Source organism: Adiantum capillus-veneris, chromosome 27 (assembly GCF_014529385.1).
Source record: "Adiantum capillus-veneris isolate H3 chromosome 27, ASM1452938v2, whole genome shotgun sequence".
NCBI lineage: Eukaryota > Viridiplantae > Streptophyta > Polypodiopsida > Polypodiales > Pteridaceae > Adiantum > Adiantum capillus-veneris.
The window spans coordinates 122,489,492-122,633,670 of NC_140957.1; the positions used below are offsets into that span (position 1 = coordinate 122,489,492).

General features: G+C 42.7%; 2 protein-coding genes, 1 long non-coding RNA gene and 1 pseudogene across 3 annotated transcripts; 3 read left to right on the forward strand and 1 right to left on the reverse strand.

The window, feature by feature from the left end:
• The first annotated feature begins 5,285 nt into the window (after positions 1 to 5,285).
• LOC147422680 (uncharacterized) lies at positions 5,286 to 7,252 on the forward strand (annotated as a pseudogene).
• Positions 7,253 to 15,851: 8,599 nt separating this feature from the next.
• LOC147422681 (uncharacterized) lies at positions 15,852 to 84,218 on the forward strand. Its single transcript, XR_015186785.1, has 4 exons — positions 15,852 to 15,977; positions 16,943 to 17,095; positions 83,788 to 83,851; positions 83,955 to 84,218. It is a non-coding gene; the product is annotated as an uncharacterized LOC147422681 (long non-coding RNA).
• LOC147422682 (uncharacterized) lies at positions 54,422 to 57,140 on the reverse strand. Its single transcript, XM_086502385.1, has 3 exons — positions 55,659 to 57,140; positions 54,948 to 55,109; positions 54,422 to 54,850 (listed from the first exon to the last, which is right to left on the reverse strand). Exons 1-3 carry the CDS (start codon positions 57,138 to 57,140, stop codon positions 54,422 to 54,424), a joined length of 2,073 nt encoding a protein of 690 aa, XP_086358511.1.
• Positions 84,219 to 110,892: 26,674 nt separating the features above from the next.
• On the forward strand, positions 110,893 to 139,384 carry LOC147422683 (cytochrome P450 716B1-like). The gene is made up of 3 exons (XM_086503363.1): positions 110,893 to 112,024; positions 112,097 to 112,284; positions 138,923 to 139,384. Exons 1-3 carry the CDS (start codon positions 110,899 to 110,901, stop codon positions 139,253 to 139,255), a joined length of 1,647 nt encoding a protein of 548 aa, XP_086359489.1. The 5' UTR covers positions 110,893 to 110,898; the 3' UTR covers positions 139,256 to 139,384.
• Positions 139,385 to 144,179: the final 4,795 nt, after the last annotated feature.

Sequence of the window (144,179 nt, forward strand, 5' to 3'; positions counted from 1 at the left end):
CTATGGTCCTTAAAATTCTTAAGCCAGTCAATGAGATGGCTTATCAATTGAAGTTGCCCAACCATTGGCTCATGCACAATGTTTTCTATGAGAACCTACATAAGCCTTACAAAGGAGCGCCATCAAAAGAAGCAATAGTTGCGGACCCTCCAAAAATCGAAGATCAAGAAGAAGTACTTCAATCTAAGTCCATCCTATGACATGAAGACAAGGTTTTAAGACTAGTCGAGCATGACTATGATTTCAAGAGAGAGGTAATGTCATAAAATATAATATCTAACTTTACCAAATGATTTTCTCATATTAAACTGATCATTTAATGTGGGAGAATAAACGAGAACAAGAGTTAGAATAGAGACATGTGCTTCTAGACCTATCTCAACACAGGACCAAAAGGAGAGATGGTTGCATCTCAATAGGGGTCCCAAAGGAGATGGTCTATCAAAGAGCAAGGTGCAATAAGTGCTTCTAGACTTACCTCAACAGGGGACTAAGAGGAGAGATGGTTACATCTCAATAGGGGTCCAAAACGCGGTAGTCTATCAAAGAGGAATGTGCACCTAATGAAGCTTAGAAGACCTTAGGGTTAGCTTCATTACCTCCAACGGTTAGTGTTAAAAGTTCTTTGATCTTAGGCCAGCTAGGGCTAAGCTTGAGGTGGGAACCTGACCTAAGCTTGAGGTGCTTGTCGTGCTTGATGACTAAGGTGCTTGAGTCAAAAAGAGACCCTACAAACTTAATGAGGAAGGTGCTTTGAGAAGCATCCTATGCATGAAAGTCCCAAAGTTAGGGGAATCTTTGACTTTAACCTCCACTCACCCAAAGGGCACCCCTTTTCTCAAAGGGCACATGGGACACATGTCAGACTCTCCCTAAGCTTAACCACATGGTGTACTTGAATGCTATTGGTCGGGCTAAAGAGGGGTCCAGTGAGCTTCTAGTTCCATCCAAAAAATATCTAGATATTTTCAAGCTCTCTCTCTCTAAGGGGTAAGGAGGACACTTGTCCAAAGACTACCCATGTACTTGAATGCATGCTGCATGTGATTGGCTAGGGGGAGAGGGGTCCAATGAGCTTGAAACATGCGTAAAAGCTACAACTCACCCCAAGCAAGGAAGGGGGGTGCTGGGGGGATATACACCACACACACACACACACACACACACACACACACACACACACACACACTCATTTTGTGGATTCATTCTCACTTGGTGAAAGTTGAGGAACTCCACCTCCTTCTCCAAGCGTGTGAGAAGTGAGAGACTACACCAACACTCTTGGCTATGGAATGCAAACCCAACCAAGAGCCATGCTTCAATGCTTAAGCTTGCCATCTTCTCCATCTTCATTACTATGCTATTATGTATGCTAGCAAGAAGAGTGATGATAAGTGAGGAATTATTTCTTTCTCCTATGGAATGTTTCTTCTTCCTCTTCCCTATCCTCATTCCCCGCTAGCTCTCTCCACCTTCGAAGGTGTTCGAGGCCTTGGGACTAAGGCTTGGGATAGTTAATGCTTTCTACAAAGTTTATGTTATGTTTGTGATGCATGAAGCTTTCCATCTTCATTGCATCACCTAGGTCACAAGGAACACAAAGATTGTATTGTACCAAGTCTCTCTTGATGGGAGAAGCTATAATACAAATGCCTATTGGAGGGGGGACCGGCTCCATATGAATCCGGTCCTCAACTATTGTCATGTTCTCTAAACTCTCTCTCTTGCAAAAGTATTGTTCATGCCAAGTTAACTAAGTACCATGTTTATGTTGCTACCATCAATTAAGTTCACCCTCTATGCTCACAAAGTAATATCACAAAAGTGCTTCACCTAATTTCCTAATTCCGCTACTCTCAAAGTTCATAGGCCATTTCCATTACAAAAAGTGCTTTTTGTCTCATGTCACGTAAGCGATAGAAACACTGATTTGGTAATAAGTCACAAACCATCATGAATCAGTCCGAACCCATTTAACTAGAGATAAAACACATCATTTATAACATTTTTTGTCTTGGGTGTCATATGAAAATCATACAGGAACTAAGAGTTATGGTCAAAAAATAGCTCGCTGCCCCTACTAGAGAGTCAATTTTTTGGACCCTAGGCTCCTTGGAGGACCACTATATAGATTCACCAGATGAGAAAACCCACTTAACCAATTGAAAATATTGACTGAACTTGGTGATAAATGTATTTAGATCTCCGTTATCACTTCGAAAATGCGAGCTATTAACTATTCCATAACCGGGTTTACCTAGGCGTGTAGGGATGCTATCAAGGGGGAGTACACATCCTAAAGAAGATGCTACTTGGGAAAACATTAGTGTTAGAAGAAATACCCCACTTTTGTTTTTTAGAAAAAAAAAACGCTTTTCCAAGGAGGAATAATGTGAGGCTTCTCCCGTGCATGGCCTAGAGGGAACCAGTATGGGGACCTTTTTATAAAATAGAAAGGGTAGTTGGGTGTAGCATTAGGTTCCCATGTTGTAGGCCTCTCAATGATAGATATTGTGTGTTGAAAAGCTTGAGGATTTTGGTATTTTTTCTCCCAAAAATCCCAACAATTGTAAGCTTAACCATTCCTACCATTAGATCTACTCAAATGGAACTCAATGAGCATTATCCTTTTCTACTTATGCAATGGTCAAATGTCCAAATGTTTCATAGGCTTATAATTGATGCAACAAGCAATGATGTAGCTATTCCTTGCCTAAAGGCAGTAATGTGAGTGCATGTGGAGTGCATATGTGATCAAACAAGTGTGCTACTTACTCAATCTCTACTTTCACCCACAAATCTAGAGCACAATCACTTAATCAAATAACATCACCACAAAAATTAAGCGTTCAAATACACAACAAGCACTTAAGTATCAACTTCAGGCACACTTGCACTAAGCAAAGAGATTGATTCTATTCAAAATGCTCGACTATATGCGTAAGGGAGCATGTGGGAGTAAGAGAATACATTGGAGTAGCTCCTTGGAGTGCATATAAAAGCTATGGAGCTCCTTGGTGTTCTCAAAACTCTCAAGCTTGATGCGATTAGCTCCTCAACTTTGGAACCCTCAAAATGAGCTAAAAATGGCTCTAGCAGTTTGCATCCCTTCTTTGCAAGGTGCATAGAGAAAACTTCGATCATGCACAATTCAAATGGCAACAACAACATTCTTTAATTCTAAGTTGGGTATCCCCTACTGGCTCTATGTTTTTTAAAAGCCTGCGATACCATAAAAGATTCCTTTTTCTTGGCTTTTGCCATGCGCCAAGAGATCCTCTGTGTGTGTGTGTGTGTGTGTGTGTGTGTGTGTGTGTGTGTGTGTGTGTGTGTGTGTGTGTGTGTGTGTGTGTGCATATGCATACAATCCCATGCCTCCTCATGGCGCAGGGCAGCTATGAGCAACCCATCCAAGCCCCTCCTCCAACCGTCCCCTGGTGTGCCAAGCCCACTCCTCCCCTTCTCACCAGCACCTACATCGAAGTGCACTCTTGGAGCATAAGAATGTTGCACTTTTCCCCTCTCCGTCCCTCTTTCCATGCCACCCAACCGTCCCCTCATCAAACCTTTGCCCTGCAGACATCGCACGGAGAGAGATGGGGAGAGAGGATGAGCCCTGCAGACGTCGTGTGAAGAGAGAGAGAGAGAGAGAGAGAGAGAGAGAGAGAGAGAGAGAGAGAGAGAGAGAGAGAGAGAGAGAGAGAGATTTGGCATAGTTGCCCACGTGTGTGACTTTCAGAGATGAAGTCCACTTCCTTCTAACCCTTATCATCCCACCCTTACCTTTTTTGTTTAAACTTAATGAGATCAGTTTTCCGTTTTTTATAGCTGGGTACCCCTTTCTAGTGGCAACAGAGAAAAAATAAATAATTCTTTGACTTGCTTGTAACTAATTATTGTTGTGCATGATTTTTACACAATTGTTGAGAGATCATAATGGAGTAAAAGAAAGAGAACTTTCTTCAATGAAGGGAAAGGTCAAATTATTGCCATATGCAAGACCATGGATAAACATCAATGACTTAATTTCACAATAAAATTAAGATATTGAGATCTTTGTCCAAAGGAGCTAGATTGGTTGGTTGAGCACTCGATCGTAGTGGCCCGACCTCATCTATATGTAACACGGGGTCCAACTCAAGGGATCAAAGGTGGGAGTTTAATCGGCCGTTCATTTTGATTCAGGAGAGCTTTCGAATTTTGGGGGCGCAGAGCCGAGAGGGAAAGCGACATGCAAAAAAGTTATGACGCATAGCCTAGCTGAACGCACCCAAATCCGCGTGCGCCAAAAAGCTCTGCCGAAAAAATCCGGGGAACCTGCACGACACTGTCGTGCTAACCTGCGCGACTCTGTGTGCACCTCCTGCTCAAACTGCAGAGCCTGCATTACCTGTGCGGGCATGCCTGCTGCATAACCTGCAGGACCTGAGGGTGGCCGATTTTACCTGAGGTGCTGCTGCATAACCTGCACGACTGCTGCTGCTGAACCTGCAGGCCTTGGTCACTGTGAGTAGCTTTTATTGCATGCATTGTGAAAGAGTACCTCATTGAATTGTTAATACAGTGAAATTTAAACCTGAATTGGACCTCTAAGAAGGAAATGAAATGAAGGCTTGTGCTAAGAATGTGGTTTAGGGTTGAATCATGCTTCTACAGAAATTAGAGGTGTATATATAAAAGACTGACTGGCATGGCTTGCATATCACCCAATTTTGGAATCGTTCACACGATCATTGAAGAAAGATATTAAGTTGTCAATGTTGAGTTTGGATCCTTGTTTTGCATTTATCGCATATGTGTGTAGTGATGTGCATGTTGTGAGGAATTTTAGAAGGAACAGAGGCCCTGTGTCTGGTATTCTTAAAGCATATGTTGGCCTTAGCACAACAATCTTTATGGATCTATGCTCGTCCCTCCTCACCAGTAACATCATAGGACTGCTCCTTTCTTGCTGAGCATCTGAAATCTGTCATAGGTGTGCAAAGATTACATCAAAGGCCAGGGTCGATTCTGAGTAATTTCAAAGGTGTGCAGAGATTACTTTCACCGGGATTACAATATTTGCGGCTTCAACTCAAGGGAAGTCTAGGGTGTAGTACTTCTACAATAAGATGGCGAATCACGAGGTATGTCTACGAGCTTATTTTTCTCAGAATTCCACACAATATCGATGTAAATTGCGTGTCTTTGGAGATTTGGTGCTTTTGAAGCATGTAATAGGGATTAGAAAAATTGAATGTTGTTTTCCGTTTCATTGTGAGGAATTGTCTCCATTCATTGAGGTTATGGGAACAAATGGGAAGGTTATTCGTGAGTGTCATGCATCGCAAACATGTATTGACCAAAAGGTTTCTTACGAAAGGTGATGCCTTCTTATTAGGCATCTAAAGAATGTGCACAAAATCACAAATATTCATGTTCCAAAGCACCAAACAGGACGCCCTAAAACCAGTGAACGGCCACCACGACCAGTGTCCAACGCGTTACAAGGTTTGGAGATATTGCATATAAAGTTAGGGCGGCACGAAGAAAGTTTCACAAAGACTTACAAGTCCGGGCAACCAAAGAGTGGGAAAGAGTCTTTGACAAAGAAGGAAAATCGCAAATAGAGTGGGAAGAGGCATGGATTGAAGCACAAAAGTCTGCATGGGAAGCAGACATGCCATGTAGGATAGCAAAGTTAGAGGAAAAATTAAGCGCGGGTACAAACCTCGCGCTTATAGAGTTCCACATGACGCTTACATTCCTCGAGAGGAAAACGAGAGGGACGATAAAGAGGGTATTAAAGTTTCAGATGATGAGTCTGCCATCGTAAGTTTACTTTCCTTGATTACACACTCCCGTTCTCTTTATAGTGACAATTTTTTACATTTATTTCAAGTTAGAATTTGAATGTTATTGTAGCCGGTTTCATCATCGACCTCTAGCTTTGCGCATGTCGAGACCATTTCTTTCTTGGTGAGCCATGATCGCCTTGTGTCTGAGATTGATCACTGCAATATGGATCAGTTCTTGGATAGGTGTGTTAGTAACATAGATTTACTCTTTTGCGTGTAAATCTTGCAAGCGTAATTAGGAAAATAAACAATGTAAGTGTGTGCATTTTTTCATAGGTGCAGTAAGGGAGTTACTTTTGTTTTGCGATCTTCTCGATCTGGGCTTGAGTCAGGGTTAGATGCCCATGTCATTGACGATGTTCTAGATCTTGAAGCTTCAACAAAGACGATCAACCTTTTTGCATTGTAAGGAAAAAAACTTTATGCCTAAGTAACAATTTTTTTTTTTTGCTTTGTTCACTTGTGTATCTCATCCTTCATAGGTGGATGGAAAGCATATTGCCGCCCGATGTTCTCTCAGCTGTGGGTAGATCGCTTATAGTTCCCATTTGTCCCTGAGCGTGCTATAGGAGATCATATGTTTAGCAATTTCTTTGGGACACCTCATTTAGGATCTCACATATTTACCTTCTTCCCCGTTTTGGATGGGTATGGATGTTTTACTTTTATGTATTATCGTAGTATCAAAACTGTCAAAGCTTCAAGTCTAAATGTGTGTTCTTTATATAGATCACATTGGGTTCTTGTGGCATTTTACAATGCCCATCTCAAACGCATACCCACTCTTTCTTGACGACGGTCAGCTATACTTCTCTTTGACTCTCTTTCGATTGTCTGCTTGGAGAGACTCTTACCACACATGTCTAGGTATGCATTGTTTTTGCTTTAAACATAATGGTCGAATTGTTTTCATAATTTCAATTAATCGATTGCTTGTGTTTGAAGGGTACTAAAGCATTTTAGTAAGCATTGTTCAAACCTTCAAGTTAAAGAAGAACTTGAAGATCCTCGGGAAGCTTGCGAACTCCTCACTGCACAGGTTTAGGGTACAATTTAGTATTGTGTGCTATTGCATTGCGTAATGAATTTTCTGTTGTTGACTTATACACATGTTTGTTGGCTATAGTGTCCTCAGCAGCCAAATTCTACCAACTGTGGTTATTATGTGATGACAACAATGAGGTTATTGATAAAGACCACTCTTAAAGATCAAAAGCCTCAATGAAATTTGGTATTTGCTTGTTTTAATTGAAGCACTCATTATAGTGTGAACTCTCACTACTTTTTTGCTTTCTAATGATTTGTGTTCTTTTCAGTTAAAAAAGAATTGGTTTGCGCATGAAGAGGTTAAGTTCACGAGACAGAAACTCAATGCTTGGTTGAACAAGGCTTTGGGTGAGGTCACACTTGGATAGGCCATGGTTTAGGTCTTTTTTGTGTTCACCTTTTTTGTATTAATGGCAAACTTTGGAAGTCGTCATGGCCTACTTTGCATCGATGATTATGTTAACAGATATTGTCTATATCTACATTTTGGTCCACTTTGTATCGATGGAAAACTTTGGAAGTCGTCATGGCCTAATTTGTATCGATGATTATGTTAACAGATTTTGTCTATATCTTCATTTTGGTCCACTTTGTACGGGCATTATGCATCAGGGAAGCACATGTATGGTGCTAGAGAATAAGGAGATAAAAATGTGTGTGTGTGTGTGTGTAGCAAATTTATATTTTTTTCTGTGTGTTGTAATTTGTAGCAGGCTACAATGCTGAGAATCTTACTAACATGGGATATTGTCATGTCTGGACTTGATTAATCCACTCAGGCTTATGGACACTTTTTTATAGAATTTTCAACAGATATCTGGGTTGTTCAGGGTCATATCTTATTCTTTTCCTGTTTGTAGAATCCAGCCTCGTGATATTTTTATGCAAAGCTTTCCCACCAGCAGGTACACCAGAATGGGGGGTGAATGGTGGAGCACAAGCACAACACATGTAATCTGGATACACACAAAGAGGTGCCCACACACACACATATATATATAGAACATGATGATGATGATGCATACAAGAAAGCTTTCATGGTACTTGGCTGGATTCTGAGTAGTGGATTTTTGCATGTCGAAGCCTACCGATCCGTCCTTGATGTACAAAATACATTCAAGATAATTTTATTTGGTTTTGGTTTGTAAATTTCTGCCTTTTGGTCCTCCACAGACGGAGTATGCTATCCCATTGTTTCATCTGTTTCTCAAGTGTTTAAATGAAGGTGATTGAGTTGCTGGCTTTGGCAAATAAATATCCCCAAGTCCATCCATGTATTAGATCACATCTATTAAGTATGGTCCTCTGGTCCTTTCTTCAAGGTTCCTCCTTATGGCCATATAATTGGCTAGGTTGTGGGTCCACGGCGGCTAGGTGCTTCTAAATAGTTTTAGTGTTTGTAAATGTAAAAGGCTTGCTTAAGTAGAGAATATATTTGGACGATGACAATTTGACACATAGCTATGCAGACAGGACCAAACAAATTCATGATTTGCTTCAATGAGACTCAGAAGCCTCCCTAATGGAATCAAAACTTCGAAACTTCAGTTTGATAACATTTGAGAAAATCCAGGCCTATCAAGGACACTAGATGAATACAGTACTTCAAAATCAGACACGACATGTTCCTCGATATCTCTTGACTAACAATCTCATCATGATTTTGTTTATCCATTTCAGCCTTTGCATGATGCCATCCTTCAAGATGGATTCTTATGCTTTCAAAGCGCACTAGAATTAACATACATGTCGACTTATGCTTTTAGAGCACACTAGAATTAACACATTTCAAGAATTGGTTTACCCACACTTTCATAATGGGACATGATTTCTAATTGCAACTATAAGCACACTAGTTGGAGAGAGGTCTTGGCTCCGCAAACGCTTAAAAAAGCAAAGAGATTCTTAACAAAGCAAAGCAAAAAGATAATGTAACAACTCATTACTATGTTCAAGAGTTAAAAAGTAATCTCGACAAATTGAAATTACCAACCCTCTTGAAACAAAGTAATCTCGACACAATGTGCAGAGATCACTTTTGTGGTAGGGAGTTCTTAGTTTCTAAACTCTTTGGAAAAAAAGTAATCTCGACACATTGTGCCGAGATTACTTTTTTTCCAGAGAGTTAGAAATTTGGAACTGTTTGCCACTCCCTGTAAAAAAAGTAATCTCAGCACAATGTGTCGAGATTACTTTTTTTCCAGAGAGTTGCTAATTTCTAATTCTCTGGAGAAAAAGTAATCTCGATACATTGTGCAGAGATTACTTTTATGGCAGAGAGTTAGAACTTTAGATTTGTCTACCATTAACGTAATCTCAACACATGAATAATGTTTGGTTTAAATCAAAACTAAATAAAACTCGTCAAAATTTACCATTTGTATTAAAAAAAGCTTGAAATATAATTGTCATAAATACATCATTACATGGCTTCGATTAGAGGAATACAACAATAGCATTCTAACGATAGAAGCTTGGATGCCTAGTAGTTGTTCTCCATTTTCTCGGGTGAGTGTAAAGCAATACTCAACATCTTCTGCACCACCAAATTGGTAAGAAGAGATCACCTCCCCAAAAATCCCAGCTTCATTACAGACGCGAATCACTTGACCCACTAGAGATTGAATGACATTTTCCTTGATGTGTATAGGCTTTACTGGGAGGAGAGCATGACACGTGTGACACGTGGGTGTGATTTGAGAATCCACTAGCAAGGTTTTGGTACAACAATGTGGACACCAAATACGGGGCCGCTTCTCAAAATGGACACGCGATCTACCCCTTTGGTGCTTGCGTCTGAGTTGGCCCGTTTGACGCAATGGTTTGGAAGGTTGGCTAGTTCCATCAAGGTCTATGCTTTGTTGTTCTTCATTTGTGCGAACTAGTGGTACACCATGACCAAGCCGAGTTGCTGTAACGTGGGCCTGTATTTGTCTAATACTTCCTCTGGTAGGGAGATCAATCTTTGTAGGGATCACAAATGTTGAGAGTGTCCCTTTCATGTTTTGCAACTGTTGCTTGATGACTTCAATCTCATTGGGATCCTCAGAATAAACCTCTTTTTGTATAGTTGACAGTGCATCCTTGAGGTGGTTGATGAGATCCACCACATTTATCTTCCCTCTCTTGTATATTATCGTCACTATCGTGTCTTCAAAATCACGATGCATGGCATCTTTGTAGATGTTGGATGCGTCTTCATGTGCACCATGCATAAATTCTTTCAAACGAGGAAAGTGAGTCAGTACTATAATTCAAACACCATTAAGATGCTTACATTGGCTGCCCCAATCCGGACAATCACAATAATTGCTTTGCAAGCTGGCATGATACCATATACTCTCAGTTGTGGTACTTTGAATCTTGAAGAGAAGTGACCCTTCATTTATAACCTGAAAGGTAGATGGTGTGGTTTGAAACCTTTGCAAGATTCTCTTCCCTTCAAGCATTTTTGTTGTCTGCATTTTTGTCCCCCCCCCCCCCGAACGCCATATCGCCCAAAGTCAGCTATCATGCAAACCATGAATTAGACATGAATCCAAACCTTCAACGTATAATTTGCGATAAACAGAAAAGAGAACAAATTACCTATTTCTTGTTTTTGTTGAAGAACCTCAAGAGGGTACCACCGATGCGACTTCCAGACTTCGAGTCACCCACAAGCGCATGCAAGAGCTCCAAGATAGATCAATTAATCCGAGCATCCAAAAGAGTATATTTAATATATTGCCATAAGCACTCCGCCAAGTTTGTGGTGTCAACATTGCCATGTCTAAACATTCGTCCAAATCTTGGCCATGGGGTTCTCCACATGCAATCCTGCCCACACCATCCATTAGTAACATAACGAACTATATTTGGGTACGGTGAATACCTCACCAAAAGCTCTTGAAATCTGCCTTCAAAATCTGATTCTGTCGCACAATGCATTAAGTTTGAGAAATCATTATAAACATCGTCCCTTAACTCCTTTGGAACCTATATTTCAAAACAAACATGCATATGTTGTACATCATTTTTTATATGTAGATCAAATAGTTATATTAAGTAACTTAGCAGTATAATACATTAGGTAAGAGATTCTCCACCCATGCTTTCTTGGTATGGAACCAACAAAGTAGAACACTGCATGCAACCTGATACTTTTTTTCATTGGCGTCAACACTCCAACTATGCGGGTCTTTATCCACGACCTTCGATATAGCCTCTAGTTCTTGTTGTGACTTATCAATCACAATAGCTGACGGACAAATGTGGCCCATCCTCTCAAAGACTACAACAATTGTCAACTTTAAAGCAATGACGTCATGATGACAGCTAGGATCTGTCGTACATAGCATGAACCAAATTGGTAGGCCAACACCTTGTTGGTTTGGCAACACTGTAGCATACAATGGTAAACCATATATGTTTGTTTTGAATGTGTTTTCAATAGCCAATGAGTTATTTGTAGAGAATCGCTTGACCATTTGCAGCATCCAGTCATCTTGAATGATCAAGATAAAAGGCTTATCTTTGTCATTAACTACTTCTGGATTGTATGGTTGTCAATAAACCACCTGCATAATTTGAATGTAAGAAGAAAATAAATTTGAATTACTCTATATGACTTATGACAAAACATTACCTTGTTGGTTTCGCGTAATTTCATAGCCTCCTATACATAGAAACCCACTCATCATCTGATATGCGACCTGTATCAACTTGATCACTTAGAGGGTATCCTCTGTATAAAGAAATTTATTAAAGAAGCAAGTCAAAGTGCTACCTCGATAACGCATTTGATAAAACAAGATATTGATTTCATGCGGTATCATAAAGAACCTGTAGATAGTACAGTCAAGAAGGGAGGCTTGCTCCATGTGAAATCTTTCTTTTGACAAAGACATAGAAGCAACATATCAAGCATTTCCGACATCAAAGAGATCTTCCATGCAACACTCAATTACGGATGGACGGACGAACGGAGGGGCAAGTGATATATATCACTTCTTGAACCTGAACATGACTACTGTGACTACTGTTTAAATAAATATGAACATCATTACTCCCATTGGTAGTTAACACTTGTATTTTAAACGGACAACCACATTTCTTTGATGTCCTTGTTCTCTTTTTATCTCCCCTTCGTCGAGGCGCACCACCTCGATGACATATATAATCAATGACAGTTTTTGATGTGCCCGATTTTTTGGAAGAACGGACCATCACTAGCCTTGTCTTGTGCTCGATCATGATGGTCTTTAGGTGCCCCTCTACATCGGACATGTTTGTGGTGATCTACCATATACATCAAAGAGTACTCCCACCTTTGAGCCTTTGAGTTGGACCCCGTGTTACATATAGACGAGGGTCACCCGGGTCATGAGTTGGAGTGCGGCCAAACAACCCTCCGCTCGTATGGGATACGTGCGATAATTGTTTTAAAAAGAAGTAGTGTGCCTTTTGGGTTTGAGGGCAGATTGTTTGAATTGATCCAACGAGACTTCATCACTAAACAAATATGAAAGCCGGAGTATTGATGTACTTGCTATATTTTGTCTTTGCTTGATTCAAAGGCTTCATAGGACCTCTTCTAGAAGTTATTCCAAGACCTCCACAACCTCACCACACAAGTGAGAATTGGGAGTTAGGTGAGGTATCAAGCAAAAACCTTTCAAGATTAATGTTGTCTACGATGCAGAGATGCAATATGTGCACGGGATGTTGTGTCCCCAAAAGAAAAAAAACCATACATATGTATGGCGGGGAGGGGGCACCGTCCTCACCCAATTTTTATAAACCATAGGGAACATGCCCTTCCCCGGTCACCTTTTTTCACCTCCAATGTTGGAAGGACACTTATGCTTCACCTCCAGTGTTGGAGGGACAAAATTCTCTCTAAAGACTGTAGATATACAAGAAGAGAACATTGCTTTTGAGTTTACAGATACTGGAGGACATTGTTGATGGTATGGTTTCCTTGTCATGATTTCTTCCCATTTGCATTTGTGTTGATCAAAGCAGCGCCAAGCAAGTTTTTCTGCAACAATTGCCAACTTGTAAATTCTCTCAACGATGTCAATGTCTTATGCAATGCCACAAGCCTTCAAGGTACAGACTCTAGGTAATTGCATATGGAAAGAGGCCTTCACTTCGTGATGGTTGAAAATAACGCAGGATATCTTAGAAACAACCATGTTGGACATATCTTGCAATCAACGACATCCCACACAAGAAGCTCATCAAGAAATTTTTGTTTTTTCTTAGTATTTAATGAAAATAGTCCAAGGCTTCCTAATTGCCACAACTATTAGGCATATCTTGCAATTAACTGCTCCAAGAGACGACATCCCAAAGAAGAAGCTCTTGAAGGAAAGTTTTTTATGAGGAAATTGAACTTGGTATACATATTAATGCAATCATTGCCAGGCAAGACACACGCTTCAACAATGGCCCTTGACTACCAATATCATCATGGATTCGTCCATGGCAACATCTTGCGAAATGCAAAGGTCTTCAAGGTGCAACTTGCAAGCATATGTGATGGCATCTAGTGGGGCCTTCACTTCACATTTGTTGAAATAGGCAATAGCTAGCTTCCCTATCATAGGCATGTTGAGAATTAGTGCATTCCAAGACATGACATTGCAATAGGGATCTCATCATGAACTATTTTTGCTTCTGTAAGTGTACCACATACTGCATACATGTTGATCGAAACATCGTCAAGCATTCAACAACCCTTCACTAGCAATCTCATCATGAATTTTTGTGCCCATGTCAACATCTTGCACACACAACAAGTGGTGTCTACATTTGTGTGATGATCTATTATCTAATTCTGCTACCCCGAGAAACCCTGTGACCCGATTGTGTTGATTCATGACGTTGCATTAACCAAAACCCCTAAGCCTGTACGGCTCTGTTGTAAGCCAACTTCACTTCCACATACTCAAGTAATATTTTCAACGATTTTTGTGTTTTCTTAGCATCCTATCTAATTAGCACCGATAAAATAGCCTGCTGGATTTTAAATAATCCGCAATTTGACCTACACGTACCCACACCATTTGTAGTATATAGCATTATCAAGAAGCCTTACACTCTTGAATCTGACCCAGATCCACAAGTTTTCAACAGTGTACGTGTGCTTATAGGCTTGACAAGCTTAAGCATCTGATTGTACAAGCCACTGCCCCTTCAAAATATGTATAGGAGCAAGGAAACTCTCCCATTAGGCAGTCTTGTCTAAGTCCACAACTGATTCCTCACTGCCTTTTGTATAATCACTCACCCGAAGAGAAAACCACACTTTTCCACTTGTCAATAACCCAGACACGACAAATTCATTCTGCTATCAATGGTAGTGTAGGTGTCGTTCAACATTGCGTTGTGCTTCTAATAGCGCAATCTACATGAGGAAGAGGACTCGTTAGCCACCAAGCCCTCGGCCATTGCCGATCATCAGCAATCTCCACCATCCGGGTGGTGGCGCCACATGAAGTTCGGCTCATCCTACAACTACTATCCCCTCTGCTGCTATTTATGTTGACAATCGTCTTAAATAGTATCCTTAGCCCAGCCTTATTCGAATCCACTGCAGCTCATCAGACAGCTGACAGTTTCTTAATGCATCAACCTGTTTGATGTACTACTGCTCTTTTTAATCTGATCCCGCAACGTTCTGCCCCTTGTCTCAACAGTGCAGTGCCTGCATCCACGCTTGCCAATGTATCTTTGTAGATGCTCCGTCTCCACTCTTATGTCCATCTATGTCCACCTTCTTCACATGCTGAATAAGTCAGAAGAAAAGCGTGGCGCTTGAATTGACCTAGGCACAAAAGGATCGACTGGTTAGAGCGTGGTCACGCGAGGCTTAGTTATCCGTAAGCCTGGCGGACTTCTGACAGGAGCGCAGAATGGAGACCGGGAGCAACAGGTAGAGAGAGGGAGAGCCGGGCGCAGGCAAGAGAGAGAAACTCAGAGAGAGTCTGTGGCGACCGGGCAACATTTTGCAACTATGCCTTTTTAGGCATAGTTAGCCTACAAAGCCGGTGGACACAATTGAAAAGCGGCCTCATGTCTGACAGCTTACGGAAAACTAAGCTGCGCGTGACCATAGCCTGATTAGCTTGAGACTTTTCTGTTGGGTTGCAACATAGGTTCTTTAGAGCGTAGCAGCCAACACATTCTTACACGTTTATCTTGCAACACTGTTTCGAGCCTGATGAGCCCTAGCCTCCATTCACATTTGCCAGTCGTCTATGAAAGCATATGGAGAAGTGCCCCAACAAACAAGCGGCCTCTGATGACGACAGGACTGTACGGGCACCTACACCATGTCCCATACCCACATGTAGAGTAGCCTCGTGACTGAGTCATCCCCCACACAGGCCTTGAGAATGTCGCCCCCACCAAGGTGGGGAACGGCGCTTTGCCGTGCATCGGAGATGTTGTGGCAGTGCAGGTGCCGAAGGGTCCCCCACGACAGGAACCACGGGCCGTGGACCAGCATCATGGGTTTTACCTAGGGGGGGATGCCCATGTTGTGCAGCATGAGGGACCAACCCTTATCAGAGAGGTAGAGAAGCAATGTGCCGACAAAGGTCCTCCGTGCATGCTTGCGCAAGCATAGCTGCCGGGCCACCAGTAGCAGCACGTCCGTGGCAGGCCAAACGCAATAGCTTCTTTGATGTGCTTTATCTAACTATTGCGGTCAAAGTTTCTTTTTACCTTATGCTTGGCTTTTTCTCTATTTCTTTTTTAACTGCTCAACTTGAACTATCTGCATGCACACTACTTTTTTGAATTGGGACGCTCAAGAATTATGATTGGATAAATTGCTAATTATGCTTATTTCTTGGCCTGCCAATCAAGTTTTGACAAGTGGCACTAGTCTCCTTTTAGTATTCCCTGAAAGCTTCTTACACTGAAAAGGGTAAAGATTGGGATTGTTCCTACTGTATCTCTCTCTCTCTCGTCCCTCCCTCCCCCCCCCCCCCCCCCCCCCCCCCAAAACACTTCTAAGTCACACAAATTCACCAAGGACGGGGGAGGTCGGTCATGCAAGAGAATGCAAAAACTGATGACGGAGTACTGTCACAGGCGGAGGTGAGCCCTCTCCCTCTCTCTCACACGCGCACACACAAAACACGATGAAATAATGCCACTGGAGGAGGTGAGCCACTCGCTCTCTCTCTCTCCATATGCGTAGTCAGAAAACACAGAAAATGCCCGGTTTTGCATTCGTTTGTGTAACACATATGAATGTCTTTACCGATTACGCATGTAAAGCATATCCTCGCTCATTAAGTCTAGAGGGTCGCACAGATTTATGAGAGGAGCACTTAGCAGTGATACATGCTTTTGAGTCTGTGGAAGGGTTATGTCACAAATCCATCCATACATTTATATATGTACCAACATGTGTGCATGCATGTTTGCTTGTGCATTTGGATGCTTGCATGTGTATATTTGTATATAGCTTGCATGTATATGCAAATGTGTATTGGGTGAAATGAGAGTTTTGTGTGTGTGTGTGTGTGTGTGGGGAGTGGCGAAGGAGGAAGAATAGGTTTTTGAGATGGATGTTGTAGTATCTTGTCAATGCTATGCATGATGGTGGTTACATTGTCTTGTGGATGACTACCATGAGTCTATACCTTGCAATTACCTTCAAAGAAGTACCTCACTTACTTGGATTCAACCTAGGTATATCGAGATATGGAATTGGAGCCACAATTGTTGACGTTCTAGTAATCTTGAGACGTGATAATTGGACTGTTGGAGGCTTCTATTTCACATTGCAACTCTGAACACGCACTATGGATACATGTTTGTGTGCGCGCGCGCACACACACACACACACACACACACACACACTCAGGAACACTCTCAACTAGCTTATGCAGTCTGTCTAATTCTTGTCTCTCACTTTGCCAACACATTCTCTCTTTCCATGCACGTACATGCTCAGATGCACACACATCCATGCACAAACGCACACATAGCATTGCAATGACTGATTACCTTGTGCCACACACTCACTCTTTGACTCTCTGGTTGCTATGTACAAGCCCACTACTTCAGGGAGTCTATGTGGTATTGTGTCCTTCACGAGTGTGCATGATGATACGGGACTAGCAAAGAATATACCTGAAACCATTGTTGCAAATCGCATTAAGCCCGAGCTTGAGTGCCTGATTGCAGATTTGGAGGATATAGTGCAGGTTTGTACACAATTTTGAAATTTGTATGTCTTGCGTTTACATTATTTTTGCACCTTCTTTTCATCCCCAGTAGTGTGTGTGTGTGTGTGTGTGTGTGGGCCACCCTTTCACCCACCTATTTAATTTTCAGTTATGAATTTGTAGGCGGTGGTTTGGTAATTTTACAGGTTTTGCCTGACCTACCTATGTACACTTTATATATGCTACCAGGGTCCAATCTTTGGGTATCCATTGCATTGTTACGTCATCTTCTTCATCTGTCTCTCTCTTTCGTTGCACTTTGACATGGTATCAGAGTACATGGTGTGCTTTGCTTGGATCTACCATCGTCTGCCCTAGGAGTGTTAAGAGTTGTACCATTCTTCTAGGGTTCCTTTCAGTGTAACAGGGAACAGGAAGAGCGCAGCCCAAACGTTCCGAAACGGCATTCCGGACGAGTCTCGTTTCTGAAACGGAGTCGGGAACGAAACGTCGTTCCGGAACGGGGTGTAACCGGAACGGTGTTCCGGAATTGGGGGGGGATGGAGCGGAACGTGGGGCGGAACGGGCAAAAGTAGGCATTTGGTTTGGGGACCTATTTGGGGCAGTTTGAGAGCAGGTTTGGGGGCAAATTTGGGTTTGTTTAGGAGTTGATTTGGGACCAAGCTAAATGGAGGTAAGTCAAGCCTTACTTTATTCGACCATTCCCGTTCCGACCCCCCCTCCTCCTCTCCGTTTCCGTACTGGGTAACTATGGTTCCTTTGCATATTTATATGGTGAGTGTGTAGGGCTAGCCACTCTTGCATTGCATATAGGCTGCATGAGGTCATGGCGGGGCCAATTTGGTCGGTCGGTCAATATCTGTTCTCCTTGCTCCTTTTATCTTGGCGCCTTGCTTAGGGTTTTATGGTCCTGCATTTTATGAGGTCATGGGGGGTTGTTTGTGGCTGGCTGACCTGCCTTTTGAGAGGTAAATAGGCAACTGCCAGTCCTAGGGGTGCCCCCACTATGAGTTGTATCTGTTTGTAGTGCCCCTCATAGGGGAGTGCATCTCTGTCATTCTCTCTCTCATAGGTTATGGTGTGTCACTAACCTTAACGCAACCCACAAGTTATGGCATGTCGTGACCTGTCATGCTAGGGTTTGCTGTCGCATACGTCGCCTCCTTCAAGCTTGCATGCGTCGCGTTCTGCCTCTATAAACCCTACTGGTCACCTGCAACCATCTGTGCGCGCAGAGACCTGCTGAGTAGTGACAACTTGCACTTGTTTTGCGTGCCATAGCTGCTTGCCTGTGCACTATTGTTCTGCCCATCTATGTGTTGTTGCCCTATGTGTTGTTGCCCTGGCCGTCTGTGCCAAGCTGTCTTGCTGCATGCAGGGGAGTACTCAGGTGTTCGAGCGTTGTCCCTGTTTCTGTAGTCTACATTGAGCACATGTGGGCCACTTCTACAGATCCCGCCACTACCATTGATTAGCCTATTATGAGTGTTGGCTTTGCTCCTCCTTTCGCATGCACAAATAGAACAAGCGGACTTGAGGAAGCAAAACGACGAGGGCGATCCCCTCGAAGATGCCATCCAAAAATGCGAGACCATTAACAAAATCAACCGTAGTCTCCTAGGCACGATAAAGATACTTGAGGATCGGGTGACGGCCTAGGATGAGGAGATTGCACGATTCGAGGGGCTTGTAGAGGTGCGCTCACAAAGTGCACTCGAAGAAGGGAAACTTCAACCATCGGTATTGGAAGAGCTCAACTATGAGGATTCTTGGTACTAATCCTTATTAAGTACTTAAACTCATGATTAAGACTTAAGAAACTGAACTCAAAGAAAGACTCAGAAGACTCTATGTTTGATTTTGATTGATGACTGCCTGAAACTAAGTACAATAGGCTCCTTATATAGGAGACGAAGAGACATAAATGAAAAGACATGTCTCTTGGTGAAGAGACATGACTTTAAACGTAAAGACACATCCTTTCGGCGAAGAGCTGCAACCATTGGGCGAAGAGTTGCACCCGTAGAGCGAAGGGGTGTGACCATTCGTGAAGGAGTGTGGCTTTTGGCGAAGAGGCACGTCTCTTGAGCGAAGGGTCGTGACCATCCAAGCGCAGGGGTCCTTCTTGGCATGGCACTTCGCGTATCTGCAACTAGGAGTAGATGTAATACTGCAACATAGTCACAATCGTGACATTCCCTCCCTCTTTGAATAAAACCCAAGGTAGTTGTAGAAACTCCGGGAGAAGGAAATGTATTCTTGTTGTGCTTTTGCATCCGAAGCTCTTTCTGTTAAGTCCCATGTCATGGGACTGTTATTGACAATGACTATTTTGCCAAACTGAAAACTAATCATATTTTCAACTTGATAAGTGCCTTTGTCAAAGTTATTTGTAACTTTTAGCTTTGTCCAATAAAAGATTGAATCTGTATCTGCAACTAGGAGTAGATGTAATACTGCAACATAGTCATAATCGTGACATTCCCTCCCTCTTTAAATAAAACCCAGGGTAGTTGTAGAAACTCCGGGAGAAGGAAATGTATTGTTGTTGTGCTTTTGCATCCAAAGCTCTTTCTGTTAAGTCCCATGTCATGGCACTGTTATTGACCATGACTATTTTGCCAAACTGAAAACTAATCATATTTTCAACTTGATAAGTGCCTTTGTCAAAGTTATTTGTAACTTTTAGCTTTGTCTAATAAAAGATTGAATCTGTATCTGCTTCGAGTGAAATTATTGATAAACTAACTTGAGTTTTCTGTTGAATGATGACCGCTGGTTGGAAATCTGTGAGGTATTCCATCGGTTTATCTAGAACAGTAAAATCCTCCTGAAGGGTTGTCCTAGATTGAGACAGAGTAGTGTTTGGAGGTACATCCATCTGTAAAGGTTTATTTGTGAAACAAGTTGTGTCCAAATATTCAATTGCAGCGACTGAAGTCGTGCTGCAAGATTCTGTATCTGTTTTATCCTTTGTATCATTGAAGGTAAGAATTGGTATCTTCAAGTTTGAAGAATTATCATTCACCACAGTATCAATTATCTCATCATAAACAAAGACTTCATTCCGCAAGGGCGGTGACGAGGCTTTTGTTTTTGCCTGGACCACAACCAAAGAAGTTGTGTGCGTTTGGGATGCCACACATGAACCAAAATCTCTTGAATCTTCAGCTTTATCAGCGGGTATTAAGGCTTCCAGAGTAGGAGAAGCATGGCATGGCTCGTAAGGGGGAACTTGTCCAGCGTTGCGGCGTTCACGATCGAGTACTTGACTAGGGTCGAAAATATGTGCCACCATGTGAGCCCACTTTGAAGAAGTTGAATGCTCTTCAAGGGGAGATCTTCTGAAAGCTTCATGTTGCCGCTTTTGCTGATGATCATTTTGAGGTTGAGGCTTGTTATAGTAGTCATGCTGCAAAGAATGTTGCTTCTGAGCACGTTGTTGCTCAAGCAAAGTGAGTTTGTGTTGGGTTGTCTCTGAAGAAACATGCTGAGGGTGAGACAATAGATTGCTGAGAAACCGTCGAAAACTATTTGATACCAAAAGGTTGTTGCTATTGTCGCCGGAGAGCCTCCAATTTCATTGTAAGTGAGGAGATGTCTTGTTCCAAGGCGGTTACCCTCTGCTTCCACAATGAGAGGCGACAGTCCATACTCGAGCATGAACCGTTGATGAAAAGGAAAGCTTTGCTTGGACGCCAATGAAAAGGGTTCCTTCTTGTTGAGGGGAATGAAAACTGTTCACCACAGAGGGGGCTGAAAAAGCATGTAGTACTCAAGCATTAGAAAGGGAGATTGATAACCATCACTCCTGGGAGGTAAAAGTGGCGAAGAAGAAGATCATTCGGTGCTGAAAATTGAAGTATTTTGCTGCTGTAATTTCTAGACAGCATTGCAAATCCGCCTTTTTATTTTTATTTTTTCCCGTTTTTTGAGGTAGGAGAGAGTGCCCAATGGTCAGGTTAAAAAAAAAAGTTCAGGGTCACTATTTTTTAAAGAAAAAGGTCATTTCCATGTGAAAGGGCATGTTTTAAAAGATGTGTCCTTTCGAAGGGGTGTATCACTTGGAGAGGCTCCGAGAGGGTAAAAGGGACATGGGGGGGACTGGTTTGAGTACCTCCACGCATCATGCGGGACAGGGCACCGCCATCACTGCCATGTCGAACCTCTGAGACTTTAAGAGAGCATCTTGCATTGCACTAGTGTTGCCCTAAAGTGGTAATTTAACACATGTGCGGGGGGGGGAAATCTTGGGGTTCTCCTTCTTCCATACAACACACGTGCCGGTTGTCGAGGGGGGTATACTGAGCGAAGAGGCTAAGTGGTCTGCATAACCCACGGGAGGAGGAAAAAAATTTGCTCTGATACCACTATGAGGATTCTTGGTACTAATCCTTTATTAAGTACTTAAACTCGTGATTAAGACTTAAGAAACTGAACTCAAAGAAAGACTCAGAAGACTCTGTGTTTGATTGATTGATGACTGCTTGAAACTGAGTACAACAGGCTCCTTATATAGGAGACGAAGAGACATAAATGAAAAGACATGTCTCTTGGTGAAGAGACATGACTTTAGACGTAAAGACACATCCTTTCGGCGAAGAGCTGCAACCATTGGGTGAAGAGTCGCACCTGTAGAGCGAAGGGGTGTGACCAATCGTCGAAGGAGTGTGGCTTTTGGCGAAGAGGCACGTCTCTTGAGCAAAGGGTTGTGACCATCCAAGCGCAGGGATCCTCCTTGGCATGGCACTTCGCGTATCTGCAACTAGGAGTAGATGTAATACTACAACATAGTCACAATCGTGACATCTACACCATAAAAGAGCAAGTGCGGGTCATCAAAGAAGGGGAGGAGAAAAATAAAGAAATGACAACTTCTTGGGTGGACATAATTACAAAAACTCGAAAGAAAGCGGATGAGGTCGAGAAATGGATTGAGGTCACCAAAAAAGGCAAAGACAAAGAATCAACTCCCACCCCCACATCCGCCATTGTTAACGTGACACTAGCAGAGGAGCAAAGGAGACGTATGCGTTCCTTACAAGTGAGCATTGCTGGCCTCAAAGACCGAGATAATATTGAGGAAGAGGTCAACGAAATTATGTTTATGATCGGGGTTACTGTGCCAGCGCAAACAAAGGCTTGGCGAGTAGGTGACAAGAAAAGTGAAAGCAAGGGGAAATCTTCCAAGGAAAGAGTGCTTATCCTCTGCTTCCCCTCTCTGGAAGCAAAGAAGGATTTTTTTGAAGAAAAGACCCACTCTTAAGAAGACGGGTATTTTTCTTGGGGACGATCTCACACTCTCGCAGATTGCTCATATGAAGGAGGTAATGCTAGAGATTAAAGCCGCAAGGGAAAAAGAGAAGACTGCTTCTTATAGAGATGGGAGGATCGTGATAATGGAGCGATGCTCCACATGACGGTGTGTGACCTATGGGACTAAATTAAAGGTGGCCGCCTGGAACTATAATGGATCTCTACGTCGTGATACAGGTGTCTTTGAGGATAGTTTCAGTGGGATGGACATCATTTTCTATTCCGAGACACAGCAAGCTCGTGGGCAGTCCATGCCACAGGTGAGCGGAATCCGGATATAGATGGGAGACAGCTTGCAGACAGGAGACCCGATCAGAGCACCGAGGACGGGGCTCAGGGGGAGTGGTAGTTTTATTCAGGGAGGAGTTGCAACCATTGATACATATAGCTCGCAAGGATGAGCAGGCTAGGTACATGTGAGTGAGAGTGAAGGCAGAGACAGACAGATATCTCTACATTGCTATTTGTTACTTCCCTCCTAGTACGTCAGTATATGCACCACCTAGAGGACAATCCCCCTTTTCTATCTTGGATGATGACATATGGGAGTTTTCCAGGGATGGTGACATTATCATACTGGGGGATTTCAATGCTAGGACTGTCCATCATCAGACAATATTCTTTGTTAATTCAGAGGAGATGCTTAGGAAGCTTGATGTTATAGAGATGGGCTTATCCAGACTATCATAGGATGAGGAGCACACTGAGTATGGCAGATACTTGATAGATATGGGGACTGCACATGGATTGTGTCACAAACTGATGACGTGGCAGTGCCCACATACACAGACACACACTGTTGACGTGGCAACAGGTCCCAAAAAACGTGCCGACAGGCTGACGTGGCAGCCCGGAATTTGCGGTGCGTTTTACATCGATGACGTGGCAATCCGTACGCTGTACGGATTTTCGCAATTTACACTGGTCAGCTTTTGGGGCTTGATGCTTTAATTTTTAAAAGCTTTTGGAACAATTGCTTTTGAGTTTAAAGATTTTTGGGGCTCTGCTTTTGGGCATTCCTTGCACTTATAAATAAGTGGGCTAGGCCTCACTTCTGAGAGCATCTAGACGCAGAGTCTGAGAGTGAGCGCCTACCTACTCTTTTGTACTTTGAACACAGATCAATACAAAAAGAAATACCGAAAGGGGCGCCAGCCTTGGGGCCAATACCTCTGGGCACGGAACTACGCCGGGCCGTGTCAACTTTGTGAACTATTTTGAAGTGAATCTCTGTTGTGTCGCAGTAGAATCTTGACTTGGGGTGTCCAAGTTTGTTACAATGGCATTAGAGCATGGTCGATTTCTCTTCTACCGGGAAATCCAAGCCTTTTCTCGCGGCACTAATGGATTCCAACAAGAAACAGGCGACTTCTTCTGCATGTGCGAATGCGGGAGGAGATCACGAAGAAGATTCTCATGAGCAAACAGAGGAAGAGTTAGGCCGAGGTACGGCCCACCTCGGCCTACTCAGTTCGAGATTGAAGAGATGGAATGTCGACAATTGGTTGACGAGGCAACAAAGCAGATGATTAAAATTGCGAAGGATCCGACATTTGCAAAGTATTTGTCTCAGCAATCCATCGCAGAAGTACACACCCAGTGGCAAAAGGCCACAGAACCACCCATCAAACCGGCAATCAAGAAACCTCCTTCTACGAGGATGTTTACAGAGCAAGAATTTCAAGAGGTGGTTCAAACACAAATTAGCTGGCTTTTGGATGCAAACAACAAATCCAAAAAGCATGAGAAAAAGCACAAGAAAGGGACCGACTCCTCGGGTTATTTGGGTCGTCAATCTTCTTTTGCGTCGGCAAGAAAGCAGAAGAAGCGTGTACGATTTGAAGGACTACCGAGTTCTTCTTCTTCTTCTTCTTCTGACAGTTCTTCTAGCTCTTCTGACTCGAGCGAAGAAGACAAAAAAGGCAAAAAGCGAAGCAAAAAGCAAAGCTTTGGAAAGGGCAAGAAAAAGGCATAGAAGCCTAGATTTTGCCCAGTTTCTGACAGTTCTATAGAGGAGTCATCCTCAAATAGTTCGGATTTCGACGATCACATGTTTTATCCAAAGAAGAAGCATTTTTATAAAGCCAACCAATATGACTTCCTCGAAGATAAAAGCAAGAAAGTAAAAGAATTCAAAGAAGGTAGACAATTGATTAAGTTTGACTCTTTTTGTGGATTTCGAGATGCTCCAAGGGCTTTGGCCTTCATTCAACAATTTGACATAGCTTTCTCTGGAGGGCATTACTCAGAGCACTCCAAGATTAGGAGGGCTACATCTTTCTTCAAGGGAAGTGCTCGAACATGGTAGTCCACTCTTCTTTTGAGACAGGAAGCTCTAGTTAAATGGTTGAAATTCAAAAGGCTCTTTATTTCTTCTTGGCTGACTCGAGAGTACGAATGAGATATACGAATCGCTTGGAACTATCTTCGGATGACCAAGGGAGATTCTCTGGACGCTTATTGCGAGAGATTTTGGAACTCTTTTCTACCAACCTCTTCATTTAAGAAGGTCTCGTTTAAAGAACAGATTGAGCGGTTTTGCTGCAGACTTCCTACAGAGATCGGAGATTATTTCTTGGAACAAAGTCAAATCCTATTGAGCAGTTTTGCTACAGACTTCCTATAGAGATTGGAGATTATTTCTTGGAACAAAAGTCGAATCCTATTAAAGAATTGATGGGTCATGCGAAACGGGGTTTTGCGATACATTCGTGAAATTTGACCTACCAAAGATCTTGACTCCGAGAACCCAACAGACTTCTAACAATGAAAGTAGAAATAGAAAGAGTTTCCAAGAAAAGAAAGACAAGGATACAGTGTACACGACCCCGGCTCACTCTCCGAGAGAAGGCCAGTCACATCAAAAAAGGGAAGTGTTTTGGATGCGGGGAGCATGGGTATGTCTCCGCGAAGTGCCCTAAAAAGGCACAACAAGAACAGAATGAAGACATGCTAGAGAGTTCGAGAGCAGTTGAGGAACTTGGCAGAAAAGGCAAGATGAAATCAGGACTGTGCCAGATTGCATGGGTCATGACCCAAGCATGATTGATTAAAGTACAGAACTTTGCCGAGCTTGGGGCAAAGCAAAAGATCAAGAAGCCCTGATTTTCTTTGATGGAGGAGCCAAGGCCAACTTCATTTCACCTGAATTGGCGGCGCCGCTCGAGATTACCCTCGATGGGATGGGACCACCAGCAGAGGCAGTGCCTGCGGCACCTGAACGGGACATAGCCATTACGCCTGTCATTGGCAAACTTTGGTTGCATTGTCAGCGGTATTTGGGACACGAGGACTTTTACATAATGCCCTTGGAAGGTTGTGACGTCCTCCTGGGAGTCCCTTGGTACCATAAGAACAACGCCGTGGTCGATTATCGGGCGAAGAAAGCGACATTGACAAATGAAAAGGGCCGAAAAATTGTACTTGATGTGAAACTGAAGGGTGAATTTTTCCCTATTGTATCGGCTTCAGCCGTTTCCAAATTAATGAAATCCAGTATGTTTGTTTACTCGATCTATTTGAAAGAGTTAAATGATGAACACTACACGCATATGTCTGAACTTGATAAAGAACGCCAAGATTTTCTCCACACTCATGCCGATTGCTTTTCTAAGGGCCTGCCAGGCGTATTGCCACCATCTCGTCCTGAGGATCATACCATTGATCTGATACGTGGAAGCACACTACCGAACCAGTCACTTTTTCATGTGAGCCGAGCCCAGAATGAAGAGATTATGAACCAAGTGAAAGACGTTTTGGAAAAGGGTCTCCAACTGAGTACTTCACCCTATTGCTTACCGAAGATACACTTTTTAAGACACATCGTCTCAACAGCAGGAGTACAGATGGACCGGCCAAGATTGAGACTATACGTGATTGGCCCCATTTGAAGAATGTTTATGAAGTTAGAAGCTTCGGGCTTATGTTCTTACTACCGGCGGTTTATTCGAAAGCTCGCAGAGGTCGCTTCCCCTTTGCACACGCTGACACAGAAAGGAATCCCTTTCTCATGGGGACCCACAGAGGTGACAACCATTTAGACTTTGAAACAGAAATTGACTACGGGACCAGTTTTGACTTTGCCGGATTTGCAAAAGTCATTCGAAGTATATTGTGATGCTTGTGGTTGTAGTCTGGGTGCGGTCTTAATGCAAGAAGGCCATGTCATTGCCTATGAGAGCCGATTGTTTTCAAGGCCGGAATTGACAGCACAGAATTATGAGAAAGAGCTTTTGGCGGTTATCCATGCTCTTACTCAATGGCGACATTATCTACTCAGAGCTGATTTTTTACGGTCTTCACTGATCATCAGAATTTGCGCTACTTGTCACAGAAGCAGATTTCGGAAAAGCAGATGAGGTGGGCTAACATCTTGTCACAGTTTCACTTCCAGATTGTCCATGTACAGGGACAAAAGAACTTGGTGGCAGATGCTTGTCCCGGAAGCCGTTAGTCTTGGCTATTTCTGCGATTTATCATAGAGGCTTCGAGGACATAGTCGATCACTACACCACAGATCCAGATTTTTTGGATGTATTCACACGAATACATAATGGGAAGGTAGTAGCGGGATATTCCATACGGGATGGTTACTGTCACAAAACGGGAGCGTACACGAGCACTTAGAAAATCTGAAAATTATAATTCTTTGAAAACATGAGAGAAGGGAGAAGATCGACACAGTATTGGGGACCAGAAGATGGGCTGGTCCCCCCCCCTTAAGAGTATTCTTTTATTCAGGGAGAATTCTTATACAAGCATGAGAACCCGAGGAAACCCCTCCGTTCTGTAATCTTAGACCCGAAGGTCGTGCTTTCCCGTAAAGGGCTTGGGCACAAGGCCGTTCCTTCCCGTAAGGGACTTAGGTGCGAAGCCGTACTTTCCCGTAAGGGACTTAGGCGTGAAGCCGTACTTCCCGTGAAGGGCCTTCCCGTAAGACGGGAGATTCTTGCAAAACAAACCACACAAACACGCGACAACAATTCGTATGGCGAATCCACAATAGATACCTGTCGCTCTTGCGCGGGAAAAGCGACTTCCGTGCTTCGTAGTCTCGCGATCTCTTGCAGCAGAGTCTTCTCTTGCTGATGTTGGTACCTCCCGTGAGTGAGGGCATGTGGTGCTTTTATAGCTCCCTGGCCACGGCACGAATAACTGCTCGTGTAGAGATCGCGGCCGTTTTTTTTTTTGTTTTTTTTGGCGCTGTTCTACCCGAAATAGGGAGAGAGAATTCGCTGGCTGGTTTTGTTGCTTTATCTTCTAAGTGGCTGCCCACTTATTAAGTGGCGGCCGGCATATTTTAAAATTGGTCTGAACCTGCCCAAAAACTCAATAAAACCTTATAAGTTAAAACCAATGCATTTAACAACACTTCCCAGGCGTCCCTGGATGCAACCACATGCACGAATGCAATGCAAACATAGATTCCTTGCGGGAAAGCGTCTGCCTTCCCGCGATTGTTCCTGCTTTTCGTAAAAAGCTTCATTGAACCCATCTTTATTCTTGTGCTTGCGTTCTTACGCGTATTTTCTTACTCAATTCGGATTTCCTCCTTAGCCTACGGGATGCCCCCTTACTGATGCACCCGTGACCCATCATGTGACGCATCAGGGGCACTCGTAACCCGGCCCTTTCCACCGAACTTACGGAAACTCCTTCGCGATGTTTACCGTCACCCATCAAATGACACATCAGAGTTGTCCGTTCCTGATGGCAGTTCCTATAGCTACAATCTTTTAACAGTTCTTAGTGCACATAATAAAATATTCTCAAAAAAATAATAATCATTAAAAATAAGAAAATAGTCCAATTAGCAACAACTACCTGATGAAGAAAACGATGTTGTGCGTTACATAGCCGTTGAGGGAAAAGGTTCTAACTGAATGCCATTGTCCACCGTTTACGGGTCACCGCGGCATTGTCACCACGTTGAAAGATGTGGAGCTTGGCCGAGACTCAAGAAGGATGTGGACGACTTTGTACGCAGTTGCTTGGGATGCCAGAAGGTCAAGTTTGATTGGCATAAAGCACACGGATTGTTACAGCCTTTACCCATTCCCACCCGCCCCTGGGAAAGTATTGCTATGGATTTAATTTTTGATCTCCCGAAGACACAAAGTGGGTACGATGGTATCTGGACTGTTATTGACAGATTTAGCAAGCAAGCTCATTTCATTTTATTGAAGAAAATAGTCAAGCCGGACCATTTAACGAGATTGTTCATTGCCCAGCTATTCAGATTACATGTCATGCCTGAGACAATAGTCTCTGACAGAGATTCCCGATTCACGAGTTTGTTTTGGAAGGCTATTTGGGAGAACATTGGCACACGCTTGCAGTTCTTGTCATCTTTCCACCCGTAGACTGATGGGCAATCTGAGATTTCAAATTCAGTCGTAGTGGATTTATTGAAGTCTTACATTTCTGATCAGAATACTCATCAATGGGAAATGTTTTTGCCCTCGGTGAAATTTGCCTACAATAACACGATTCACTCTTCGACGGGGAAGGCGCCATTCGAGATTATTGAAGGTGCTACGAAGCTTCCACCCTTAGCACGAAAGATAAGATTTTTGAAGCCGACCAGTACACTAGAGACTTGGACACTGCTTTTGCCAAGGTCTGAGAGGCTTTAGCAAAACCTCAGGAAAGACACAAGAAGGCAGCAGATCGGCACCGTCGCAATTTGAAATTAAAGGAAGACGATTGGGTGCTCTCACGTTTTGAGAAGGCACGCCTAAGAAAGAAAAAGGGAAAGGAGCGGCTTTTTCCAAAGCTTAGTATGAGATACTATGGACCTTTCCAGATAAAAGAAAAGATAAATGATGTCTCCTTTAGAGTGAAGCTACCCAATACTTGGAGAATTCACAATGCTTTTTATGTGAGTCTCTTGAAGCCTTTTAAAGGCGGTGTGCCTGATGATGGGGAGCCTGATGAGCAACTTGAAGTGGAGGAAAGCGAGGAGATCCTCGTTCGAGAACAGGTATTGACACATAAAGATAGAAAGATTAAAGGTAAAGTGATTAGGCAGTTCTTGGTTAAATTCAAGAACTCTCCTGCATTGGATGCGAAGTGCATGGAGGAGGAGGACCTAGCAAATACTCCTTAAATTGTGGAACTTTACCTTGAAGCACTCGATTTAGCATAGTCTACTCTGATAGAACCCCGATTTTAGCATGGGTGAATCTAGTGCAACGGGCTTGCACAAGAGGGGAGTTGCTCCGCTTCTTTGTCAACAAATTACCCTGTTTTTTGATATAAAGTCATTGATATCCCTTTGGGTTTCAGGGACACTGCTGCACTGACAGTATTCTGCTGTATGACTTTATGAACTGGAATTCCTGAAAATGAAAATGAAAGTGATTGATTTGTACTTGACTTGTTTGAATGCAGGAGCTGAAAGACGAAATGACTGCAGCATTTCGGTCTCATAAATTCTATAGACATGATTGCAATATGGATTAGTTAATCGGGCATCTATGAGGTCTCGGCTGGATCTAGATGCGATTACTAAATTTGCCGATTAATCATGGTCTGAGATTTGGAATGAATTTGAACGTGACTTGTCATGTGATATCCTGTGATGTGATCGTCAATTGGTACATGTTCTAGATGTGTTGTGTCTAGTGCATCGGTACTAACAATCAGTGTCTACTAAGATAGTTTATGGCCTATGTCTGATTTTGCAGGCATAATCGAGGACGATTACATTTCTTTTAAGAGGGGGGTATGTCACAAAGTGATGACATGGCAGTGTCCACATACACAAACACACATTGTTGACGTGGCAGCAGGTCCCGAAAAATGTGTCAACAGGTTGACGCGGCAACCCGAAATTTACGGCGCATTTCACGTTGATGATGTGGCAGTCTGTACGCTGTACGGATTTGCGCAATTTACACTGGCCAGCTTTTGGGGCTTAATGCTTTAGTTTTTAAAAGCTTTTGGAACAATTGCTTTTGAGTTTAAAGATTTTTGGGGCTCTGCTTTTGGGCATCCCTTGTACTTATAAATAAGTGGTCTAGGCCTCACTTCTCAGAGCATCTGGACGCAGATTCTGAGAGTGAGCATCTACTCTCTTGTACTTTGAACACAGATTAATACAAAAAGAAATACCGAAAGGGCGTCGATCTTTGGGGCCAACACCTCTGGGCACGGAACTACGTCGGGCTGTGTCAACTTTGTGAACTATTTTGAAGTGAATCTCTGTTGTTTTGAGGTAGAATCTTGCCTTGGGGTGTACAAGTTTGTTACAGATTGGCCATTTTGAATGGCCTACAAAAATTTCCTACATCGGGAGGTTTCACACGCGTTCCACACCGACATGGGGCTAGCATAGTGGATCATGTTATGTGTCACAAAAATACGGAAGTGTAAACTGACGTTTAATTGCACTTCAAATACTCAAGAGAATTAGAGGGAGCGAGAAAACTTGACACTTCATTGGGGACCAGAAGATGGGCTGGTCCCCCCCCATAAAGAGAATATCTTTATTACTAAGGGAGAATCTTTACAAGCACAGGAACGGGGCATACGCCCGTCCTCTATTCTTTCTTCTGTTCTGTTCTGACTACTGACTAAAAAAGTGTTTCCACTTTCTTACTGCTTAGGGGATTTCCCCTCTTCTGCGAGACTGGTTGGAAGCTCTCGAAAAGAGAGTATCTTCCGAAACAGCTCATCGGAAGCTCTCACAGAGGAGAGTCCATCTTCCGTTATGTGTTGCCTTCATGCTCATTCCTTCATGCATCGAACACAAAAGAGAAACAAGCAAAATGCACACGCACATGCTTGCTGTAATTTTCTGCACATAACCTGAAATTCTTACCTGTGCACACCCCTATGCCGAAACAGAGGTCTTCTTCGCGATGGAATCGCGCCAAACTTGATGTAGACTTAGGATAAGGAGAGAGAAGAGAATTTCTATGGCTGATCTGCTGAAAACAGCCCTAATCTAGGTGATTAGGGGCTGAAAACAGAGAATTACAGCAGCCGCACTCTGCTAAGAGAGCGTCTACGGCAGCTTCTCGCGATGAAACTTCACTAGAAGGTGTCTATGACTGTGAGATCCCTTGTTCTTGACAATGGGAGCACAAGGCTACCACATATGTCGCAAGGGGCTGCTCTCAAGCTTCAATGGAGGGCTCCACCGCGTAGAGCACGCTCACATTAGGGGGGGTAGGTGCACTGCCAGCCCTGAAAATGGGGGAGGGGGGGCTCCTAAATAGCCATCAGGGAGAGGGGGCGCTAGGAAGAGAGAGAGGAGAGAGAGTGAGAGTGAGAGAGAGTTAGTTTGCATTGGTAAGTGTGCCACTTGCACACTTACTTTAAAAACTTAAAAACCATTCAACTTTTGACTTTAAAAACTTCTAGCTCATTAATTAAAAAAAATGTGGAACTAACTAACAACTGCTACCAATGATTCTTTTATGAGAACACCAAAGGTCTGCCGGCGCAATGCCGCACGGGCACTGCACCCCTTTACCTGTTCACACTTGTCCGGCCGCCCGCCCGGGCACGGACCGTTAAATTTAATTTCACGAAACTTTCCCTAAGGCTAATAAAGCCTTAGGGTCACTGTTCTAAGGACCCCATCTCATTCATGTGCTTGTACTGACGCGTGTATTTTTCTGAGCCTAAAATCTGAGGCTACTGCTTACCCCTTTCTGAAGACCCGATTTCCCAATCACTAGGGCTTCAAGGTAATTTCTGCTAAGGTCCCTCTGAGGTGTTCCAGCCCGCATTTAGGCTCACCTGAGGCCTTAGAACTGCTAGGTCTATTCTGGTGTGCACACAACTAATTAGATAATTCTTTTCTCGTAAATAAATTAATTATTTACAAAGTCTGACTTAGTTACATTATGGCCCAGCCATGTCTCATTCCATCCTTTCAGGATTTCATGGTGGGCTGTAAAGTGCAGCGGAATGAATATTGGAACTTTGCTCAAGATGAGTGCTCCGAACTGTGCTCATGGTTCCTTTTGTTCTTTGGAAGGGAGAGCCTTCGGTTCTTAATGAGAGAGTGCAATGATCACAAACAAAGTGAATGGACACTGTGCGTGAAAGTGTATGAGACTGAGAGATAGAGAGAGAAGAGAAATACGACAGCAGAGACGTTGTAAAACCCTCCTCCAAAGGCCCCACTCTCGTTGGCGAGAGTGGTCTACTATTGATTGCACAAATTGGTACAAAGTGGATGCATGTGACTGATGCAAATCTAGGCTAGATCGATGATGACGACGGGAGTGGCGAGACCGATCTAAGGGCTGAAAAATGATGCTTTTGTACTGCTGTCCAAAAACGCAATTGGCTGAAATCTGTTGGGATAAAAAATGCTGATGTGGGTTGCTCTTTGCGGTTGAAATCTGTTGGTTCTGAGGCTTGTCAAAGGCTGGAATTTGCTGGTTCTTTATCTGCTGAAAAACGCCATGCAAGGGGGCGCCTTGGGGGTTCTGGAAAACGCTAGGCTGAGGTTGTCCTGGCGATGATGCCTTGATGAAAATGCTAGGGCTGAGGTTATCCTAGCGATGGGTGCTTGGAGGAAAAACGCTAGGCTGTGGTTTCTTTCTTGGAGGGAAAACGCCACCAAGGGGGTTCTTGCTGAGAAGTTGTCTGTTGAGCTTGTGCTCCTGCTGCCTCTTTTGCCAATTAGTGCTAGCCTAGGTTTGCTTATATACAAACTCAATTTGCCCTACCTACTTTCCAACAAAAGTCACTTTAAAATAATAAGTGAAAAATGTCAAAAATAGGGAAAATAGGCTAAATGCATTGGAAAATTTGCCTGAAGGATTTTGATGGATTCTGATGGGAATGCTTATGATCATGTTGTGTGCAACCAGAGGATATGTATCTACACTAAGTGCCTGGGCATGCACGGTTTGCGAACAGACTCACAAAAGTGCCAGAACACTTCTAATCTAGACTGACTGAACCCTTGTCGTACTGTAGCTTGTCCACGGACACATAGGGTTGGATGTGTCACGTGACTTCCCCTCCTTTTCAAAGTGAGGTACTGGTACCGAACTGTAAGGCGTCGAGGGAGATCGCCAATAGCATCCGGAATCCTAGAAGGGACTCTTCACCGATCCACGTTGATGTGTGGGTCGTGTGGTACTTGAACTTCATAAAGGTCTACAACGCTTGCTTCTTTGGGCCGCGCCAAAAGCGACACAAAGTCTTTTGTGGCTCCTTCAATGCTTCAACTTCGTCGAGAGTCATGCTTTTTTCTTCTTCAAGAATCTCCATGGCTGAAAATTCCTGAAACCATTTCCAACACAAAACCATGAACATACCTATTTCATGTAAAGTGAGTGGAAAAAATCTCGTCCTCCTCAAAGAATGTGCATGCAATGTAGATGAACAAAGAGACGGAGTGCCAAACCGTTCACAACACACACGCAAACAATGAGATCGAATCTTTCTCCTATTATCTAGAGCAATCGACTGTGGCAATTCACAATGGAAATGCCCATGCTTGGTGCTCATACTTTCATGTGCTCTTTCTACAAATGTGTCATGCCAAGGAAGAGACATGGAATGTGACGTCCTTGAATGCATACTTTTCAGCTTTTCATGAACAATCCGCATACATTCGTGCTCATTCATTCATGAAACATGCTCAATGTACAATATGTCATGCCTAATAAAAGGGATCACATAAAGATGCTGACGAAAATACAGGAAACGATCATGAATGAAACACTTGGACAATGCGTGCGTATGAATCATGCGAACACATAATACTTCCTGTGAGGGTTCCTTGGACCTAGGCTCGAGAGCCAAGATCGGTGCTTCCTGAGGGGGTTCTTTGGACCTAGGCTTGAGAGTCAAGATCGGTTCTTCGTGACTGATCGAATCTGCAATGAGGTTAGCTTCACTAGAGAAAGTATCCACTAACTCATCATCCTTGTGAACAATCACGTCTTCTTCATGCAAATCATCATGCTTGTGAGAAATCACATCTTGATCATGCAAATCATCATGCTCATCATTATCATCCAAATCATCATGCTTATCATTGTCATTCAAATCATCATGCAAATCATGTGTGTCTTGCTTTGGAGAAGTAGAGACTGAGAGAGTCTCTTTTTCCTGATTCTGTGCAAAGTGCGCCCGCACTTGAGAAAAAAGTCGCCACAACTCTTTCATGCGTTGGTCGCCCTTCTCTTGTCTTGCTTTGTTCTTGCGATCAAATTCAGCTTGTCTTTCTTTGGCTTCCAATCGTACTTCACGCCTTATGGCTGCCATTCCTTCTTTGTATTCACGATCTATGGCTGCCCTTCGTTCTTCTTAGGCCTTTCTTTGTGCTTCTCTTGGTGCTTTTCTTTCTTCGCGTTCTAACTTGTTGTCCATAAACATCTGCTCCAACTCCTCCATAGGATCTGGTGCAATCCTTGGCGTAGATGGGGAAGGGGGAGGGTCGGAAAAACCTCCTGGTGGGGAAAATTTTTCTTCGCCTCTCTCATGCTCATCACCTCCAAGCGAAGTATTCATTCCGCTTCAAGTGATGACCATGCACTATGATCTTTGGTACTTAAGTTTACGAGGAACTTGGGTTCTTGCGGGTCTTGGGTTCTTGGGTTCTTGGGTCTTGAGGTTCTTGAGGGTCTTCTTTTGCTTGCAATCTGTGTTAGAGAAGGATCTTCTCTTCACCTGAGTTCTGCTCTTTTCCGCAGGCGCACCCCTTGGCGGCCTTGCGCTCACACCAAGGTTGCTTTTTCCCACCTCACGTCGATTGGCTGGCCGCTAGGTGCACGGTCCGCTCTCAATGAGTGAAAAGAGGCACAAGGGGAGGCTGGACAAGCCCTTCTTTCCGGGGATTCCTGTTACTCTTCAAAAACACGATTAGGAATCGACACGCCCAAGCAAACTTGGGTTCGTGCAACCTCAACAAGCAAAAATAATTCTTGTGATTCTTGTGGTTCTTTCCTTGAGTGATACAGAACACTGCCAGGGCTCAGGGCTCTGATGCCAATGTAAAGTGCAGCGGAATGAATGTTTGAACTTTGCTCAAGATGAGTGCTCCGAACCGTGCTCAAGGTTCCTTTTGTTCTTTGGAAGGGAGAGCCTTCCGTTCTCATTGAGAGAGTGCAATGATCACAAACAAAGTGAATGGACACTATGCGTGAAAGTGTATGAGACAGAGATAGAGAGAGAAGAGAAATACGACACTAGAGACGTTGTAAAACCCTCCTCCGAAGGCCCCACTCTCGTTGGCGAGAGTGGTCTACTATTGATTGCACAAACTGGTACAAAGTGGATGCATGTGACTGATGTAAATCTAGGCTAGATCGATGACGATGTCGGGAGTGGCGAGACCGATCTAAGGGCTGAAAAATGATGCTTTTGTACTGCTGTCTAAAAACGCAATTGGCTGAAATCAGCTGCTTTTGTCCTTCTGTCCAAAAAGGCAATTGCCTGAAATCTGTTGGGATCAAAAACGCTGATGTGGGCTGCTCTTTGCGGCTGAAATCTGCTGGTTCTGAGGCTTGTCAAAGGCTTGTACTGCTGTCTAAAAACGCAATTGGCTGAAATCAGCTGCTTTTGTCCTTGTGTCCAAAAACGCAATTGGCTGAAATCTGCTGGGATAAAAAACGCTGATGTGGGCTGCTCTTTGCGGCTGAAATCTGCTGGTTCTGAGGCTTGTCAAAGGCTGGAATCTGCTGGTTCTTTATTTGCTGAAAAATGCCATGCAAGGGGGCGACTTGGGGGTTCTGGAAAACGCTAGGCTGAGGTTGTCTTGGCGATGATGCCTTGATGAAAACGCTAGGGCTGAGGTTATCTTGGCGATGGGTGCTTGGAGGAAAAACGCTAGGCTATGGTTTCTTGCTTGGAGGGAAAACGCCTCCAAGAGGGTTCTTGCTGAGAAGTTGATTGTCGAGCTTGTGCTCCTGCTGCCTCTTCTGCCAATTAGTGCTAGCCTAGGTTTGCTTATATACAAACTTACTCAATTTGCCCTACCTACTTTCCACAAAAGTCACTTAAAAATAATAAGTGAAAAATGTCAAAAATAGGGAAAATAGACTAAATGCACTGGAAAATTGGCCTGAAGGATTTTGATGGATTCTGATGGGAATGCTTATGATCATGCTGTGTGCAACCAGAGGATATGCATCTACACTAAGTGCCTGGGCATACACGGTCTGCGAACAGACTCACAAAAGTTCCAGAACACCTCTAATCTAGACTGACAGGACTGATTGAACCCTTGTCGTGTTGTAGCTTGTCCACGAACGCATAGGGTTGGATGTGTCACGTGACATGGGCACTAGGCCAGTTGGAGTAGCAGTTGATCATGCTATCTTGTCTTTCACTCACGTTTCAGTTCAGCACAGCTTCACTAGGAGAGGTCTCCAAACACACTCGGTATACCTTCACAAGGGAGACGGATTTTATTTACATGGATGAGATATACAGGCAGCTATGTACTCAAGAGCCAGGACGGCCACTAGATGAGCTCGCTCAGACATTGACAGAGACGCTCCATGATGTAGCATCAGAGGCATACCCCCACAGTCAGCCTACAGAGAGATGATCGAGGAGCATGCCTTTAAACAATTGGTAGGATGAGGAGTGTAGAGAGATGAGGATCAGATTGCATAGAGGGTGATCATGGGTACTACCACACATAGACAGTCACGGATTGTCTTTCGTCGGCTAGTGCGAGGAAAGAAGAGGGCTTATATATCTCCGCTAGAGCGGGATCTCTATAAGCTGTTTATGAGCCAGATTCAAGCGAGACATGGAGACTCACAGAGACATGGGGACAATATGCCACATCTCTCTACACAGCATCAGGGCAGCCATCTTTGTCGGACCCACCGAGACATGTACTTTCTTTATGGCTGAGAGGGTAAGGAAAGCCATTGACATGATGAAGACAGGGAGAGCACATGACCATGATGGTCTGGTAGCAGAGCGCTTGATCCATTCCTGAGATATGCTTGCAGAGCTTCTTGCTATGATGTTTAATCAAGCCATGTATGAGGGTTTTCCTGAGACTTGGAGTATGTCCACGATTGTACCTATTTGCTTGCAGAGCTTCTTGCTATGATGTTTAATCAAGCCATGTATGAGGGTTTCCTGAGACTTGGAGTATGCCCACGATTGTACCTATTTTCAAATCAAGAGATCCCATGATTCCCGGAAATAAATGCACCATCATGGTTAGTCACACATTGGCTAGGCTCTATGCATCTATTCTTTTTTTTTTTTTCCGAGAAAAAGATCCTTCTATTAGTTAATGAAAACTGCCCATAGGGCTACATCCACCTCTGCAAGAGAGGGCTACAACAAACATGATGGGGAGACTCTCCCAATGAAAAAACAGCATATATACAATGGGGCTAAATCAAGAGATGGGAGGAGGGAAGAGCCACACAGGTGGACAGTAGTGCCATCTGAGCACCCCCTGGACCATGGTGTAGAAAGGCCCAGGGTGCCAGAGTCGAAGGAAAGCCTCGTGGCGCTCCCGCATGCGGTCGGAGCTGCCCTGTAGTCCCTCAAGCTGTCCTCTGAGAGTATGGATCAAGCTCTAGCCAAAAGTCACGAACAGTCTCTGCTGGTGTTAAGGGCGAGTCTCAAAGATGCGGAAACAACGGGCCCGCCAGATGAACCAGAGAGCTAGGCCGCTAATGAGCTCCCAACACTCCTCTCTCACTGCACCACTCCTGTGGAGTAAGGTCTGCAGCAGGCTGGAGTGTAGGTCGCCCCCCCTGCATCACTATCATCCTGCTGGTGGAAGATACCTCAAACTGAAGTGCCGGGCCTGTGAGGGTGGACCAAGCCGCTGCCCCCCAAGTGTACCGTCGAGCCGTGGAGAGGGCAGGCATCAGCCGAAGAACTCGTAGCCACACCTGCTGGGCCGAGGGGCAGTCCCAAAGACAGTGTCGCTGACTCTCCACCAACTGGTCACAGGCTGTACATGCGGCCGAGAGACCACTATGCACAAGCCAGCTCCCTACTGCTGTGGCTCTGTGTGCAACCAACCACTGGAACAAAGTGACGCGCCTCGGCTATCTGGAGTCCCATAGCCTCTGCCAAAAAGCTGCCAAGAACTCAACTGTGAGGTCCTCCTCCTGCCAATGACGTGCTGCAGCGGGGCGGGCCTCTCTCTGTGCTGCAAGTATATGACGTCCAAGCCGAACAGTGTACTGAAAGAAAGGGACTCCTGGGAAGTCTGCAGAAGAGAAGGGGTCCCTCCAAAGCCACTCACCAGGATCCCACTGTACTCGTGCCAGTGGACATCACTCCCAAGCCCATAGCCTCCAGCGTCCTGTCTCAAGAGCTGCTGGGTCAGGGTCTATGACGCAAGTCCTCCCACAGATGCCCACAACTCGGATCCTCTGGAAACAACACTCTCCTACCTGCGGGGCCTCTATTGCAACTCGCTGTAATCGTCCCCCACCCTGAAGCTCGAAGAACAGGGCTGGGACAGTCTCTGAGCAAGCCCTGACTGAAATGAGAACCTCCAGTCGTGTGAAGGCTCCCATCCACCGGGGTGCTACTGGCTCGAGAGGCGTGAGCCACTCAGCTGGAACTGACTTTGAGATGTCCTGACACATGCTCTGAACCCCTCTCATGCTCTGTAGCTGGACAGCCTGCACCTCCTCTGACAAACTTGTGAACACTAGCCAGTCACCTAGAGAGCGCGCTGGACCTGCTGCCATGGGACCCCAAGAAACATGAGGCCTACTCCCAACCAAGTGGCCTCTCTGAGTGCTAACCATGGGGTTCCAGACGAGGGGCTGCCGTAGGCGCTCCTCTGTGCACGTCGGCTGTCTCTGCTCTAGGCCACGCCGTAATAGCTCTCAAGAACGTAGCAAACTCACAGCGAATCGGTCCTCCAGTCTCCTGCTCAAACCAACTCGGCGCGACTCTGTAAAGATCCATCTGGTCGAAGGTTGCCAAGGGCCTCCTGACTGAGGCACCCTGGCACGAAGCCTGTGCAGCAAGAACTCCTTCCAGGGCTCTTCGCCTGGAAGAAGTCCTCTGACGACGAACTTCCCAAGAAGGGCTCTGCTCTGCTGTGCTGGATCAATGATCCCAAGCCCTCCCTACGAACAAGGAAGTGTGATGACCGACCAAGCCACCTTGGCTCGGGCAATCCGAGTGTTGCGACCTGACCAAAGGAAGTTCCTGATCAGCCTCTCTACCTGGTTGATGCAAGAACTCGAGAAGATCCAGCACGAAATGATGTACCACATAGTCGCCAACAACACCTGGTTGGCAACTACTACTCTACCAGCCAGCGAAAGTCGTGTTGAGCTCCAATGTAACAGCTTTCTCCTGATGGACAGGAGAAAAGGAGCAATGTGCTGCTCGAGGGACTAGTCCAAACCAACCTGACAACCCAAGTACCGAACTGCACTCCCTGGAGGAATCCACCTGAAACCCTCTCCTGGCATCCAATTTGGCACAGGAGCACTACGAACCGAGAAAGCCACTGTCTTTCTCCAGTTGATCAGTGCGCCCGATGCACAACAGAAGGTCTCCAAAGCATGCCCACATCTGTGTAAATTGGCCTCCTGGCCCTCTAAGTACAAGGCTGAGTCGTCTGCAAACTCAGCGTCCAGAAGCTCATCTCCCCGTATAGGGAGTGCTAAGTCCCTCAAACCAACCTGCTGTGACACCAAAAATCTGCTCATCGCCTCCGCATAGAACAGAAAGAGAAAGGGGGCAAGAGGACAACCCTGTCTGACCGATCCTGTGAGCATGAAGCGCTCACCTCTACCTCCTGCCAAAAGCACCTGACTGTGAGCCTGTCTGTATAAAGCTGACACCCCTCTGATCCAAGCATCTGAGAAGCCCATCCTGCGAAGCGTGCCCTCTAGAAAGTCCCAGTCAACTCTGTCGTATGCCTTCTCAAAATCGAGAAGAAGAATCACAAGGTCCTCCCCCCGGAGACGTGCCAGGGCAGAAGCCTCCCAGAAAGTGAAGATGTTGTCAAGGATACTGCGTTCCTTGACAAAACCTGTCTGAGTCCCATGTATAAGGCTCTCCAAAAGTGGCTGAATCCTCAAACTCAGAGCCTTGGCAAGAATTTTGTAGGTTGAGTTGAGGATGGTGATGGGGCGCCACTGTCGAATCTCATCCAAGGAGCCACCCTCCGTCGGAATGAGGTAAATGAGGCCCTCACTCATGCTATCCGGCATCACTCCTGTGTGCAGAATGTACTGAAAGTCACTACAAAGATCTCAGCCAAGCAGGTCCCAGTACTCCAAGAAGAAGCTGGGAGTCAGCCCATCCTCACCTGGACAGCTACCACGAGGGAGGGCCCTAAGAGCCGTGTGCAGCTCCTCAAGTTGAAGAGGTATCTCTAGCCTCTGGCGCATCTCCTCAGTCACAAGACAAGGCATCTGCGCCCAAACCTGCTCCCTGCATGCATCCTGTCTCTCTGACTGGGGCTCAGCCGAAAGTAGCTCACGTTAAAAGTCAATAGCAACTGCACGCATATCCTCATGCTCACAAACAACTGACCCATCGGGTCTCCTCAGCTGATTGACCTTGGCATGCGAGTGCCGAGGTCCCACTGTCTCAAAAAAAACACCTGTCACTCTGTCACCCACCTGAGTCCACTGAGATGCCTGTCGGTGAAAGGCAAACTCATGGCGCCTCTCCTCTGTGCAAGCAAGCTCCTGTCGAGCCTGCTGTAACTGCTCCTCCAACCATGGACTGTCTGGATGCTGCTCCTACATCCTCTGTAGTGAAGCAATGCCTCGTCTGAGACGCTGCTCCTCCTCTCTCACTGTAGCCCATCGAGCCAAAGACTCCTGGAGAAAAAAGTGGCTAAGCTGAGCTAGGCCTAAGGCCACTCTGTCTGCAGGTAGAGCCTGGCTGTCCATGCCCTCTGTCCAGAGAGCCTCTACCCTCTCTTTGAGTGCTGAGTCCAACAAGACCCGCTCTGGGATGCGAAGCATCGTGCTCCCACTCCTCTGCCTGTCTGCCACTGTGAGGATCACTGGTGCATGGTCCGAGAAGGATGTCCCTGCCAGGATGCCCACTGATCCCCCCAAGTCACTGAAGTGGTCACTAGTGTAGAAGCGATCTATCCGCGATAGATTCTGGGGGTGTCACCGCAAACTTGGCCAGTGGCCACAAAGTCTGCAGCAAATCTGTAACTCCAAGTTCTCCCATGTGGTGAGAGAACTCGAGAACCTGTGTATGCAACCATCCCACCATTGAGTCTAGGGACCACTCTGTCTCGGTCTGACCACAGAGGGGAAAGGAGAAACCAACTGCTGAGTCCAAGGCCTCTGTCCCCCTAGAGGCGAAAAAAAAAAGCGTGGACCCTGAAGCAGGCTGCCTCGTGGTCTGCTGCGGAATCGCCGAGAAAGCGAGTGAATCCGTAATCGAAGAAATCCCAGCGGCGTCGGAGGTCAATGCTCGTCAGACCACGAGGGATAGCTGTAAGGGAAGATGTCTGAATCTGCAGAGGGGGCCGCAAGAAGGGCTGACCCTCTCTCGCTAGGCGACTTGTGGCAAAGGCACTGCCAAGAGATCTCCTAGCCGCCGGCGAGGGACCAGTCTCCTGAGTCGACTGTGGTACTGAAGCAGGAGGAGGGGGGGAAGGAGGTAGGGGGGGACGGAGGAGAAGAGAAGCGGGGTGGGGCGACAAAGACAGGGGGGCGAGGTGGGGAGTGGGCGGGAGTAGAGGGCGGGGGAGGGGATGAGGAGGAAGAGGGGAAATCTGAAGGTGGGGTGGTTGGCGAGGGTGAAGCGGAAGTGGAGGCTGGCGTAGGGGGCTCCTCCTGCTCAAGAGGACCAAAGCGGTTCCACGGGGAACCCACTGCTGCTGAGTAGGCACTCGAGGGCCACTCTGAGTGCCAGGCTGCCGCTGTGGCCCCTGGCGTCGACGGCCACGGGCCTGCTGCCATCCCTCCTCCGCTGGAGCCCCAGGCTCGGAGGGTGGCTCAGAATCTGTGCACTGTGCCGCTGGCTGTGGCTGCAGCCCAACCTTGGCAGGCTGGGGTTGAGGCTGAGGTGCAGGTCGTGGCCTCCTCCGTGGACAGGCCTTCGCTAAATGGCCCATCTGTCTGCAAATGAAGCACTGGTTCGGGAGACCCGAGTACTCCACACTCTCTATAAACCAACCCCCACTCACCCGAGGCAGAAGGATGACCTTCGGGAGTGTGTGGGTATCTCTGACCAAAACTCGAACTGAAGGGATGCCAGCCGCCTTGGCAACTACTGATGCTGCCGTACAAGGTGTCTCCAGGACAGTCCCGATGGCGGAGCCAATCCTGGAGAGAAGTGGAAGGTACTCCCTCCGTAAACCCGGAAAGCAAACTGAGATGGGGATGTCTGCCTCCTCTACTAGCACATCCGAAGTCGGGTCAAAACCATGTCGCCACTGTCGAAAGTGGGCGCGTGATGCTCGGATGGCCAGTGGACTCATAGCTATGACCTTGGAGGCCATCTCGGAAGTCTCGAACTCGATCTGGTAGTACCCCCGTCCGAGGATCTGGACATCCAAAATCTTGCCCACCTCTGCGAGAAGGCGGGCATGGAGAAGGTCTCGCAGCTCTCCTCTGCTAGGACGGGTGCCGAGAACCTTGCAGATGACAGAAGTCGCCTGCAAGCGCTCTACCTCTGCGGCAAGGCTCGCTTGCTCTGTCGGCGAAAGAGCAAGTCGAATGGTGGGCTCAGCGGGGTCGGGCGAGGGGGCTTCAGGTGAGTCCCTCTGTGGCGGAGCTGGAGCCTCCATCTGTGTCTACTGCTGAGTCGAAGAAGCGGATGGTGAAGAAGAACTACAATCGAGTACGCCGAACACTAGTCCGAAGAAAAAGCGATGCAGAGCCAGGTGCAGAAAACCTTCGAGGGCAATGCGGACAGGGGGGGGGGGGGGGGGGGATGGAGGGAAGGATACAGTGGCGAGCGAAGGAACAAAGGCTGCGGGGGGGGGGAGAAAACAGATAGGGAATGGGGGGGCAGCGGGCGGGTTAAAGGGCAGCTAGGGGCGAGAGCGGCGGGCAGCGGTGGCGGGCTGGGCTGGGTGAGGGAGACAGTGCGAGGGCGAGAGGGGGGGGCAAGGGAGGCAGCGCGGCAGCGCGGGGGGGGGCAGCGCGAGGGCGAGAGAGAGAGGGGGGGTGAGGGGCAACGATGGCGCAGGGGGGGGGAGCGTGCAACAACAGCGAGCGTTCGTTCCCTACATTCAAGCTGTTTTTTCGAAGTTATATATGCATCTATTCTTGAGAGGGAGATGAGTACATGGGCAGAGGGAAAGGGCATACGAGCATCGGGGAAAGCAGGATTCAGGAGAGGCTTCTCCACTCTCGACTAGATTCTGACACTTAAGAGCTATGATTGAGGGGAATAGACACCATGGCAAGAGGATCTACTGTAGCTTTGTGGATTTTCGCAAAGCTTTTGACACAGTGCGAAGAGCTAGACTTATACGCAGACTACAGGACATTGGTGTGCCCACAGAGATGATTTGGGGGATCTTAGCTTTATACAGGACAACGGTAGGGCGGGTACGCACTACTGAGAGTATGTCTGGACTCTATCATGGTCCACTCCACTAATGGGGTGAAGCAAGGGTGCCCTGATGATATAGTGTTTATTTCTGACTCTCCGGAGGGGATGCAACGCCATTTGGATGCTTTGCACACATTTGCTCATGATAGTGGATTATCTGTCAACCTTGGGAAAACCAAGGTTATGGTGTTCAACACCACATCACAGTGGGTTTGGAGGTCAGCGCCCACATTTACCTATGGGCAGGAGATTGTGGAGCTCGAAATTGATGATCTCAGCTCTTCTCATTGAAGAGGAAGCCGTGTTGGTAACTCAAGGTAAAATTCAGATTTCTGAGAGAAAGGAATCACATTGTAAGGTGCAGCGGATGTGAATATTGAACTTTGCTCAAGATGAGTGCTCTGAATTGTGCTCAAGGTTCCTTATACTTACGGAAGGGAGAGCCTTCCGTTCCTTTAGTGAGAGAGTGCAAATGATCACAAACAAAGTGGATAAACAATGTGCATGAACGTACTGAGACTGAGAGATAGAGAGAAGAGAATACGACACCAGAATGTTGTCAAACCCTCCTTCGAATTCTCATGCTGCGGGAAGGTGAGTTTTGCAAGGTTTGGGGGTTCTACTGCGGAGTCTGACTGTTGAAAACTGAAAACGCTGATGCCTATGCTAGTTCTGTCGCGGAGAATCTGCAAAACGCTATGTTGTTCTGCTGATCCAAAAACGCTAGGGTTGGATCTGTGTCTGATGCAAAAACGCTAGTGATCTGCTGAGGAAATCTGCTAACGCCAGGCTTGATCTGTCTCTGTAAATGCCAAGGCTGTCCTTGATGAAAAACGCTAGGCTGGTCTTTGGTATGTTGGCTGAAAACGCTAGGTTGACTGTCGGGGAGGTCTTGCTGAGAAGGTGCCTGTTGAACACTTGGTTCCTGCTGCCTCTTTTGCCAAAGAATGCTAGCGCTGGGTTTTCTTATATACATCCTTAGCCAATTTGCCCTACCCAGTTTCCCAACAAAGTCACTTAAAAATAATAAGTGAAAAATGGCTAAAATAGGAAAAATAGGTCTAAGCACTGTAAAAATGCTCCTGATGGGTTCTGACTATAATCTGATGGTCATGCTGTGTGCAACCAGAGGATATGCATCTACTCAGTGTCTGGACATGCACAGTCTGCGAACAGACTCGCAAAAGTGCCAGAACACTTCCTAAGCTAGGCTATCTGAACTGAATTGAACCCTAGTCATGAAGTAGCTTGTCCACGTACCCGTAGGGTTAGATGTGCACGTGACACACATAATGAAGCACTTGCTGCTTCGAATTCCAGAAAGAGGACGAAGTACCGTTGTGACAATTGTGGAAAGCGTGGTCATTTGGCCAAGGATTGAAAGTCCAAAGGCAAAGACAGAGATTCTACAAAGGACAAAGGTAAAAGCAAGCAACAAGAGGAAAGCAGTGATAGTGACTCAGGGAAGGACAACAAAGAGGCTGCTAGTGTGGCGGTGACTACACTGGCACGCACTCCCGCCTTCTAGTCACATGGAGATCGGTGTAGCTTGTGAGTGGCAAAGAGGGCTCCCTATAATTAATTTGGACCCTTGTGTTGGAGTTCAAGTTATCGGTGTTTGGACCCATAGGTCGGAGTTCAATGTACATGCATTTGACAGGGAACCAATCAGACGTCTAAAACACTATGGATGGACGTCCCAATTCATTGTTGTTGATTGGATCATGGATAGGATGTGTTCCACAGTTCATTATCTTGGAGTTATATATTTTGGATGTGATGTGTTCACAGTTCACGAATAGGGATTATTGGACGTAGTGTGGTCTACAATTCAATTTTTCTACAAAGGCAACCGATGCTCAAGATGGCATTATTCTTAGGTACAAAGTAACATCGAGGTGTATCCAATTGGTGGTCACTAGTTGGTGGCCACTACTGGGGTATCCATGGTAGCTTCTTCATCGACTTGGTCTCACTATTGATGTCCATTATGAGCTGGAGAGAGGGTGTTTTGGCATCTCAAGTGAACTGCCCAATGTGATCCCATTATTTAGTTTGGCTTTTAGGTATTTAGTTTTGTCAAAGTTTGGGTAGGGCAAGTTTGTGACGATTCGTGGTGTTAATCCTATAATTAAGACTTAAAACTTCATACTTAAGATCAAACTGAAACTTAAGAGACTGAATGTGTTTGTGATTGATTGAATGAATGCTTGAAAACTGAGTACAATAGGGTCCTTATATAGGAGACGAAGAGACACAAATGAAAAGACACGTCTCATGGTGAAGAGACGCGACTTTAGACGTAAAGACACATCCTTTCGGTGAAGAGCTGCAACCATTGGACGACGAGTCGCAAGCGTAGAGCGAAGGGGTGTGACCAGTCGTTGAAGGAGTGTGGCTTTTGCCGAAAAGGGTCGTGACCATCCAAGCGTAGGGGTTCTCCTTGGCATGACACTTTGCGTATCTGCAACTAGGAGTAGATGTAATACTGTAACATAGTCACAATCGTGACATTCCCTCCCATTTAAAATGAGAGTCTCGGTTAAAGGAATGACTTCTGATGTTGATAGAACTTTGGAAAAGCATCGAATCTCCGAAAATCTTCAGTCTTTGAGCTATTTGAAACCTTTGTCTTGAACTTTACTTCTTGCGAAACCTTTTTGCTTTGATTGCTAAATCCCATGTCATTGCATTGTTCAAAGACTTTTTAGAGGAATCTGGCATAATCAGGTTGATTGCAACAAGGGATTGATCTTCAAAATTCTTCATGTGATGTAAGACTTTTGGCTTAAGATCTTCCAGTAACTGCAAAATATTTGGTGAAGAGAAATCTTCTCAAGGCATTGTTCGAAGGAGTTAACTTCATCTTTATGAATCACTGGAGAGGATTTTGGATTGAGTCTGCAATCATCTTCCAATAATGAATTGCAAAATTCTTCAGAATCGTCTTCAGAAACTGTCACTTCATGACTTGCAGTTGGCATATCATTATCCAACAAAGAATCAAAGAAAGCGTAATCATCACCTCACTCAGAATCTATAACTATGTCTTTATCTTTGTCTTCGAATGAAGTATCACTTGGAAAAACTTCTTGCTCGAAATCATCTTTGTCTTCATCAATTGGTTCAAGAGAACTTAATGAACTAAAAAAATCATCAATAATAATTTCAGCATTTGCATCGGAGATCATATTCGCTTCATAATCCACTGTATCATGCTATTTGACTTGTACAAGTGACGCTTGAATCACTCGTTCCGCATGTAGACGGCTGGAGAGTCACCATGTGGGAACGTGTTCTTAGAAGATGGGCAGCGAATCACTTAGTAATTACTACAGTAAAACCGAAGCATATAAATAGGGCCCATTACATTGATATGCGGCGGCAATTGTAATCACTTGTATTAGCGCTTTGGGCTATAATTGCACTTGAGCATCAGTGATAGTATTGTTGGCTATACTTTTTCTCTGTAATCATATTCGCTGTAATCTCAATCATGGTATATGTTCAGTGATACTTACTTCTCAACAGTCTTCTGAAACTGAGTTTGAATCTGAACTTTATTTCAGTCTATAAGTCTGATTCTCATTTCAGTATCCACATTTCAGTCTAGTCTCTGATTTCTGTCTAATCTGATGTTTGAAATCTTTCCACACGAGTAGCTGAAATCCTTCAACACTGGAATTAGCTGTCTCAAGAGATCAGCTCCAATTCTATTTTGGCGATCATGGTGGCTTGAGCAGAAGCTCGTGGACTGAAAGACTCTTCTCCCAGTTGAAGTTTTCAGCAATGGCACCAAAATCCAATCGTGGCCGGAAATCTACCAATCGTGTGGACCCCATTCCTAAGGAGTCAGGAAGAGAGTCTGACCCCAAGCAAGAGAAAATGACTGACATTGAGGCTCAGGAGGAGCATAGTCAGGCTGATGAGGCGCAGGACTCACAGCACTCCAGTCATTCTCGACGCAGACAGGCAGAACGGGAAGCACGAAAGGCAAAGAGTTCCAAGAGTTCTCAGTCTCGCGAGAAAGATGCGCATATCAAAGGCAGAAAGGGAAGTCACCATACTTCTAGCAGACAAAACAGAGAAGATACTGATATTGAGACAGAGACAGAGATTGATTGGGATGCTGACACTGACAATTGCAAGAAGGCTCCCAAGCGTCAGTCTGAAGCCAAGAAGAGAACTGGCGGGATCAGCAGTAATCGAAATGATTACACCGCTTCCCTGAAGATTTGCTTTCCCATATTCAAAGGAGGGAAAAAGGATGATCCTGATGTTCACATACAAGCTTTCGAGCAATATGTTGAACTAAAAAACATTGATGAAGATGATTGGGGGGAATACTTTCCACAAACCTTGAAGGAAGCAGCAAGGAAATGGTATTACCATTACCCTGCATGCCAGCTGAGATCATATAATAAATTACTTAAGGCCTTCAGGTTGGAATATTCCGACAATCGAGGAGATGAGGATATTCTCTGTGAATTGGATCATATCAAACAGAGGAATTTGTCAGTCCGCAGCTATGTCGAAAAGATCAAAGAACTGACTAGACAGTTGCAAGAACCACCGTCTGAGAAGAGATTGAGGACATGGTTTCTGAATGGGTTCAGAAGCAAGAAGCTGAGAGAACAAGAAGTACCAGCCCCTACAAAGAAATTCAATGATCTGGTCTAGCGAGCATTAAAACTGGAACAGCAGGCTAAGAAAGAAAAGAGCCACAAGAAGAGAAGGACCAGTAGCAGTAGTTCGGCTACTGAAGCATCTGATTCCAGTGCAACATCCAGCAGCTCCGAGAACAGCTCCAATGAATGGACAAAGGAAAAATCAAAGAAAGGATCATGGACCAAGAAAATTGAAGAAATGGCTAGGCAGATTGCAGAGATTAGCCATACAAGACAGCCGGTCCGGAAGATGGAGACTTGGTATTCAAGATGTAAATCCAAGGACCACATTTCCACGGAATGCCCACAATGTACCTACAGCAAGGCCTTCGGTCACCTATGGAATAATTGTTGCATCCGAATTCACCATTTTAAGAAAGGAAAGGATCTATCAGTGGTTGCCTACACTGAACTAGTAAAGGCAGAGCCAATCAAAGTAGCACAAGAAGAGGACCAGGTACCAGTGGTACTGGTCAAGGACGTGGCAGATACCAACAAGGAATGGGCAGAGGAAGAGGAAGAGGCAACTTCCAGACCAGGAGCACGAATTGTTACACTTGTGGAAAGTATGGTCATTTTGCAGCCCAATGTCCAGATGCACTAGTAACGACTACTACTGAGGCTAAGGCACCAGAGCCAGTCCCAGTCAAAGTAGTTACCAGGAGCAAGGGAGTGATCATTGAAGAAATTCCAGACATTTCAGAAGTACCAGCTAATCCTAACAGCAGCAAGTGGGCCCAACAAAGGGAAGTTTGGAAGGCCAAAGGTAAAGAAAAGGTGGTAGATGAGTGGCAAGAGCAAGGGGAACTAGCAGCTAAAATCACAGAGGATTTAGCTAAGAAGCTGCCAGAGCAGCCAGAAAGTTTCGAGGCTAGAGTCATTCAGAAGATACCGGCCCAATCGACTGATAAAGATCAGTCAGTACCGGCCATGACAGAGACTATGCTGGCTGTAGTACATGGACTAGCTGATGAAATGGGAGTGGAAGGAAAGAGTAGTACTGATAAAGAAGAATGGCAGTGTGAAGACACTAGTTCTTCAAGCTCTGACAATTAGTTTGACCAGGAGCGAGAGGAAATTCAGGTGAAAATTTGTGATAGAATCCAAAAGTTGATTGTAGAGCTGGAGGATATAAAAAAGACCTTACCTGAGGTGGCCAACTTTATAAGACAATGTAGGAAGACTGAGGCAGAGGCCGGAACAGTGGACCTGACGGCTGTCCGGGATGATGAAGTTCCACTTATTCAGGTAGATTACAAGGTCAGGAAGTAGTGGGAACCTCTCTCAAGCGTCATACTGGATGGAGGAGCAGGAGTCAACATAATGGGAGCCCATCTTCAGCAAAGAATGGGTATCACTAACATGAAACCAGCACCATTCAAAGTAAGAATGGCGGATCATCGAGTCGTACAAGCGACGGGCATGATTGAAAACATGCAGATAAGAGTTGGGAGGGAAAAATTCAAAACTAGTTTCCTAGTTTTGGATATACAGGGAGCATATGGAATGCTATTAGGACGCCCATGGTTAAGAACAGCACATGCTGTTCATGACTACGCAAACCAAACCTTAACCATAGAAGGGGCCAGTGGCAGAATCAAAATCCAGAGTCCAGACCAACAATACCAGGAGCTGGAAAAAGGAACTAAGGCCGAAGGAGTTGTGTCAGAAATACCGAGCTAAGAAAATTGAGCGAATGCTAGTAGCAATGAACATCTTTCCTTTGGCAGAAATTGATTTGAATGCAGTCCTACTAAACAAAGAACAAGCTGACAAGCAGAAGAGACAATTCCCTGATCAGTTTACTGAAGTCAATACAGGGGAAAGAACCGTTCAGCTAACTAGAAGAATGGAGGAACCAGCTGATACTGGAAAAATAGAAGAATCAGTATATTCTGAAGAGTATCCACTGAATCAGAATAATGACTCAGAGATGAATGGACCTTCTTGGAACTACGCTGAAGACTCGACCAAACGAAAAGGAGGAGGACCAAATTGGTTGCTTCCAGATGATCAGGAAGTAGAGGAGTGGAATCTGGGATCAGAGGAAAATCCCAAAATGATCAAAGTCAACAAGCACCTGAAACCGGCAACGAAGGAAAAGGCAAGGAAAATGTTCCAGAACTATAAAGATGTATTTGCCTGGGAACATACAGATTTGAAGGGAGTAGATCCTGAAGTCTGTCAACACCGAATACCACTGAAACCAAAAGATAGACCAGTCAGATTGCAAAGATATCGGATGAACCCTACCTATGCAACGAAGGTCAAGGAGGAGATTGATAACCTTCTCAAGGCTGGGTTCATTACTGAGGTAGCAAGTATTGATTGGTTATTTCCAATAGTCGTCGTTCCTAAGAAGAATGGGAAATTAAGGGTTTGTGTCGACTATAGGAAACTAAATGCCCAGACCATTAAGGATCCGTTTCCCTTACCTTTTACTGATATGTTGCTTAATGAGATCGCAGGATATGAGATGTATAGCTTCATGGATGGTTATAGCGGCTATAACCAGTTACAGATTGCTCCCTAAGAGCATTCATGTATCTGGTGATGCCTTTTGGTCTGTGCAATGCACCAGCTACTTTTCAACGGTGTATGATGGAGATGTTTAATGAATTTCTTCATCGGTTCCTCGCCATTTTCATGGATGATTTCACTGTCTATTCAGCTGAGGAACAACACCTTCTATTCCTAGAGATGGTTTTTAAACGCTGTCAGGAGAAAAGGATTTGCTTGAATCCTTTTAAATCAGTATTTCTGGTTTGGAAGGGACAGCTACTGGGACATGTGGTTTCCCGCAATGGAATAGAAATGGCCAATGACAAAATACAATGTGTCCAACAAGCTAAAGCACCTAGAACTGCTTTTGAGTTGAGTTCTTTCTTGGGGTATGTGAATTTTTATAGAAGATTTGTACACAAGTTTGCTTCTCAAGCAGTACCACTATATGAGCTTACAAAGAAGACCAGTAAGTTCAATTGGACTGCTGAGTGTGAGGAGAGTTTCCAGAATTTGAAAAAAGCCATTACCAGTAAACCAGTCCTCAGGCAGCCGAATTGGGATATTATTTTTCATGTACACGTAGATGCTTCAGGATTGACAATGGGGGCAATATTAGCTCAGCCAGATGGCGGAACAGACTATCCGGTCTATTTTACTAGTCGGAGATTCAGTAAGGCTGAACAAGGTTACACGACTACTGAAAGAGAAGCCCTCGGAATGGTTTTTAGCGCTACAAAGTTCAGGCATTACATATTGGGGAAGTTATTCCATTTTTATGTGGATCATCAAGCTCTTCTGTTTCTGATTAACAAAGTCATTATTCAAGGCAGGCTGATAAGATGGATGATGTTCCTTATGGAATGTGAATTCAGAATTTTCCATAAGCCTGGCCGAAACCACTGTGGAGCTGACTTTCTTTCTAGAAGTACAAAAGGATATTCAGAATCACCTCTGAGACATGAACCAATGGATGCTGATTTATTTCAGTTAGAAGCAGAAGAATCAGTGGATCCTGAATGGTATGATATTTATCAATTCCTTTCCCAAGGTGCCTTTCCAGAGGATTGGAAACAGAATCAGAAGAAGGCTCTGATCGTAATAAGCTTGAAATTTACCATCATTGGGGGAGTACTTTATTGATTGGGTGTGGATGGTATACTTCGGAGATGTGTCCCTATGGAGGGAAGAATGCAAGTTATCTCAAAAGCGCATAATGGAGAGTCTGGGGGACACTTTTCCAACGAAGTGACCTACAAGAAGATTCTGCAAGCAGGTCTGTGGTGGCAAACAATGATTGCTGATGTCAGAAGCTTTTGTAAAACTTGTGACGTATGCCAAAGAATGGGCCGACCAACCGCTGCAGACATGACTCCCTTAATGCCAATACAACCATTGGGAGTATTCATGAAATGGGGACTGGATTTTATGGGACCTTTTAAGAAGGTGACTCCCAGGAAGAACAAGTACATCGTGATGGCTACTTGTTATGTTACCAAGTGGGTTGAAGCTAAAGCTCTTCCTGACAATACAGCCAAGTCAACTGCAAGGTTTCTGTTTGAGAATATTTTTTGCCGATATGGATGTCTAGTGGAAATTGTGACCGATCAAGGGACACATTTCATCAATGATACTATGGAAATCTTATTGGATATGCTTTCAATCAAGCATCGGAAATCTACTCCTTACTATCCCAGATGCAATGGACAGACTGAAAGTAGCAATAAGACAATTAAGACTATTCTCACTAAGGTGGTGCAAAAGAAACCAGACCAGTGGGATTTGAAGCTTCAGACTGCTCTCTGGGTTTATAGGACAGCTTATAAGGTAACTACTAGAATGACACCATTCAGAATGGTGTATGGTACTGAAGCTATGGTTCCTATGGAGTTTGTAATCCCCAGTCTGAGAGTGGCTGTAAAGTATGGACTAGACTTCAACCATAATCTTAAGAAAAGATTGGATGAACTGATGCAGTTAGATGAACTCATGCAAAGAGCTATATTGGAACAGGAAATTGTTCAACAAAGAAGGAAGCACTGACATGATCGTCGAATTGAATTCCAGAAAGGAGACTTAGTGCTTCTATATCAGTCTAAATTGGGTCCAAAGAAGCCGAATTTGAAGATTGCCTGGGCAGGACCTTTTGAGGTTGATTGGGTCTTCTCCAATGGCACAGTCAGATTAAAAGACTTATTTGGACTGATGTTGCCGGGAGTATATAATGGAGCAAAGATCAAACTTTATTATTCAGAGACCCGAGAAATTGGGTTAGAAGAAGTCACTAAGGAACTGGAGGTTGTTGATCAAGAGATACCAGAATCAGATATTTTTGGTCTTTTCCATGTGCAACCAGTTCCAGATTCAGAACCAGTACCTGAAGAATCAGATCAGGCTGATTTAAGAACCAGTACCAGTATGGTCCAGCCAGAGTGGGAATCAGTTCAAAACCAATATGAACACACTTTCCAAATTTTAAGTGGCCGACGGTCAAGTGGTATGCCAGTGATAATTATTACAAGGATGGGTTGCAGTCTTGTCCAATGCATGTTTGCCACGACAGCAACGGCGCACACAAGTCTAGGAGTGGCGAGTGGTGGAGCTTTTATGGCGCGAACACGTATAACAGTCAAGAGAGTTAGCATTTTTCCTCATAAATCTCCTGTGCGACGCTTTTCTCCTGTCAACCATTCGCCATCGCCGAGCTCCGAGGTTTCTTCACTACAGCCGCAAACCAAGGTGGAACCAAACGTAAAATACTGTACGTATTCGGTACGTAAGGTACGCAGTCGTGTATGGATTGAGGTTTAAGGTACGTAAAAATACGCACTATTGGTAAAAAACCCTTAAAAATTAGGAAAAACATTTGAAATTTCACAAAAGAAGCCCACAAATATATAAACTATCAATCTATATGGCTAAATGAAAAGGCCTACCTGCATTAAAATTTAAACATCAATCAAGTGACCTACCATGGTCCATATACGAACATGGGACACAATGCCCGATTTCAGTAATAGTATGACAGACTCGATACCATAATCTCAAAAGCAACATGGCATTGTAAGGTAAGAGACAATGTACATCAATGATCATACAAGGGTGAAGATCCAAAGATTGACTAATGATGATTAAAATACTGTAAATACAAAACTCAACACTACAATCATCCTGGCATGAAAATGGCATATCAATCATGACCAATGAGAATGACATTATGACATAGCAATCATGACCAATGTCTGATGCCAACTACAAAAGCTCATAAACTAGCAAGGTGCAAATGCCAAAAGTTAAAACTAATACATAGCATGAATAATACTAGAAAAACCCAATAGAGTCCTCAGTCAAGAGACTCAAGTCTCTCTCTCCCAAGACAACTAGCTTAGAACTCATCATCGGATGAAGATAAGCTCTCTGGAGAGGAGAGAATGTCTCCATGTGACAAGACATTGCCCTCGTCGTCGTACTCTGGCTCCACAACCATAGACACCTGTGGCTGCTCTGCAACATCCTCAAGATCCTCCTCCTCTGTGGCATGAATGAGACGAACCGCCTCATTTGCACGTACTTGTGCTTTGCGGACAGGAAGCTTTCCTTTGCGAATGCTCTCACGTCGTGCAATATCTGGATCTGGAGCTTGCTCTTGGAGTGAAATGTTGTATGCCCGTGCTCGCGATCTGGTCACTCGTCGATCCACACTCTCCAACTCTCTATGAAGTAGTCGAAGAATCTCCTCCTGCTCATCTCTCGTCTGCTGCTCAATGTTCTCTATAGTGGAATCAGGCACCATCTTAACCTGCGTGGGATCTACCTGCTCATAGAAAAAACCGAACGTACGTTACAAAGATTTCAATCATATCATCATAAGTAAAATCAACGAGTTAACAAAACCACATATTTAATATTACCTGCTTTGGTGTCCCCAAAGCATGGTAGGCTCGCACAAGCTTCATGTTGGCTCTACAGTAAACCAACCTCTCTAGTTGCGCAGTGCTTAGCCTATTGCGTATTTTGGTGTGGATCAATGAGTAGGCACTCCAGTTGCGCTCGCAAGCACCCGCAGAGCAATCCTTCAATTGGGAAATTACAATGATTTAGGGTTTAGTATTTACCTGCAAAAGTGGCAATGGTTTAGGTTTCGTATTTACCTGCGAAAGTAGGCGTAATGCAAGATCCGTAAGCTTGGGAAGACCCCGTCTCCCATAGCTCTGCCACCAAGTCAAAGGAAACTCCTGTCTCAGTGCCACAGGCCGCACAAAGGAAGGACCTAAGCTGTTGATGAAGCTCGTCATCTCGGCATCAATCTCCAGTTGTGTGTCCTCGTCATACCTCAACGAGATGTATGAATCGCGTAGTGCAAGCAAATCTCTATCATGGAATAGTTCTGGCTTTTTGTAGAGAGGATGGAGACATGCAGCCATTCCATGTATAGGACGGCTCATGAACGTCCACCGACTCTCCACAATAGCCAGTATGTCATCTCGTCTGCACACATCCATCAAAAAAGAAGCATCTCAGTGTAGCAGGTCCGAGCTGTCTAAAAAAAAACAATTGCCAACAATTGTCAATGATGCAATCAAGGAAACATACCGCTGCTGAGACAAAGAAGGACACTCTCTAATGTGGCTCTTCATCTGCAAGAATAGATGGTAAACCAGCCCTAGTGTGGACCCCTCCATATCCGTGACACGCAGCAACACGTGAACAGGTTGCAAAGCCACTGTGAGAGACTGCACCTCTGTCCAAAAGCTCTCATCAAGAACACGCCTCTGGATGTACTTAGTGTTCTCTTGCTGGGAATTGTGCATGTCTCTCCATTTGGGATCCACCACTGTTTGCATCAGGGAATCCCTTAGCTTGAAGAGCCTATGGAGCACCAAATACATATAGGAAAACCTGGTTTTTGAAGGCCGTACCATATCCAACTGGCTGTGGCTCCTAAAGATGGCAAGTGCTTGGTGCTTCTTGCGGAAGAAAGTGGTGATCTTTGTTGCATCAGACACAATAGGCAGCACCCAAGGGAGTTTCCCTATCCCCTCCATGAGTAAATCAAGGCAATGTGCAGCACAGGGGGTCCAAACTATGGATGGAAACTCTGCTGAAATCAAGTCACCCATTGCTTTGCAATTTGATGCATTATCAGTGACAACTTGTACCACATTCTCTGCGCCAACGTCTCTAATGGCCTGCCGAATGTGCGTGTAAATGAACTGACCTGTGATATGTTCCCCTGCCTTCCCTGCATCCACGGCTCGCAAAAAATATGTGCCAAGGCAAGATGACACAAGAATGTTGATGATGTGTCGTCGACGTATGTCACTCCAACCATCTGAAATGATTGTGCACCCAAATTGTTTCCATCCTGCCTTCACTGGAACCAAAGCCCTGTCAATCAAAGCCTTTTGCTCATCAAGCATTGTCGTGCGCATTTTCTTGTACTCTAAGCCAGTCCATGTATGTGTGGGACCAACCTGAGCAATAGCCTTCACCATCCTTTTCCATTGGTCAGTCCTCAATACATTGAAGGAGATGTTGCACTCAATAAGAGTGCGAGCAATCTCCATCTCCGCCACCTTTTGTCGCTCCTTGATCCAAGATTGAGTATGCACACGCGAGGGCAAGGTGGTCTGCCTAGGCCCTGTGACATCCTTCGTATCATTAACATCCTCAGAAAACACATCCTCAACATCTTGCATGACATGAGCCCTCTTCCTGTTAGACTGAGCCTGTGCACTAGGTTCACTACTTCCCACCGTTTGATCTTGAGTGTCCGTCTCCCCAAGGTCTCCGAGAAGGGCATCATGAAGAGCATCTTGTGTAGATTGTTTTCCCCTACCTTTGTTTACTCCTGCCATTGCTGGAAATTTTTCTGCAATCAGTTGATCTTTTACAGCAGGCGGCACCTTCTTGCATGCTCCACAATTGGCTGTACATCCTATTGCCGTCAAGTGTCTGACGACACGAGTGACCGTACTGGTCTTCTGCATCCCACAATACTTGCATTGCCAACGTCGTGTACTTGATCCGGATTGCCCTGGAGTCTTCACAATCTCAATGACATTAGTGTGAATGTTCCAGAGGGGGTTGGCTTCGCGAGGCATGGTGTTTTCTTTGCAAGAAAGGCGCTCACAGACCTGCTCTGCACTTGCTCTGCACCTGCTCTGCAACTTTTACAGAAGCGCACACTCTCTGTAAAGAGCTTTACTGAAAAAATAAAACGCTACCCTATCACTGCAACGGACGCCACACGCGCTGGCCAAATTTTTTTAAAAAAAATACTGCACCGTACGGATGCAATCCATACGGTACGGATCCGTACTGTACGGATGTACCGTACGGATTGCATTCGTACGTACGTATGGTACTACCTTGTCGCAAACTTCGACCTCTGACGAGACAGTTGACGGTCAGACAGCCTTACCAGCGACACCAGGCAACGACTTTAACACAATTAAGTCCTCTTTGCCTTCGCCTGTTTCATCGTCGTCGACCTCACTGTGTATGGGTAGAAAGAAATGCTCAGAGAAGATGCAGGAAACTCTTGAAGAAACCCAAGCTATAGTTGCTGAGGCAAAGGCAAGCCTTCCTGTTCTCTCATACAGTAAAATCCAAAGATATGTCTTTACTGATCACGCAATGACTCTGCTACAACTCTGGGATTTGCGAGTTGTGTTGCAAGCCACAAGGATTGCTTTTCAGACAGATATTATTAAGCAAGTTCTTGATTCCTTTGATGCTGAAACTAGCAGTGCTGTGATAAATAATAGGAAGGTGTCAGTGACACCAGAGGCCATTGCATTTGCATTCCGGATGCCTAATGAGCCCAAACCGCCTGTGGCAACTGCATAGCAAATAAGTACCGCTCTAAAGGAGGACGAAACAACTAGAAAGAAGCGCAAGGCAAGTGCTCAAGGAGTTCCAATAGCAGGACTGGAAGCCTCCGCTGCTTACAGGTTTGTAGCAGAAGCAGTCAGTCTTAAGAATAACCCAACGTACGTATCAGAGAAATTATTTGCTATGCTGTTGGCCAAGATACTGGATCCACAAGTCCATATCAATCTGTGTCAAATACTCTCGCATAATGTACTCCAACAGACTGCCAAGTTGAAATCTCAAACTGTTTTCAAGGCATGGTATGTTTGGCAATTTCTGTATTGGGCTACTGCTGCAGATGTTAATGAGCAGGTAAAGCAGGCATGGAGTGAGCAGCCCATTTTTGAACCAAAGAAGATTGAACTGTCCTCAGACGACGAGGAAACAGACAGTCAAACAATTTCCAAGGACCTTAAAAGGAAAGCCACTGCAGAGGAAGCTGGCAGTTCAAAGAAACCAAGAATTACACTGACCAAAAGCAGTGAATTCTTGAAGCAAATCGAAAGCCAGGTTAAGGCAGCTAGCACTGAGACAACTGTACCTGATCAGTCAGTTATCAAACTTACAGTTGCTACTGGCTCTGGGAAGGATCAGGTAAAGCCAGTCACTGAGGCGAAGGAACCAGATCAGTCAGGAGACAAAGGCAAGAATCAACTGGATAAGGGGAAGGGTCCAGCGTCCTCAACTGTGTCTGAAACAGTTCCTGCCATTTTTGGAAACCCTCTGCAACTGGTTAAAAAGGATAAGTTGCAGCAAATGCAAACTCAAAAATTGAGAGGGCATCTCTTACTCACCAAAACTGATTATGCATCTCTACCTTATGTGGCTCCTGTGGCAATATATGAACCTGTCGATTCTGATCCAACCACGGTCAAAGATAGATGTTCAGTACTAATACAGTCTTCTTGGAATACCATTGTCAGCTGTATGGGACAATTGGTGGAGGCTGCTGGATCAGAAGACGAGATCAAAAAGCTTAAGGCTGATTTGGCAGAAGCACAGCATCAGATTGCAACACTCCAGAAAGCCCAGGAAGTGCAGAACATACAACACAGGGTACTAGAAGCTCAATCAGCAAGAGCTCAAGAGTTGTTGAACAAAAAGCTAGCCAAAGCTGAGTCTGAAATTATGCTCATGAAGAGTCAAAGGAATGAGGCACTGAGAGCTGCAGAGCGAGCTGAGACAAGGCTCAGAATGAAGCGGACAGAATTCAGGAAGCTGCTAATGCACCATACAGCTCTGAAGCGTTAGCTGATTGACAGATACATCTACAATAGCCTGTCTGAAATTTTAAACCCCGCAGGCAATGCTGTTTTTGACCTAGAAAATTTAAAGTCCTTAATGGAAAGTTTGCAGAGTGATTTGCAGGACAAGGTGGGTGAGTTCAATAATGCTCTGATGAACCAAGCCATAATGGATTATATTGAGCAATAGACTTCCCCGGATGAGGAAGAAGAAGATGAAGAAGATGAACTTGATGAGGAGGAGGATGATGAAGAGACTGGGCATACAAAGGATGATGATGATGCCCCACCACCATCTCCACCCCCAGGACCTGGTACTGGTGGGACAGGGCCAGATGAAGGAGGCCAGTCACAGCCAGACCAACCAAACCAGACTGAGGGACAGCAGGAAGGACAAGAAACAGAACACCAGTCGGGTCATCCGCAGACTGAAGAACAGCAGCCCAGTAACATTGGGAATCAGCCCACGGATCAGTCCCATCACAACAGAGAGGCTAAAGGGAAAATGAAGGTTCAGGATGAAGGACCAGTGAATGATCATCAGCATTCACTACAGCTCATTACCTTGAATAAGCAGCTGAGACATCAACAGGCCTCCATCACCAGACAGTATCTGGAGGATGATGCTCTCTGGACTGATTTAGAAAGATTCCAAAGATTATATGTGGGAGCCAGGGAAATGGTAGAACATTGGAAATCTACTGCTTTCCATGATAAAGAAGCTTGTAGACTACCTGCGTATCCCAGTACAGTTCAGCTGTTGGAACGAGTTTCGGAATGGATACTCAATGCTGATGAGAAAGTGGTAAACCCACACTGGCAAAGACAGTCTACTGCAGATTGTCAGTCTTTAGCTCTAGAACTGAAACTTCTGTTGGGTAACAAACCAACTTACCGCTGTATGAAGGACGTTAGGGTCCAACTAAAGGATGTTCTAGTACAACTGCAAACTGCCAGAGGTGTTTTGGACCAAAGAGTGAAAGCCATCCTGGAAGACCAGACAGCCACTAGCAGAGGACCTCAAACGCGAATGTCAGTTGGAGCACATGCAACTGCTCTCCGAACTCTATTCCAGCTAGTAAGAATTACTAGGAAGATGATGCAACAAGAGAACCAGGCAGTTCTGAATTTCCTGGAATTTGTGTCTGATTCTCCAGTTCTCTTGTATGCTGTTCCAGCAAGAGAAACTGAGTTGCCAAGATTTTTTTCAGCACTGTATCCTCAACATCAAGAACCAGTTGATCGACTCACATATTTCAAAATAACTGATGAGCTTAGGGATTGGTATGAGCGATCGACTGTGGAATGGAAGACTTGGCAAACATTGCTCAATGATGCTCTTCAAATCAATGACATTCAGGCAATAAAGGAACAGCTACACAGGATCCAGCTGTGTATGGGCCAGTGGAAGATTCAGGTCAGAGGATTGACTAAGATTACTAATCGGCTACTACAGCTCACGGTCGAATCTTCCAAACTGCCTGAGAAAGACATTGCAGCAAAGCCGGGTTTGGCACCGTAGTACAGGGAGATGGCTGAGATTCTTTTCGAAGCTTGCGTCAAAACAAATCAGCCTCTTCCAGAAGGATGGATCCATACTGCTTCGCATTGTCATAAACTGGCCAGAACCAGATTGAGCAAGGGCAGGCGTACACTCTATGATCCTGACACCAAAACCTATCATTCTCTCACACCTTATGAGGTAGAGATGACCACAGACCGGCGGGATCAGCTTGAGCAGGAGGCCTTTTACTGACTGATTCAAAAGGAGAATGCTGATGCTGAGACTTCTCAGGCACCAACACGGTCAAAGAGCAAGGGCAAAAGGAAGACGGTCCAATGGAAGGATACTGGGTAGTTCTATCTCAGAATTTAGGGGCGACTTTTCTTCTCAGCAAGCAGGGAGAGATGACAGCTCCACCTTAGCCTTTTCAGCTGCCTCTCGAAATCGGGATCTTTCTAGAGCTCTGCATCCTTCACCATCTTCTCAATGTCAAACTCTGACAATCCATCAGAAGATGGCTTGTCAACATCAGAACCAGACGATGGATTTTTTCAGTCTCACATCAGAATCAGACAGGAGAATTTTTCAAAAATTTTGGAATCTTGCCAAAATTCAAGAAAAAGAGAAGGATGTAGACGGTTGGAGAGTCACCATGTGGGAACGTGTTCTTAGAAGATGGGCAGCGAATCACTTAGTAATTACTAGAGTAATTACTACAGTAAAACCGAAGCATATAAATAAGGCCCATTACATTGATATGCGGCGGCAATTGTAATCACTTGTATTAGCGCTTTGGGCTATAATTGCACTTGAGTATCAGTGATAGTATTGTTGGCTATACTTTTTCTCTGTAATCATATTCGCTGTAATCTCAATCATGGTATATGTTCAGTGATACTTACTTCTCAACAGTCTTCTGAATCTGAGTCTGAATCTGAACTTTATTCCAGTCTATAAGTCTGATTCTCATTTCAGTATCCACATTTCAATCTAGTCTCTGATTTCTGTCTAGTCTGATGTTTGAAATCTTTCCACACGAGTAGCTGAAATCCTTCAGCACTGGAATTAGCTGTCTCAAGAGATCAGCTTCAATTCCACCGCATGATGAAGCCCGTGTAAAACCAGTTCACATCTATCTTTGAACAAATTGATAGTTGTAAGGTGCAACGGAATGAGTGTTTGAACTTTGCTCAAGATGAGTGCTCTGAACTGTGCTCAAGGTTCCTTTTTGTTCTTATGGAAGGGAGAGCCTTCCGTTCTTAATGAGAGAGTGCAATGGACACAAACAAAGTGAATGGACACTGTGCGTGAAAGTGTATGAGACTGAGAGATAGAGAGAACACTAGAGACGTTGTAAAACCCTCCTCCGAAGGCCCCACTCTCTATGGCGAGAGCGGTCTACTTATGATTGCACAAATCTCTACAATGCTTGGACTTGCCGACGATGTCGACGACGACGAGACGGGCTGAAGTCTGAGAATGCTAAGGGCTGAAATCTGCAAATCTTTATCTGCTGAATTCTGACTCTATGTCGGTCACGATGTTGATGGTGACGATGCGACGACAACGTGCTGAAAACACAGATGCTGAAATCTGCGTTTTCCGGGCTGAAATTGTAAACCTTGCGGAAACTGACCGTGTGGCGAGGAACTGTTGCGGGAAGGTGAGACCTGCGAGGTTCAGGACTTGATCTGCGGTGTCTAAGGGCTGAAAACTGAAAACATTGGTGGTTCTTGATGATTCGTCGCGGTAAATCTGCAAAACGTTGGGGCTGATCTGTAAATAAAAAACGCTAGGGCTGAAAATGGCTCTGATGTCGCCGGATGGCTTGCAACTGCAAAACGCTAGGTCTCTTGTTGAGTCTTCTGTTGCTCGCCAGGGATCTGCAAGAGCAAAAACACTGGCTGATCTGGTCCAAAAACGCTAGGTGGTTGCTGTGGAGCAAAAACGCTAGGGCTTTGGGTTCTGTTGAGAAGTTGCCTGTTGAGCGAGTGCTCCTGCTACCTCTTCTGCCAATTAGTGCTAGCCTAGGTTTGCTTATATACAAACTTACTCAATTCGCCCTACTTACGTTCCAACAAAAGTCACTTAAAAATAATAAGTGAAAAATGTCAAAAATAGGGAAAATAGGCTCAATGCATTGGAAAATTCCCCTGAAGGATTCTGATGGGAATGCTTATGATCATGCTGTGTGCAACCAGAGGATATGCATCTAATCTAAGTATCTGGGCATGCATGGTCTGCGAACAGACTCACAAAAGTGCCAGAACACTTCTAATCTAGACTGACTGGACTGACGGAACCCTTGTGGTACTGTAGCTTGTCCACGGACACATAGGGTTGGATGTGTCATGTGACATCCCCTTGTTTTCAAAGTGAGATATTGGTACCGAACTGTATGGCGTCGAGGGAGATCGCCAATAGCATCCGGAATCCTGGAAGGGACTCTTCGTCGACTCAATCTGATGTGTGGGTCGTGTGGTACTTGAACTTCGTAAAGGTCTGCAACGCTTGCTTCTTTGGGCAGCGCCGAAAGCGACACAAAGTCTTCTGTGGCTCCTTCAATGCTTCAACTTTGTCGAGAGTCATGCTTCCTTCTTCTTCAAGAATCTCCATGGCTGAAAATTCATGAAACCATTTGCAACACAAAACCATGAACATACCTGTTCCATGTAAAGTGAGTAGAAAAAATCTTGTCGTCCTAATAGACTGTGCATGCAATGTAGATGAACAAAGAGACAGAGTGCCAAACCGTTCACCACACACACGCAAACAATGAGATCGAATCTTTCTCTTATGATCTAGAGCAATCAACTGTGGCAATTCACAACGGAAATGCCCATGCTTGTGAAGTGATAGAGGGGCTAGCGATGGGTGTAGAAGAACCCACGAGCAGAGAGAGAGAGAGAGAGCACGAGCGCTGTTGCAGAGAGAAGGAGAGAGTGTACGATTTTCTTAGTGTGTTTCTTGGGCACACTACTAAAAGTCCTATGTTTTATTATTATGTAAGGGTACAAACTTATGACCATTTAAATGGCCTCTGTGAACACACTCAAGTATAAAAGAACGAATAAATGAGTAAGAGAGGCTATAAGAGGGCCTTTAGACCCAACAACCTCCCACTTAAAGGCTCAACGTGGTACCTTTAAGTAACTCCCACTAAGTGTAAGCAATACTGATGTTGTGTCTTAGCAAGAACTTAGTGAGAACATCTGCAGGGTCTTGACCTTTGTCAGTGTGACAAGGCCATCATCCAATACTTGTCGTATAAAATGGCACCGCACATCAATGTGTTTGGTACGAGCATGGAACATGGCATTCTTAGCCAGGCATACAACACTCTGACTATCACAACCAAGCACTGGACCATATGTAGGAAGACCAAAGTCTCTGACCAACCTGCCAAGCCAAATAGCTTCCTTAGAAGCCTCTATGGCTGAAATATATTCAGCCTCTGTAGTGCTCAGTGCCACAATCTTTTGTAACCTTGAACACCATGAAATAGCACCTCCAGCAAGTGTGAATACATACCCACTGGTAGACTTTCTAGTGTCAAGATCACCTGTCATGTCCAAATCACAGAATCCCCGCAATGATAGTGTACCCTTGCCATAACATATACATGTGTCCAGTGTACCTTTTAAGTACCTGAATATGCTCTTCACTGCCTCCCAATGTGGTTTGCCAGGATTAGACATGAACCTGCTAACAACTCCCACTGCATAAGCAATGTCTGGTCGTGTAGCAACCATGCCATACATCAATGAACCACAAGCTGAAGCATAAGGAATGCCTTTCATAGCATGAGCAGCTATATCATCTTTTGGGCAATCAAGCTTGCTAAGCTTTGTATGCGTAGGTAAGGGCACACCAAGAGGCTTAGCATCAGCCATATTAAATCTCTCAAGTACTTTCTTGATGTACTTGTCTTGAGAAAGGAATAAAAGACGCTTCTTTCTATCCCTCCTAATACCCATACCCAAAATATGTTCAGCTGCACCCAAATCTTTCATCGAGAAAGCTGAATTCAGCTTCTTTTTCAAAGCATTCAAAGTCTCCTTATGCTTGCCAGCAATCAACATGTCATCCACATATAGGACTAGCACAATAAGACTACCATCAGGAGCCTTTTTAGTGTAAAGACAGTGATCTGCTTGACTGCATTTGAAACCATGATTGAGAATAAAAGTATCAAACTTTTTGTACCACTGTCTAGGAGCTTGTTTCAACCCATACAAGCTGCGTTTTAGTTTGCATACCAAATGCTCTTTCCCCGGAATGACAAAGCCCTCAGGCTGCAGCATATACAGCTCCTTATCCAAGTCACCATGTAAGAAAGTAGTGATCACATCCATTTGATCAAGCTCCAAATCCAAGATAGCACATAGAGCAAACAACACACGGAGAGTCGACATCTTCACTGCAGGTGAGAAGATTTCCTGGAAGTTAATGCCTTCCTTCTGTGCATAACCCTTAGCAACTAAACGCGCTTTGTATTTGGGTTTGTCATCAACACATTTGATCTTATAAACCCACGTGTTAGGAATAGCTTTCCTACCTTTGGGCAAATGCACAAGCTCCCATGTATTATTTGCATACAATGATTGCATCTCAGATTTCAGGAGCTCCCACTTACTTTTGTTGTCACAAGACTGGGCCTCTTTGTATGTAAGAGGCTCTCCCTCATCAGTCAACAAAACACAATCCAAAGATGGATGAAACCTCTCTTGTTGACGTCTCTGACGTGTAGATCTCCTCACCCAATGATCTACATTTGCCGGTAAAGGGTCTACATCCTCAGGAATGATTCCGTTATCATTTAGCGGCTGATTTTCAGAATTTATACCCTGCTGTAAATATTTTCAGCCTGCTGGTCATTGTGCTCTACCCCATTTTGTGCATCTATTTGCTGTCCATTCTCTTTTGGCTGTTTCACAAATGGTTGCTGCTCATTTTCGGAATCAATAGGCACCATATTTTCAGCCAAGGAAGGCTTTATGGCTGGCTGGTCATTATGAAATTTGACCCTCTTTTTATCATGGTCTACATGTGTAGCATTTTGGAGCAATTTAGCCTCATTAAATACTACATCTCGGCTGCGTACAACCTTCCTGTAATCAGGTAGCCATACTTTGTAACCCATCTCACCCTCATCTCCATAATCCATGAAGATGCATCTGATGGATTTCATGTCTAGCTTAGTCCTCTGATCTACAGGCACATGCACAAATGCCTCGCAGCCAAAAACACGCAAATGGTCATATGAAGCAGGTTTGCTAGACCAAACCTCTTCGGGGATGCCATTGTCCAAAGCACGATTTGGAGAACGGTTGCATACATGAACTGTAGTTTTCAAAGCCTCTCCCCAAAATTCTTGCGGAAGATTAGCTGTGGACAACATGCAACGTATCCTCTCACAAATTGCGCGGTTATATCTCTCAGCCACACCATTAGATGATGGATTATAAGGGGCTGTTTTAACTCCCTTTTAATACCATGCATCTCACAAAAAAACATTAAATTCACGTGATACGTACTCTCCCCCGTTATCTTTTCTTATGGCCTTTAACTTGAGACCCTTTTGTGTGGTCACAAAAGCATGAAATCTTTTAAAAGAGTCAAAAACATCACTCTTGTTTTTAAGTACATACACCCAAGTCTTTCTACTGAAATCATCAATGAAAGATACAAAATAGCGTGCACCACCATGTGAGCTCACAGGCATAGTGCAAACATCTGAATGTACTAAAACAAGAGCATGCAACTTTTTAGGGACACCAGACGAATAAGAGAACTTCACTTGTTTACCATAGATACAATCTTTACAAAATTCAAGGCAAGGACCTTTTACATCAAATCTCCCAAGAGAGGAGAGAACCTGTAGTCCTTTCTCACTCATATGGCAAAGTCTGTTATGCCAAAGTTCCATTGGAGAATGAACTTCAGCCATAGCAACAAATGCCAGGTAAGGCCTTGCAATGCAAATAGTATAAAGTTCCCCTTTTGCTGCCCTTCACAATCAACATAGAACCCTTTTGTATTTTCCAAGAGCCACCACCAAAAGTAGTGAAGTAGCCCTTTACATCCAGCTGTCCAACTGATAGCAGACTCTTCTTAATGCCAGGCACATACCTAACATCATGCAAAACAAGTTCTTGGCCATTTTCCAAAGCCAAGTGAATGGTGCCAACACCTTCAATGTCACATGCATAGTTATTACCCAAGTAAACTTTACCCAGGTTACCTGCAGTGTATGTGGCAAAAGACTCCAAAGAAGGAGTTACATGAAATGAGGCACCACTGTCTACTATCCAAGACTGGGAGAGCCAATCATGTGTTGAAAGCATAGCGTCAATAAGATCTGGCTTCGTGATATACATATCACTTGCCATAGCCACAACATCATCAAAGACGCTCGAAGCTACGACAAGTGCTTCATCCACATCAACAATTTCCTCTATGACCACACTAGAGGCCACATTGGCCTTGCCAACATCCTTGGAAGAAGAGGAGGTGTCATCATCACCTTTAGCATCTTTTGCATCCTTCTTCTTCTTACCCTATTGCTGTTGCTTCTTCCTCTCAAGCTCTTGCTTGTAAAATCTGCAATCAGGCTTTTTATGCCCTTTGCGTCCATGATAGCAAGTTATATCTTGAGATTTTCCCTTGCTCTTACTTCTACTCTTGCCCTTGTTAGCTACATTGTTCCTTTTCTCTGACCTGCCCCTTACATGATAAGCTATGCCACTGCCTTCACCACTGGCTTTCCTCCTAATCTCCTCATTGAGAATGGAGCCTCTTATACCATCATAGGTTAAAGCAGCATTGTTTGACAATGACACAACAAGCGCTTCCCAACTGTCAGGCAAAGTCATCAAAAGAAAGATAGCTTTCAACTTGTCATCAAATGGTTGCAGCCTTGAATCTTGAAGTTGACTCAAAACACCTGTAAACGCATTCAAATGCTCAGATGCAAGCTTTGCCTCATCCAATTCCATGTTTACAAGTTTCCGCATGAGATGAACTTGATTCACATGAGTTTTATTCTCATACAAACTAGTCAACTTCTGCCAAATAGCATGTGCAATGTCAAGACGCTTAATATCAGTAAGCACATCATCTGACACAGCCATTTTGATATAAGCAATGGCCTTTTTGTTCAGCTTTGCCCAATCTGCATCTGACAAGTTTTCAGGTTTTGTTGCGAGCACACACATGAAGCATACATCCTGTGCATGAATGCTCCCACTTCAGCAGTAAGACCAAAGTGCATTTGCAACAACCTCAAACCTGCAAACTGAGGTAAAATCTGCTGCAAAATGTATTTTCAGCAATACAGACTCAATGGGAAGCATCCACAAGTAAATACATGTGTTTATTGTCACATAAACCTCCTGTATATGTGAGAGAGGTCTCAAACTCTGCTCAATTGTACCACAAATTGCAATACATGACACAGAATGTCCAGAATTGCATCACATTTGCAAAAGCCCCAAAAGTTACTGCACAATTTGCTGAAATTTCTGAAAAATCAGCAAAAGCCCTCAATTTCTCAACTCGAATCCCCAAGAATTTCTCCTGTAATTACACCTATAGACCTAGCCTTGAATAATCTTGCACAAAACCCCCAAGTTTAAAGTGACAACTTGCTGAAATTTACCAAAATTTCAGCAAATAGGGCAAAACCCCCAATTCTCCGGGTGGATTGGTGTTGCCCAAAGTGTCCCAAATGTACTTGTAACACTTGTGCTTGCTGTAATTAACAGAAAAAAACCTGTTTTTGAAGAGAAACAGCCCGAAATGACCTGTTTTCAGCCTGTTTTCAGCGTTTAAGCACTTGTGGGCTGAGGTATTGTCTTCCTTGAGTCCGGGGAGGAGAGAGAAGACACCTGCGCTTGCTGTTTTTAGAGAGAGAAAACTACGTAGGACAGAGAAAATGAAGATTTCTCGCGAGGGAATGCGCGCGGGAGTAGGGAACTTGGCTCTGATACCAGTTTGAAGTGATAGAGGGGCGATGGGTGTAGAAGAACTTACGAGCAGAGAGAGAGAGAGCACGAGCGCTGTTTGCAGAGAGAGGGAGAGAGCGTACGATTTTCTTAGTATGTTTCTTGGGCACACTACTAAAAGCCCTATGTTTTATTATTATGTAAGGGTACAAACTTATGACCATTTAAATGGCCTTTGGGTGTGAACACACCCAAGTATAAAAGAATGAATAAATGAGTAAGCGAGGCTATAAGAGGGCCTTTAGACCCAACAGCTTGGTGCTCATACTTTCATGTGCTCTTTCTACAAATGTGTCGTGCCAAGGAAGAGACATAGAATGTGACTTCCTTGAATGCATACTTTTCAGCTTTCCATGAACAATCCGCATACATTCGTGCTCATTCATGAATGAAACGTGCTCAACATACAATACGTCATGCCTAGGAAAAGGGATCACATAAAGACGCTGACTAAAATACAGGAAACATCACGAATGAAACACTAGAACAATGCGTGCGTATGAATCATGCGAACACATAATATTTCTTGTGAGGTTCTTTGGACCTAGGCTCGAGAGCCAAGATCGGTTCTTCCCGAATAATCGAATCGTCCTATGGGGGTTCTTTGGACCTCGACTCGAGAGCCAAGATCGTTTCTTCCTGAGGGGGTTCTTTGGACCTAGGCTCGAGAACCAAGATCGGGTCTTCGTGATTGATCGTCTCTGCAATGAGGTTAGCTTCACCAATGAAAGTATCAATTAACACTCATCCTTCTTGTGAACTGTCACGTCTTCTTCATGCAACTCATCATACTTGTGAGAAATCACATCTTGATCATGCAAATCATCATGCTTGTTAGTGTCATCCAAATCATCATGCAAATCCTGCGTGTCATGCTTTGGAGAAGAAGAGACTGAGAGAGTCTCCTTCTCTTGAATCTCTTGCATCTGTGCTTGCGCTTGAGAAAAGAGTCGCAACAACTCTTGCATGTGTCGCGCTTGCTCATGCTCACGCTCTATGGCTGCCTTTCTTTTTGCTTTTCTTTCTGCGTGTCTGCGATCCATTTCTGCTTTTCTTTCTTTGCATTCACGTCGGATCAAATTCTGCCATTCTTTCTGCTTGTCTTGCTTCGCGTTCTAACTTCCTTTCCATAAACATCTGGTCCAAAGCCTCCATAGGAGTTAGTGCAATCCTTGACATAGATACGGAAGGGGGAGGGTCAGAAAAATCTCCTGGTGGAAAAAATTCTTCTTCGCCTCTCTCATGCTCATCACCTCTAAGCGAAGTATCCATTCTGCTTCGAGTGATGACCATTTTGAAGTCGTGGGTTCTTGTGGTCTTGGGTTCTTAAGTTCACGAGGAACTTGGGTTCTTGCGGGTGTTGGTTCTTGGGGTTCTTGAGTTCTTGAGGTTCTTGAGTTCGTGAGGTTCTTGAGGGTTTTCTTTCGCTTGCAATCTGTGTTCGAGAAGGATCTTCTCTTCACCCGAGTTCTGCTCTTTTCCGCGGGCGCACCCCTTGGCGGCCTTGTGCTCACACTAAGGTTGCTTTTTTCCACCTTATGTTGATTGGCCGGCCGCTAAGTGCACGGACCGCTCTCAATGAGTGAAAAGAGGCACAAGGGGAGGCTGACAAGCCCTTCTTTCTTGAGTTTCCCGTCACTCTTCAAAAACACGATTAGGAATCGACACGCCCAAGCGAACTTGGGTTCGTGCGACCCCAACAAGCAAAAAAAATTCTGTGGTTCTTGTGGTTCTTTCCTTGAGTGATACAGAATACGGCCAAAGCTCTGATACCAATGTAAGGTGCAGCCGAATGAGTGTTTGAACTTTGCTCAAGATGATTGCTCCAAACTGTGCTCAAGGTTCCTTTTTGTTCTTATGGAAGGGAGAGCCTTCCGTTCTTAATGAGAGAGTGCAATGGACACAAACAAAGTGAATGGACACTCTGCGTGAAAGTGTATGAGACTGAGAGATAGAGAGAAGAGAATACGACACTAGAGACGTTGTAAAACCCTCCTCCGAAGGCCCCACTCTCTATGGCGAGAGCGGTCTACTTATGATTGCACAAATCTCTACAATGCTTGGACTTGCAGACGATGTCAACGACAATGAGGACGACAGCGAGACGGGCTGAAATCTGAGAATGCTAAGGGCTGAAATCTGCAAATCTTTATCTGCTGAATTCTGACTCTATGTCGGTGACGATGTCGATGGCGACGATGACGCACTGAAAATGCAGATGCTGAAATCTGCGTATTCGGGGCTGAAACTGTAAACCTTGCGGAAACTGACCGTGCGGCGAGGAACTGCTACGGGAAGGTGAGATCTGCGAGGTTCGGAACTTGATCTGCGGTGTCTAAGGGCTGAAAACTGAAAACATTGGTGGTTCTTGATGATTCGTCGCGGTAAATTTGCAAAATGCTGGGGCTGATCTGCAAATAAAAAACGCTAGGGCTGAAAATGGCTGTGTTGTCGTTGGATGGCCTACAACTGCAGAACGCTAGGTCTCTTGTTGAGTCTTCTATCGCCAGGGATCTGCAAGAGCAAAAACACTGGCTGATCTGGTCCAAAAACGCTAGGTGGTTGCTGTGGAGCAAAAACGCTAGGGCTTGGGGTTCTGTTGAGAAGTTGCCTGTTGAGCGAGTGCTCCTGCTACCTCTTCTGCCAATTAGTGCTAGCCTAGGTTTGCTTATATACAAACTTACTCAATTCGCCCTACTTACGTTCCAACAAAAGTCACTTAAAAATAATAAGTGAAAAATGTCAAAAATAGGGAAAATAGGCTAAATGCATTGGAAAATTCCCCTGAAGGATTCTGATGGGAATGCTTATGATCATGCTGTGTGCAACCAGAGGATATGCATCTAATCTAAGTATCTGGGCATGCATGGTCTGCGAACAGACTCACAAAAGTGCCAGAACACTTCTAATCTAGACTGACTGGACTGACGGAACCCTTGTGGTGCTGTAGCTTGTCCACGGACACATAGGGTTGGATGTGTCACGTGACAATAGTATGTCCTCGAAAGCTAATGGTTGGATCATATTGAAATAACCAATGTTGACCAAGAATCATGTCGTAGTAAGATAAAGGCGTGACTTCGAAATCCAGCTGATCTGCATAATTTTGAATACCGAACCGCAATTGTCGAACTGTCTCATCACAAGTTAAAATTGATCCATCTACTAATTCCACATCATATAAGTGAGATGTCTTCTGAGTTGGCAAACCAAGCTGTCTAACTATATGAGTGCTGACAAAATTATGCGAGCGTCCGTTGTCCACCAAAATGTTGATGGAGCGACCGTTGAGAGTTCCAAGAAGGCTCAGAATGTAAGGTGAAGCGCATGTGAATGTTGAACTTTGCTCAAGATGAGTGCTCCGAACTGTGCTGAAGGGTTCCTTTTACTTACGGAAGGGAGAGCCTTCCGTTCCTTTAGTGAGAGAGTGCAAATGATCACAAACAAAGTGGTAAACACTGTGAATGAAGGTGCTGGATTGAGATAGAGAGAGAAGAATACGACACCAGAATGTTGTCAAACCCTCCTTCGAAGGCCCCACTCTCTATGGCGAGAGCGGTCTACTATTGATTGCACAAATCTCTACAATGCTTTGGACTTGCTGACAATGTCGATGACGATGAGGACGACGACGAGACGGGCTGAAATCTGAAAACGCTAATCGCTGAAATTTGCAAATCTTTATTTGCTGAATATTGACTCTATGTTGGTGACGACGATGCGACGACGACGCGCTGATAACGCAGATGCTGAAATTTGCGTTTTGCGGACTGACTCTGCAAACTTTGGTGGATTTGACTGTGCGGTGAGGCTCTGCTGCGGGAACGTGAGATCTGCGAGGTTTGGGGGTTCTATTGCGGTGTCTGTGCTGAAAAATTAAAACGTTGAGGCTATGGCTGAATCTGTCGCGAAGGATCTGCAAAACGCCAGGCTTTCATGCTGATGCAAAACGCTAGGGTTGATTGGGGTCAATCTGCAAAAACGCTAGTGATCTGTTGATGGAATCTACTAACGTCAGGCTTCTCCTGCTGTCTGCAAAACGCTGGCTGATCTTGATGAAAACTCTAGGCTATCCTTTGATTTGTTGGCTGAAAACGCTATGTCTCTTGTCGGGGGTTCTTGCTGAGAAGGTGCACTGTCGAACACGCGGTTCCTGCTGCTTCTTCTGCCAGAAAGTGCTAGCGCTAGGTTTTCTTATATACTAGCTGAGTCCAATTGTCCCACCCAGTTTCCCAACAAAAGTCACTTAAAAATAATAAGTGAAAATTAGCTAAAATTAGGTCTATGCACTGTAAAAATGCTCCTGATGGAATCTGATGGTAATTTGATGGTAATCTGATGATCATCCTATGTGCAACCAAAGGATATGCATCTATTCCAAGTGTCTGGACATGCACGGTCTACGAACAGACTCACAAAAGTGCCAGAACACTTCCTAATCTGGGTTGACTGAATTGAATTGAACCCATGTTATGAAGTAGCTTGTCCACGTACACATAGGGTTAGATGTGCACATAACATCCCCTCCTTTTCAAAGTGAGGTACTGGTACCGAACTGTATGGTGTTGAGGGAGATCGCCAACAATTTTTGGAATTCTGGAAAGGACTCTTCGCCGGCCCACTTTGATGCGTGGGTCATGCGATACTTGAACTTCATAAAGGTCTGCAACGCTTGCTTCTTTGGGCCGTGCCAAAAGCGACAAAGTCATGTGTAGCTCCGTCAATGCTTCAACATCGTCTATAGTCATGCGTCTACCTTCTTCAAGAATCTCCGAGGGTGAAAATTCCTGAAACCACAGTCAACACAAAAACATGAACATACCCATTTCATGTAAAAATTCTAGTCTTCTTTAGAGACTGTGCATGCAATGTAGATGAACATAGAGACGGAGTGTCAAACCGTTCATCAAACACACGCAAACAATGGATTCGAAACTTGTCTTTCTGATCTAAATCTATCAAGTGTGGCAAAACACAGTGGAAATGCCGATGCTTGATGCTCAATCCTTCTTGTGCTCTTTTGAATACTGTGTCATGCCAAGGAAGAGACATGGAATGTGAATTCGTTGGGTGCAAACATTTCATCTTTTCATGAGTAATCCGCATACATCCATGCTCATTCATGAGTGAATTGTGTTCATCATACAATATGGCATGCCTATGAAAAGGGATCACATAAGGACGGTGATTAAAATATAGGAAACCATCATTCGAACACAAAATACTTCCTGTGGGGGTTCTTTGGACCTTGACTCGAGAGCCAAGATTGATTCTTCGTGATTGATCGAATCTTCCTGTGGGGGTTCTTTGGACCTCGACTCGAGAGCCAAGATCGGTTCGTCGTGATTGATCGAATCTGCAATGAGGTTAGCTTCACTAGAAAAAGCATCAACTAAACCATCATCCTTGTGAACAATCACATCTTTATCCTGCAAATCATCATGCTCGTGAATAATCACATTTTAATCATGCAAATCATCATGCTCTTGAATAATCACATCTTGATCATGCAAATCATCATGCTTATCACTATCAAGCAATTTATCATGCTTATCATTATCCTGCAATTCATGTGTGTCGTGCTTTGGAGATGACAAGACTGAGAGAGTTTCCTTCTCCTGAATCTCTTTAATCTGCGCTTGCACATTAGAAAATAGTAGGACCAATGCGGCTTTCCTTTCGTTGTGCTCACGCTGTATTTCGGCTCTTCTTTCTTTGTGCTTGCGATCCATTTCTGCTCTTCTTTCTTCGCGTTCTAACTTTCTGTCCATCATCGTCTTGTCGAAAGCCTCCATAGGAGTTAGTTCAATCCTTTGCGTAGATGGGGAAGGGGGAGGTTCGGAAAAACCTCCTGGTGGAGAAAACTCTTCTTCGCCACTCTTATGCTCACCACCTCCATGGGAAGTATCCATTCCGCTTCGGGTGATGACCATCCGGTGAAGTCTTGGGTTCTTAAGTTCACGAGGAACTTGTTTCTTGTGGGTCTTGGGTTCTTGAGGGTCTTGAGTTGTTGAGGTTCTTCTTTAGCTTGCAATCTGTGTTAGAGAAGGATCTTCTCTTACCCAAGCTCTTCTCTTTTCTACGGGTGTACCCCTTGGCGGTCTTGCGCTCACACCAAGGTAGCTTTTTCCCACCTCACGTCGATTGGCCGGCCGCTAAGTGCACGGTCCGCTCTCTATGAGTGAAAAGAGAAACAAGGGGAGGCTGGACAAGCCCTTCTTCTTGGGTTTCCTGTCACTCTTCAAAAACACGATTAGGAATCGACACGCCCAAGAGGACTTGGGTTACCTGCGACTACAACAAGCAAAAAAAAATCTTGTGGTTCTTTCCTTGAGTGATACAAAACACTGCCAAAGCTCTGATACCAATGTAAGGTGCAACGGATGTGAATGTTGAACTTTGCTCAAGATGAGTGCTCCGAATTGTGCTCAAGGGTTTTTTTTACTTACGGACGGGAGAGCCTTCCGTTCCTTTAGTGAGAGAGTGCAAATGATCACAAACAAAGTGGTAAACCTTGTGAATGAAGGTGCTGAGACTGAGAGATAGAGAGAGAAGAATACGACACCAGAATGTTGTCAAACCCTCCTCTGAAGGCCCCACTGTCTATGGTGAGAGCGGTCTACTATTGATTGCACAAATCTCTACAATGCTTTGTACTTGCTGACGATGTCGACGACGACGAGACAGGCTGAAATCTGAAAACGCCAATGGCTGAAATCTGCAAATCTTTTTCAGCTGAATTCTGACTCTATGTCGGCGAAGATGACGCGCTGAAAACGCAGATGCTGAACCTGCAAACTTCGGTGGATCTGACCGTGCGGTGAGGCTCTGTTGCGGGAAGGTGAGATCAGCGAGGTTTGGGGGTTCTATTGCGGTGTCTATGTGCTGAAAACTGAAAACGCTGAGGCTATGGCTGAATCTGTCGCGAAGGATCTACAAAATGCTAGGCTGTCATGCTGATGCAAAACGCTAGGGCTGATTGGGGTCAATCTGCAAAAACGCTAGTGATCTGCTGATGGAATCTACTAACGCCAGGCTTCTCTTGCTGTGTGCAAAATGTTGGCTGATCTTGATGAAAACGCTAGGCTCTCCTTTGATCTGTTGGCTGAAAATGCTATGTCTCCTGCTGGGGGTTCTTGCTGAGAAGGTGCACTGTCGAACATGCGGTTCCTGTTGCCTCTTCTGCCAGAAAGTGCTAGCGCTAGGTTTTCTTATATACTGGCCGAGTCCAATTGCCCTACCCAATTTCCCAACAAAAGTCACTTAAAATAATAAGTGAAAATTCGCTAGAATAGGGAAAATAGGTCTATTTGCAATATAAAAAATGCTCCTGATGGAATCTGATGGTAATATGATGATCATGCTATGTGCAACCGGAGGATATGCATCTACTCTAAGTGTCTGGACATGCACGGTCTGCGAACAGACTCACAAAAGTTCCAGAACACTTCCTAATTTAGGCTGATTGAACTAAACTGAACCCATGTCATGAAGTAGCTTTTCCACGTACACTTAGGGTTAGATGTGCACGTGACGCAGAACTTGCTTTGAGAGAGGCTCCAAAATTAAAGAATTGCAGTGAGCATGCTTCGTTGTATCTTCTGAGACATGAACTGTATTGAAAATAGATTTTCCTTTATCTTGAGCAGAAGCTGGTCGTTCAAAATTTTATGATGTTTCCGCATTGGAATCTTTTTTTTAAATTAGACGGATTTGGTTTCTTTGGCCATTGATACCATCTATGGTCACCACCGCAAACTGTACATAATCCATCTTTCTTTGAAGTCGAAGAAGCATTTCACGAAGAGCCTTGTTGAGTATTGGAATGCAGATTTTGGGAAAAATCACATCCTTTACCACGATCAAGTAGAAAATTTGAAGAAGATCTGCTTTGAGATTGTCGATCTTGAGAATAGAACCTTGAAGTTGAATAAGGTTCCGTTGGTTGCTGTCTGAATTGAGATTGTTGTTGTTGACTTTGGCTATAGCTTTCTCTACAATCGCGGTGTGAAAAGCGAGTGCTATTTGAAGATTTGTTGCCAGGGAAAAAATTCCGTGTAGGGCACCGATTATCGCCAAGACGCTCCACATAGGCTATTGCAGAATCCAAAGTGGTAGGGCTGTATTTGTGCACATCGTCCTTTAGGATTGGTTCAAGCCCGTCAATGAAACTGTGTAGTTTATCAGAGGGGCTGAGATTCTCTATCTCCAGAGTTAGTCTCTGAAACTCTGTGATGTACGCGGCCAAGGAACCTGTTTGGCTCAGGCGGCGAAGAGAGGACCGGGCATGAAAATCGGCATTGGCAGGTTCGAACGCCTTGCGAATAACGCGCCGGAATTTATCCCAAGAAGGTGTGTGTTTACCATCAGCAACCCGTCATTGCCACCAAAGAAATGCTGTGTCCTTGAGCAAAGAACTAGCAAATGCAACTTTTTTACTTTCTACTAAGTCCGTGGTGGACAAGTAGACCTCATTTTGAATAGCCATTGGTCCAGCTCGCGCTTGTCGCGGCGACCATTATACGGCTTGGACAGTTTAACATCCAGTTTCTTCTTCTGTGCAGCATTAAAATTTTATAAAGTAATTGAAGTTCGCGATTGTCCACCTCATCAGTTGGATTTGGTTCGTTTGGTTCATTCACTGAAGATTAAGAAGGTGTGGAAGAAGTGGCATTAGTCGTCCGAGAGGTTGTAGGACGACTCCGAGAAGTGTTTTGCATCTGCATCTGATCCAATCGAGTGTGAAGCGATGCGAGTCTTGTGGAAAGTGTGGCCATCTGCTCCTTGATAAAAGTAAGAGCGTCTTCAGATTGACCTTCTTTGTCCTGAGAAGTCAGCATGGTTACGCCTCAAAGGGAACTCGAACAGGTTTTGGAACGGGTACGACAAGAGCAGGAATGGCTTTGGGAGCATGTTCCGGCTCTGGCAAATCGGGATCTCAATAACTTCGGGTTTTGGAGTATCCAAAATAATTATGACTTCGGTGTAGTAGGAATTTCCGAGAGAACAACGTCCGAAATCTCGTCTATATACGAGAGTAATGGGACGAGTACGTCGAATTCTCCGTTGGCCATGTGGCTCGCGCACAGAAAAAGTGCAGAAAGTCGGTGCTGGGAGAGAGAGCAGCGTTCAAATGTTGAAATCGCTGGTGTGCAGGCATTTTGTACGTCAGCTGAAGTTGAAGGGGTAAGTTCACATGGCACTTAAACTTTTTTGGGGTTGTGCGGCCACTTGTAAATTAAGGGCATGCGCTTAGCGTAAAATAATTATACGTTGCTGTGTATTGTGGTTTACGTAAAAAAAATCCAGAAAGCGTCACAATTAGCCAGTGCATGGTTTTCTACGAAGGGCAGCCAGCGTTTGAATTCAGCCAGTGCTTGCGGCAAGAATTGCCAGCGTATGGGGAGATGAAGAGGTGTCATCGCATGGAGAGATGAAGGGGTGCGAACCTCGGGAAGGGGGTGTCTGCTTGCGGGTTCACTCACGTGTTGCACGAAGCGGCACCTACGAAGAGGCACTCCCAGTGAAAGACCTCATCATAAGTCACAGGAACTCCAGTACGTCCACACCAAGAATCACAGCACACACAACTGTATGCGGGATTCCGGGTATGCTGCACACACACATCTGTCTTTTGTCTTGTATATAAATTTGGAGTGATAAAATTCAAGGTACCTCATATGGTCGTATGTACCATCTTTCTTCTGCTTCCATGCAACTCTGGGAAGGGGATAGAGTGTAGCGGCAAGGGTGAGAGGCTCACAACCTTAGGGTCCCGGGAAAAAAATTTACTCTGATACCACTGTGAGTATTAGTGGTGCTAATCTTATAATTAAGACTTCAAACTTCATACTTAAGATCAAATTGTCAATTGCCATGTTAGCATGTCCATACGATTGTGTTAAGTGAGTATTCAACGCGATTTACGGAAGTGCAGCCTAGAGTTCAAGCTTTTGACTTTTTAGGGTTAGGCATCTCCGCTGGTGCTCCATAAGTTGGGTAGGGTTTAGGTTTAAAAAAAAAACCCTAAGTTCTAACCCCTCCTATCTAGGCTCCTCAGCCACACTTTTGGGGTTCAGTTCTTTAGATTTCCTCTTGTCCACCCGGCCATTTCTCTTCCAATTGGACATGCCACATCATCACCTTGTGAGAATGTATTCTAGTGCATGAGTGTATAAAGTTAGTGTGTAACGGGACGACACCACGTGCCAACGGAGACGAACAGATTGAACAGACTTATGATGCTTCAAAACAATTGAACTAAGAGAGAGACTTTCCACGAGACATGGAGAGGCGTAGTTCTACCCCCAGAGTGCACTGGCCCCAAATTGTGGCACCTCTTTTGGGTTTTTCTTTATATTGCTTCAACATGGTATAACATTTGCGGCATTGCTTTGTATCTCCCGCGGGGAGAATGCGAGGGAGTGAGCCCTTAGTACATATTGAAAGGCCCTTGGCCATCCAAAAGCAGTTTACATGAAAAGCTTCAAGTCTTAAAGCATTTGGTCTTAAAAGCATGCGCCCCATGGATTGTCCGTACAATATGCCACGTCAACACCTATCAACGCAAAAGATGAAAGCGTCTGTATAGTCTGCCACATCAGTGCATAATGTGGAAATTCATAGTGCAAGCCACGTCATCAGCCTTTACGCAAGTTATTATTGTGTGTGTGTGTCTACTTTATTTTTAGGCCCCATTGGTCGGGGTCCCATAAGTTGTTGGGGGTTAGGATTTTAATCCTAACCTTATTTAAGGATAGGTGACTCAATGAGGATGTGTAAGTTGGTGAAGACTTCATCTTCTTCTTCTTCTGCTAGGGTTTGGGCCCCTCGGCCGAGATCTGCAAGTTGGCTAGGGTCTTCAGTGACTTGACACGTTAGCAGTTTGTGACATTCCCCCTTCTTGAAAGAAGAGTAATCGTCCACGATTATATCTACAAAACAACTCAAGTTAGAAAAATAATATTCGAGGGTCATTCCGTTTTCTCATTCCATATGGCAACTCTTGATATTTTGGCGTAGCAAAATTAGCCATCACACCCAGACCATGTGAAACCGGCCTGTTCATTCCAAAAAGGGCGGTAGACTTTACTTTAAACCTTGATTTAGCTTTCACCCATTATTAGTCGTCTATTTTACCTGTACTTTCAAGACACAACAAAGGGGAGAGGGATACAGGCTGCTAGATTGCACCTGTATGAGTAGACGGACACCAGATTGGCCCCTAACTTAGGCGCCCCTTTCGGTATTTCTTTATTGTTCAAAAGAGGGAATAAACGCTGTGGTTCCCTACAAGCTGCCCCGCACAAGCTCGGCTGAATTTCCACTGTTCCAGCCCGATTTTGACAGCATAACTGTACTAGAACCCTTCACGGTCAGTATTCCCACGCATTGACTGACTTTCCCGACGCATACGGGCACTTTACAAAACCTGGCGAGAATCTGCAGCATGCTGAATTCTCTGTTTTCAACCCTGAAAATGCGCCAGATCACTTGTACAGCGGTCCCCTTGCGTCCCCGAACCTCCTGGGGGTATTAGGGTCCGTTTAGGGCCAAAACCCTAAACCTGCAAAAATACACAGCAGGCTGTAATTTACTGTTTCTGGCTCCGTTTCGCGTGCCGGTCGCATCCTTAGCAAGTCCTCGAGCTCCCGCACCTGTAGGGCTACTTGCCCTTTGAATCGGACGAGATTTCTGGCGTGAAACCTCTCCGAATTCACCTGTACCTGCGGGGGATTAGCCGCTAGCTAATCCAGTACCTGTGCAAGAGGCTCTTGCCTCGGCAATCGCGCATGAACCCACACAACTGTACATTGGTCAAATGAAGAGCCCACTAGTGGGGCATAACATACTGCCAAAGGGGAGAGAGAGGGCAGTGCGTAGCGTGCAGGGCATCACTCCTGGCACCGCACTGTGCATAAGAGGGAAAGCAAGCACTCCATAGCTCTTAACCTGTGACAAAATCTGAAAATGAGGCTCTCCCCCTCCTAAATTCAGCGCCACTTCTTGTTGCATGAGGCAAGTGCACCAGAATGTGCCACTTGGCACATTTACAAGCATTTTCCCGTTTCGGGGTTGCCGCCTAAAAATATCCCAACCGGTTGCCCAGTTGACTTCACGGCAGAGTAAGAAAATGTTCCCCTTGTCATTCCGGCGGTAATGACGTCAACACATTTTCAGGTCCCAAAATAGCAGTTCCCTAAATTTTAGGAGATGCTGCCATTGTATCTTTCTAGGTCATCCGACCCTCTTTGTACACTGCGGCCACATCCAAAACTGAAATGTAGCCTCTGTAGCAAAGGATTCCACTTTGGCTAGTCAATGACCCCACTTGGCTAACCATAGTCCTTGTCCAACCTTAGTGCTCTCTTGCCCTCAGGCTTGGACTCCCTCTGGACAGTTCCACACTAGCTATGCAATGCAGGGCAGTTAGATTTCCCGAGGGGTGTTTCCAAAAAGTGAAAGTATAATAAGAAAGAAATCAACAAAAAGGATAGATAGTAGTCACACGCTGGTGACACCATGTGATCTGTAACAATTGTCTCTATGTACTAAAGTTACGTATCGAGGCAATCTCACTAAAGTAGGATGACACATCACGATGCAACGCAGATGGTTACATATGCATGTTACATGACACAGAAACGTGTAGTCATTGATAAACATGTCATGTGCACATGGCTCTGTGTGTCACATGGACATGCTTGATCGACTTCCAAAGCCAATTTTCCACCTATCCCTGGATAGGATTGTCTAGATTTCTAGGAGGATTAGCACCGGCAGTTTTGTGGTTTGTTCGTTGGACCTGCATGTTTGGACGAGTCCATTGGATTAGGTTTTCTAGTTTTGGAACCCTCTTGCATAAATGGTTCGTACACGCGTTTTCACAGATGTAGTTACACTAAGGTGGGTATTTGACATGACATGCATAAAGTTTTAGGTTAGAGGAATCCAATGAGCCATTCCGTGCATCAATCGGATTCTCGAGTGGCCGATGTGCGACAGTTTCACCAAAAACTGAACCACGGTTAAGCTTATTAATGAATCATTTTATGGACGTATTTCTAAGAATTTGACAGAGATTTTGCCCTACCTACACCTTAAGGAGTTTATAACCTGTAGTTTGGTCTTATAAAGGAGGCTAGGGAGCAAGCGTTTCGCATGAGATGAGGAGCGCAAGCAGGAGAAGCAATTCAACCCATATTCGTGTTTGCTCAAATCAGCCTTGGCGTTTTTTCAGCAAGCTAGCAGCCCTAGCGTTTTTGCTTGGCAACACCAGATCAGCCTAGCGCTTGCTGTCTACAGCAGATCAGCCTCAGCGTTTTCACTTTTTAGCCCTTTCCATCTCCCGAAATCGGTTCCTAGATCAGCCTAGCGCTTGCTGTCTACAGCAGATCAGCCTCAGCATTTTAGCCCTTTCCATCTCCCAAAATCGGCTCGGATTTGCATTCACGGCTTTCCCATTGTGGTCATTAGGCAATTTCCCATTGTGGTGCATCAACAATCCCACAATGGGAAATCGGCTTTCCCATGACATTTACTCGGCCTTTCCATCTCCCAAAATCGGCTCGGATTTGCATTCATGGCTTTCCCATTCACGGCCATTGAGCCTCTCCTCGGCCATTCCCTCGTCGGAGCGAGTGCTCCCATTGCTGCCTATCATTGGCATCATCAAGATCTGTGGTTTCTGCCCCTCATTCCTCTCACAACGGGAGCGCAATTCAGCTCCTTGGTGGCCATCAACAATCCCACATCGAGACGATCCAAAGGTGCATCAAATCAGCCATGGGTCTTCTTAGTTCCTTTATGCAGAAACCCACCAAGCAGCAAGCCCTTAGGACCCTGTGGTATTTAAAGGCAACCAAGTCATTAGGCATTCGGTATGCGGCTGGAGGTTCGGGTTCCCAGGTTATTCTACGAGGATGTAGTGATTCAGATTGAGGAGGTGATCTAGGGTAGCTCCGATATCTCCCAGGAGCAGATTAGGGAGTGAGGGTTGTTTTGTGGCTGTGCCCGGCCGTACTTGAGGTAGACGTACCTGTTCACGGCGGTGCACTTCACTGTGATGCTCACCTGGTAGTCTGGCATGAGGCGGGTCCCCTGTTGCTAGGGTTTTCTGGGGTCAGAGTCTCGAGTCTTCTGCAGTTCTGCTACTAAATATGTGTCCCAGGTCACTTTTAGTGAGTTTACATATTTATTAGCCATTTATTGGGATCGTGGGGTTTTCTAGCTGAGTAGGGCAAACTGCAGCCCCCCCCCCTTGTACTATTTGGCATATTATTCAATGCACATCTCCGGCATTTGGGCACTCTGTCTCTCTAGCGTTTTCTTTGTCTGCTAGCGTTTTCTGCAAGCACCATCGATCTCCTCCTGCTGTCGTTTTTGCTTATCGATCTCTCTCTATACCTCTAGCGCTCCCTCTTCCCAGTGGCCCACACACCCTCGTGGTGTTGCTTTGCACTCGGCGAGATCCGATGCCCCTTCGGTGGGCGGTATGGCTAGTACCTCAACAACAAGGAGATCTATCGCGATAGATACGAGATCTATTGGCTGCCCGTCACGGAGAGGTGTCTTGGTCGCGGTTGTAGGCGAGTTATTCATTTGATTCACCCTTTATCCGCTGCACCTTTGACATGATTGCCCTACCTAAGCCTAAATAAATTCATAAGTGCAATTCAGCCTAAAAAGGGAGTAATAGGTCCCTCACTTGGAGGAAGCTGCAGAAAAATATAGCGCCAGTGGAGAGCAGAACCAGTGTTTTTCCAGATTCAGCCCTAGCGTTTTCAGCCAGCAGCAGCGTTTTGATCTTCCTTGCCGGATGAGTCCTACAACCAACAGATCTGCAGATTCAGCCATAGCGTTTTCAGCAAAACAGCCTAGCGCTTGCAAATCCCAGCCCTCCCAGCCAACGTTTTGGTTTCCAGGCATAGCGCTGCAGATTCTAGCAGCCAGCGTTTTCAGTTTCAGCCCCTTCCATTTGCCAGTAACCTCTTGAGTATGTTGTCAATAATGCCCTTTCTTTAAATAGTCATGATCCTGCGCAGCTATGTTTATCTTGGCTTTCTCTTGACTGCTTGTCATTTTTGGTTTTTCAGCTCATGATCCTCATTTCTATTTGCAGGCATTGGAAGAAGGCACTAGAAGTAATAAGTCTGTAGTGCCACCTTAATGATTCCCAGCATGAGGTAAACTCTGTTGCGTCCTTCATTTTGTTTTTGCAATTCAGCTTTCAATGCACTGACCATGCTACTGTTGTACTTCTGGAAATCACGACCTTCCATGGGGCAGAGAAGGATGGGTGCTGAGACACCATACTCGAGGCTTAGTTGGCTAATAGTAAAGAGGAACATGGTTGAGGAGTCTTAGTCATGTAAGATTCTCTATATGTAGAAATATTGATAGTATGCTAAGGATGCATGGGCTCATGTGTTGGTTGTATGATATGTTTTTGCAGCCAAAAAGTGTGTTTTTGAAAAAAACATCCATTTAATGACACTCGTCAATTTATAAGTATATTGGCATATGCAATTCAAATTGTTGGCTATTAGTAGATTTGAATGGACTTACAATTCTATGTGGCCTTAAAGCCAGTCTTAATGAATGTATTACATGAAGTGGCAAAACAGTGTTGAATATTTGATGTTGGGTGGCAATGCATTACCCTAAATAATCATATGGCTAGTTCTTTTTGAAAGCCCTTGCTTTGAGGAGATGATTTTACAAACATAAAGAGAAACCTATTGTCTTTTGTAGCAATCATTATTCATATATGGATATTGAGCAGGGATAAATTCATCTATGAAGGAATATGTATGGCCATTATATGTTGAATTATTATTTGCATAAAAGAGTAACTAGCAAGTAAACATCAACTCAAATTACCAATTTAGAAGTTTTAACTTCTAGGCTCATGGTACTCATCCACAAGGCAATACAATAATAAGCTATATTTTTTATTATATTGACCATGTGCTACAACATACGCACTAATGCTCTCAATCCTAATAGCCTACACATAAATTGAGCTTTGTTTATTGAGTTTTGCCATGAGTTTGGAGATTTGTGTGATGCTTTGATGGGCAATTAGCATCTATAGTTCATTCCAAAGGAAGCTAGTAAAGAAAAAGACCCTTCTCAAGTTTGTACATGCATTTGTAGCTTTATTTTGTTAAATATGCTTTGACATTGTCGCCCTTGCAAAGTAATGTGACATTGTAGGTTAGCTTATATTTAGAACAAATTTTATTGGATCTCAAAAGGAATTTCCTTCTAGTAGTGCCCGTTCTTTTAAAAAACTGGAACATCCAAACACGACAACAAATGGCAAGAGAAAAATAAATCAAAGAAAGTAGTATTGTGACATTGTAGGTTAGCTTATATTTAGAACGAATTTTATTGGATCTCAAAAGGAATTTCCTTCTAGTAGTGCCTGTTTTTTTTTTAAAAAATTGAAACATCCAAACACGACAACAAATGGCAAGAGAAAAGTAAATCAAAGGAAGATAAAATAGATGCAAAAGTAAGAAACGCAAGGAAGAGAGGCCTAAACTATCCACACTGGAGTGTTATTAGTAATGTTAGTAAACACTTAATTCATTTCAATGTGTGAAACCTCTTATTGAGTACATCAATGAGGATGCTCACAACACAAGTGTATCTTCTCATGCCACATAATATGCAATTAATGGATGATGGGTAGTGTTAAGAGACCTTGGAGATGATACAGTCTATGCAATGGTCAACAAACCCAAGAAAGTAAATTTAGTGATATCTTGTAAGGAATCAAACATTTGTACAATGCTATAAGTTTGAGGGAAGGAGTAATAGCTGCTGATTTTTGCTCTTAAGAAGAATTGAGATGTATTTGCATGGGGGTATAAGGCCCCTTTAGAGAGAGTCTCAATAATTGTCAACATAGCAATTTCTCAAAAGATATTGGCCTACTTACAAAGCAAAGGCTCTCTGTTTTCTTTGATACCATAACCAAGAAGAGCACGGTGAAGAGCATGGTGAAGATTCTAGACTACTAATTACATCATATAATTTGCCAAACAATGTGATGGCATTGTTTGGAAATATCGACAAATTGGGGGTTTTTATGAGCTTGAAGCAGAACACCACCACTTTCTTTATGGAATTTTGTGGCCAATCAGGTGTTTATTTCTCTAAAGGAAACATCAATACAAATCTTTCCAAGTGAGGTAAAAATGTTTGTATAGCGATGCCATTTGGGATTTGCAATGATTACTCCATGTGTCATGTCTTCAAGGAGTACATCAATGAGGATGCTCACAACACAAGTGTATCTTCTCATGCCACATAATATGCAATTAATGGATGATGGGTAGTGTTAAGAGACCTTGGAGATGATACAGTCTATGCAATGGTCAACAAACCCAAGAAAGTAAATTTAGTGATATCTTGTAAGGAATCAAACATTTGTACAATGCTATAAGTTTGAGGGAAGGAGTAATAGCTGCTGATTTTTGCTCTTAAGAAGAATTGAGATGTATTTGCATGGGGGTATAAGGCCCCTTTAGAGAGAGTCTCAATAATTGTCAACATAGCAATTTCTCAAAAGATATTGGCCTACTTACAAAGCAAAGGCTCTCTGTTTTCTTTGATACCATAACCAAGAAGAGCAAGGTGAAGAGCAAGGTGAAGATTCTAGACTACTAATTACATCATATAATTTGCCAAACAATGTGATGGCATTGTTTGGAAATATCGACAAATTGGGGGTTTTTATGAGCTTGAAGCAGAACACCACCACTTTCTTTATGGAATTTTGTGGCCAATCAGGTGTTTATTTCTCTAAAGGAAACATCAATACAAATCTTTCCAAGTGAGGTAAAAATGTTTGTATAGCGATGCCATTTGGGATTTGCAATGATTACTCCATGTGTCATGTCTTCAAGGAGTACATCAATGAGGATGCTCACAACACAAGTGTATCTTCTCATGCCACATAATATGCAATTAATGGATGATGGGTAGTGTTAAGAGACCTTGGAGATGATACAGTCTATGCAATGGTCAACAAACCCAAGAAAGTAAATTTAGTGATATCTTGTAAGGAATCAAACATTTGTACAATGCTATAAGTTTGAGGGAAGGAGTAATAGCTGCTGATTTTTGCTCTTAAGAAGAATTGAGATGTATTTACATGGGGGTATAAGGCCCCTTTAGAGAGAGTCTCAATAATTGTCAACATAGCAATTTCTCAAAAGATATTGGCCTACTTACAAAGCAAAGGCTCTCTGTTTTCTTTGATACCATAACCAAGAAGAGCAAGGTGAAGATTCTAGACTACTAATTACATCATATAATTTGCCAAACAATGTGATGGCATTGTTTGGAAATATCGACAAATTGGGAGTTTTTATGAGCTTGAAGCAGAACACCACCACTTTCTTTATGGAAATTTGTGGCCAATCAGGTGTTTATTTCTCTAAAGGAAACATCAATACAAATCTTTCCAAGTGAGGTAAAAATGTTTGTATAGCGATGCCATTTGGGATTTGCAATGATTACTCCATGTGTCATGTCTTCAAGGAGTACATCAATGAGGATGCTCACAACACAAGTGTATCTTCTCATGCCACATAATATGCAATTAATGGATGATGGGTAGTGTTAAGAGACCTTGGAGATGATACAGTCTATGCAATGGTCAACAAACCCAAGAAAGTAAATTTAGTGATATCTTGTAAGGAATCAAACATTTGTACAATGCTATAAGTTTGAGGGAAGGAGTAATAGCTGCTGATTTTTGCTCTTAAGAAGAATTGAGATGTATTTGCATGGGGGTATAAGGCCCCTTTAGAGAGAGTCTCAATAATTGTCAACATAGCAATTTCTCAAAAGATATTGGCCTACTTACAAAGCAAAGGCTCTCTGTTTTCTTTGATACCATAACCAAGAAGAGCACGGTGAAGAGCATGGTGAAGATTCTAGACTACTAATTACATCATATAATTTGCCAAACAATGTGATGGCATTGTTTGGAAATATCGACAAATTGGGGGTTTTTATGAGCTTGAAGCAGAACACCACCACTTTCTTTATGGAATTTTGTGGCCAATCAGGTGTTTATTTCTCTAAAGGAAACATCAATACAAATCTTTCCAAGTGAGGTAAAAATGTTTGTATAGCGATGCCATTTGGGATTTGCAATGATTACTCCATGTGTCATGTCTTCAAGGAGTACATCAATGAGGATGCTCACAACACAAGTGTATCTTCTCATGCCACATAATATGCAATTAATGGATGATGGGTAGTGTTAAGAGACCTTGGAGATGATACAGTCTATGCAATGGTCAACAAACCCAAGAAAGTAAATTTAGTGATGTCTTGTAAGGAATCAAACATTTGTACAATGCTATAAGTTTGAGGGAAGGAGTAATAGCTGCTGATTTTTGCTCTTAAGAAGAATTGAGATGTATTTGCATGGGGGTATAAGGCCCCTTTAGAGAGAGTCTCAATAATTGTCAACATAGCAATTTTTCAAAAGATATTGGCCTACTTACAAAGCAAAGGCTCTCTGTTTTCTTTGATACCATAACCAAGAAGAGCAAGGTGAAGATTCTAGACTACTAATTACATCATATAATTTGCCAAACAATGTGATGGCATTGTTTGGAAATATCGACAAATTGGGGGTTTTTATGAGCTTGAAGCAGAACACCACCACTTTCTTTATGGAATTTTGTGGCCAATCAGGTGTTTATTTCTCTAAAGGAAACATCAATACAAATCTTTCCAAGTGAGGTAAAAATGTTTGTATAGCGATGCCATTTTGGATTTGCAATGATTACTCCATGTGTCATGTCTTCAAGGAGTACTATGGGATTTCCTTGATATATTCATGCAATTGGAAATTTCACAAAATTCTCATATTGATCTCTTGTATGGTAGTTTGGTGGACATAGTCTAAATTTAAGAATTAACATCTCTATCTTATGTAATTTCTTCTGATGCATTTACATGAATTCTGGAGGAGTCCTTACCCTTCATGCAAGTCATAGAGTACAAATTGCCTTCTTTAGAGGTGTCTGATGTTATGAGAGAATCCTTATTTCTTTTAAAATCTTGTGTTACCTTGTACGGAGGCATATTGTTGAGAAACTTTTACACAATCTATCATGTGCACTCTCATGTATGCATCGTACTAATGATTGATGCTATCTCACTTGTTCTCTCTAACCACTTGTTTCTCTTTATCTTTGATGCCACTTGCAAAGTCGGCAGTAGCATTTGCATTTTTTTAATTTAAGTATAAGTGCAATTCTACGTAGGATTTCATTATGATGATGGTGTGCATTCCTCAAGCCGTTATGATTGAATGAGTAACAATCTAGCTCATATATAGAGTTATCCTTCAACATAGTGAGCAACTATCTCATTATCTTAATTAACAATATTACTTGTTAATGTTCATGAGTTATGGTTTGATCATCGTTAATTTCTCGATTTTCAATTCCTAATCTGGGTTGCATTTATACACCCGTATTGAAAAAATTATATGTATAAAACACTATTATACGCCAAAATCTTGAATAATCACCAAATATCTGTATTTTTTTTGGTTTCAATCGAAGTATCTTTCGATCAAAAAAATTCTATATAAAGACAATTACCAATTTCGATTGAAACAAGCGACTGTCTTTTGCATTGCAAGGGTTTGAGAGACTATGTAGTTGGAGAGCTCAAGTACATTTATCAAGAGATAGAGTCTATTGCGGTATAATTTTTCACTTGCGTAGGTGTACTAACTTATTTTTTTGTGTTGTGCCAGACCCGTGTGGTGTAGAAGTTTTTCTCTCACCACAGAGTTGGTTTGCAAGTTATAGGCCACTTTGTGGTGCACAACCATCCGATTCACTCCATAAGTGAGTAGAATCTAGTCGCCCTTCTCGTGCTGTGCAACCACTTGGCTCACTGCATGGAAGGGTTCTAGGTGTTGGAATTAGGGTTGCAGAGAAATGCACACAGCTTGGAGAAGACGAAGGAAGCTCAAGGCACACAATTGAGAGTGTGTTACTTAGTGTGCAATGGAAAGATAGATAGCCCTAGAGTGATGGGCGTATATATAATGCACGGGGGAAGAAACCTCCAATTTACTATCACGCAATGTATGCACCATCCATTTTGGCATACCTCTAGCTTGCTCATTTTCAGCCCTTTCCTCATCAAGTACATCATGTACATCTGCATTAGTAATAGGCTGATCTATAACATTTTTGGAAACCCCCATAGGCTATACATTTGCCTCATTGGAATTTACATTAGAACTTCCACACTGAAAAGAGGCAACAAAGTGTCATAAATGTCCTGTGAGCTTACATTACTGTCTCTAGTACATAAAAGCAAGGGCTGAACAAAATCTTCCACAAACACTACGTCCCGTGAAACCAAAATACGCTTTGTTTGCGGATGAAACAATTTGTAACCTTTGCTTTCAACACTATAACCAACAAAAATACATTTGAAGCCTTATCATTCAATTTTTTGCGCTGTGTTTGTGGCACCAAAGCATATGCCAAACAACCAAAAACACGCATGTGCTCAATAGAAGGCTTTCTATCATACCATGCTTGATATGGAGTAATAAACTGTAAAGCTTTCGTAGGACGCTTGTTGAGTACATAAGTGGCACACATGATGGCCTCAAGACAAAAAGAATGCGGCAAAGCGTGACTTTTGACCGTACATCGTGCCATTTTTGTAAGTGACCTATTTTTTCTCTCAGCAACACTATTTTGCTGAGGTGTATAAGGAACTATACATTTGTGTTTTATCCCACGACTAGCCAGAAATGCATTAAATTCATGAGACATATACTCCCTCCCTCGATCGGAAGAGAGGATGCCAATAGTACATTTCGATACATTTTCAGCCGTAGCCAGAAATTGTTTGAAGCACATAAAAACTTCGGACTTCGCTTTAAGCGGAAATACCCATGCATGCCTGGAGTAATCATCAATGAAAGTCACGAAGTAAAGGTAATTGCCCAAGGACGGAGTTTGCATGGGCCCACAAACATCACTATGCACAAGCTACAACCTGCATGTGGCCCCAACTGAACTATCCTTTGAAAACTTAGAACACTACATCTTACCCAAAATACAGCCTTCATAAACATGTTTGACAGGTGCTTCAAGAGGCGGCAAAGAAGCAACCATATCAGATTTCTGCAAACGCAGCAAACTGGCAAAATTCAGATGCCCAAAACGTGCATGCCACAATTTCGTACCCGAAATAGCCCTTGAATCTGCAATTGCATTTGTAAAATTTTGTCCACACTTGTTATACAAAGTGAGCTTATACAGCCCACGACACAAAAGGTCAGATGCAACAATTTCATCACCAAAATTGAGATCATGAACTGTACATTTGTCATCCACAAATTTGCTACAAGTCCAAGTCTAGCAAGTGCGGATACAGACAAAAGATTCTTCTTGATCCCTGGTACATAAGGTGCATCAAGAAGTGTGAAGGAACTACCATTTGCAGCAGTTAGCACAATCTTTTCAACTCCCTGAACCGAATAAGAGGCATTGTTGACACAAGTGATTGAATTGCCATGAGGGACAGACTTGAGAGAGGTGAATAATTCACGATGTGAGGTAATGTGCTTTGTAGCACCGCTGTCGAAATACCACACATGTGAATCTGGAGCAATCGACTGACATGCATATATCATGGAAACATGATTGTAAGTGCATCTGCACTAAAAGCCCATTCTGCATCAACATCAACATCACAGTCTCCTTTCACAGAAGACTCAACAATGGCTGCATTTGTAGTGGAACTTAACAAAGCTCTCTGTTTGACGAGTAGTACTCTTGCGTTTCTATGTGGTACAAATGATGATGTGTCCTGATCTAAAATTGAGAAACCGATAGGTCACTTTGAAGTGAGAGGTGTAGCATCATGCCTACTGCACTCCACTAGGAGTCGACCACTAAATTCTAACTGGTGAAAGATATACTACTACACCACACGAGTAAGAATCTAAGTCTGTCCTAGTGTTACCATATACATGTGGTAGTGATGTGTGTGAACACACTAGGACCACCGGGGCATTTTTTCCCTCTTTAGGACGTTTTTTCCCCCGTGCATTATATATACGCCCATCACTCTAGGGCTATCTATCTTTCCATTGTACACTAAGTACCACACTCTCAGTTGTGTGCCTTGAGCTTCCTTCATCTTCTCCAAGCTGTGTGCGTTTCTCTGCAACCCTAATTCCAATAATTGGTATAAGAGCAAGTGCCGTCTTCCCGGGCTTAGTCGCTAGTAGCTCCATCACACGCCAGCTCGCTTTCTCCGATTTTTGTAAGCTTTGGCAAATGTCCATAAGTCGACAAAAATTTCGGGCGTGGTCGAAGAACTCAGTTTCCTCAGATTTTTGATTCGGGCTCATTTCGGCCTCCGTTTCCACTACAGGCAGGTTTGTACAAGCAATTTCGTCATTTTGTGCAGAATTTCTGTAAGTGCCATTTTTTGCATAATAAGTCCTATACAGTCTACTGCGGGTTGTGCTATATAGGACGTGCTAGTCTCACTCAGTTTCTCCTCATTTTGGGCAGTTTTTACATCAGGTGCAGGCATTTTCCATGGCTAACAACAACACAAATGTGTTCAAGATATTTGCTGCTGAGGACAGATTGCATGGGGACAATTATCCTATGTGGGCTTACATGATGCAACATGTTCTTGTGTCAAAGTGCGTCTAGAATATTGTGCAGGACATTGATGTATGTCCTGGTTCTGAGGATGTAGGCGATGTTGAGGATGTGGCAGGTCTTGCTACAAGGATTTCTGTTATTAGAGTTGTTTTGCCTACAACAGAACAAGCTCGTTGGGATATAAAGGATGCACAGGCTCATGCGTTGATTGCATTGTCTATGAACCGCACCATTACTCCTCACATTCGTTCAATGGAATCTGCAAAACAGGCTCCTCACACTCCTAGCTTGTTCACTTCTTTCTATCTCTCTCTTTGTGTGTGCTTTCTTTTTTCTTAAACTTTCAATCATTTATTCTATAGTGTATGGTTTCCAATCATAATATATTGTTGTTTGCTATAAATTATGTCAATTGTTTATGGTTTAGGATCATGACGCAATTTTGATAGTTTGCCCTCTCATTTTATAACATTTAGGTTTCAAATTATATTTTATAGATATGGTGGACACCAAGCTGGCGAAACATCAACGAAAGTTCGCCTTCAAAGTTATAGTACATCATTTTCATCACATGTCAGAGCCTGAGCTTCATCGTTGCTTAAACCCTTCAGCTCCGGAGCATTTTTACCAGTTCACAAAGGCCTTAGCAAAGTCTGTATTTGAGCAACTCCAACTCGTATTTACGCCCGCTGCTTTTGACTTATCTAATGACAACAAGTTTATTATTGAACATGGCTAAGCAGTCTATTGAATAGATCGCAAAGATTTTTCAAGACCTAAAAAATCCCAAAATTGTTACTTTGCCAGGCATAGCTACTCGCATACAACTTGTGCAACAATTGTATATTGAGCTCAAGAGCAAGGAGAAGCTGGAAAGAGCAGAAAAGCGAATGAGAGTGGAAGCGAGCTCTTCCAATGCTTCCAAAGAGCAAGGAGCTACCATTAGGATAGAGCCTGCTCTGCTAGTGCCACTCTCGCTCTGGATCAGTCTCACCTCCCCCCTGTTGCATCTTTTATTAGATACTGCAATCTTCAACATACAGGGTCCACAATTGGTGGGAGAAGGGAGATGGGCACACGTGAAATGTGTAGGTGTCACCCATCCTGCATTTAAAGATCCATTTTCTGCGATGAAGATCTTCAAAGTCCACTTGCATGGACCCATAGTAGATTAGTAGGTTAAAGATGAAGCCACAATTTTGAACATCGCTCATTGTGGCATTTTTTATCCACTTACCATGGTCCACCACATGGAGTTTCCAATGCTCATTTCACGTTTTTGGAATGGAGGCCATGTAGAGAAGTGGATAAAAGAGTGCAATGTAGATGTCAGTCAACGTGCCATTTGCGATACTGTGACCATTGAAGGAGCAATAGAGCTGTTCCAAAATAAAATTTACAAATAATTAACGATCTTCTTCAGACCCTGAAGTATCTACATGCACATGACTATCTTTGTGGCCTGCACTCTTGCAACACGATGCTTCATTTTAGACAAAAGGGGGTCTATGCAAGAATTGTGGATTGGGGGTCATGTACAACGACCAAAACAATGGAATGCTTTCCTCCTCTTAGTGACTTGCAAATAGAAACTAGAAAGGAGGCCAAGAGAGATTTTCCATGGGCCACCCCAGAATGCATATCTAATAATCCCCCTCCCTGCAATAAAGCCATGGATATCTTCTCCATGTGTCATACTTGTAAATGGCTCTTAAAGTGCATGTTGGTGCCTCAAGAGGCAAAACAAAAGGGATCTTTTAAGCAATGTACTTATCCACCTTGAGAGTTACAAGCGAAACAATCCTCAACCCGACATAATGCTTTTGATCTTTCTCTCTATCTAAACGGTGCCCGTAGAGTGGGCTATGACATTGTAATGATTTTTGGTCTATGACCGAATGATGATTAAAGTGATGACTTGATTAATGTCTTCTCTCTAGTTGCAAATATAAATTATATAATTGATCAAGTTATCTTCTCTCTTTCCAACAACATGGTGATAGATATTCTGTCTCTTTCTTGCAACATGATTAAGTTATACTGTCTTTTTATTTCAAGGTTTTAAGTAATATTCAATAAGCAATAGCTTCACAACAAGTCTTTCTAATGATGACATATTCACTTGATTTGCAGAAATGGAAGAACTTAACCACACTGAAGCACATGCGATCTACAACAAAGAAGAGAGAGAGAGAGAGCGCTATGGCCAAGAGAAAGACCTCGAAGCTATTGCTAGTCGAAGAGGACGAGTCTGGATTGCGAGGCGAGCCTCTCAGCCTCAAAGAGTATAGGAAGCTATATCAAAAACACTTTGTGCCTCAAGTACTATTTTGAATCAGTGGCAATGCAAAGAAATAAGCTCCAGTTAAGCTCTAAAATGTACAACACAAAGAGCTCGCACGGGTAGTACTACGAAGATTCATACGACGGGAGAAAGCTATACGAAACAATAACCAGATGGCACTCTACTTTATACATCAATGCTATGTTTATGATATCCTTGGGAGACATGTAGATTGGTCAGACGGCCCAAAATTTCTAGCGTTGGGCATGGTCGGATTGTAGAGAAAGTGGCAACAAATAACGCCAATAACCCAATGCTTGCACGCAAACGTCCTATAGTTCTACTTCCCAAAGAATCAGAGATGCTTGTTGCATTAGTGAGCCAAGGGAAAGATCTTGCAAGCCAACAAGAAACACCTGATATTTTGCACAAGAGAATCCTTGAGCTTGAGATAGAGCAATCAGAGGCCCGAGCCAAGCTGCAACAATATGCATTGTTGAACAAACCATTCCCAAAACAGGCTGGTCCTTTGCAACAAGGACCTGCAGACCTTTCTATTGAGCTTGAAAGTACTGAGTTCAACATAGATGTTCTCAATGAGCTGACTCAATCTTTGGCTTGAGCACTTTGGTCACTTTATCCCTATCTATTTTCTCAAGAAGAGAATGCGAAGTGCTATAATTTTTGTAGTCAGAGAGTTTCATTTACTTCCTCACCTTTCCCTTTTTGTATTATTAATTTGAAATTGTATTGTACCTAATTGTAATCATGACTCTTACTGCAAAAGTAACAAATGGGAGAGAGAGAGAGAGAGAGAGAGAGAGAGAGAGAGAGAGAGAGAGAGAGAGAGAGAGAGAGAGAGAGAGGTGAACATCAAGTAGTGTAGCATGACTAGCGTTCATAATTTTTACGTAATCACACCAGGAAAAACTTATAGGACTTAAGTCGCACATCTTCGTCTACATCAAACACACCAACTATATCATCTACTTCATCCATATCAGAGCATTCTGAATCTAAATCCCATTCCATATCATCGTCATCATCCACTTTTGCAGCTATAGCTTCATGGGTTTGGAAGACATTGTAGTGCTTTTGTGCTGCTCTTGTTGCAATAAATAAGTCTCATGTTACAAAAAACACAGATCAAATCAGCAGCCCATTTAGGGTGAAGACGATTTCGTTTCTTGTATGCATAAAGTCAAATGCCGACCAATTTCTCTCATTGCTTCCACTTGATGTTGCAACTGATAGAACCTTAACTGCAATGTGTTTCAGCTCCACTTTCTCCCCATTGTACTCCTTTCACCATAGACGTGCACTTGTGTGTGCAATGGTCTCTATATGCCAGGATCCTAGAACATGCTAGTTCTATTAGCATAATCAAATCATTGATGAAAATCAATTTTCCCATCCTTCTGTTCCAATAGTTGAGAGCAAATTCTTTTGAAGTCAGTTATGACTTCTTTATTTTCTATTAGCATAATCAACTCGTTGATGAAAATCAATTTTCCTATCCTCCTATTCCAATAGTTGAGAGCACATTCTTTTGAAGTCGGTCATGACTTTTTTATTGGCCGATTGTTGACATATTTGGAATTTGGGATCCAATACAAATGTAGCACCATGCAACGGCGTATGCAACTGCACCCATCGCTTATTGGCAGCTGTGATTATGGTAGCTTTGCACCAAAGCCAACGTATTCTCTCACTGTGCATAACAAAAGAAATAATATCTAAGATTGGCCATCTCATGCACATATAATCTTTCATGATACACAATGCACTCCCTATCTAAACCAATGCATAAAACAAGACTATAGAATCTTCAATACAATTACACAATTGAGGACTACTTGTACACAATTAATGATTGTAGCCCCCTTATGCATCCAATTCAATATATAGAATCTATTTTCACCCAATTAAGGATTATAGCTCTCAAATTTTGTAGTGACATGGTATATCAGTTCAAACCTATGATGCTGTGAAATGCAAGACTTCAAGGATCTTTATATACCCAATATACTAGTATAGGATATCCGACCATTGACTATCAACTCGTTATTTATATATGTTGATCTTCTAAAACCAACTTCAGCCCTTTTATTGACCAGTGGCTTCGTCGCAATGAGCATGACTCTTCAAAGATTCAATTGTTTTGGGATTGTACCTTTGTCTTCGGTGAAGAATTTAATTTTTTATAGAAATGGTTATCGCTGATTAAGAATCACGCTCGGCCCAGAAAAAGGACGTGTGGATTTGTAACCTTAGGCAAATTCACAAGGAGATAATTGTACCCGGTGCTTGGATACACTCTGCAAGGATTTGCCTAGTCAAAATGCCAATGTTAGAAGATGTTTTACTATATACAATTTAGCCCACCTGGTTTTTTTATTTTTCCAACGGGGTTATCGGCTCTAGTGGTTTTTGCAAATTACCATGAAAATGACGTTAATAATTAACATAATCTTATCTTTTTCATGTGTAATTACTCACTTTGTTAACATAATCACACGATTGTGATCACATCAGTGAAATCCTTGATCAAAACTAATGCCATCTAGAGACTCTACTAGAATCAAGGCTTTGGTAGTGATTCCAAATGGGAAAAAAGGTTTGATAAAGTCGGCCACTTCTTTAAAGAACAATGTGATGCAAGAAGCCTTGAAATCCCAAAGACATTGTAATCCGAAGGTTCTCTACCAGAGAAAATTTCCTTTGTGAGGTTGCAAAGATTTGCTTTATACATGGGATTCCCTCTACGTTAAGTGTCAGCCTTTGAGTTGCAAGCCTCATTGTTCAATCCTTTTGGGCGCTCTTTTTCCTTTGGGATGGGCACTTAGGGGCAGAGTTGTTCAAACATAAGGGAACTCTCTTTTCCTATTCTAAGTGGAGACATATTGACAATGCTAGAAAAAACCCTAGTGTTAGTATCATCCCACCTGCAAATTTTGAGATTTATCTATGAATTTTATATTGATCTCACCTTTTTTTACTCATGGGAATGCCAAATATGGAGTAAAGTATGGCTAGGTTCAGAAAAGCTGACGAAAGAGGAGTGCCTCCACTGTGGTGCATGCTCCTTGGGCAGAAAGCGAGAGAACAATTTTCAGACCCACACAAAAATGGGCAACCCACCCTCTCCATCGAAAGATTGTTTTTGCTGCTCACATTTTAGCGATGCGTGTGGATCATGCAAAATAAAAAAGCATCAATGGAATTTGGCAAAGGGGCTTTGTCGCGAACCTATAACTCATTTGGTGATCATCTGCGTGGAAATGAAAAGACAAAGATTACCACTGGCATCGTGTGACCCACCCTATGTAGGCCATTATGACTAGGAGTAGTCAAGACAAGCCACGACACTAAGGCTCCGTTCAAATTGCGCATGGGCAATATCCATGCTCAAGAAAATTCAAGAGGAGGCCCATTCAAATTGTGCAGAAAGCTTGATTTGTTTAAACTGAGGGGGAACAAGGTAGCGAATCAGTTTGCAGACAATTAGACACATCTAAAATCTTACATTGTTTGTAAATATAAAGGTTTTGTGTTTTTTAATTTGCTCAACTATTTTCACATACTACAAATAATAATCAACTTATACATTGAAACAGAAAAAACCCGAGGCGTCCACTAGGAAATATGTAAGATAGCACGCGTTTACAAAATAAGGGATTTATAATTAGGTACATTTACATAAAAATGTACTTACATAAAGGATTTTTTAATTGAGAAAGTGAATACTTTTATACATAGGGGCTAGTTTTTTTACAAAAATGCATACATAATAAGGGGTACATATAATACTTGAAAATATACATGTAGGGGATTATTTAATACCTCTTGTTCTCACGTGATATATGCAATTTTTACATAGTGGACTCCCCTGGGTAAAACACAGACGAAAGCAATAATATCTAAGATTGGCCATCTCATGCACATACACTATTTCATGATACACAATGCTCTCCCCATATAAATGAATGCATAAAATACGACTATAAAATCTTCAATACAATTACACAATTGGGACTACTTATAGAAAATCAAGGATTGTAGCCCTGTTATGTATCCAATCCAATATATAAAAGATGTTTTCACCCAATTTAGGATTCTAGCTCTCATATTGTGTAGTGACAATGTGTATCAATTCAAACCTATGATGGTGTGAATGTAAGACTTTAGGGATCTTTATATACCCAATACATTAGTATAGGGCATCCGACCATTGACTATCAACTCGTTATTTATATATGCTCATCTTCTAGAACCAACTTCACCCCTTTTATTGACCAATGCGATGAGCATGACTCTTCAAATATTCAATTGTTTTGGCATCGTACCTTTGTCTTCGGTGAAGAATTTAATTTGCTTTAGAAATGGTTATCATCGATGAAGAATCACGCTCGGCACAGGAAAAGGATCTGTGGCTTTTTAACCTTAGGTCAATTCACAAGGAGATAATTGTACTCGGCGCTTGGATACACTCTACAAGGATTTGCCAAGTGAAAATGCCAAATCTAGAAGATGTTTTACAATATACAATTTAGCCCACTGGTTTTTTTATTTTCTTGAAGGGGTTATCGACTCTAGTGGTTTTTTCAGATTACCATGAAAATGACGTTAATAATTAATGTAATCTTGTCTTTTTCATCTGTAATTACTCCGTTGTTAACATAATCACACGATCGTGATCACGTCAGTGAAATCCATGATCAAAACTAATGCCATCTAGAGACTCTACTAGAATCAAGGCTTTGGTAGGCGATTCCAAATGGGAAAAAAAGGTTCGATAAAGTCGGCCACTTCTTTAAAGACCAATGCAATGCAAGAAGCCTTGAAATCCCAAAGACTTTGTAATCAGAAGGTTCACTATCATTAAAAATGTCCTTTGTGAGGTTGCAAAGATTTCCTTTATACATGGGCCAAAGCATGTATTGGTGGTACCAAAAAGGGGCGTCTTGGACACTCCTTTGGTAGCATTTTACAAGCCCCATCTTCATGTGTTACATGTTTCCATGTAGAATCTAAAAGTATAAAGTCCGATAAGTTGAGTTTTTTGGCAAAAAATTTACCGGTCCCTACTTTTTTTAAAGAGTACCACCAAAAGGTGCAAAAAGTGGTACCACCAATACATGCTTTTACCCACATGAGATGCCCTCTACGTTAAGTGTAAGTCTTTGTGTTGCAAGCCTCATTGTTCAATCCTTTTAGGCGCTCTTTTGCCTTTAGACGGTTGCCTTTAGACGGGAAATTAGGGGAAGAGTTATTCAAACATAAGGGAACCCTCTTTTACTATTCCAAGTGGAGGCATCTTGCCAATGCTAGAAAAAAACCAAGTTTTAGTGTCATCCCATCTGCAAACTTTGAGATATATCTCTAAATTTTATATTGATCTCGCCTTTTTTTACACATGGGAATGTCAAATATGGAGTAAAGTATGGCTAGGTTCAGACGAGCCGACGAAAGAGGAGTGCCTTCAGTATGGTGCATGCTCCTTGGGCAGAAAGCGAGAGAACAATTTTTAGACCCACATAGAAATGGGCAACCCACCCTCCCCCCTCGAAAGATTGTTTCTACTGCTCACATTTTAGCGATGCGTGTGGATCATGCAAAATAAACAAGCATCAATGGCCTTCTGCAAAAGGGCTTTGCCGCGATCCTATAACTCATTTTTTGATGATCTGTGTGGAAATGAGAGTTTTGAATTGTCTCTGCCTCTTGTAAACAAGGGGAGATATGGAAAATGAAAATACAAAGATTACCACTCCTATTGTGTGACCCACCCTTTGTAGGCCATTATGACTAGGACTAGTCAAGACAAGACACGACACTAAGGCTCCGTTCAAACTACGTATGGGCATTATTCATGCTTAAGAAATTCCAAGAGAAGGCGTATTCAAATTGTGCAGAAAGCTTGAGTTGTTGAAACTGAGGGGGAACAAGGTAGCTCAACTATTTTCACACAATACAAAGAATAATCAATTTATACATTGAAACAGAAAAACCCCGAGGTGTCCACTAGAAAATATGTAAGATAGCACGTGTGAACAAAATAAGGGATTTATAATTAGGTACAATTATAAAAAAATGTACTTACATAAAGGATTTTTTAATTGAGAAAGTAAAAATTTTCATACATAAGGGCTGATTTGTTTTTACAAAAATGCATACAGAAGGGGTACATATAATATTTGAAAATACATGTAAGGAATTATTTAAATACCTCTTGTTTGCACGTGCTATATGCAATTTTTACATAGTGGACTCCCCTGGGTAAAACACAAATGAAAGCAATAATATTTAAGATTGGCCATCTCATCCACATACAATCTTTCATTATACACAATGCACTCCCTATCTAAACCAATGTATAAAACAAGACTATAAAATATTCAATACAATTACACAATTGAGGACTCCTTGTACCCAATCAAGGATTGTAGCCCCCTTATGCGTCCAATTCAATAAAGCTATTTTCACTCTATTAAGGATTATAGCTCTCATATTGTGTAGTGACAATGTATATCATTTCAAACCTATGATGGTGTAAAATGCAAGACTTCAAAGATCTTTATATACCTAGTACACTAGTACAGGGCATCCGACCATTAGGCTATCAACTCGTTATTTATATATGCTCATCTTCTAGAACCAACTTCAGCCCTTTTATTAACCATTAGCTTTGTTGCGATGATAATGAGTTTTCAAAGATTGAATTATTTTGGTATCGTACCTTTATCTTCGGTGAAGATTAAAAAAAAAAAAAAGGTTATTGCCAATTAAGAATCACGCTCGGCGTAGAAAAGAACCTGTGGCTTTGTAACCTTAGGTCAATTCACAAGGAGATAATTGTACCCGACGCTTGGATACTCTCTGCAATGATTTACCTAGTCAAATTGCCAAAGTAAGAAGATGTTTTACTATATAAAATTTAGCCCACCTAGTTTTTTAATTTTCGACGGGGTTATCGACTCTTGTGGTTTTTGCAAATTACCATAAAAATGACATTAATAATTAATGTAATCTCATCTTTTTCATGTGTAATTACTCACATTGTTAACATAATCACACGATCGTGATCACGTCAGTGAAATCCCTAATCAGAAGTAGTGCCATCTAGAGACTCTACTAGAATCAAGGCTTTGGTAGACGATTCCAAATGGGAAAAAATGTTTGATAAGGTTGACCACTTCTTCAAAGACCAATGCAAAGCGAGAAGCCTTGAAATCCCAAAGACATTGTAATCAGAAGGTTCACTGTCAAAGAAAATTTCCTTTGTGAGGTTGCAAAGATTTCCTTTATACATGGGATGCCCTCTACTTTAAGTGTTAGTCTTTGAGTTGCAATCCTTGTTGTTCAATCATTTTGGGTGCTCTTTTGCCTTTGGAATGCGCACTTAGGGGTAGAGTTGTTCAAACATAAGGGAACCCTCTTTTCCTTTCTTGCACAACATATTGTTTCCCATGCAGTTCTGTGTATGCATTAGACACTCTTTTTTGCTTCTACCTATGCACCTTGAGTGGACTACAACAGGAAAACCAATTTTCCATCATGCTACCCTTTCATATTTGTTGCCTTTTTAATTCCATATCTATCAACAAATAACCCCTTGAGTACTTTATTAATATTTCCCATGCTAATAAGTACCCCAATAATGCGCGTATCCCAAGGTACTTTTTTTCCACTGGGTTTTTTCCCTTTGGTCATCCAGGTATTAGACCCTAATTTAGAACCTTAGCATTCTACTTTCCTTGTATATACTATTCATAAATAAACAATAGTCTCATCATTATGCTATTACAACGGACAAATGCAACATCATCTCTCACATTAGACATATTCGGAGCAATGAAGATGCTGCAACAAATTGAACCTCATCAACAAGTCCAACGACAAATGAAGACAATCAAGCCATCAAAAAACAATCAAAAACCTTATATAGCCTCCACGAACACTTTTCAACAGTGCCCGTCGAGGACGGGCACTAAAATCGAAAGGGGGGAATGTTAACTGAGTCAACATCAGTTAACAGGAGCTTCTAAAGACCGAAGAAGTACGGATGCACATCGAAGATCAACAGAAAGAAGCAGTAAAAATGGAGTTTCATATTTTTCACGTTTTCCCAAAATGGTCATGTATTGTAAATTTCCAATTTATTTCAAGCCATTGTAATATTTTTAATGTGTTACAGGATCAATGGGAGTTCTAAGCTGTAAAGAACAGGTCAGTAGAGTGCCTAGGTTGCAGATTTAGTAAGTGGTGGAGCCCTAAAGGCCTTGGATGCCCGGAAATTGCATCTTTTTACCCTAGGTATATAAGGTAATGTGTAAAAGAAATTAGGGTTCTCAAGCTCATTTGTTGAGAGCACTCTTTGGTGAGAGGTCTTGAGGTGTGTGGCTATGAAATCCTTGAGCTTCTCCTTGCTCATGTGACTTTGTTAACACTAATCAATGCTTAATTCTCTTTCACTATGCCTCTCTCATGCTTCTTGTGATTGCCTATGATGCTTTGATTAGCTAGATCTCAACTAATTAGCGGTTAATCTTGCTCTGATCTTGTGTGATTGCCCTCTTTTGCTTGTGTGTGCATGTATGTTTGATTGGAATGTGGTGCTCGATAAATCTATGTGTGTGTGGTTGCAATTAGTGTGCTGCATGATATGATTAGTGTTGTGTGCGTCTTGCAATCATTAGTGTGTGTGATTGGGTTGATTAGAGGTGAAGAGAAGTGGATGTGGAGATTGCCCATCATTGTGGCTTAGCACTCCTCCATAGGCCGAGAAGCTCACATCATAGAGTCAACCATTCGTGTTGCCATGATTAGCTCACTAATCGTGTGAGTGTTTCCATGCCCTAGCTGGGTAGCTCATCCCTCCGGATTGATAATTATGTTGGTCATTGGAGCTATGTAATGATGGAACCTCCAACAGAGTCAGACAAATTTGGGTACCAAAAGCACAACTCAAGGACAAGCCTTCTCAAATTTGGGTGCCTAAAAACTCATCTACCATACTGAAGAAAGTTTCTCAGCTGTGCAACAAAGGCAAGCAGAAGATGCACAACAAAGTGAATGACATCATGAACAAGGAGAGATGTCTCCAAGACCCACTTCACCCACTACAAAGCAAGAAGACCATCCCATGCCAAGTCCAAGTCCTTCACCAACTGTTAAATCCAATGAAAGCGAGGAAGCAAAGGGAAAAGAGAAGCAATAGGAAGAAGCTTGTTTTGAGCAACCTAAGGGAACAAAAAAAATTGAAGCTGGACCTTCTCCAATAACCCAAGAAGAATCAGCTGAGGAAACATGAAGAATCAGTTGAACTAGCTACAAGGCAACAAGGAGAATCCGCTGCACCGTCGAAAGAGCCGCAAACCGAATCTGTTGAAACATTTGAGCAACCCCAGATAGAACCTGAAGAATGGGAAACCACGGATGAGGTCATCATTCAGGTTAATGTGTATGCAAAGCAAATGCAACTAATGACAGAAAAGATGAGAACAATAGCGCTTAGCCGTAGTGCCAAAGCTAAAGAATTGGAGCATGTAATAGATGCTCTACAAGGTGAGCTCAAAGATTGGATGAACATTATTGAAAATCTTCAAGGATAGATCAAAGAACTAAAAAATGAAGAAGAACAACACCAAGATGTCAAGGAAAGGCAGCAGAAAGAGATGGAAGATTTAGGGGAGCTCCTCACTATGCTATCAGATGCATGCAAGAGCAAGGAACAACAGCTGTCTGAAGTGACCAATGAGCTTTTAATCACTACTCAGTCAGTCCAAAACATCCAAGTGCGACTAGATGTAGCTAATGCCTCACTACAATACTCCGAGCAAAGAATCAATGACCAAGCGGAATTTCTAAGGCAAATCAGGGAAAACCCAGGCGTAGCTTCACTCAAGGGGACATATGAAGTCTACAAGACTTTGGAAAATAGAAACAAGGACCTGGAACTTGAGTCGAACCTTGAACAAGCACAGAGATGAGACCTTGCCTTAATGCGGGTACAAAGAGAAGAGCAATTGCTCAAGGATATAGAGGATTTAAAAAGAGCTAACCAACTCCTGAGAGAAGGACATACATAAGCTCAAGAGGAGGCAGGAACCTCTGAACATCCAATCATAAACATACCATCAGTCTCCTTTGCAGATATGGAAACACAGCCATTAGAACGGCTAGCAGGAGATTCGGAGTTTCAAGTGCCAATCATTGAAGAAGAACAAGTGCCAATGGTCAAGCTTTCTAAAGCTGAAGAAGATGCACTGAAAGAGCAGATTGTCCATGAAGTAGATGCTAAATGGAAAGCGGAAATGGATTAAGAGTTGAGACTTCTCCACTCAGTCAATGTAACTCAACTCACTCCCAACCAAATCAATGGTCAATGGCATCAGCAGTCGCTGCCCTACCCTTTGATAAAGGTGGAGCTACTGCAAGTCAAAGAAATATTTTACAAGGATATGCAGGAAGAAGGTTAAGATGTTCTCCACCCAAAATGGAGAAAGAACTGACTCAACAAGAACTCACGATATCTCCTTCTGTTTACAAGAGCACTTGTAGCAATACAGAAAGACCCTACATTATGTCCTGTATCAAGGATAAGGACATGACAAGCACACGATGCATTGAGGAAGAAGAGACCAACTTGGCTCAACTACCCAAGACTGCCAGCTCTAGAGCAGGGACCAAAAACGAAGGATTACATGGTGAAAACACTAACGGGTGCCATGAACTTCTTCAAAGCCTCCCTGATCTCTCATGTGAAATGCTCTATAAAATCTGCAGAATGCTGCTTACATGCATTCAAGCTTTTCATGAGCCTGAGCAAGTAGGAGCCCCATGGATATCTTTCCTAGAAGGTAACAAAGGTTTATGCTATGATATGAGTGGACAACCCTCATAAGAAGTCCTCTATTGCTTCCACGTCAGATGCATGTTCCTGCCATCAAGCAATATGTTGGCATTTGAAGAGGCTTTTTACACAGGATCTTCACATAGCGAACAAAGATTTTTGGGCCAGTGATCAACAATCTGACATCAAGGTTTGTTGGCTATTTTGCCATTGAACTTAAAAACAAAGCCACTTTTCAATTTTTTTGCAAGTCCCTGACAAAGAAACACGCATCAGATATGAAAAAGCTCTACATGCACTTAAAGATTTCCTTGATAGCCGTCAACTCGCATGTAACATTTTCTGGGAGATTTTATTGTTAAAACAAATTGCAAATATTGTAACTCCTATTTTCCAGATGGATATTGTGATGACGAGCTGGGGCTATAAGCTTCCAAATTGTATGAACTTATTTTTAGTTAGAGCTCCCAGATTATTAGTTTTTGACCAAAAAACCTTGGCTAAGGTATAAAGGCCAAATTTTGTAAGTTATTTTTAAAGTTTTGGATAATACAAACACAGCGTGAGCTAACGACACTCACTTCTCTTTTTCTTGGGCTTCCTACTTCCTTCCCGGTTGTCAAATTGCAATGTCGTCTTGCGTTGCAACCGTAGGTAAGAGCTCTACGCATTGACGTAAATATTTCATGGTAAACTGTAGCTTTTGGCGTCGTCGATTTCATCATAAGTAGTAATTTAAGCTAGGATCACAAAGTAAGCATAGGTGGGGTATTCAGGCATCATTGCTAAGCATTTAGATACATTCGGGGTAAAAAATGAATAGGTAAAAAACGAACTGCTGCTAATAATTGTAATTTTTGCACTTGACCTAAAGTCAGATTTGAGACCATAAGCAGGTGTGCTTAAGTCTTATATACTTGTCCTAGAACTTTTGTAACATGCGGATGTCATTTGATGCTGTAACAATCATGTTTTGTTTGCCGATTAGCGACTAGCTTTTGGTGACTTTGGTCATTTGAGTGTATCTTGTGTTAGATGCGAGTTGTATATTGTTTTCCAAGAGATTGACACCCTCTTGTAACCTCTATGCACTAGTCGAGTCAGCTTCGTCCCATGGATTGGCAATTATATTTGTGGTTCTTGCTATGTCTACAATAAGATAAGAGTGAGGTTAGAAACCCATCCCACAGTTGGCCATCTCATGCACATACACTGATTTTTCATGATACACAGTGCACTCTCTATCTAAACCAATGCATAAAACAAGACTATAGAATCTTCAATACAATTACATAATTGAGGACTACTTGTACCCAATCAAAGTTTGTAGCCCCCTTATGCATCCGATTCAATATATAAAAGCTAATTTCACTCAATTAAAGGATTATAGCTCTTATATTGTGTAGTGACAATGTGTATTAGTTCAAACCTATGATAATGTAAAATGCAAGACTTCAAGGTTCTTTATATACCCAGTACACTAGTACAGGGCATTCAACCATTGACTATCAACTCGTTATTTATATATTCTCATCTTCTAGAACCATCTTCAGCCCTTTTATTGACCATTGGCATCGTCGCAATGAGCATGACTCTTCAAAAATTCAATTGTTTTGGCATCATACCTTTGTCTTCAATGAAAAATTTAATTTTTTCTAGAAATGGTTATTGCCAATTAAGAATCACGCACGGCTCAGAAGAAGGACCTATGGCTTTGTAACCTTAGATCAATTCACAAGGAGATAATTGTACTCGATGCTCGGATGCAGTCCGCAAGGATTTTCTTAGTCAAAATGCCAAAGTTAGAAGATGTTTTACTATATAAAATTTAGCCCACATGGTTTTTTTATTTTTTTGATGGGGTTATCGGCTCTTGTGGTTTTTGCAAATCACCATGAAATGACGTTAATAATTAACGTAATCTCGTCTTTTTCGTGTGTAATTACTCATGTTGTTAACGTAATCAGACGATCATGATCACGCTGCTGAATCCCTGATCAAAACTAATGCCATCTAGAGACTCTACTAGAATCAAGGCTTTGATAGGCAATTCCAAATGGGAAAAAAAGATTCGATAAAGTCGGCCACTTCTTCATAGACCAATGAAAAGCGAGAAGCCTTGAAATCCCAGAGACATTGTAATCAGAAGGTTCACTATCAAAGAAAATGTCCTTTGTGAGGTTGGAAAGATTTCCTTTATACATGGGATGCCCTCTGCTTTAAGTGTCAGTCTTTGAGTTGCATGCCTCAATGTTCAATCCTTTTGGGCGCTCTTTTGCCTTTGGGACGGGCCATTAGGGGCAGAGTTGTTCAAACATAAGGGAACCCTCTTTTCCTAATTAAGTGGAGGCATCTTGCCAATGCTAGAAAAAAGCCTAGTTTTAGTGTCATCCCACCTGCAAATTTTGAGACTTATCTCTAAATTGTATATTGATATAGCCTTTTTTTACACATGGGAATGCCAAATATGAAGTAAACTATGGCTAGGTTCAGACGAGCCGATGAAAGAGGAGTGCCTCCACTATGGTGCATGCTCCTTGTCCAGAAAGCGCTAGAATAATTTTTAGACCCAAACAGAAATGGGCAATCCACCCTCCCCCCTCGAAAGATTGTTTTTTCCTGCTCACATTTTAGAGATATCCGTGTGGATCATGCAAAATAAACAAGCATCAATGGCCTGTTGCAAAAGGGCTTTGTCGCGAGCCTATAACTCATTTGTTGATCATCTGTGTGGAAATGAGAGTTTTGAACTGTCTCCACCTCTTGTGAACAAGGGAAGAACTGAAAAATGAAAAGACAAAGATACCAATGGCATGGTCTGACCCACCCTATGTAGGCCATTATGACTAGGACTAGTCAAGACAAGCCACGACACTAAGACTCCGTTCAGAGTGCGCATGGGCAATATCCATGCTCAAGAAATTCCAAGAGGAGGTCTATTCAAATTGTGCAGAAAACTTGATTTTAATAAACTGAGGGGGAATAAGGTAGCAAATCCGTTGCAGACAATTAGATAAATCTAAAAACTTTACATTGTTTGTATATATAAAGGTTTCGCGTTTTTTAATTTGCTCAACTATTTTCACATACTACAATGGATAATTAACTTTATACATTGAAACGGCAAAACCCCGAGGCATCCATTATGAAAGATGTAAGATAGCATGTGTGAACAAAATAAGAGATTTATAATTAGATACATTTACAAAAAAATATACTTACATAAAGGATTTTTTAATTGAGAAAGTGAAAATTTTCACGCATAAGGGCTAGTTTGTTTTTACAAAAATACATACTTAAGGGGTACATATAATACTTGAAAATATACATGTAAGGGATTATTTAAATACCTCTTGTTCGCACGTGCTATATGCAATTTTTACATAGTGGACTCCCCTGGGTAAAACACAAACGAAAGCAATAATATCTTAGATTGGCCATCTCATGCACATACAACCTTTCATGATACACAATGCACTCCCTATCTAAACTAATGCATAAAACAAGACTATGAAATATTCAATACAATTATGCAATTGAGGACTACTTGTACCCAGTAAAGGATTGTAACCCCCTTATGCATCCAATTCAATATATAAAAGCTATTTTCACCCAATTAAGGATTATAGCTCTCATATTGTGTAGTGACAATGTATATCATTTCAAACCTATGATGGTGTAAAATGCAAGACTTCAAGGATCTTTATATACCCAGTACACTAGTACAGGGCGTCCGACCATTGACTATCAACTCGTTATTCATATATGCTCATCTTTTGGAGCCAATTTCAACCCTTTTATTGATCAGTGGCTTCGTCGCAATGAGTGTGACTCTTCAAAGATTCAATTGTTTTGGCATTGTACCTTTGTCTTCGGCAAATATTTTTTTTATTTTAAAGAAATGGTTATCGCCGATTAAGAATCACGCTCGGCCCAGAAAAAGGATCTGTGGCTTTGTAACCTTAGGTCAATTCACAAGGAGATAATTGTATCCGGCGCTCGGATACACTCCGTAAGGATTTGCCTTGTCAAATTGCCAAAGTTAGAAGATGTTTTACTATATACAATTTAGCCCACTTGGGTTTTTTATTTTTTCGATGGGTTTATCGGCTCTTGCGGTTTCTGCAAATTACCATGAAAATCACGTTAATAATTAATGTAATCTCGACTTTTTCATGTGTAATTAAATCCCTGATCAAAACTAATGCCATCTAGAGACTCTACTAGAATCAAGGCTTTGGTAGGCTATTCCAAATAGGAAAAAAAAGTTCGATAAATTCGGCCACTTCTTCAAAGACCAATGCAAAGCGAGAAGCCTTGAAATCCCAAAGACTTTGTAATCAAAAGGTTCACTATAAGAGAAAACATCCTTTGTGAGGTTGCCAAGATTTCCTTTATACATGGGATGCCCTCTACTTTAAGTGTCGGTCTTTGAGTTGCTAGCCTCTTGGTTCAACCCTTTTGGACGCTCTTTTGCCTTTGGAACGGACACGTAGGGGCATAGTTGTCCAAACATAAGGGAACCCTCTTTTCCTATTCCACATGGAGGCATCCCACCAATGCTAGAAAAAAGCCTAGTTTTAGTGTCATCCCACATGAAAATTTATTTATCTCTAAATTTTAAATTGATATCGCCTTCTCTTACACATGGGAAATATGCCAAATATGGAGCTAAGTATGGCTAGGTTCAGACGACCTGACGAAAGAGGAGTTCCTCTACTATGGCGCATGCTCCTTGGGCAGAAAAAGCGAGAGAACAATTTTCAGACCCACATAGAAATGGGCAACCCACCCTCCCCCCTCGAAAGATCGTTTTTTCCGCTCATATTTTAGCAACGCATGTGGATCATGCACAATAAACAAACATCAATGGCCTTCGGCAAAAGGGCTCTGCCACGAGCCTATAACTCATTTGTTGATCACCTACGAGGAAATGAGAGTTTTGAATTGTCTCCTCCTCTTGTGAACAAGGGAAGATCCCGAAAATGAAAAAGACGAAGATTACCATTGGCATCATGTGAACCCACTCTATGTAGGCCATTGTGACTAGGACTAGTTAGGGCAAGCCACAACACTATAGGCTCCGTTCAGAATGTGCATGGGCAACATCCATGCTCAAGCAATTTGAAGAGGAGGCCTATTCAAATTGTGCAGAAAGCTTGATTTGTTTAAACTGAGGGGAAACAAGGCAACGAATTAGTAGCGGTTTTGTGGCGAGATCCAAAGTTTGCTGACTAGCATTCGGGGAGGGGATCAGCGGCTGAGGGTGTGCGAACCATCCGAGCCGTCGATGCACAAATTTAAGTAGTGTCACCTCACTAAGTAGTTGAGGCTTGTTGTAGGTGTGAACAAGATGACAAATAGGATTAATCGGTAGGCACCGTTCGAGAATCGAGAATGTTTGTACATCAGAAATATTGTGGATGGGGCGTTTGCGTTTCTCTAACTCCATTATTCAGTTTCTGTCTACAGCCAACCATGGCTCTCATGCATGATGTAAACTCAACCATAGCTTCTGTACTATATGCCCAAATAGAGAGCCCCCAGCTTGTTGTGCGAACCGCTCTCGCGTGTGTGCTCGGTTGTTTCATAGCGAGACCTCTGCTAAATGCTTTAGCATGGATGAAAGTACACCTCTCCCCAGTCCTATTGCGGAGCAGCGAGCTGCCGCCGGGCTCCCTAGGATTCCTTCTCATAGGGGAAACCCTGCACTTCATCTCTTCGCTTCGACAGGGCGGGCCGACCCGGTTTCTGAGAGAGCGGACGGACAAATTCGGGTCGCCAACGTTTAGGACAAGCATGTTTCTGCATCCGACGGTGGTGGTGCAAGGGGCGGCCGCCAACCGCTTTCTGACAAGCGCCGAGAACAAGAGAGATTTACTGAATTCATGGCCCTCCAACATGCTGGAGCTGTTGGGCAAGAATGTGCCGGTGGCGGTTCACGGTGCCAAGCATAAGACACAGAAGCAGATCATGAGTGCATGTCTGGGGCCAGGGGCACTGCAGAAAGTGATCGGAAGGGCTGATCGCATGACACGGCAGCACTTGGAGGCAACCTGGAAGGATGGGGTGAAGCTGTCGATTGCAAGCACCTTGAAGACGCATGTGTTCCGCATCGTCTGCAGCTTGTTGATAGGGATTGAAGAGGAGGGCCTGTTGAATCGCATGGAGGTGCAATTCCGGATATGGATTGCCGGCCTGGCGGCGATGCCGGTCGATGTGCCTGGCACCACCTTCAACAAATCGAGGCGAGCTGGGGATGAGCTCCGCCGGCAGATTGATGAGGTCATTGAGCAGAAGCGGCAGCAGATGCAGCAAAATCCCGATGGACATGGATACGAGGACCTGCTCTCTCAGATGATTTTGGCATGCGACGAGAAGGGAAGCACTCTCACCTCCGAGGAGCTCCGAGATGTCACCCTCTTCCTGATGTTTGCAGGGCATGATACCTCTGCAACTGCCCTCATGTTTGCCCTCAAGTTTGTCGAGCAGAATCCAACTTGCCTCCACCGCCTTGTCCAAGGTAAGCCTTAAACAACAAGGAAAACTAGTGTAGATTTCAAGCTCTAATCTATTTAACAATTTTTTGTTATAGAGCATGAAGCCATTTCATCAAAAAAGAAACCAGTTGAGGCTCTCAATTGGATGGATATCACCAACATGAAGTACACGTGGGCCACGCTTCAAGAGACCCTGCGTTTAAGGCCTCCTGTGCTAGGCGGCATGAAAGAAGCGCAAAAGGACCTAAATTACAATGGATACATAATTCCGAAGGGATGGAAGGTACAATTTCTATGTACTTGAGAAATATGTGTGTGTACACGAGAGAGAGAGAGAGAGAGAGAGAGAGAGAGAGAGAGAGAGAGAGAGAGAGCATTGTTCTCACGTTCTTTAAACATTATCCTCTCTTACTCTCTCTCTCTCTCTCTCTCTCTCTCTCTCTCTCTCACACACACACACACACACACACACACACACACACACACACCCACCCATAGTGAAGGGTAGCCAAAATCTGCTCCTCCTTTGACTTGTCTTGTTCTTCCATGGCTCAAGAATGGTGCGTCAATACGCACAGCAAATTGTGCATGTGGGAATCGAATGTTTTTGCGTCCTTTCCAAGTATAATACATTATATGCGCTGCTATCTAAACTATTAGCATATGCCTCTAGGCTCTGGCTCGTCTCTTGTAGAGCATGGAGGGGACATGTGTGAGGTTCGTGTGGTGTTTGCTATTGATCGGGCTCCACAAGAGTGGATATATGCATATATAAAATGGAGTGTATGATAATTGCTCAAACCAGGAGTCGCTAGTGAAGCTGCACTAGGCTCTGGCTCGTCTCTTGTAGAGCGTGGAGGGGACATGTGTGAGGTTCGTGTGGTGTTTGCTATTGATCGGGCTCCACAAGAGTGGATATATGGATATATAAAATGGAGTGTATGATAATTGCTCAAACTAGGAGTCGCTAGTGAAGCTGCACTAACCATGTGACATCAACAAGTGGGCCGAGTCTAGATTTCGGACTCTGAGCCGACGTGGCAGAGATCTCGCTTACCGGCAACCGGGCTGCTCTAAACCCCCCCTCCCCACCACCCCGGGGAGTTTAAACACTAAATATGTTTAAACACGGGTCGGAAACGAGCAAACGCTCTACGTTGGTGGTTGAGCATTAGCCTCTACCCGCTGGCGCTTGTGTTCAAACCCCAAGTTTGATCTCGCGATGTGTTTAATCTCTTTTTGGAATGAGCATACCCCTTTGTGCAAGGGACGGGGCTTCCAAAAAGTTTAAGTGCTCAAATCGTGACCTGTTGCACCGTCCGGGCCGGTCAACGTGCTCGTCAGTACATGGAGGACTCTCAGGATGCCACATCCGTGAGAGTCTGATATCTAGAGAGAGCCCAACAAGTGAGGGTGATGATATAGGCCCTCAACGATAGCATGGTGGACATGTAGAAACAGTACAATGCAAAAAGAGGGGTAGAACAGGAATAAAAATCAGTACAATATAGTATTGACATGGCTGCAGACTGTAAACCTGTTAGTAAACCACCTTATCGTATGAGTTACTCAGAGGCTGCTGAGGTGGAACGTCAGCTTGCTGACTACCTTAGCAGAGGGTTTATACAACCCAATTCTTCACCATGGGCTTCGCCTATCCTTTTAGTGAAGAAAAAGGACGGCAGTATGCGCATGTGCGTAGACTACCGGGGCTTAAATGCGATTAATGTTAAGAACAAATACCCATTGCCAAGAGTAAATGAGTTATTTGATAAGCTAACTCATGCTTGCATTTTTACGAAAATTGACTTGTGGTTAGGATATCACCAAGTCCGTATTTGGCTTGCCGGTATACCTAAGACTGCATTCCGAACACGGTTTGGACACTACGAGTTTTTGGTGATGCCCTTTGGGTTAACTAAAGCGCCCGCAACATTCATGACACTCATGGATAGTGTCTTGAGCCATATTTGGGCAAATTTGTCATTGTTTTCCTCGATGACATCTTAATCTATAGTGCTTCTGAAGAAGAGCACTTACAATATCTCAAGCAGGTGTTTGAGTTGTTACCTACAAACAAGTTATATGCCAAGGAATCTAAATGTGATTTTTAAAAAGATAAAATTCATTATTTAGGGCATGTTGTTTCAGCTCATGGCCTATACATGGATCAATCCAAAGTGGATACCATCAAAAAATGGCCTCCTCCTAAAAATCTGGAAGAATTATATATATTTTTAGAATTTGTAGGTTTTTACCGAAGGTTCATTAAAAACTATGCTCAAATTGTTGTTCCTATGACGGATCAACTTAAAGGCAAAGGAAAAGCTTTTCAGTGGGGATCCGCTCAACAACACAGTTTTGATACGCTCAAGGATGCATTACTACAGCTCCTATACTGGCTATTGTAGATCCTATGAAACCATTCGTTTTGGAAATGGATGTCAGTGATCGTGCTATTGGAGCAGTCCTATTACAGGACGGACGGTCGATTGCATTTGAAAGTAAGAAGCTTGATGCAGATTAGTAGAACTATTCTGCTTATGAACGCGAACTCTATGCAATAGTGTCTGCTTTAAAGACATGGCGGCATTATCTGTATGGTGCTAAGTTCGAGATTGTGTGAAAGCATCAAATGGTTTACACAACAAACAGATTTAAAGGGTCGAAAAGCCAGGTGGGCCGAGATCCTTTAGAAATATGACGCCAAGCTAAGGTATCGCAAAGGCCGATACAATGTACTGACAGACGCTCTAAGTAGAATGCAGAGATCAATTCGCTCTTATTCACGGAACTTCGTAGTGAATTTTTAGATTCTCTCAAGGGCAAATATGAGCATGATGAAGCATATTCCAAAGTGTGGAGCCATGTTCAAAAGAAGGATCCTTCTCACTCCAAACACGATAGTGTACAATTAACCTCCATACCTAGTTCTCCTTTATCAAGTGATGAACTACAGAGATGGAAGCATTTTACCATCGACAATGGGTACCTACTCCACAAGGGGAGAGTTTGTGTATTGACGGACACGGACATTCGGCGCCAAATTCTTTATGAATGCCATGACAGTCCAAGTGCAGGGCACCCGGGGATTAGAAAAATTTATGCTCTCGTACGACAATATTTTTAGTGGTCAGGTATACATGGCTTTGTTTAAGCTTATGTCTTGCACTGCCAAAAATGTCAAGTTAACAAGGCAGAGCCCCTGAAAGCAGGAGGACTCTTACATCCTTTGGAGATTCCCAATGGAAAATGAGAAAGTATCTCTATGGATTTTATTGTAGGTTTACCAATTACTATACGAGGTCATGACTCAGTATGGGTGGTTGTAGACAGGTTGTCCGACCAAATCAAATTTGAAGACACCAGAACTAACCAAGTTATTTGTGGACAATCTATACAAATTGTATGGTTTGCCAAGTAACATTGTTAGTGACCGTGATCCCAAATTTAACAGCCACTTTTGGAGAGCTGTATTTAAACGATTGGGTACACAACTAAACCTCAGTACAGCTGATCATCCAAAAACGGATGGTCAAACGGAACGGGTTAACCAGGTGCTAGAGGATATGCTAAGAGCATACGTCAGTAAAAAACAATCAGACTTAGAAGAATACTTACCTATTCTCGAGTTTGCCTACAACAGTGCTAAGCATGTCACAACAGGTTTTAGTCCTTTCATGCTACTGTACAGGTTTCAACCTAGGTCACGAGTTACGGTGGGGTTGGCAACCGAAAAACTCCAACAGGTTAAGGATTTTCTCCAAGACCATATGGATATGCTGAAACTTTCTCGCCAGAATGTCCGGCAAACACAGGATTGGTATAAGAAATACGTTGATGAGAAAGGTCGGCAAGTTACCTTCAAAGAAGGGGAGGAAGTATTTTTACGTGTGCCAGAACATTCAGAAAGTCTGAAAACTGGACCGGCACCTAAATTATCTCCCTGATATTGTGGGCCTTTCAAAATACTCAAGCGAGTAGGTGATCTTGCCTACAAACTATTACTACCTTCACATTCTCGCATTCATCCGGTGTTTCATGTAAGCCGTCTACGAAAGCGGTTACATGGGGACGACAATGTCATTGACCAACAAGTTTTGGTTGATTACATTGAACCTTCTACCTTACTGCATGAACCTGAATGTGCTCTTGATTATCATGAGTTGCGTACACGTCATCACATACGACAACAAGCTTTAATCAAGTGGAAAGACCGACTTGAAGAAGGTGCCACTTGGGAAAACATTAGTGTTCTTAAGAAGAAGTTTCCCACTTTTGTTTTCGAGGACGAAAACTCTTCTTAATGGGGGAGTAATGTCAGGACACCGGCAAGGCCGGACTAAATAAGGTAGGGCCGGGCTAGGCGGTGTGGAACGGGGAGTCCAACTAGTTACATCAAGAGCAAATTTGTTGAAATATAATGATTCCTCTTGAAGAAGCATCCATCTCGTCTTGGCACAACTTCATATAAATCCCTACATCTCTATATGAAGAGCTCTCCACCTAAAGAGATATCAGTACCCTTGTTCAAGAAGTCATCCATATTGTCTCCTCAGCAACTAGAATCAAGACAATATCCATGCTGTTGTTGACTGCCCCTACTTCACCACCATACCCTAGTCATCTTTCAACGTTGCTTGAGAAATTGTGATGGTAAATCCCTAAAACATGTGATGACTATCAAGATGGATTTGCTTATGTGAAATTAGTGTAGTGTTTAGGAAAAGAGTGTGGGCCTCTTAATGTTTTTCCATTCAAAATGCTTCAGGTTGCGTCATTCTAAGAAGCCCTCAATGGCATGACTCAAATGAAGCAAAGGACAATAGGGAGCTAGTTTGTTCAAGAAATAAAGGTGGATGATCATATCGATACGAGCCTGGCTAGCTTCTCTCAGAAATGAAGAGACGGTCGTGTGACTTTGGTTGAACATCATGACCTATCTCTATATATTTCTATCTTATACCTACATTCTCTATTTATATCTCTTAAAATTTGTACATCTAATTGTTGACCTCTATCTATCTTTAGCATTTGCACCTTTGTCTTTCTCTATCGGTCTTTGTCACTATTTAATTTCATCTCTATCAATCTACATCTACCTCTGTCTATGGTCCACTGCCACCGTCTCTCTCCATGCTGATTTCTCTCTAGCTTTCCCTTTTCACCTCTTTACTTCTATTATCTACTCTTTTCTTTATCTATAAATTACCTCTACCTCTATCTATCCTGTTCTACATCTTGCTCTATCTATCTAGCACTAAGTATTTCTCTCTTTATAATACATATTTGTCTAGATTTGCCTCTAACTAGCTACATTTATCTCTATCTACCTATCCTTTTACATATAGCCACATATATATGTCTCTCTCTCTCTCTCTCTCTCTCTCTCTCTCTCTCTATATATATATATATATATCTCGCTCTATAGAAATCTTTCTCTCTCCATTTACCTCTCTTTATCTCTATACTTGCTATCTTTGCCTCTATCTACCTCTTTTGTATTTCATGCTCCTACTTGTGTCTCTATCCTTGCTACTTCTATATCACGACTCTTATCTTTTCTAATATGGATATTCTATTTTTATCTACATATAGACATGCAATCACGGGCATGCAGAAAGAAGCACACATACACCCTTTTATACATACTTTTTATAACTCTTAATAATTAAATAACCCCCCCTCTCATGCACATGCATACATACATATACCTATTTATACATACTTTTAACTCTTAATAATTAAATAACTCCCCCGTCTCCCCCCCCCCCCCCCCCCCCCCCCCCCCCCAAAAAAAAGGAGAAAAAAACGAAAAAAACCTTTGGCGCACTAGGGCTAGCGTCATCTTGTCATGAGCACTCAGACGCACACAGACTGTGCACTCAGAGCGGAGTCACAGGTAGAAACGAGCCTCGCTTGGCTTGCAAATGTAGAGAGAGAGAGAGAGAGAGAGAGAGAGAGAGAGAGAGAGAGAGAGAGAGAGAGAGAGAGAGAGAGAGAGAGAGAGATTTTTATTGTCCTCGGAGGTCAAATATAACCTATGGGACCAAAGTTACATGTGATGTAGTATGTGTATGGCTGATGAGTGACTCTCGACGCTACAAAATTGTGGTGATGAGAGTTACAATGGAGAGCCCACACTGTGGCTGGGAGAGGAAAGTATTTAGGTCTAAGTCATGGTTGAAAATGTGAGAGAAGCAAGTTCGGATGTGACCTAAAGCTGAATACTCTAGTAGTGTGTGATACTCAGACTCTCGAACTTGCAGTGAGCATGATGTGTAGAGTCGGTTTGACTCTTCTCCATTGCCCCAACGCCCTGTCTCGCATTTAAGGAAATGGAAGCTAAGCCGAATAGTTGCGATAGTGCGTATCGTCGATAAGGGGATAGGCTCAAGCATGTAAGTGTGAGTACGGTTTCCTCTTTCAGCGAAGAACATGGTTTTGTAGTTGGTAGCAATATGGATGGTGTAATGTATGAAGCGTGACCCACTGGATTTCTCCCAAGCCGTAATACATTGACTTCGTAGAAAAGCTTCATTCACTTGGGAGTCAATTGAAGCATCATGTAGCAAGTGTAATGCATCCCATCTCCCAAACCACTTCTTAATGTCTTACATCCATCCCATGCTCAAGATCTTGCTTTTATGCATCTTTTGAACTTTTTTTCTTGCTTCTCATGCAATTGTAGGAAGTTGATGTGAGGGGTTTTGATGCATCTTTATCATACACTCCACAACTCTTTCCATGCCCATAACCTCAATTAGAAGAGATCCCGACTCAAGAAGTAGGAGTATATATGGTGTTTGTGGCTTAACTTGGAAAAAGTTTGTAAGAAAAGGCTTTTGGACATTCTCAAACTCTTTCCAAGTAGATTTTGAGATGCTCCCGTCCCACACTTCAACTCCATAAAGAAGAATCGGCGTCGCCAATGCATCAAAAAAAGTACTTCTTGAGAGCCCAACACTTGATGTTTCCCGCATTACACCTGTTCTCAAATACATAATATGCTCTCTTTCCCGAAACGATGCATAGCACATTCATGCCACTTGTGATTGGATGGAACCTCAAGGCCAAGGTACTTAAAGCTCTCAACAACTTCAAGTGTCTTATTGTTGTACACAATGCATGGCTTCTCCTTATGGTTGGTTTTCACAAGCATAACCTTTGTTTTGGATTCATTCATAATCAAGCCACTATGCAATAAAAAGTTCTCAAGGACAACCATAAGCTTTTGTGTATCTTCTAAAGTGTGTGTTGGAAGCACTACATCATGCGCATATAACAAAATCATGATTACCGCATTGTAAATAGTGACCTCTTCAATGTCTTCTTCTTGCATAAAGTCAAGTATCATTTGTTCCAATTGATCGATGCACAGACCAAAGAGAATTGGTGACAACAGACGTCCTTGTTTAAATTTCTGAAATTCCTCTTCGTATGCACAATTGACACATCACCTTCTCATAGATTCGAGAAACCGCAAACATAAACTCACTCGGCACTTGAGTTCTTCCATCCTTATCCACAAATTGTTAGGTGGAATCATATCAAAGGCTTTCTTAAAGTCCACAAAACAACAATACAATCGCTTACCTTTCAATCGACTTTTCTCCATGAGAATACGAAGAGTAACAAGATGATCAATGGTGCTATGGCATCAACAAAAACCCGCTTGTTCTTTTTCATACTTGTCATTCTCTTCAGCTCAATCACTCCATTTCATCTCCATTATGCACCCAAACAACTTTGCCATAAGAGACCTTATCATTATAATATGGTAGTTGTTTACATTCTTTACATTCCCTCCTTTATGCAAAGGCTTGACCCAATTAGTTCTCCAATCACAAGGCATACCATGTTGAAGTGCAAGGTTGAACATATCACACATCCACTCATGGGTAAAATATCCCATCCATTTGATCATCTCCGTTTTGATACTTTGAAGATCTCTCGCTTTGCGAGTGCCAACTTTTCAAGCTTACCGTATACTTCTCAATAGTAAAAAAAGAGGGCATACATGGGAGTGAATCATAAAATGGCATCGTTGCTCATATAATTTCCTACAATATGTGTACATATCCACAAGACTCAAGCTACCAAAATTCTCAACCCGCTTACCTCTCAAGTTTAATTTCTCCAAAATCTTCCAAATGCATGTGCCTTTTCTTGGACTGGAAAAAGTTGCTTTACTTCCCATTTTCTTCTCTTCTTTTGAATCAATGCCTTGTAGGTATGCAAATGACTTTGATAGTTGTCTTTGTCCATAGTTGCGCCAAGCTTTATCAAGGACTTTCGAGCATCTTAACATTTTAAACCACCTTTGCGTGATCTATCTTTGTTGAGAGAGAGAGAGAGAGAGAGAGAGAGAGAGAGAGATTCTTCGGTTGATCCACCCCGTCAGCTTGGAGAGAGGACTCACATTGATTGGGCTGCCTGGGACACTGGCCCCGCTGCCTCTATGCGGTTGTTTCATGAGACATGTATGCTGGATGCTGTTTTTGTGGTAGAACATTATGACATTGGTCGTGGGGTGACAGACAGACTGCTTGAGATTGATTCTGCCGTTCCTTCACAGTGGGATGCAGTCATGAGAGGCACGGTTCAGATGCCTCCCCATTGTGGCTGGGAAGGCCTCTTTGCTCAGAGCACTCTCTTATTAGCTCGTTTAGACCCCATGCTATTCACAGTTGATTTTGACCAGTCTCAGGGGATTCATGCTAGATTGACATATGATGCCACCTCTCCGCACCTTGCCCTTCCCGGAGCTCGATGGGAGGCCATCAGAGTAGTTGGCTCCCGTGGGAAGCGTCCTTGTGTTGACCCTCGTTTCGCTTCCGCTGATGCTGCACTTTGGAGGCTTTGGGTGTGGGAGGGTCGTGCCCTATCTCAACTTTATTGGGACCCAGGCGAGTGGCATTGGCCTCACTCTGACCCCACCGGTGCACCTGTATCCTTCTTTGAGTACACTGTCAGGATTGGATGGTTAGCATTGATGAGACAGCAGCCAGAGCAGCCCACTCGTATGCGTTTTTGGTTACATTTAGGCCTCTCCCATGCCTATCTGCAACAGTTTTGGTCCGCCATCTGGGATTTACATGCGGCCCGTCGTATTTCTTTTTTCATGTGGATGATTGCACATGCGGGACTTCCAGTTGGGACTTGGCTAGCTACTATGGGTCATGATCCGTTATGTACTCGCTATCCTTTGCGACTACTGGAGTCACCTGCACACTGTCTTTGGTCATGCTCAGCTTCCCATGTAGTGGCTTGCAGTTTGCTTTCTACTTAGCAGAGTAGGTGTTTAGCATGGATTTCTTACTTGGGGATCTGTCTCATGGTTGATGCCGATGCCCGGCCCCCATCTTTTCTACGAGGGCTCAGACACAGATCCAGCCTTTATGCTCACATCGGCTGGTTATCGCTGAGGTACTTTGGCTATGCTACCACAGATTGCTTGGCAGGGGGATTCTCAGACACGTGATGAAGTTTTTTCAGTCATCACTAGTATTACACCATGGAATGTTTGGAGAGCTCGTTGTCTCCACATTCTAAGTGCGGCTCCACAGCTCCTTCAGGATACCCTCACTTCCATTTGGCTGGACATCATTCATACCCTGATTTGGCAGTGGGATTCTTCCTCAGGTACATCTCGCGCAGCCGAGGCTCGCCGATTTGCCTTCCTTCGGCGTTGGGCACGATCCCCACTCTTCTTCACACTTGTAGGTGGCCGGATTAAGTGGCATTATGCCCCTCCTCGGTGGTTTCTCCTCCACTCATCACACAGACCACCATGAGATTGTTCTAGTCGAGTTGTCACTATAGTGGCTCTCCTCCTTACATTCAGCTTGTACACCCCACGTGATAAGGCTATTTTGGCATCCGCTGGGGATTATATTGTACTCAGTAATATACAGCCCTGACTTTTTCCAAAAGAGAGAGAGAGAGAGAGAGAGAGAGAGAGAGAGAGAGAGAGAGAGAGAGAGAGAGAGAGAGAGGGAGGTGCACTCTTTTGAGTTTGCGACCTTAAATCCGGTTCTGACTAGGCGGAGGAAAAGGCTCGCACAGGGGCGTGTAGGATGAATGACGAATGTATTTTTTCTTCCGACGATACTCCCCCCCCTCCAAAGAGCTGCTCGCTTCTCATAGCCTCTCAATTTTTTTCGCTTTTCCACCTCCTACACCTTTCAACACCATTTAGATGATGCAGTGGTACAATTGCAACAAAGATTTCTTCCGTCGGCATGGTCTGAGCCAGCATTAGGCCCCACCTCACACCTCGCAATCTCACACGAGAGAGAGAGAGAGAGAGAGAGAGAGAGAGAGAGAGAGAGAGAGAGAGAGAGAGAGAGAGAGAGAGAGAGAGAGAGAAGGATGGAATTGAAGCTGATCTCTTCAGACCGCTAATTTCGGTGTTAGAATTTAGAGCTACTGGTTATGCCGTCAGTTCAGATCGTGAGACTTGAACATAGCATTGATTAAACTGAAATAAATAATTGAATTGGAATATGATATTGGAACGAGAGACATAACTGGAAAACTAGAAAGAGTATTTGCCGATTCAGAATAATAGCCAAGGTCAACCAGTACAGTGTAAAACAGTTCAAGCTCATACGATTACAGAATTAATGATTACAAAGTGAAGCTAGAGGGGAAGAGCTTGAAAGTGCTAAGAAAGCTAAAGCTAAATACAAACAGCTCAGAACCTGATTACAATGTAGCAGGTCCTATTTATAGCTCTCCGGAGTTACCACAATAACTTCTTGTGGTAATTACGACCAGTCTGATTGCTTTCTGTTGCTCGGTCTTCTAAGGGGCAGTTCCCGCCTGCTAGAACTGTCTTCGCCTTCTACATCCTTCCTTCCTTTCTTGAATTTTAGTATGATTCCAAAATTTCTGAAAAATCCACCACCTGATTCTGATAAAGTGTTGCTGAGTTGGCCTATGTTCCTTCATGATAGTGCTCTTTCGGTATGGCTTATACCATACTTCATGCTTGTTAAGTGCTTGACACCCTTATAGTTGTAATTCCAAGGGTGCCCAACCAACGAGATCCCAGTGCCTTACTGGAAAAATCCACTGTCTGATTCTGAGATGGAACTACCTAGTATCCTTCCACTGAAACCGCTTTCTCTTGCCCTTCTTTGGTGTTGGTGTCTCAGAAGTCCTGATGCCAGCATTGTCCTTCTGGATAAGTCTGTAAATGGCCTCCTGCTCAAGCTGATCCCGCCTCTCAATGGACATCTCAAACTCATGAGGTGTGAGAGGATTGTAGGTTTTGGTGTTGGGATCATACATAGTGCGTTTTTCCTTTGCTAGACGGGTTCTGGCCAACTTGTGATAGTGTGAGGTTGTGTGGATCCATCACTACGGAAGAGGCTGATTCGTCTTTATTTTAGCTTCGAAGAGAATCTCAGCCATTTCTCTGTATTGTGGTCCCAGTCCTGGTTTAGCAGTGATATCCTTTTCAGGGATTTTGGAAGACTCCATAGTCAGTTGAAGCAACTGATTTGTGATCTTCGTTAAACCTTGGAGTTGGATCTTCCACTGTCCCATACAGAGTTTGACCCTCTATTCGCCCTGCAACTCCATGACATCATCCAGTTTGAGGGCATCATTGATCAGTGTTTGCCAGGTTTTCCATTCCATAGTGGTCCGCTTATACCAATCCTGAAGGTCATTAGTGATACCGAAGTAGGTGAGCTGGTCCATTGGTTCAGGATGTTGAGGATACAAGGCCGGAAAGAATCTGGGCAGTTCAACTTCTTTAGCAGGTAATGCATACAGGAGAATCAGACACAAACTCCAGAAAATTTAAAACGGTTTGGTTCTCCTGCTGCATCATCTTTCTGGTAACCTGGACGAGCTGAAAGAGTCTTCGGAGAGCTGTTGCCTATTCTCCTACTGTCATTTGAGTCTGAGGTCCTTTGCTGCTAGAAGCCTGGTCTTCAATGATAGCCTGCACCCTCTGGTCTAGTACTCCTCTGAAGTAAAACTTCTTTCAACTGAGTTCTGACTTCCTTCATACACTTGTATGTAGGCTTGTTCCAAATAGCAAGTCTAACTCAAGGGCTAGGGAGTCGAGGTCGGTCTGCAGTGGACTGTCGTTTCTAATGTGGATTGGCTATCCTAACATCAGAAGTTAGCGGCCACTCATGGACCCTTTCCAGCAGCAGCTGGATTCTGCTGGGATGCACAGGCAATTGGTACACTTCTTGATCATGGAAGGCAAACGATTTCCAGTGCTGTATCATTTCTCTGGCTCCAACATACAACATTTGAAAGCGTGTTAGATGAGAGATCAGAGTATCATCCTCCAAATACATCCTAGTAATAGGAGCGTGTTGATGTCTTAATCTTTATTCAGTGTGATGAGTTGTAATGAATGTTGCTCATCACCCTTTAGGGACTTAGTCATAACTTTGGCTTTTTCTTTGCTGTCAGCAAGGTGTTGTGACTGGTGTACTGGATAATCTCCAGTGTTGCCCTTCTCTCCATTGCCTGGCTGCTAGTCATTAGACCGTTGGTCCCTCGACTGCTAGTCTGGCTTGTCGTTGTATTGGTCTGGCTGGTCTCTGTTGGGCTGATTGCCCCCTGTGGAAGTAGATCCACTAGCTCCATAGCCTGAAGGTGGGGAAGGAGGAAAGTCATCATCTTCATCATCTGGCTTGTCGGCCTGGTTGTCCTCTCCTTCCTCATTCTTTTCTTCTTCCCTCTCAGAATCCTCATCAAGATTAATCTGTTTTTCAATATAATCCAGAATGGCTTGATTTGCTAATGCCGTGTTGTATTCTGAGAGCTTATCTTGCAGATCACTTTGAATAGTCTCCATTAGGGCCTTCAGATTGTCCATATTCAAAGTGACATTGCCTTCTGGACTCAGAATATCAGCAAGATTATTATAAACATAACGCTCTGTAAGAGAAGTCTTTACTGCAGTATGAGCCGTCATCAGTTCTTTGAAATCTGTCCGCTTCATTTGGAGCAGTCTAAAATCGATCAGCATCCCTCAAAGCTGCTGCCTTGTCTTCCTTTAATTGCCTATTTTCTGTTTCTATCTTCAGCAACTTTGTTTGCAGATTATTGATTGTCCTCATTGACTGATTCTCAGCAATAGTGTGCCCGAGTCTTTGTGCAGCCACATTCTTCTGAAGTTTTTGAACGTGCTGGCTGCTGTCCAGTTCTTCTTTTAGCTTAACCATCTTCTCATTAGGAGCTGACGCATCCATCATCTGACCTAAGGCTTTGACAATTGTATTTCATGATGATTGGATAAGCATTGAGCAGCCGTCAACTACGTTTGTCTGGTCAGATTGAACTGGTTCATAAACCATTACGGGAGCCATGTATAGTAAATTTATCAAGTCAGATGTTTGAAATGTCAATCGGCCTTTGAGGATATGGACCTGAATTCTTCTACTGGAACTCTGTATTGTCAAAGTCTGGTTGGCATAATCGTGAACAGCTTGTGCCGTTTGAAGCCATGGGCGTCCGCGTGACATCCCATATGCACCTTGCACATCCAGAACTAAGAAACTGGTCTTGAACTTTTGTTTTCCTACCCTTATCTGTATATTTTTTGATCCTTGTACAACTCTGTGATCGGCCATCCGAATTTTGAATGGTGCTGGTTTCAAATTTGTGATTCTCATTCTTTGCTGAAGGTGTGCCCCCATGATGTTGACGCCTGTCCCTCCATCCAATATGACACCGAATAGTGATTCCTATTGTTTTCTGACTTTGTAGTCTACGTGGATCACCGGCACTTCATCATCCCTGACAGCTGCAAAGTTAACTGCTTTAGCGCCAACTTCAGCCTTCCTTCGCTGTTTGATAAATTTCGTTGCTTCAAGCAAAGTTTTTTTGATGTCTTCTAATTGGACTGTTAGTTTTTGAATTCTTTTACAGATCTTTACATGTATTTTCTCTCTCTCTCTCTCTCTCTCTCCTCTCTCCTCTCTCTTGATCAGAGTTATTCTCAGAACTTGAGGAAACGGAACCATCTGCAGAGTGCCAATCCTCCGCTCTGATGTCATCTTTACCTTCTGCACTGTTTCCTATTCTAGTTAGATCTGATTTGACATTTTCTAGATCCTCCACCAGTCCCTGGAACTGCAGTCAGCACAGTCTCAGAAAGTCCATATCCTAACTGATCTGACTGTCTTTTCTCAGAAGAATGGGCTGGTATCTTCTGAATGACTCGAGCCTCAGAACTTTCTGGCTGTTCTGGTAGCTTCTTGGCTAGATCTTCGTTGATCTTAGCCGCCAATTCTCTCTGCTCCTGCCATTTGTCGACTACCTTCTCTTTGCCCTTTGCCTTCCATACCTCTCTCTGCTGAGTCCATTTGCTAGTTTCAACACTCACTGGTTTTGCCAGCTCATTTGGGATTTCCTCAATGACCACCTTTAGTACGTGTAACTGCTCTCACTGGAACTGGCTCTGGGACTTTCACCTCAGTTAGCTGCAGTAGTGGGTGTCTCTGGACATTGAGCCGCAAAAGTGCCCATACTTGCCACAAGTATAACAATTTAGGCTTCGGGTTTTGAAAGTTACCCCGACCTCGACCCCGGCCCCGGCCAGTACCTCCCTCGGGGTCGGGGCCCTGGCCAGTACCTCCCTGGTTTCTATCGCACCTAGTACCAGTACCATTGGTACGTGGTTTCTCTTCTTGGGGTACACTGGTTGTCTCTACTCTGGCTGGTTCAGCATTGGTAAATGGTACTACTAACAAATCCTTTCCCTTCTTGAAGTGATGAATGAAAATGCCACAATTGTTCCATAAATGACCATACGCTTTGCAATAAGTACATTGTGGACATTCATTGGAAACATGATCTTTAGATTTTCACCTTGAGCACCAAGTTTCCATTCTCCTAACTGGTTGTGTGGTTTGGCTGATTTTGGCAATCTGTCGGGCCATTTCATCAATTTTTCTGGACCAAGATCCCTTCTTAGCCTTGTTCTTGCTTTCCTCATCTGAGCCGTTGTCAGAGCTGTTGGAGGTTGCACTAGAATCAGAATTCTCAGAGGAAGAACTGTTGCTACTGGACCTCCTCTTCTTGTGGCTTCTCTCCTTTTTAGCTTGCTGTTCAAGTTTCAAAGCTCTCTGCACTAAATCATTGAATTTCTTTGTTGGTGCAGGTACCTCTAGTTCTCTGAGCTTCTTACTACGGAACCCATTTGGAAAGCATGCGCGTAGCCTCTTTTTTGATGGTGACTCCTGCAACTGCCTGGTTTAACTCCTTGATCTTTTCTACATAACTGCTCACTGACAACTTTCCTTGTCTAATCTTATCTAGCTCGCAGAGGATGTCCTCATTAGTACCTCTATTATCTGAATACTCCAATATGAAAGCTTTGAGAAATTTGTTGTATGATCTGAGTTGGCAAGTTGGGTAATGGTAGTACCATTTCCTTGCTGCATCTTTGAGTGTCTGAGGAAAATATTTTCCCCAATCATCTCTATCAATATTCTTAAACTCAGCATACTGTTTAAAAGCTTGAATATGAACATCTGGGTCATCTTTCTTCCCTCCTTTGAACACCGAGAACGAGATTTTCAATGAAGAAGTATAATCATGCCGGACAAACATCATCCCTGCTTCTTTTGCCCTTGGAAGTCTGACTACGACGAGAAGATATTTTGTAATGATCTGTATCAGCGTCCCAATCAACTTCTTCTTCAGTCTCAGTCACTGTCTCTTCTTTGGATTTTCTGTTGGAACTATGACGACTGTCCTTAATGCCTTTGGATCCATCTGACTTATGTGTGGACCGAGAACCCCTGGTTTTGCATTCTTCTCGCTCAGCCCTTCTCCTTTTGGAATGACTGGAGTGTTGAGAGTCCTTGGCCTCATCAGCATGACTTGTTCCTCCTGAGCCTCAGTCTCGCTCTCCAGGTCCTTCTTATGATCAGACTCTCTTTCTGAGACCTCAAGAATAGGGTCGACGTGGTCGGAATCATTGCCTAACCGGGTTGACGTTTACAACCATGATTGACTTTAGGCTATGTGTTCAACTAAAAATTTGAACGGGGAGATAAGAGTGTACTGGTCAAAGAGAGAACAACTCTAACCACCGTGATCGCCAAAATTGAATTGGAGCTGATCTCTTCAGACAATTAATTTCGTTGTTAAAATTTAGAGCTACTGGTTATGTCGAGACTGGAAGAGAGCATTGACTGAACTAAAATAAATAACTGAACTGGAATATGATACTTGAACGAGAGACATAACTGGAAGACTAGAAAGAGTATTTGCCAATTCAGATTAATAGCTCAAGGTCAACCAGTACAGTGTATAACGGTTCAAGCTCATATGATTACAGAATTAATGATTACAAAGTGAAGCTAGAGGCAAAGAGCTCGAAAGTGCTAAGAAAGCTAAAGCCAAATACAAACAGCTCGGAACCCGATTACAATGTAGCAGGTCCTATTTATAGCTCTGTGGAGTTACCACAGTAACTTCTTGTAATAATTACTGCCAGTTTGATTGCTTCCTGTTGCTCGGTCTTTTAAGGGGCAGTTCCCGCCTGCTAGAACTGTCTACGCTTTCTACAAAGAAGAAGAAGAAGAAGAGTATTTTAACGTCGTATGAAACTATTCCAAGAGACCTTAAAGAATTATCGACGAGGAAATTTGAACCCAAGACATGTTAGTCAAGAGGGAAATGACATAACCAATCTACCATACTTGGGGTGGTAGAAAGTTTATACCAGTTTCCGAGAGAGAGAGAGAGAGAGAGAGAGAGAGAGAGAGAGAGAGAGAGAGAGAGAGAGAGAGAGAGAGAGAGAGAGAGAGCATGGACCCTGCCTCCCTTGCATGAGGTGACACCCTGCCTCACACCTGCAGGAACAAGCAAGGCATTTCACTCCTTCTCTCCCATCACCAACGGAGCTGCTTGTCTTTGGCATGAATTATTTTGCTCCACCCTTGCACATAAATCTATAGACAGTTTAGTAGCAAGATATTTATCAACCATGAAAATTGACAAAGATATTTATCCTTGTAGGATATCTATATCAACTGTGGGCTCAGAGAGAGAGAGAGAGAGAGAGAGAGAGAGAGAGAGAGAGAGAGAGAGAGAGAGAGAGAGCGGAATGTCGTTGCAAAGATGTAAGATTACGGAGTGCATAATTCATATATGATTCTTTGAAAAAGAAAATGCAAACAACGTGTGGTGAGTCTAGTGACCAAATAGACCTAATAACTAGTCTTCCTTGGTGGACCTTGCTGTAGAAATTGTTGATGCAGTTTAGTATTGACGGGTTGTTCCAAGTCACAGACGATATGTTTACATATGGTAGATCATAGTGACGAGAAATGGAAAAATGAATTACAATACTTACCTGGTAACCGAGTAGGTGCCTGTTCCGAGTATACGAGGCAAAGGACATAGTTTTGTCAAGCTACAACAAAACCATGGCACAACTAGTTAAACTTGTTGTCATGCAATAGAAATTGACACAAACTATAAACCATATCGTGTATGCCATACAAAAGTGCTATACAAAAGTATGGTGGAGAATCGACACTATGGTCTCCCAAAAATTATAAGGAATGTAAGCCGTGCCCTGCCTCCTAGTCTTTATGTGTTGTCCAGGCATGGGGAATTGGATACAAATTACGAACCTTGTAGTTTTGTTGAGGTGAAGTTAAAATATCCAATGTTGCGAATATATATGCTTCTTGTGGCACACATCTCAAGAATTAAAAGTTGCCCATCTTGCATGTAGATTGTGATATAAATCGCTCCTGTTGTGAAGCAAAATTAGTGTGCCTTGGTTTACCCTCGGTTTTCATCTAGCAGAAGCACTTAGTCTCAAGAGATGATTTCCCCTCTGATGCATGTGACTGTACTTTGGCTTTTGAGAGTGAGAGGAGGTGTTGGGCACATGCTAGTAGGGCAATAGAGTACCATCTTCATATGATTTTCATAAACAATACAATCAATGGAAATACCTTGTTTGTCCTCTTAAGGAGACTCGTCCATCCTCATTGGGCTCAATGTTAACCTCCTCTTTAGCACCTTCATCTTGATACAAGAGTCCAACTCTATTAGGATTAAATTTGGGGTAATCCTTCACATCCAAATCCTTGTCACTTTTAGCTGCCTAGTATCTTTCCATCTTTCAAGTGAAATTATTTTGTTTAGTGGTCACCTAAAAGCACCATTTTCATCCGAATCTGTGAGGATAATCTCAGATAGCCCTTCGCGACGTAGTGAAGGCTGATTCATACTAGAGGGATTCCTCATCCAAAGAGCTTCTTAAGTAGGAGGTCTTGTGCTACCTTTTGGTCCACAACCCTCATGGAAAGACAAATTTTATTCATGGAAAAAATCTCAACCCATATCCGTTGATCTCTCTTCACATCTTTTGCATTAGCAATCATACATGTGACAATATGCGACATTTTGATCACTAAGCCCGCAAACTGTACAAAGTAGCCACGATCCTTGACATGTGAAACGGGGTGAAAACCTACCTTATTAAACATTGAACAACTCAAATTCCTATAGTTGATGTCCTTTTGAAGAGCTAAGGTTTCTAGCATCTCGGTCCCTTCTACTCTAGTATATTCATTCATCATCGTCGTCACTGCCAATATACTCATTGTATATATCCCTACAATTTTGTTGCTTTTTGTGAGTTCTCTGATCATGATCCTTGTGGCTACAATGCCTTCTATTTTCATCCTCTCTTGCATTGTCTCTTTGTCTTTCATGCATACCTTCTCTCATATTGATATTGTCTACCTTGATCTCCATCATCGTATCAATCATCTCTACTAGTGCAATCATTATAATCATCTCTTTTGCAACTTCTTCCATCGTGTCGACTGTCATGTTCACTTCTTCCATCGTGTCGACTGTCATCGTATCAATCATCTCTACTAGTGCAATCATTATAATCATCTCTTCTGCAACTTCTTCCATCGTGTCGACTGTCATGTTCACTTCTACTATCATGTCTAACATCACCGCTGCTTCTGTGTCGTTCCTTTGTGCATCATTATCATCATCTCTTGTTGGTCTAATGCTGTAAGGTAGCTCTAATAGCAATCAGCCCCTTGGTACTTGTTGACCGTGCTGTGACAACCTTCAAAGTTTGTTGAACTATTACTCTCTTTGCCTTTGCCAACATATCTGTTCATTGCATGTCTAGCACTTTCAACACACGCAATGGGAAAATCAAACTTCTTGTCTGTGTTTCACTACAAAGGGCACCCAACCCTGCCTTGAACTTGCACTTACATAAGGGTAAGGGGACCAAGAGAGAACCAATCCCCACCCCCTCGCCCCCCCCACCACCACCGCCCTAAAAACAAAAACCTTTTCGTCATAGCTTCTTGCCTTACCAACCTAGTTTGGCCTTATTACTTCTTCATGTCAGCTTTCTTCTGCCGCTATTGTCAGCTTGTGCCACTTTAGATATGTCGCTACTTCAGAATTGTGGTACCCTCTCGCTCAGCAGCTCCATATTTACCCCCATCGCCCTCCGTCTCTCGACCTACTTCTTTACTCTATTTTGCCATTCTCCACGGCAACTCATTCTAGCCCCCTTGCACCTGATTCCTCGTGCCGACATACTTCATCCTCTTCTATCGACACCGTAGGCCTCCGTTGTTCGCAACCCATCTAAATGCAGCTCTTGGCCCATCTTAGCTCAAATTTGCGCCATCTCTTACCTCTACCCCAGCCCCTTGTACCACCTCCTCGCTACCAACGCGGCTTGGCCATCCATGTTGCCATCCATCTCTTAGTCAACTATGCTGCCATCCACCTCATGCATCTACGTCGCTCCTCAATAGCAACCTTCCCACGACAAGGAAGCATCATCCACCCACCCAAAATCAAAGAGCTTTGGTTAATTTCGTTGCTTTTTAGTGGTATTTAGGTGTGATAGTATAAAATTTCTTGACTGTGCGATTTGGGTGTAAGGGAATAGTCTAGATGATGCCATGTGGCCAATTCGAAGCTCAGAAAACCACAAAAACACATTAGGCTTACCAAGTAAAGAGAAAGAAAAGAGAATCTACAAAGATTCTCCCTTTTGAGTTGCAGTTCTTTTATTCTCGTATATCTCCACTTTAACTTATAGTTACAGACACTTTAGCTTTTACCTTTTCCATTCCCCTAGGAGGTAGAAACCTATCACGTGAGCTCAATAGAAGGGTATATAGAGTTCTTGAAACTTATATAAATATATATAGATAAGGATACTATTTTTTCAAATTTGAAAAAAACTTATAGATTTTAACAGAAAAGGACACATTATATTTCAAAATAAATTCACAGATAAGGGGTTTACAAACATGTCTCTAAGCTCTACACAATATACAAGCTCACACAATTTAGTCCTTTTAAAAAATAATCAATCAAAAAATTTTAATAAAAAATATAAATTAAAAACTAATGTAATTTAAAATTATGTACTAGATTTCAAATGATTTTAGAATCACATGTTTGTAAACCCCTACAAGTACGCTCGCATAGTAGAGCAGATTCTTGTAGCTAAAAAGAAAAGTGTTGATGCTAAACAAGTTTTAACTGATGTTGAAATATTTGATGTCAATGAGGAGACAGAGTATATGTCTACACAAGGAAATGATCACTCCCCAATCAACTCCTCTTCATAGGCATGCTTTAACGTCAGTAGCAACAGATCTTACCATAACTAAAGCTAGTAAAGTATCATCCAATGGACATACGCTAAATATAGCGTTAGATAAACAATGGTTGATTGAGTTGCACTTGAAATGGATGCAAGATTTTGTGGCATGCGGTATATCATTCGATGCTATGTGCAATCCCATATTTTAAGATTCTTTAATGAGCACAACCAAAAAAGGATTTGTGCTTCGTGATTACAATATGATACACACAAAGTATCTAGATAAAGTGAAAGACAGTACTAAAGCCATCCTCAAGCGTACGGTGGTAGACTTTGTTCCTGCATATGGTTACACTATAGTGTTGGATCGATGGACCAACTGTCAGAAGAAGATGATAATCAATGTGATGCTTATCAACCATAGAGGGTTCATGTTTGTAGAAACCATTGACACCTCGTTGAAAGAGAATATCGGCGATTATCTAACAAGGATATACGAGCGTGCCATAGCAAGGGCAGGTGGACGATAGAATGTGACTGCAATCGTCACAAACAATGCATCCAATTACAAGGTTGCAGGGAAGGCTATCCAAGATAAGTACCTAGAGATTACTTGGGTGCCATGTGCAATGCATACTCCTAATTTGCTGTTAAAAGACATTGGTAAAATAGCTGTCATAAAACAAACTCTATTGGATGCAATTCATGTACTGAAATTTATTAGATATCATCAATTTTCGTATGCTCTTTTTGAAACAAAATTACCCAATAAAACTTTGCAGATATTTTGTGTCACAAGGTTTGCTACCACATTATGTTCTTTCCACCTTGCAAAAAGTAAAGCGTGCTTTGATTGAAACTGTAGCTAATAGACGATGGGATGTATGGTTGAGCAAGTATCTTGGCTACAAGGAGGCACCTACAAGATCTGCACAACTTGTAAACTTGCCAAGACGTTGATACAATGTAAAGAGAATTGACACTTTGGCCAAATCATTTATAGATCTTTTGCGAATAGTCGACAAAGGCTCTTTCGTCTTCGGTCGAATTTATTAATATATGCCAGAGGCCTTACACAAAGTAAGAGAGCATGTTGTCTTTTGTGTAAAAGACAAAGGTGCCATAATCACAACTGCCAACAATCGATGGGTGCAATTGCATATGCCGTCGCATAGTGCTGCATTTATATTGGATCGCAAATTCCAAATGCATCAACAATCAGCCAACAAAGAAGTCATGAGATCGACTTCAAAACAGTGTGCTCTCAACTCTTGGGAAAGGAGTATGGGAAATCTGCTTCTCATAAACAAGTTGATTATACTCATAGAATTGGTATGTTCCAGGATCCATGGTATATAGATGTCATTGCACACACAAGTGTGTTATCTGTTGCAACATCAAGTGGAAGCTGTGAGAGAAATTAGTCGGGATTAGCCTTTATGTATACCAAGAAACAAAACGAGCTTCACCTTAAACGGGATGTTGATTGGATGTATGTTTTGTGCAATATGAGACTTATCCATAAGCCAGTGAACATTGCAACAAGAGAAACACAAAAGCCCTACAGTGTCTTCCAAACCCATGAAACTATTGCTGTAGACGTTGACGATGACGATGACGATGATATGGAATGGAAGATAGCTTGAGATTGTTCTGATATGGATGAAAGATGATATGGTTGGTGTGTTTGAGACAGACAAATATGTGACTTAAGTCCCGGTTTGATTACTTGAAAATTATGAAAGATAGTCATGCTATACTACTTGATGTTCACCTCTCTTTCTTGCAAGTTTAAAAGTTACTTTTGTAATAAGAGTCATAATTACAACTAGATACAATATAATTTCTCTTTGAGAATACAAAAAGGGGGAGATGAGAGGGTAAATGAAACTCTGAGATTACAAAAATTGTATCACTTCACATTGGCTTCTTGAGAAAATAGATAGGGGTAAAGTGAGGGAGGTGTTCAAGCCAATGGTTGTGCCAGCTTGGCGAATAGTTCATCTATGCTTAACTCAGCACTTCCTAGGCTTCAGGAGATGGGTCTGCAAGTCCTTGTTGCAAAGGACCAACCTGTTTTGACAGAGGTCGCCGACAACAAGGCATATTGTTGTAGCTTGGCTTGGGTCTTTGATAGCTCCATCATTAGGAAAAATTTGGACTCTCAAAGGGGCCCTATAAGGAGGTTTGACTTTGCCTCTTTTGTCCAAAGTGGACAACCCGGTGAAGTACATAAACGCTTTGTCAAAACTCTATCAACCAACATATTATTGGAAAGATCTTACAAACTAGGTACTAAATCCCCAAACTCTGACAAATTTGGAGTTGATTTGTAGAAGTTATGGTCTCCCCACTAAAGCTGAAATGTGGAGAGAGATTTCATTTATAAGACATAGTTGTCATATCAAAAAATAAAATCTTTTAGAATATAAGAAATCTGATAGCATGCTATATATCAATGGATAAATCTCGATGAGTACATTCTAAATCCAAAAGGTCCGACAAATTTTGATTTTATTTGCAAATTTTTTACCATGCACCCGATTTAGACAAGAGGGAGAAAATCAAAGTCCTTATAGGGTCCATTTGAGAGTCCAAAATTTCCCTAATGTTCAAGCTCAAGGATTCTGCCGCCGCGAAACATGTTAGGTGTCTCTCCTTGGCTTGCAAGATCCTGCCCTTGGCTGGCTAATGCAACGAGCGTCTCCGATTCTTTGGAAAGTAGAACTATAGAACATGTGAGTGCATGCATTGGGTTATTGGCGTTACTTGCTGTCACTTTCTCTGCAACCTGATCATGGCCAACGCCAGAAGTCTTTGGGCGGTCTGACCAATCTATCTGTTTCCCAAGGATATCATAAACATAGCATTGTTGTAGGAAGTAAAGTGCCATTTGTATTGTTTCGCATAACTCTCTCCCGTCGTATGAATCTTTATACTAGTACTCGTGCTAGCCCTTTGTGCTGCAAATGTGATAACTTTACTGGAGCTGATTCGTTTGCATGGCCGTTGATTCGAAATAGTTGACGCACAAAGTGGTATGCGCCTAGCTTGCTACACTCTTAGAGGTTGAGAGGCTTGCCTTGCAACTAGGACTCATCCTCTTCGATTCTAGCAATAACTTCGAGGTCTTTCTCCTTGCCATAGCTCTCTCTCTCTTCTTTGTAGATCGCCTGAGCTTCAACGTGGTTAAGTTCTTCTTCTATATCTGCAAATCAAGTGATTATGTCATGATTAGAAAGTCGAATCGTGACGTTATTAAGTCATCATATTTAAACCGTTTATTGAATACTACCTATAGGATAAGTTCTTCTTCTATATCTGCAAATCAAGTGATTATATCATGATTAGAAAGTCGAATCGTGACCTTAACAAGTCATTATATTTAAATCATTTATTGAATACTACTTATATAGTTGAAAGAAAGAGACATGTTAACTTAATCATGTTGCAAGAAAGAGACATAATACCTATCACCATGTCATAGGAAAGAGACAAGATAACTTGATCAATTATATCATTTACATTTGTTACTAGGGGAGAAGACAAAAATAAAATCATCACTTTAGTTATCAGTTGATCGTAGACTAGAAGTCATTGCAATGTTATAACCCACTCTATGGGCACCGATTAGTTAGAGAGAAAGATCAAAAGCATTAGGTCGGGTTGAGGGATTGTTTCGCTTGTCACTCTCAAGGTGTGTAAGTACATTTCTTAAAAAATCTTTTTTGTTTTACTCTGAAGGCTCTGACATTCACTTTAAGAGCCATTTATAAGTATGACACATGGAGAAGATGTCCATCACTTTATTCCAAGGAGGGGAATAGTAGATATGCATTCCGGGACGGTCCATGGAAAATCTCTCTTGCTTTGCTTTTTATTTTTTATTTGCAAGCCGCGGAGAGGAGGAAAGTGGGCCATTGTTTTGGTCTTTGTACATGATCCCCAATCCACAATGCTTACATAGATGTCCTTCAGTCCAAAATTAAGCAACATGTTCCGAGAGTGCAAGTCATGGTGAAGATAGTTGTGTGCATGTAGATACTTCATTTTACATCCAAGACGACACCAAGTTATCTAGTGATGCACAATGACGTATCTACGGATCAGAAAGTACAAGGGCAATGCACGTCATGCTAAGATGAAGAGGGCATAGGTATGCATCTCTCCACTCTTAGGTTGACGAGCGTAACCCTCATATTTCTATGTAGTAAGAACGATGATGTGACCTAGTCAAATCCCTAATGAACTGTGTGGAACAGACAACACAAATATCAACTGACAACTTAACAATCTCAGATGTAGGACAAATATCGTATGTGTCTATATCTAAGAGAACACCAAGTTATCTAGTAATAAACAATGGCATGTATTTGGAGTCCGAAGCACAAGGGTAAACAAGACATCACACAGAGATGAAGAGGGCATGAAGTATGAATCTCTCCACTCTATTTTTGACGAGCAGTACTCTTGCGTTTCTATGTAGTGCTAACGACGATGTGTCATAATCTAAAATTGAGAATTCTGTAGGTCACTCTGAAGTGAGAGGTGTAGCATCATGCCTACTGAACTCCAGAAGTCGACCATTAAATTCTAACTCAGCTCTGTGGTGAGAGATAAACTACTGCACCACATAAGCGAGAATTTAAGTCTATCCTAAAATCCTTCCCTAAAGTGATCCATGTGGCTTCATAGTACGGGAAGAGTGACTACATTCTACTTACTTCTTGAGTGATCCGTATGTCTACACACCACGAAGTTGCCTATAGCCTACAAGCCAACTCTGTGGTAAGAGAAAAACTGCTACACCATATAGTCTAACACAACACAGAAAAATAAGTTAGTATGCATAAGCAAGTGAAACAATATACCTCAATAATGCTCTATCTGCTGTCGGTAAATGCAATGGAGCTCTCCAACTAGGTAGTCTCTCAAAGCTCTGCAATGCAAAAGGTAGTTGTCGATCTCGATCAAAATCGACGATTGTTCTTTATATAATTACTTTTTTCAATTGAAACCTCCTTGGATCGAAGGATCTTTGGATCGAAAATAAAAAATATAGGTATTCAATCATTATTTGAGATTACAGTGTATAATAGTGTTTTATATGTATAAGTTTTTCACTACAGACATATAAATGCAACCTAGCTAATGTCTATAAATTCTGCCTCTGTGTGCGCGTGCACGTGTGTGTGTGTGTTTGTGTGTGTGTGTGTGTGTGTGTGTGACGTGTTTCCACTTATGAGCACAAAATGAGGTCACAGGGGTTTCAATTTTTTTTCTTTTGAATAGAGAAAGGTGTTAGTGTAAGTGTCGATAGAGACAGACAATTATAAAGAGACTAATGTGATTACTTCAAAGGGCTAAATTGGTGACTCGCCAAAATAGACTGATTTCTCTACTGCCAAATTGTCTACGTAGCCCATTATTGGAGCCAATAAAAAAAAAGGTATATACTGTTTGAGAGCACGAGCAAGGTTGCCAAATAGCCAATATTGTTTTCCAAAAGACATAGAAGGGAAATGATCTCGAGGAAGCCATGGTATATGATCCAAAAAATTGAGAGAGGTAGTACAATTCCATAATAGAAGAGGAAACATTTCACAAAATGCACCACAAACATAACAAAGAGAGAATGTCACTTGGTGACTTGCCAAGAAAGATCCAACTAGAAGAAGTGCAATTAAGTAGTGACATAGAGCTGACAATTGAAAGGTATCTTATTGCTCCTTATCATACCGTGTCTTTTTTTTTGCACAAAGACAACGGCTTTTGCTTTCCCCAGATGCTATTTTTATATTCGCAAAGCCACACTTCAGGAAAGGGAAAATCGTAATCTAAATGAACCGAAATCTGAGAGAGCATATGATTAGGGGTGGCCTGAATTATGCTCCAATCCGCCAATCTTTTTGACTCATCTAGAGGAGGAAAATGCTCAAAAGGTGCCAACAAGTCTGATGCCATAAATGATGATAATGATAGCATAGGCCAATTTCAGCACGAGCATCTACAAAAAATGAAAATTTACCTCTGTCAGCCAATACATATCTAATGAAGTTGACTCCTTTCTTTCCAAGAAAATAAACCTTCTTAGGCTTTTAGACAGTTAATAATTCATGAAAAACTTTGTTCCGACATATATGTGGATAGATATGCATAGATATAGTGTGTGTGTGTGTGTGTGTGTGTGTGTGTGTGTGTGTGTGTGTGAGAGAGAGAGAGAGAGAGAGAGAGAGAGAGAGCGAGGAGTCGCATCTTTTCTTAAATGCTTTACTCTAATGCAACAAAAACGTTGCTTTGTTTGTAGGTGCTTTTTACTATGTCTTCTACACATGAAAATGATGAATATTTTCAAGAGGCAAGCAAATTTGATCCATCAAGATTTGAGGTCGAAAGGGTAAAAAAACAGGAACCACCACCCTTCTCCTATGTGGCATTTGGAATTGGCCCTCATGCTTGCAAAGGAGCGGACTTTGCAAGAATGAGCATGTCACTATACATTCATCACCTCATCATCAACAAAATCAAGTGGACATCTCTAGATCTCCATGAAGATTACCATTGCTTTCCTATGCTCACATTCACCAAGGGCTACCCTATTGTAGTATCTCGTGACAAAAACCCCTCTCATATGAATTGACTACAAGATTAAGTTGGCAATTTCAAGTTTTTTGTTTGGTTTAAATTATTAGCACTTTCGAGTTTTCTTGGGGGCATGGATGTATATCATGCTAATCTATAGATATTTTGAGCAAGATGCTGGGACATATCTCCATTTTGTTGTGGAAAAAAAGGTAATGTAAATATCATTATCATCAAAACGTTTCTCATGATTTGTGGCCATACTTTATTGCCTTTGATTAATAACAATCGCACATGATTTTTTTGCACCTAAGATATGTATTTCTTCACTAGAAAGGCATCCAACAAGGTGTTACATATTTGTGTATAATGTTTTAGCCCTTTAGTGTATAAATTGATGTCACCTTGTACACATCTCACGGTACTTTGGCGCATAGATTTTCTTTTTGCTTTATGTCGGTGGGCTGAAAATAAACTTTGTTGAAGAGGATGAGCTTCTCTCCCACGGTGCTAGCTTTGCTAGTAATGAAGTGTGCCGAAGTTTCTATTGAAGCCCATGTTCTTGTCTCTATGAGGATCTCTTTTAGTGTGGAATCTACACGAGGGTGTTGATTCAAATTCTTGTTTGTGGAAAGGCCTCTTTATAAATGTTTCCTCAGTCACGATTGAGTACAACTTCTCCACTTTGGAAGTCCTTATCATAATTGAGTTGAACCTCCCTAGCAAGCAACTTTTGCAAAGTAGATAGTATTTGTTGTTTTGTCCTAGATAGACCCACCTAGTCATGGTCTGTTAGATTGATCTTTGCTTATCATAGAGGTCCTTGAGTCATTCTGAATCTGAGCATGTGTTCTCCCAATTTTTTTGGTAAGAACTAAAATAATCCTCCTTTTTTTTGTGAGCCCTAACATTCGAGGATCCTTAGTCACTAGATGAAGCTGCTAACTATGTACTTTGAAGTCTTCCTTGTTAACATGAGCTACTTCAATTCTGAGATCGAGACATTACAAAAACGCGTGTATGACTCCACGTTCACATTTCCCCTCATCGTTGGAACTCCTAAGAGGAAATTCCAAAAACAAATGTCTAATATCACACTATGCACATTTTTGGATATCCTCATATCTTCTTCCTCCTTGAGGTTGTGGAATTTTATGTTGAAGCTATTGTAAGGGTTGTGCTCAAGCACTTGAATTCACTCTGTTTGACAAAAGAGTGAAGAATTTCACATTTAAAAATTTGCTCTGTGCTCAAACATAGTAAATTCAAGCACTTGAATTTACTCTGTTTTGACAAAAGAGTGAAGAATCTCACAAGTGAAAATTTATGTCTAGATGTTCTTCTTGGCTTGCAAAAAATGTTCTCCCTTTGCAATTGTATAGCTATTCTTCTTCAGTGAATGCCTTATTGAATGATTCTCAGTCATACCTTGCTTTCCACATTGGCCTTCTGTTACTTGAGTGTTGATTGATCCAAACCTTGGGAATGCTTGACTCCAATTTGTGGTTGGATGTAGTAAAGGAGCTCTTGTATTAGACATAGATGCATCTTGTTTGTCATTTGGAAGCAATTTGTAGATGGAGCATTCTTGACATCTCCACTGTTAATTTCCTAGGCAAGCCGAAATTCTATCACGCTTGAATATATCAACTTCTATGTCAGATAAAGAGCTTTACAATATACACAAGCTCAATGATAGCAATTGTTCTTTATGAAACGAGAAAATACAAGATGCTCTTGCCCAAAAGAAGCTATTGTTTCGGTGGTCATCTGAACCTATTTCCATGTCTGATGAGGATGGGCTTGACCTAGATGCATTGGTAGTGTCTTTGATTAGATTTCACCTGGTTGTAACATTTTTTTTCACGGTTATTAATGAAAAGATGAGTGTGTCCTTATGAACAAAGTTGTGTAGCACTTATGAGAAATAAATTACCACAAAAAAGCTCTAATGTATGAAGAAACTCTTTAACTTGAAACTGAAAGAAAGCAGCATAGTTACTTCTCATTTGAACTAGTTAAATATTTAACCAGATACAAGCTCAAAAGTTGAACTTAGATGAGGAAGTGAAATGTATATGTCTTTTATGCTCATTGCCTTTGTAAATTGTCACACACGCATCCATTATTGCTATTAATAATTCTACACTAGTTATTGGTATCCTAAAATTTAATGATGTAGTCGATTGCTTGCTTTTGGAGGACCCAGGGGGTCCACCTCAAAAAATGTAGGGGACCCCAAGGGGATCTTTAAATTTTGAAGAGCTACACATTTACATGTACAAGATAGGTTTAGAAATATAAAAGTTGAAAAAAATGACAATTTTATGAAGGAAAAGGGGTCATTTATTTCATGGTGAAGTGTATGTAGAGGGATTTTAAAAATAGTATTGAACACACATGATGTATGTAGGGTTGGAAAGAGAAAGCAGTCAGAGAGAGTAGTAAATCTCATATACATTGCAGTAGATCTCATGATAAGAAAGAACTTGAATGCTTTCATTTTCGGAGGAGGACGGATGGATGCAAGATCATGGGCACCCATTTTACACAGTTGGGTGCTAAATTTGGTAATTAGATGATTATAATTATCATAAATTCTTTGGAAATGATAGCTGAAAAATTTAGATAGGATTTTTGGTCTTGGCTAGAGGAGATAAGTGCGGTACTTTTTGCCCTTTATATATGTATATACACTCCAAGATAATGTTATAAAATATAACCAAGCAACCAAATATCCCTTTGTGGCATAGCCAATTAGGCCACTTGGGCTTGAATGGAATGAAAATATTTATTTTGTTTGGGTTACTTGAATGTTTTTCAAATATTCAGATTTTGAATTGAATGAGCATTGGATGTATATGCTAGATCTTTGATGTATGACTAACATTTGTAGCATTTGTGCACACTGGTTTGGTCAAATATTCAATAGTAGCTAAACGTTTCCATGAATGAAAGGAGTTGGAACCCAAAACGGTAATGGAATGTATACCAGTTGGACAAAAAGAATGCTTTTTTGAATGGTGATTGGCATGAGTAAGTGTACATATTGCAGCCTCATGGTTTTGTTCAAAAAGGACAGGAAAACAAGTTTGTAGGTTTAAGAAGGCTTTGTATGGTTTACATAAAGTTCCACACATGCTTGGCATAAAAATATTATTGCTTACTTGTGTGCACACGGTTTTTAGAATAGTCCAAATGAGAGAACTTTGTATGCCAAGTGCATGGATGCTGCAGTTTTTATTATTGTGCTTTGCATTGATGACATGTTTCTTGATGGACCAAGTGAGGGATATATTGTTGTTTTTTAGATTGATTTTGATGCCTCTTTTGAGGTGTCAAATTCAGGGCTTTTGCATCATTATTTGGACATACAATTCAAGTAAGTTGATGGAGGTATTGCTTTGTGTTAGACAAAGTACTTTGAGACATTGTTACATAGATTTAGCTTTGAAGGTTGAAAACATATTGCTATTCCTATGGAGATAGTTTTAAAGCTTATTCCAAATGATGCTAGAGATCTCTTTGAGGTCACTCTCTATCAACATGCTGTTGGTTGCAAGATTTATGCATGCATTATGAGGAGAAATATTCAATATGAAATCTTACTCGTGAACAAATTTATGCATAGCCCAATGTCCACACATTGGAAGACAATTAATTGGATCTTTTGGCATAAAATTAATGTTGCTTCAATTGGCTGCACATGCTTTTAGAATAGTCTAAAAGAGAGAACTTCGTATGCCAAGTATGTGGATGCTGTATTTTTTATAATTGTGCTTTGCATTGATGACATGTTTCTTGGTGGACTAAATGAGGGATATATTGTTGATTTTAAGGCTGATTTTGATGCCTCTTTTGAGGTGTCTAATTTAGGGATTTTGCATCATTATTTGGACATACAATTCAAGCACATTGATGGAGGTATTGCTTTATGTTAGACGAAGTACTTTGAGAAATTGTTCCATAGATTCATACTTGAAGATTGCAAACATATTGCTACTCCTATGGAGACAATTTTGAAGCTTATTCCAAATGATGCTAGAGATCACTTTATGTCACTCTCTGTCAGCATGCTATTGGTTGCAAGATATTCAATATGCAATCTTACTCGTGAACAAATTTATGCATAGTCCAATATCCACACATTGGAAGACAATTCATTGGATCTTTTGCTACTTGAATGGCACTATAAATCTTGGGTAACATTATTGCAAGGGGAGATCATTCCCATTTACATGCCTTTTGAGACTTGGATTGGGTTGGTTGCTATGACACATGAGTCTCCATCACTAGTGGATTTTTTTTGTAATCAACAACTCATGCATATCTTGGTTATGTAAGTAGCCTATAAAGGCAAATTCTAGTTGCGAGTTGAGTACACAGTAGCTTACGTAGCTACTATTGAGTGGATTTGGCTCATATGCCTTTTGAATGACTTAAGTGTTGGAAAACAGTGTGTCACCAAGATCTTCACAAACATTAGAGTGCTTTGTCATTGCAAGGAACCCTTGTTCCATGCTTACACAAAGTACATTGAGATGGAGTAGCATGATTCTAGAGAGAGAATCTCTATGAGAGAGGTTGACTTGTCTTATGTATTTATGAAAAAAAACCCTACTGATCTTTTCACAAAGGCTTTGTCTTAGAGGATTTCAAAGCTTCTCCCCTTTTTTTGTTACAATCACATAGGGTTTGGCTTCTTGTCTATATACAAACATTAAGGAGCACTCTCATTGCCACTTCTAATGAGAGGTTGCTCCACCCACATATTCTTGCCTCTCCTCTTCCCCTTCCCACTCTACACATGCATGCTTTCACATGCTCATCAACTGGTATATTCGAGCTACACTCTTTTGACACACTTTCTGCCACACATGCGAGGCTTATCGGGAGCACGAAGAGAGAAAATTGAGTAGATATGGAGCAGATCAAAGAGAGTGTGGATCTCTTGCAACACGATTTGGCCCACACGGCTACCT

What these genes read in the sequence shown, in the direction of transcription:
- LOC147422682 (XM_086502385.1), bottom strand. Translation starts at nt 57,140, where the DNA reads ATGCCTCGCGAAGCCAACCCCCTCTGGAACATTCACACTAATGTCATT. An exon ending in TGCAGATGAAGAGCCACATT is followed by an intron (nt 55,110 to 55,658) that starts AGAGAGTGTCCT and finishes TCCCAATTGAAG; the next exon opens with GATTGCTCTGCGGGTGCTTG. An exon ending in CTTTGGGGACACCAAAGCAG is followed by an intron (nt 54,851 to 54,947) that starts GTAATATTAAAT and finishes TTCTATGAGCAG; the next exon opens with GTAGATCCCACGCAGGTTAA.
- LOC147422683 (XM_086503363.1), top strand. Translation starts at nt 110,899, where the DNA reads ATGTTTGTACATCAGAAATATTGTGGATGGGGCGTTTGCGTTTCTCTA. An exon ending in CCTCCACCGCCTTGTCCAAG is followed by an intron (nt 112,025 to 112,096) that starts GTAAGCCTTAAA and finishes TTTTTGTTATAG; the next exon opens with AGCATGAAGCCATTTCATCA. An exon ending in TAATTCCGAAGGGATGGAAG is followed by an intron (nt 112,285 to 138,922) that starts GTACAATTTCTA and finishes CTTTGTTTGTAG; the next exon opens with GTGCTTTTTACTATGTCTTC.